The sequence below is a fragment of the Saccopteryx leptura genome, chromosome 4, assembly GCF_036850995.1.
Source record: "Saccopteryx leptura isolate mSacLep1 chromosome 4, mSacLep1_pri_phased_curated, whole genome shotgun sequence".
Taxonomy (NCBI): domain Eukaryota; kingdom Metazoa; phylum Chordata; class Mammalia; order Chiroptera; family Emballonuridae; genus Saccopteryx; species Saccopteryx leptura.
In genome coordinates this window covers 105,447,267-105,591,445 of record NC_089506.1, presented here as the reverse complement: position 1 = coordinate 105,591,445, position 144,179 = coordinate 105,447,267, and the positions used below count along the sequence as shown (strand labels likewise).

The 144,179-nt window shown below is 37.9% G+C and overlaps 1 long non-coding RNA gene across 2 annotated transcripts; it reads left to right on the top strand.

Moving 5' to 3' along the window:
• The first annotated feature begins 42,596 nt into the window (after positions 1 to 42,596).
• On the top strand, positions 42,597 to 135,250 carry LOC136402909 (uncharacterized). 2 transcript variants are annotated; one of them, XR_010751052.1, is made up of 5 exons: positions 42,597 to 42,811; positions 96,272 to 96,364; positions 103,808 to 103,874; positions 132,938 to 133,000; positions 134,699 to 135,250. It is a non-coding gene; the product is annotated as an uncharacterized lncRNA (long non-coding RNA). The 2 variants fall into 2 exon arrangements; XR_010751051.1 differs by lacking the exon at positions 42,597 to 42,811 and adding an exon at positions 90,310 to 90,498.
• Positions 135,251 to 144,179: the final 8,929 nt, after the last annotated feature.

Genomic DNA, 144,179 nt, shown 5'->3' with positions numbered 1-144,179 from the left:
CTTTGATAGCAATTTTTCACATTCTTTCCTCTGAAATCACCAAGCTCTGTCAGGACAAGATGCAATAGATACAATTTGATAATATCCTAAATACAATGCTGGAAACATGCAATTCCTCACACAGGTTTGCTGTCCTGCCCACAGGCTGTGCCTTACACACAGAAGAATGCTGTTAAAATTGCCTGACTAGTGGTGGTGCAGTAGATAAGGTGTCAACCTGGAACACTGAGATCACAGGTTCAAAACCCTGGGCTTGCCCAGTCAAAGCACATATGAGAGTTGATGCTTTGTGCTTCTCCCCCCTTCTCTCCCTCTCTCTCTTCCCCCTCTCAAAAAAATGAATAAATAAAATCTTTTTAAAAAAATCGATGTCATACATACTATGCACATGAAGAAGAGAAAAAAATATATAGTGCGGAGGACCCGGGTTCGATTCCCGGCCAGGGCACATAGGAGAAGCGCCCATTTGCTTCTCCACCCCTCCGCCGCGCTTTCCTCTCTGTCTCTCTCTTCCCCTCCCGCAGCCAAGGCTCCATTGGAGCAAAGATGGTCCGGGCGCTGGGCATGGCTCTGTGGCCTCTGCCTCAGGCGCTAGAGTGGCTCTGGTCGCAATATGGCGACGCCCAGGATGGGCAGAGCATCGCCCCCTGGGGAGCAGAGCACAGCCCCTGGTGGGCGTGCCGGGTGGATCCCGGTCGGGCGCATGTGGGAGTCTGTCTGACTGTCTCTCCCTGTTTCCAGCTTCAGAAAAATGAAAAAAAAAAAAAAAAAAATATATATATATATATATATATATATATATATATATATATATATATATATATATATATATATATATAGTGAGTTTATAATTGTATATTTGGCATTACCAACTGTATTCCAGACAGGAGAAAACATATTTGGCTAGGCATGAATCTTCTGCTCTCAAATTTATATCTGTTAAAAGTAAGAATTTCCCAAGTTAAGCTCCTCAAACGTTGCTTGAAAACTTTTCTATTCTCCACTACCCCTTACTTCCGGTGACGAGTGTCCTAGGATCGGCTCCTACCCTTTGGAACTCCACCCCTCACCATTGCTCACCCCCATGCTGGGAAAGTCATCCAGAGGGTGGTAGGAACACTCCTAGAAGCCATTTCTCACTCTGATCGCCACAAAAAGAACTGCAAGCTACATTAAAATATCCCTATCAGACAAGACATAGTTCAAAGCAGACACAGAGCAAGGGAATAAAAGGAAGGGTCCAGCAATCATCTAAGTTTTGATGATTTTTGGCAAACTACAGTCAGTCAGTGAAACTGAGAGTTGCCTCCAAATAATGTCTCCATAATCCACTCTGAAAAATCTTTGGAGATCAGTATAACACAATTCAATGATTAAGATTAGCCTTTTGGCCTTTTTTTCTCCCAAAGTGATAGTTTCTTATTTTCTTCACATATGTATAAGGGGCCACTTTGCAAAAAACTTTGCAGTACTATTGTCCCACGAATTATTTTTAAGAGCCTGGTACAGGCAGGAAGGTAGTGTTAGTGCCTTTTTTCCCCTCTTACCAGCTCATCAAAACTTTGTGTCTAGTTTCGGGGAAAGCAAACTGATTTTTGCCAAGGATTGAAAGACTATGTATGATCCCTTACAAGACTGAGAGGTCGGTTTATTCCATTTTGGATACTGCCTGTAGAGGTGACCTTTCGAAGGGAAATAGCCATTTATTTCAGCTCCATATGACACACAGAATGGACCCTTCAGGATTTGAGGGCTTCATTTATCTGTCTTATATAAACAACTGCCTCTTTCCCCTCCAGTTGCTACCTGAATTGGGTAGGTTGGGCCAGGGAGCTTGTGAATGCCTCTCTTCCCAGACATACATATTCTATAAGCAAATCCCACAATCTTGCAGCCAAATGCATATCACAGACTGTTCTGACAGTCATGAGGTTGAAAAAAAGAATGTCTTGCCATTCTTGCTTAGGGCTCTACAGCAAAATGACATCACAGATTCTCCTGTCATGCTGGTTCACAAAAGAAAAGAAACACAAAATTTAATTACTAGCTGCCATGTGCTGGGAACTTTGACATGTTCTTCATACATACTCTTTTAAAGTAAACACTGTTATTCATTTCTTATGGATAAGGGAACTGAGACCCAGTGAAATTAAGACATTATCCCAAGATCTTGCAGCTGTAAAGGGGCAGGAACAGTATTCAAACAGAAGACTTCCAACATCTTGTGAAGCGGCACCTACAGCTTAAAGTGCAGAGACCATGGGCTTTGAACTTAGCTCCTGGCTTTGAGCATAAAAGCAGTGTGACCAGAGATGGATGATGGTCAGAAGAAGATTTAACGGCAGGTACAGCAGGAGCACCGGGCACGTGCCCTGGGCCCTGACTTCTGAAGGGCCCCGCAAAACCCCACTTTACACTTTTTTCTAATGACACCAAGTTTGGTTTCATATGTGCAATTTTAACATTAATAGTACATAATATTTTTTATTTATTTAAAGATATGGTTAACATATATTTTTATTTTCCCTTTTTTCTCTCCTTTTTTTAAGGGGCCCAATAATTTCTTCTGTGCCCAGGGCAACTGACCTTAATCTGCCTCTGATGATGGTGCCCCGTTCTTCATTGTAAAATAGGTGTAAATTAAAACAAACAAAATAAAAAGGTGTACTGCTCAGATAAGGGCCTAATATCCAAAATATACAAAGAATTCATAAAACTCAACGACAAACAAACAAACAATCCAATAAAAAAATGGGAAGAGGATATGAACAGACACTTTTCCCAGGAAGAAATACAAATGGCCAACAGATATATGAAAAGATGCTCATCTTCTTTAGTATTAGAGAAATGCAAATCAAAACTGCAATGAGATACCACCTCACACCTGTTAGACTAGCTATTATTAACAAGACAGGTAATAGCAAATGTTGGAGAGGTTGTGGAGAAAAAGGAACCCTCATCCACTGTTGGTGGGAATGTAAAGTAGTACAACCATTATGGAAGAAAGTATGGTGGTTCCTCAAAAAACTGAAAATAGAACTACCTTATGACCCAGCAATCCCTCTACTGGGTATATACCCACCAAACTCAGAAACATTGATACGTAATGACACATGCAGCCCCATGTTTATTGCAGCATTGTTCACAGTGGCCAGGACATGGAAACAACCAAAAAGCCCATCAATAGATGACTGGATAAAGAAGATGTGGCACATATACACTATGGAATACTACTCAGCCATAAGAAATGATGACATCGGATCATTTATAGCAAAATGGTGGGATCTTGACAACATTATACGGAGTGAAATAAGTAAATCAGAAAAAACCAGGAACTGCATTATTCCATACATAGATGGGACATAAAAGTGAGACCAAGAGACATTGATAAGAGTGTGGTGGTTACGGGGGGAGGGGGGAGAGGGAGAGGGAAGGGGGAGGGGGAGGGGCACAAAGAGAACTAGATAGAGGGTGACAGGACAATCTGACTTTGGGTGATGGGTATGCAACATAATTGAACGATAAGATAACCTGGACATGTTATCTTTGAATATATGTATCTTGATTTATTAATGTCACCCCATTAAAAATAAATACAATAAAAAAAATAAAAAAAAATAAAAAGGTGTAAACATAGCAACCATTCAGAGCTGTTACAAACACTGAATGATTTCTGGATGTAAAGGCTGCTGTAAAAAGCACTACTTTTAAAGACACTCAGTAATTTTTGTTACTTTCTTTTCCTCTCAAGATTCTTGGAGGCAGAAGCAACATCATTTTTTCTTCTTACTTTGCACACACTTAGCCCTCAGCAAGTATCTGTGAAAATGAACCCTGCCATGTCCAGTCTTTGTTGGTGACAGCTGACACGGTATTTTCCAAAGCAACACTGGCATCTTTACACCCAAAATATTAAAATTCTCATTTCAACAGATAGACTGGATGAAACACTTCACATGACGATGCAGATTAAGTAGGAAACTGGTGGGGAGAGCGTTCTGCAAGTCATTAAACCATAAGTTCCAGCATCTCCTTTTTATTAAAAATATTTTAAGCCAATGGAATGCAAGATGAAACAATAACCAAGTTATCAAACAAGCATTCTAGCAGCATCATGCCTCTACGACAGCTGTCAAAGGCTAGTGGGCCAGGGTTACATCTGATCCAGTCAGGCCTGGCTTCTAGGATTCCAAACCAGCTACTCAGACACTAACTTTAGCACATGAAGCTAAAGGCAGTCCCTTGCCCTAAATGATTGCTACACTAGTATAAAGAATAGGGGTCAGCCTACAAATAAACATGTTGGCAAGAATTGGTCCACTTCTCTCCATTTCCACTTCAAACACCCTAGTTTCAGCCATCACTATCTCTAACCTAGAATTCTTTGACAGCTTCTCTAAATGATTCCCTGTTCTGCCTTGTTCATCCATTCTCACACTGCAGCCAGAGAGAATTTTTTAAAACAAAAATGACCCATGTCAACCTCATGGTCTCTCACAGTCATAAAGTCAAAACTAAACTTTTCATTATGGCCTGAAAGGCCTAATGGTATCTGACTTCTGCTTACCTCTGTATTCACTGAATGAATGAATGAATGAATGAATGAACAAATGATGAACAAATAAGTGAGTAAGAGAGATAGAGCAATGCACTACATATCTAGGATGAAGCCCTAGACTGATATTGCTCACACTTAACCTTTATGGAGTCTTGAGTACACTGGAATATATTCAGAAAAACAAAATTCAACCTTTGAACTTCAAGAGCTATATTCCAAGAGTTGGTTTAACAAACACAAAAGGAAAGGAAGGGTCTTGCTTGATTACACTTGTTTCATTCTTCTTTTAAAATTAATTTTAATGGGGCGACATTAATAAATCAGGGTACATATGTTCAAAGAAAACTTCTCCAGGTTATCTTGTCAATCAGTTATGTTGTATACCCGGCACCCAAAGTCAAATTGTTCTTCATCACCTTCTATCTGGTTTTCTTTGTGCCCCTCCCCTACCCCCTCTCCCTCCTCTAATCCCTCCCTCCCCCACCCCGTAACCACTATACTCTTGTCCATGTCTCTTAGTCTCGTTTTTATGTCCCACCTAAGTATGGAATCATGCAGTTCTTAGTTTTTCTGATTTACTCATTTCACTCCATATAATGTTATCAAGATCCATCCATGTTGTTGTAAATGATCCGATGTCATCATTTCTTATGGCTGAGTATTCCATAGTGTATATGTGCCACATCTTCTTTATCCAGTCATCTATTGAAGGTCTTTTTGGTTATTTCCATGTCTTGGCCACTGTGAACAATGCTGCAATGAACATGGGGCTGCATGTGTCTTTACGTATCAATGTTTCTGAGTTTTGGGAGTATATACCCAGTAGAGGGATTGCTGGGTCATATGGTAGTTCTATTTTCAATTTTTTGAGGAACCACCATACTTTCTTCCATAATGGTTGTCCAGAGACAATAGCGTGTATAGAGCCATGAACAGCCATGAGAAAGAAACTAGGAATGCTAAGAAAAAGTAAATACACTGCTGGGGGAGGAAAAGAGAGGACTTGGCAAAAAGATAAGGAAGAGAATAGAGAGGTCAGAGAAGAGAAGAAAAATGAAGAAAAAGGGAAAACCCATCTATGACTCTCTATCTCTCTCTGCCTGGAAAAGCCATTTGACTGGGACTCATTTGAAAAACCATAAATCAAGGTGAGTTCCTGTGACCTCATACAAAACTGTGACTACCCAAGAATGGACTACAGTAGCTAGAAGAGTACATAAGTAGACTCTGCTCTCTGGATGGGTGGATAGAAGGCAAGAGGCACAGTCAGTTAATATTCCACCATTACTGCCTTCACCTCCTTTTCTTAAAATGATTTTCCCACCAGTCTCCAAAGACCCATAGACATTGACTATACAGGAGCAACACTGCATGAATGAGGAAGTATGAGATGAATAAACGTTCTTCCATTCTCTCTATCACCTTTTTCACGGGATTTTGGAATCAGCAGCCACTAACGCAAGAGGAGCAGACTATGGGTATCCTAGCTCTTTAAATAATCCTACTGTTCCTTCCTTTTTCTAAACTACTAAATTATTATAAGTATATGTAGCATATACTGTCTTATCTCATTATTTAAGAATGTCTTCTCTCCCTTAATAAATTATAAGTTCCTTGAGGGTAGAAACCATAGATTCTCTTTTTTATTTCTATTACCCAGCACTCAGCACAGTGTCAGAAGCAGAGCAAGCATTTAAGAAAAATTCATTGCACTAAATATGATTTAATTCTTTATTATCTTCAAACATCTTCTCTCAAGGGCATGGGAATTTACAACCTGACATTACAGAAGAAAATGAGAAAGAACCTCAGCTAAAATGTCAACAGTAATTTCAATAAATCAGGGCACTCAACCTCCTGATCTGTATAACTGGTCTACCACAGCAAAATACATTCTGATAGCCCATGATGTGAGCAGTACTAATAATAGTTCATCCTGTTGCCATGTAAATACTAAGGAACTAGCCCATCAGTAGATTTGCTGGAAATGGTGATCCAATTCTAAAAATATAACTTCTTTTTCTCTTCAAGAGCAATTTTGCAGGTTAATACAAATATGCAAGAATATTGAGGCTCATTAAGGCATCTAGAACTCTTGTAAATTAATTAGCTGGATGTCCCAAGGTCTTCACACACTTGTGAGGACTGAATTGAGTTGTCACTGCCATTGCTGATCTACTAAATTCTCAAAAATACAGCAGAATCTAAGGTTCTGATGACCTGTGACTTCTTCCTCCTGGACTCATGGTAGGACTTAGCCTCAGGAATTCTCTTGACTGAGCACCCCAGCTCAAGCAGCCTCAGTCAAGCAGAGTGAAGATTTGAGATGAAGTCTCTTCCCAAATCAAGGCTAAGACTTTCTAATCTCCCACAAAGAGCCACTGTAAAAACCAAATTCTAAATCAGATGGTAAAACACATTACCTTTGTCTTCAGTGAGACTTAAACCTTCTTTACAGAAGTTACCCCACTGTTTCTATCATCTCTATCTTCAACAAAGCTATCATTCTAGGATGTTTATAGTCAGTTCCACTTCCAAAGTCCCATGCTGTGTGCCTACCCCTCACTTGCCTTCCAAGGGTGTTATTATAGCCTCAGGACCATTCTTTCTCCAAATTCCTTCTCTGTTAACACCAGAATGTCTATCGTCTCTTTCCTACTGGGCCCTTTTTTCTTAGTTCCAGATGATACTGCTTAGTTATTCTGACAAATTCACCTAAACCAATGCGCTAATGCTCCGAAGGAGCTATTTGAATTTTAATAGGGCTTTTCTGGAAACAATGACCTTAATTGCAGTAATAGGGAAAATTCCAGACCTTAATGTTAACTGGGTAGAAAAGAGATTTGGGAGCCTGAAGAGAGAAACTGCTCCTTGTCATACTTCCTTGCTTTTCTCTCTTAGTGCCCACTTAACACTCCTTTTCAATCTGTTACTTCCCTGAGTCCTTTCTAGATCTATTTCAGCAAACCAATTTAACCATCATATAATAACATAAGCCTTGAAACACCTAAAAATTCCCAAGAAAAGCTTAAGTAGTTGAAAAGAAGAAGTACCTGATTCCTGCAGGCCTTTGGGCACATGCGAACTGGAAGAGTTTGCTAGTACCTTCCCCTCACCACCACAAATATTTCAAATCCTGCCTCCCTAAGCATTAACCTGGAATCTGCCAAAAGCTGAATAAAGTAAGTATTTAATACCACTTAGGTAGGCTAAGTGGCTTAATGTTTTCACCAGATCTGAGTAGGCTTAGACAACAAGGAGTGGGTGGGGATGATTGTGTATTTTCATTTCTTTCATGAGTCCTATTACCTGTGGACTGGTTGTTTCTAAAACTACACATACAAAAAAAGCTTTAACTGCATGAGTAATTTTTGTTTTGCTGTACATTATTATTCACTTTCAATCGTGCAACTCAAAAATGACTTAGAGGATTACAAGGGTATATAGTATAAAGTTTCTAATACAATTCAATGGCCCTTAAGTAAAAACATGAACACCATCAATTGCAGTTATCCTGTACAATGGCAGAAAACAGTCAAGCCCAATTACAGGAAAATAAAAGAGAACTGTTTAGACAAGCTCCTCACCAAGCCTTTCCATTGCTCATACAATAGAGGATGCTTAAGATCAAAACTCTAATGACATTAAATCAGTTTTCTGGTTATAAAACATGCTTGTCAAGTTAGTTCAACATAGCCTTCTCTGTTCTAGGATATAAATTAGGATGAACATTACAATAGTTAGTCCTGAGAGGAAGATCACAGAATTCACTTCCCAATCAAAATTTATGCATTCCAGGTAAAGCTAGAGAAAAATCTTAAGGCAAATTTACTATTGAAGAACGATTTAAGCATGTGAAGTACTTGGGACACACAACCTCCCTCACCTCCACTTGTGGATCCTATTTTACTGAATGTATTCCACTTCCTTATATATTTGCTTGTTCGAGGTTTTAGAAAACTACCAGATTAATATTGGGCATATAGTAAGGGCACAAAAAGTGTTGAATGAATGAATGAATATAGTAAAATATACTAAAGAACTCCAATAAATGTTGAAAATTCAGAACCATAACATATAGAACCGTATCTCACTTTCTTCAAAAATGATGTTACTACTCTGCTTGTTAATTACTCTCCTTAAGACAATTTCTCTTTTTGAAATATTTTCAGGCTTTTATGTTCCCAGTAATGAATTAAATATTGGTTAAGATTCTGTACATCCATACCATTTACACAAAGCATGTGTTTTTACTACTTCATACATTTCATAAAATGTAAAGTTTGCATAATCCTGCCAGTGTTAAATCATTAGCAAAGATCAAAACTCATGAGCTTCCTGTTTTAGTTTATCTCACATTCTGCTTCATAGCCTACCGAGTTTCATAATGAGCATTTCCATCAGCTAGTGCCTCATATACTTTGTATTTAAAATACAAATGTTTTGAGCAATATCACTGTGGTTTAGAAATGTTTTTCTCCCTGTTGGTCTCCGCCATGATCTCTCTCTCCTGGATGTCATTCAATTAGATGCCTTCTCACTTTTTCACAAGTAGCCTGTTTTTTGTAAAATTTTGAAAAACTTTGAAAAAGAACTATAAAACATTTTCACTGTCAATAGAGAAAAAAATGGATTGCTTGAGCCAGACACAGCTCCCCATAGAGCTAACCTTTTGATCCTGGAATCCTTTCATGCACTTAAGTCTTCTCTAGAGTCAATGGAAGTGTTGTGCATGCAAGGGCAGCAGGATCAAGTTCAGTCTCTTCTTTAGCACTCTGTAGCCAAGTGGGATAGCAGCTGAATCTGGTTTAGTAAAAAACAAAACAAAACAAAAAAAACTCTCCTGATGCTTTGAAGTTTTGGGGGCAGTATAATAATATCAGGATTTGTAGAAGGATATTTTGCATAATCCTTAATAAGATATTCTTACAGCTTCAAAAAGTTAGTGAGATAAGAGAAGCAAGAACCTCCAGTACTCATGAAGTTTTTTTGTTTTTTTTTAACTTCTGTGTAGAAATAACCTGAAATGTACTCCAGGAAGATGTGAAATTATGGGACCATCCAGGCAGGAATGCACCCAAGACTATTCCTGATAGACAGATTACTACCCTATTTTTAAAAGAAAGAGATATATATCTCTCAAAAAAAAAAAAAAGTCTCCACATAGAGTAAAATGCTGGTTGCCAGGGGCAGGGACAGGTTGCCAGGAATGCGAAGTTGTTGTTTAACGGGTACAGAGTTTCAGTTTTGCAAGATGAAAAGAGTTCTGGAGATGGATGGTGGTAAGAACTGGACAACAACACGAATGTACTTAATGCCACTGACCTATCCACTTAAAAGAGTCAAAACGGTAAATTGTATGTTATGTATATTTTAACCACAACTTAAAATATATAAAAATAAAAATTTTGAAGTATCCAAATGTTTACACTATTTAAAATCAACAAAATTGGAACTGTTAACTGGGCGATTTCTGCACAGTTTACATTCACTTGTTGATTTTTTTTTTCCTTGAAATGAGTACAAAATACTCTGATGAACACAAAGAAGTTTGCTGGAGGATTCTATCATTTGTAAGTGGATTAAGTGTCTCTGTGAATAATCCAACTATTTGAATTGAAACAAGGCACTCTTTACTTTAGAATCCTTATCACCCTAACCCCAGGAGTACTCATTCATGAGGCCAGAGGGCTGAGCAAGGCGACTCGGCACTGCCAACTGGAAAATGGGGCTGGAGAAGGAAACGGGCCTGTCACAAAAGCCACAGAATCTCTCCAGTGGAAGCCAGTTTACTTTATTTTTATCAGGAAACTGAAATGCATTTTCTTGCATTTTGACCTGGACACAAAGAATTTAAATGAACACACTTCACACTGGACACAAGTTACTGTTTTTAAAAATAAAAACTATCCGTTTATGGAAGGGTTCTAAAACCCATGTGATATGCTCATATTAGGAATCCAACAGCAACGTGGGTCTGGAGAACAAAATGACCTCACTAAATAAGTGATGGTCCCAACACTAGATGACAGGTTAGGGATTTCTTTCTGGTTAAATACACACACACACTCACACGAAGCATAATGAAACTATAACAAACAGACGAATGGTGAGTACTATATTCAGTAGCTGATAATAAACTGTCGCTTTAATACAGGTGAATAATTAATTTTTCCCCATTTTTTGGAATCCAGATGTTGGGCAACCTAATCATTGCTCCAAACAATGATTTCCTCTTTAACAAATCTCTTAAGATTTTTGTAGCAATCCTGAGACAGGAATAAACTGCACTAAGAGGTAACATCTCCAAATTTTCTTCTTAACCATCTTTGACAAGTGAGATCTATGGCTCCATATGGTCACTTATCAGTCTACTTAACTGAAAAAAGTCTTTTGTTACCTGTTTGGGGTATATTTTAGGATTATATAATTAAATGACTTCAACAGGATTAAAACAGGTCTCTGGCATTCAAGAGAAAACCACTAGCCAAAGAAAAGACAAAGTATAATGGCCAGTAAATATACAGAGAAATATTCAGCTTTGTTTGTATGTAAGCAATGCAAATAAAACCAGTACATTATTATTTTTTCTATCAGAATGGCACATTCTAAAAGATCGTCAACAATGAGAATATAGGGGAGAATGTGTGGAACAGATATCTTTCATACTGTTGATGATAAATATAAACTGGTACAACTTGAACATAAATTTAGCAACTCTGCAAGTTTATCACTGTCAAACTGTTAAATATTTGTATTTTCTGACCCAGCAATTTCACTTCTAAGAAGTTTCTTTAAACAGATCATTGTACATGTGAACAAAGTAGGTGCAAAAGGATATTCATTACAGTGTAATTAACAATAGGGAAATATTGGAAATAAACCAGGTCCACAAATAGGAGATTAGTTAAATAAGTCATTGTCCATTTATCCATCAACTACTGGTTGAGGGCCTACTGAGTGCCAGGCAGTATTTAATATATAATATACATAATGCATCCATTAAAATAATGGTGTAGAGGTATAGTTATTACTATAGAAATAGATTGCAAGACAGTCCAAATAGTATTATTTCCTTTATGTAAAAGTGCATGTATATTTACTTACATATATTTATATGTGAATATATATACACTGAGCAACAGATACGAGGATAATCACCAATATGTTATAATATTACCAGTGGTTATCCCTGGGACTTTTTTTGTTATTAATCTCTATATAGAAAAGTATACTGTTTAAATATTTTTATAACAAAGCTGTATCATTTTTATAATCTAAAAATATTAAGGGTATATTCATTCTGAAGGGATAAAAAGAGAACCATTGGTTGGTAGAATTTAATCATATTAATGTCTAGAAGAAAATACCAGACAGCCACAGAATTCCAGAAATCCAGCTGCACTTCTAAGAAGTAAGACGCAAAAGCAGATGCTTGCCCACAGGATGAGGTAAATAGGGATCAAGCACAACGGTTCCACAAAACTCAAGTGCACAGCGCAGCTGAATGTACTCTACTAGATGAGAGATTCAAGCCAACAAAGTCCCCCAAGACAGCAAAGCCTAAAAACTAATAACAATAAACAGATTATACACAGGGCTTTTATATAACTTGGATGTTTATTTGCATTCAAATCTTGGTCCTTTAACAATTTATAATGTTGCTTTTTAACTCTATAGGTCATTCTTTTTTCCTTTAAAAATGATTTCCCATGAACTCTCTCATCCTTTTAACCCTACAAGACAGTATTTAGTCTGAGCAGGTGGGAAATGCATATCTTGGTTAAAAAGTTAAAACACACTGGGTTTTATCTGATTTATAATTATCTTAGACAAAGTATCAAGTGCATATCAGTAGCACAATCATTATCCAAATTAATTCCTTTTTATCTGCCATAATGAGTAGAATCAACAGGATGTGAATCATAAAGACCTAGAGAAACTATAACACGGAACGATATACCACAACTCATGCTAGAAATTCTCTCATGATACTACTGAATCTCAATACAGTATATGAATAATAAGATGACAGAAACATATAACCACAGTAAGTTTTTTAGAAATGAATGTTCACAGATTTTTTCATGTTAAATGCATGGAGCAATTCTTTAAAAGTCTGGGTTTCTATTTTGAAAGGGGTACTAGGAATTCAATTTTGAATATTTTTTTAGTTTTCTTTTTTTTAGATTTTATTTATTCATTTTTAGAGAGAAAGGAGAGAAAGAGAAAGAGAAAGAAAGAAAAAGAAAGAAAGAAAGAAAGAAAGAAAGAAAGAAAGAAAGAAAGAAAGAAGAAAGAAAGAAAGAAAGAAAGAAAGAAAGAAAGAAAGAAAGGAGGGAGGGAGGGAGGGAGGGAGGGAGGGAGGGAGGGAGGGAGGGAGGGAGGGAGGGAGGAAGAGAGGAGGAGCAGGAATCATGAACTCTTATATATGCCTTGACCAAGCAAGCCCGGGGTTTCGAACCAGCAACCACAGCATTCCAGGTCAACACTTTCTCCACTGCACCACCTCAGGTCAGTAAATAAAAATGCTTAATTTTTTTTTTGTTAAGTTTCTTAGCTAGGAAAGAGCTAAGATTTTTTTTTAAGATTTTATTTATTCATTTTAGAGAGGAGAGAGAGAGAGAGAGAGAGAGAGAGAGAGAGAGAAAGGGGGTGAGGAGCAAGAAGCATCAACTCCCATATGTGCCTTGACCAGGCAAGCCCAGGGTTTTGAACCACGAACCTCAGTGTTCTGGGTCAACACTATATCTACTATGCCACCACACATCAGGCTTTTTTAGTTTTCTTCATGTCATTGTTTACTCTTACTGGGTTACTTTACATTTTTATACCTTGTACTAAATACGCATCATTAATTTTATAAAACATAAACTTTATCAAATGCTATAGAAACGTTTACCTGAAACCTACATACTCTAATTCATCAATGTCACCTATTAAATTTAATTTTCTAAATAAAATTTAAAAATTAAACATCAACTTTATAAAACCATATGAAACTTCTGCTCCAAGTCTTTTTTATTACTATTTAGAAAATTCAATTTAATGGGGTTCATTGATCAATAAGGTAAACATTTCTATAGCATTTGAACTGTTGATTATATTGTGTGCCTATCACCCAAAGTCAAATCATTTTCCATCACCATATATTTGTCCCTTTTTACTCCCCTCTCCTTCCATCCTTCTCCCCCTAGTAACCACTTTGCTTTTATCTATGTCCATGAGTCTCAGAATTAAACCCTGCATTCAGTTTTTAAGATAAAAATTGAAAACGAAACTTGAAGACATTTGGTTCAAACAGTACAAATAAAGCAGTCCAGTGTCTTTTATTACACCAGCTTTGAGTTCTGAACAACAAGTGTTCCTGACCACATAGAAATCTTACAAACAAGTATGCATGTGCACGTATAAAACACTATCGTATAGGCATACGAGGCATCAAACATTCTAGCTTCTTCCTTTTCAAAAATTGTTTCAAAGAATCAGTATAAGCTCCCAGTAGATTTTTTAAAGCTGAAAAAGATTCTATAATATATGACCTTTCTGATTAGAGAGAGGGCACATAATTACTTACTGACAAAACTCATGCTTCACGCTGCCATTGTTAGCAAAGCTGAAAGACTTGTTGACTGAACTGTTACCTGGGCTGGAAGCATCAATCTCTCTACGGTTTCTCGCCCTTACTTCCCCATTTGTTGTATTCTTTAGATTAAAAAAATCCAACTTCAGTCTACTAGCAGTCCTAAGAATAAATCAAGTTTTATAGACCTGAATATATTGCAAGAACAAAGAAAATTTAGGAGCCCTAAGAATATCAGACTAACCCATTAATATTTTGTATGTTTACCAGGTTAATATGAATAGGTCCAATTACCCCATTTGGAAAAGGAAAAGGTAAGAGTTCAGGTTTCTGGGCTTTACATTAATAGTTCAAAGCTGGACGGCAGGGTGGGAGATTGAGTACAAGTCCTCTCCTTCTTGCCAAAGCACGTCCTCGCTGCAGTTGCTTCTTTATGAATCTTTGTTAATGGAGCATTAAAGGAAATGACTAAAAAAGAAAGAATACACCATGTTCTTTAGTTGATGCTGCACAGTAAAATGTTACTTTCATTTTCTTTAATGACATTTTTGTAGAATGAGGTCATAAATAAAGTTTAAGACACATTTTTAACCTCAAAACTTCTTAAAATAGTTGAAAGAGAAATATCTCTAGGCTGAAAAGTGCAGTAGTATAATCTTTCATCTTAACCAATCAGGAACAAAGGGTTTACATTTGGTTTAGTATGTGTATGTGTTTTCAATCAGCAATTCATTTTGGATCAATCCCTCCTGACGGTTCTATTGCAATAATCATGTTTGAAGTGACCAAGAGTATTTCATTAGCCAGTATTTAAATTTTCAGTTCTTAAAACTGAGTAAATATTGTCAATTCTCTTAGGTTGTGTCTACATGATAAAATTTGAAAAACCTGAAAAGCTCAATTCAGTAGAAAGTATTATACTAACACGTAATTTAACAAAATAATATACTGAGTTATTTTTAACATGATTTTACTTAAATTCTTGTGGTAATATTTACAATAATATATTTATGGCTGTCACAGCAACACAATTTTGGAATTATTAATAAGGGTAGAAAAATTCATCCACTCTGTTAAAATAAATGGTCTCTGTAAGAGTCCATACAAGTCTAAAATCCTACAATTCTAAGCAGTTTATTAATAAGAACTAAATGGAATGCTTCTTTAGAAACATATACTTTTACCTCAAAAGCTTAAAGGGAGTTTTCATGAGCACATAGAATCTAATACTGTTGAGGAAAAATGTATTTGAGGCCTTCGAAAAGAAAAAAGAAAAAAATTAAGAGGTCTCTTCACCCTTCCTGGACCTTACTGTTATTCACTTAGAATTCTCTGAAGGGGGCCTATGTATGTTTTAGCCTGTGACAAGGTTGTCCTCTTTACCTCTTTCCCACCTGTACCCCAATCACTGCTTCCCACCAAACAGCAATTAGACAACAATAAAATTGAGACTGTGGCAAAGCGAACACCAGCTCAGCATCTGCTGAAACAATTGAAGGCATGAACTAGACTGGCACTTCATACCTTGTCGGGCCAAGATCCAGTTGGCATGGTGTAGACTTCAAGGACCAGCAAATAGCTTCCGCAGATCACCTGGTTGATTCTCCAGTGGCCTATGCAAGTCTCTACCTAACTAAATCATTTCTCCCACATCAGTTTCTTTCTTATTGCCAAACATCTATAGGAAAAGAAATTCCATAGTAATCATTCCGATGCTTAACAAACCTCTTCCCTATCTCCAATCTAGCTCTCTTCTGCTGAAGTTAAAGACTTTTTCCTTCTGTTCTCTACTCAGCAGCAAGGAGAACCCAGTCTCCATACAATATCCCATCATATTCTTGAAAAGTTTTATTAAGCCACTCATCAGTTTCTCTCTTCTGAGCTGAATAACCTAGCTCTTTTAACCTTCAGAAGTCCTATTTTTTGAATCTTTGATCAGTTTTTTTTTCTTTCTTTTTTCTGTATCTTCTCCTTGCCCTGCTGTATGTAATAGCCCTGGACTACTGAAAGTGAAATCTGAGGTGTAGAGACAATAAAGCAGACTGGAGAGGGGTCTGAGGATTGTTCAACAGGGTCAAGGGGTGGCAATACGGGGTGACAGAAAACTAAAGAACAATATACTGGAATTTAGTTTAAAAAGCCAAGGTAGTCTTGGAAATGTAAGTCTTAGACATTTTAAATTTTCCACAATTTCTTGCAGAGTCATTGTATTTTCAAAACTAGCACTGGATAACATTACATTCAGCTGCAAGTTTTGTGACTGTGAGCCTTGCCCAACACTTGGAAAACACGCTATCCAAGGCACATTTCAGTACAACATTAGGCTGTAATAAAACAGCTAGATAATATTGGCTGACTCAGAAAAATGCAAATTTCCATAACTCATTAGCTAATAAATGCCAAATTCAAATGTTAAAATCACACACCAAGATACCGGATTTGACTCTATCCCTACTTTCCATCAAGATATACAGCATAATCAAGGCCTGAGAAGAACAGTCCTTGTCCTAAGATGGTCAGATGTGCCCCACAGTTTTTATCTAAATCCCAAGTGGCAGAAAGTCTTGTAAAGGTCAAAGTGTTTCTTAAAACACCCTGAGATTCTGTGCCTCAAAGAATATGCTACACATAACACACTAAGAGCATTCTTTACAAGTGCTTTTTATATTATTTTATTAAACAGGAATCCAAGAATAAATGCATTCAAATGTATGCAGTTAAACTTTTTACTCTTGATTATGACCAGATACTTATAAAAAAAAAAAAAAAAAAAAAAGAAAGAAAAATGTTTTTCTCAAAATTAAAAATGAAACCTTCCCTACTTTGTGGCCTCAATAAGGTTAAATATTAATTAGATACACTTTGGCAAGATGCCATTTGTATTGCACCAATGTTGACAAAGACAAAGTGTGGTGCTTTACAAGCTCTTATTTCCCAAATACCACATTTCTGCCTCAGAATTTTTTTTAAGGCATAATGTTTTCCCCAAATGTATGTGGTTCAGTTTGTATTTCCCGATTATAGGTCAAATTCTATTCTTCAGGACTAAAGCAGGGTGTCTTAACAGTTGCATACGTGCTCCTGTATATATTGGTGAATTGTGTGTATAAATATGTATTTGAAATGTATCTTTAATTTACCATCCTATTGTGTAGACAAATTGGTCTTGCACTGATTGAAAAGGTATTGAGCTACTTATCAAAAACAAACTGCTGCCATCTGTAAACTAATGACTAAAGAAATTAGTACCATAATGAAAGTCAGAAATCAAGATCGATGAGAAGAGGGATAGTACTTTTAATATTCAAAATTTGCTTTTTTTCCTCCCCTCCAACTTCTGCAAACTGAAAGAATATCCTCCCTCTGTGAAGCCAAGGATATAATTTTGACAGGCTTGGGGTATTGCATTGTAATGCAAAATACAAGGTGCCCAATAGAGGGTTGGCTCCTTTAATTTGTGTCTTCCAGCCTGATTCCTCTGTGTAAATTTAATTGGGTAGCACACAGTACACGAGTGAAGGAAGAAGGTCACAGATTCTAGATCATGTCTTATTGGTACTAATATTTTTGCTATAGCCAGAGAAAGTCAGGCAAAGAGGAATAAAAGGCACAAACTAAATTTGGTGGTCAGGTATTCCTTTGATCCAGTTGTATTTTGACCATCTGGTTTAATGAAGATATCATAGAATGTTAGAACTCTAAACTGAATTGCTCAGTCACACCACTGTTTATTAGATGCCTACATTGTCATGGACTACATTACCTGCCCAGAATAATCCTGGCTATTAATTAATTCAGGGCCAAGAATCAAACACAAGCATCTTGGCTTAGGGTTGAAACTGCTCCCTATCACACCACAATCTCAATTCCTTTGTGACTAGTTATTGCTGCATTCTGCTGTTATAAACTGAACCCCCACAGTAGAGTGCTATATAAAAATGGTGTTGGCTGTATTTCAAAACATCACCTACTTGTGAGCACTCTTCCTAGGAAAAAGGCTTAGCAATAACTGCAGTGTATCTCCAAGGTCACAAAATTTAAAGATCAGGGAAACATTCAACTGAAATGTAACACAGGACTTGTCTTTAATGATTGAATAAAATTGTAGCTTGCTCTTAATCATCACAGTTCACTAAAATCAAAGTGCTAAAATGTGTTGTTCAATGCAGATAAAATATGATTACCTTTACTATTATATTCTTAAAGGAAAAAGCATCGAACCTTGGTCATTTTAAACCCCAATGTATTTAAATTGTCATTCATTACATTGAATCTCCATTTGGTTCCCTTTTTTTCCTCCAATAATGACTCTTCCCCTTGGATATGGGGCCCTATCCAACAATCTTAGCCTCTTTCCCTACCCTACTAACAAGGATTTTTAGAAGCTCAATCAAACCAGACTCTAGTTACTGAAATGTAAACGACAATATGCTTTAATAGGCTATTATTCTCGAAGGACTTTATATTTTAATAGAAGAGGAAATCTAAGTCAGCCAGCTTTAAAATTTAAAGGAAGGAAAATGTAAATTATTCATCTATGTGAGTTCATTATATTAAATAAAAATACAAATGTAGTATAGTTCAACTTAAAATTCCATAAGAATATGCCCCCAGCTTTAAATGAAGTTACCTCCAGGGAATATGACCAGTAGAGGGTTGGCAGTGTGTAGGATAGAGAAAGTTAATTTTCTGCTTTATAAAACTACTTTACTGCCTAAATCTTTATATCCAGCAGATATGTTTTATATTTTAAAAACAAAAATTAAAAAGCTTTAAAAAATTATGTTTCAGAATAAAGGCATAGGAAGCAACTCACACAGTTTTTTCTCAAATGAAAAAAAAAAACCCAAAACACAAGATATAAAACATCACAAACAATATGATTCCTAGATTGTAAAAATAAATCATGTATGGCATAAAATATAAAAAAAATAAAGGGCAAAAAAATGAAAACATATCAAAATTATACTGGTTAGTGCTGAGTATCTATTAAAATCTATTTTTTTCTTTTTTCCTGAGTTTTATACATTTTGTTTTATGAACATAGATTACTATCATAACAGAGAAAAACAAACATTATTCTTAATATATTTAAAATTTTAACTGTTTTTCAATAAGTTGGTGATATTTGCTTTACTTATTTTGAAATTTGACCCCGTTTTTTTTTTTTATTTTAAATCACTTCTTAATTTTTCAATTACAATTGACATACATTATTATATTAGTTTTCAGGTGTACACCCCAGTGATTAGATATTACATAACTTACTAAGCAATCATCCCAGTAAATCCTGCACCCACCTGAAACCATACAATATTATTGACTCTATTACCTGTGCTGTATTTTACATCCCCATTACTACTCTGTGACAACCAATTTGTACTTCTTAATCCCTTCACTTTTCCCCCATTTCCCAAAACCGCTGCTAAACAAGTAACAGTCTGATTGTTTGCTATATCTATGAGTCAGTTTCTGTTCTGTTCAATTGATTTTTAGATTCATTTGTTGATAGATATGTATTTTTTGCCATTTAATGTTCATATTTTTTATCTTTTTTTTTCTTTTTCTTAAAGGAAGACCCTTAACATTTCATATAACACTGGTTTGTCCTGATGAACTCCTTTAGCTTTTTCTTCTCTGGGAAGCTCTTTATCTGTCCTTTGATTCTAAATGATAGCTTTGCTGGGTAGGATAATCTTGATTTGTAGAACCCTGCTTTTCATCACTTTGAATATTTACTGCCACTCCCTCCTAGCCTGCAGTTTCTGTTGACAAATCAACTGACAGTCTTTTGGGAGCTCCCTTATAGATAACTAACTACTCTGCTCTTGGTGCTTTTAAGATTCTCATTTTGTCTTTAACCTTTTGAATTTTAATTATAATGTGTCTTGGTGTATGCCTCTTTGAGTTCATCTTATTTGAGACTTTCTGCACTTCCTGGACTTGTATGTCTATTTCCTTCACCATGTTAGGAAAGTTTTCTGTTATTATTTTTTCAAATAGAGTTGCAATTTCTTGCTCTTTCCCTTCCTACTGGCACCCACATGACACAAATGTTGGTACTCTTGAAACTGTCCTAGAGGTTCCTTATACTATCTTCATTTTTTTAGATTTTTTTCTTTTTGCTCTTCTGATTGTGTGTTTTTTGCTTCCTTATAATTCAAATTGCTGATTTGGTTCTCAGCTTCATCTGTTCTACTGTTGATTCCCTGTAAATTATTTTTCATTTCAGATAGTGTACCTCTTATTTCTGACTGGTCCTTTTCTATGCTGTTGAGATTCTTCTCATTAAGTTCACTGAGCATTCTTATAACCAGTTATTTGAACTCTGCATCTAGTAGATTGCTTGTCTCCATTTTGTTTAGTTATTTTTCTGGAGTTTTGTTCTGTTCTTTCTTTTGGGACATGCTTCTTTGTCTCCTCATTTTGACAGCCTCCCTGTGTTTGTTTCTATGTTTCCCGTAGAGCTGCTACATCACCTGGACTTTGTAGAGTGGCTTAATGTAATGGGTGTTCTGTAGGGTCCAGTGGCACAGATCTCCAATCACCCAAGCTGGGTAATCGAGGTGTGTCCCACATGTGTGCTGTGTATACCCTCCTCTTATAGTTAAGCACTGATTGCTGCTGGTGCTGCAGTGGAAGGGATTTACACCCTGGTCAATCAACTGCAAGGACTGGCTGCAACCACCAACCACCAACCTCCAACCACTGTGAAGGATCAGCGGTTCAGGGGCTCACCACAGAGAGCAGGACTTTCTTCAGTGAAGCTCTGGTGCCTGCTGAGTCCGCCTCTTGCCTGTGTAGCCTGTGCAGGTGGTTGGGTGATGGTGCTTTAATATGGTCTGGAAGTGGTCCACTGGGTGCACTGGCTCTGGGGCCTCCTGGGAAATGCAGGCCAAGGTCAGCTGCTGCCTGTGTTCTACCTGGGGTCACCTGGCATAAGCTACAAAAAGATCTGCAGATGGCTGCTACTTGTAATAAGCTTGGAGGTGCCCAGGAGAGGCCAAGCTGTGAATCAAGGCCAGCTGCTGCTACTTACTGCCAGTCTTGGGGCCACTTAGTGAGAGGTACAGGACACAGTGAGGCCAGATGCGCTTGTTTGAGAGATTTTAGGAGAATCTGCAGCATAAGTCAAGACAAGTCATTTGTATGGAAAATCCACTGGAAATGCCTTGGGTGGGCCTGAAAGTTGGGTGAGATGGGGTTCTCAGAGACTTGCCAGGGCAAACAGTGTGAGTCAGGTTCATAGAGTCCCTGATATGATGCCCACCTGTCAGCTCTGTAAGGGGAGAGGTCATCAAAACAACGGTGGCTTCTGCTAGCACTTCTATTTGGGAGAAATTTGCTCCCCAGCTTTCATCCTGATGCCAGATAATTTAATTCCTCCCCATATATCTGGTGCCTTTCAAGCTGCTGCCTCAAAACTGGAGCTCAAAGTGAGTGAGTCCAATTAAGCTCATGCATGGGCCCTATAAGAGGAACTACCTGGGTCTTCAGCAGCCTCTGACTCCCTCAGCCTCAATCCCCTAGTTTTTCTACCCAGAATCTATGGAAACTTCTCTTCCTGGCACTGGAATCCTGGACTGGGAACCTTGGTGTTGAGCTGGGACCACTTGTTCCCCAGGGGCACCTCCACCGCTGAGACATCCTCCTGATTTCCATCCATCACACATGAGTGTGATACCAGCCCATTCTACATCTGCACCCCTCCTACCAGTCTTGATGTGGCTTCTTCTTTAATCTCTAGTTGCAGGACTTGCATTCAGCTTGATTTCAAGCCATTCTGAATGATAGTTGTTGTGTAGTTTAGTTGTAATTTTGATGTGGTTGTGGGAGGAGGTGAGTACTGTGTTTACCTATGCCACTACCTTTACTGGAAGTCCAGTATTTGCTTTTCTAAACTAAGACTTACACATCTGTCAACAGCGACATTCACTTTAAATGTTAAGCAGCATTACTCTGAAGTTTGAGATGTCAAATTTCTATAGATGAGTATCTTTTTAGCTATGATATTCATGTTCTACTAAAGACTTAAAATATTAGGGGAAAAAAGAACCCTAACATGGCAAATCAATGTGGCTGATGAAACTGAGGCCCAAAGAGTTAATGTAGTTTCTCAAAAGCTCAAATCTTTTCATTCAATTGAAGAAATTAGACAAGAATTGATTCTCCCAATCCTGTGTTTTTCCATGACATGATGCTACAGTGTTTTGGATCAGAATCACTGAAACCACAACAAAAATAGCACTTTAAGAAATGTACAACAAAACGGCAAATGGACAAACTTTAGATATAGCATCATGGAGAACTGTTAAAACACCAAGTTTCACTCTCAGAATACCATTGGCCTTTCTGAGAATTCTATTTAGAGGAATGATTAGATTGGACCTACAAGGATACTTAAACTTGATTTATATTTTAATAGTAACACAATTCAAAGCTTAAATGAAAACATCTGGTTTCATTTTCTTTACTAATTATGATAGCTAGAGATTCTGAGACATCAAGCATGACTCTGTCATTTATTTGATATGCAAATATATTTCTTGGCTTGAGTGTAAATCTTATACTCTTGATTGTGCCCCTTGTAGCTAATTATTTTTTATATTCCCTCCCGGGTCCAAAAAAAAGCTTAAGGTACAGTTAGTCATTAAGAAATGCATCCTTCCCACAAAATGCCTACAGGCACAATTCCCAAAAAAGTAGACCTTAATTAATTAGAATCCAGATTACTGGGATAATTGCCAGTTCTGCTTTTTTCCACTCTTCCTCAAAGGTTGTGACCCAAACTCAAGGATGAAAGGCCAAATGAGAGAAAAGGGAACCAGAGAGAATGCAACCACATCGCAGAGAGATCAATTTCTACAGCAGTTAGTTATAAAGCAAATTTATTTATTAAGAGCCAGATACTGTGCTAAGTGATATTCAAAGTTTACCAGGGGTAGATGAGAATGTTGGAGTTGTTCTCAATGGGATCAGATCCCCCCCGCAAAAAAATTTCTCACACTGCCTGGCTCACCAAATACCATGTACACATAGACACACAGCAAAACATCCATAGCTCTCAGCCCTCTGCGGAACAACTTTTTTTTTTCATTTTCTGTTGCATGAGGTTTTAGAACTGTTTCTATATATTTCTGCATCACTGATTCCAAATCTGAAATCTGTTTTTTGGTGCATGCTCTAGTTTTTATGCAATTTTCATTTCTTTTTGTTCCAGTTAATGGCATGCATTGGTTTTTAAATTACAGTTAAAAGGCAATGACTCTTGATATGAGTTACATTAGAATAAAGATCTAGAAGGATGGTAAATTGTTCTGCCTAAATTAAAACATAACCACAAGGCAATTAATGTTTTACAAACATCACTTTTACATAATTGTAATTGTTTTTAAATGTAAAAAATTATTATCTGATAAAAACACCCTCTTATTTTGTTTTAGGATTGAATTATGGCTTCTTCAAGTAGGCATAAATGTAAGAATAGTCCTGACAACTTCTGTTATATATGTGGCTGTTACACACTTCAATGTCAAAGGCACAGTATTTCATCATTTGTGACACGTGCATATGTTGCCTATTTTCAAGTTCCCCTCATATTGTATGTCATAATTGTGAGGAAATGCTTCATGACTGGACAAAAGGAAAATGCAAAGGAATGTCTTTTGGTATTCCCATGGTTTGGCATGAACCTAAGGACCACAGCAGTGACTGTTATTTCTGTTTGATCCATTCAAAGGGCATCAGCAAGAAAAAAAAGCATATGATCGCATATCCTAATATTCCTTCAGCAATACGACCTATCCCACACTCTGAGACACTCCCGGTGCCAGTTTTCAGTGGTTTTATTTCTTCTAAGGACGAATAAAGTGAACATAGTGATCAAGTATATTTTGATAAGATGCATGAGGAAATGGTTGTAGAATCTGAAGGGTCTTCTTCTGATGCCAAGCAGTCATTAACCCCTCAGTAGTTTAGCCAACCCAAATTGAATGACTTAGTAAGAATGACATAAAAATTGTCCTTGACTTCTGAAGTATAAGGAGCATAACGGATCATTTGTGTGGATTTAAAATGGTAAATTTCCTGCTAGGACAACAGAGAGGTTTCACAAAGTATCCTTGCTTTCTGCGTTTGTGGGACAGCCGAGCTCAGGAGAAACACTGGACACAGAAGGAGTGGCTGAAACGTGAAGCTCTGGAAGTAGGGATCCAAAATATTGTGAATGAACCTGTAGTTAATCGAGACAGGATTATTTCCCCCCACTTCACATCAAACTTGGCTTAATGAAGCAGTTTGTTCAGGCTTTGAATAGAGAAAGTGATTGCTTTCAATATATTATTTCTGCTTTCCTGCCTTGTCTTTCAAGAAGATAAAAGCAGGTGTATTTGATGGACCTCAAATTTGAACCCTTATACATGACGAAGAATTTGTGAGAAAAATGAATAATAAGAAGAAAGCAGCATGGCAGTCTTTTGTGGCAGTTACAAAGAATTTCCTTGGCAACAAAAAAAGCAGAAAACTATGAACTTCTTGTTCAAAGGATGCTGTTGGCTTTCCATGACATTGGATGTAATATGAGCATTAAGATTCACTTCCTGGACAGTCACCTTGATAAGTTTCCCAAAAATCTTGGAGCTGTTAGTGATGAGCAGACTACTGCTGGAGCATCAAACGAGATTGTCCTCAACAAGTACACAAATGCAAGAGCTACAAATGCAAATTTTTGCCTGAACAGAATTTAAATAAATTTTGCACAAATTTTATGATTAAAATAAGTGGGGTTTTTTTCTTTTTTTTTTACAGAGAGAGAGAGAGAGAGTCAGAGAGAGGGATAGATAGGGACAGACAGATAGGAACAGAGAGAGATGAGAAGCATCAATCATGAGATTTTTGTTGCGACACCTTAGTTGTTCATTGATTGCTTTCTCATATGTTCCTTGACTGTTGTGGGGCTACAGCTGATTGAGTAACCTCTTGCTGGAGCCAGCGACCTTGGGTCCAAGCTGGTGAGCCTTGCTCAAACCAGATGAGCCCGTGCTCAAGCTGGCGACCTTGGGTCTCGAACCTGGGTCCTCCACATCCCAGTCCGATGCTCTATCCACTGCACCACCACCTGGTCAGGCCTAAAATAAGTGTTTTAATATGTTCTATTTTGAAATTGTAGACAAATTCTGATGCAATCATATCTTTTAGTGTATTAGTGTATTTACTGCGTTATATAAATTATTATATTTTCACAAAGATGATGCCCAAGAAGACATTCTACTTCATTATGTTAAACTAAATGTTGAAAATTTTACAATAAGATGAAAACCTAAAATCTTGAATTGCAAAAAAAAACCTGTAGCTTACAGAGGAAAACTAATGTCAGATTTGAGATCAGCACACTCGAATTAGGTAAGAACAAGTGTTTTTGTGGGTACAACAAAAATTTTGTTCCTCAGTGTTATCAAATAAGTTTGATATAACAGAGAATTAGACATTTTCACTCTTGCTAATGCTTTAGTTCCGTGTACCTTAAAGCCAAATGGGTAATTCTGGATCTCAAAAATCAACTACTTCTGTGACTTGTTCCAACACATCATGATAGTTAAAGGGGCTTAGGCCTATCTTTTCCTCACAGAGCATCTCTCCTAGTAGTGATCTCTGCATATATTTATTCACTGACATTCTCAGGGTATCAGAGTATGGCTGTATATTCATTCCTGTCAAGCAACACAACATTTAAGAACATAGGGAACTGGGAGACCCCTCTCCCACTATTTTTATTTAGCCAGGCCTAGATATAAAGTTAATAATTCCACCTGAACCAGAAAGAGACACTGAGGAAAGAACCTACTTATTGACATACAAATATATACTTTTCCACTGTCAAGTTTCATAGTCTCACTTCACAATATAGCTAAATTTGAGGTAGAAAAGGCTAAATACAGAATATTCCTTGATTTGTTTAAGAAAACAGAGATTAAATCAATGGGGAGGAGGAAGTAACCCACAAATCACAATTAAAGACTCTTCTACCTTTTTAAAACAAATAAGTAAACTAGCCAGTTCATACAGCTAGAATTTTAAAAACTATGTTCTGCAACATACTTTTATGAGATGAGGGCAAATGACTAGCATTCAAATTGGCAGCAGAATATTCAAATAGGCAACTTCCAGGTTGTAATACTAAACTTGTATCTATTAAGTCCAAATCCCCACACTTTCATGTCCAATGCTTCATAGTAACAATTGTTGTTTATAACCTGTTGAAGTTCACAGTAGTAATTGTAATATACTAAAATGCCTACTAAACAAATTAACTAGAGTAAATGCTATTTAATATAGTCACACTAATCAATATATCTCATATCTTTTCTCATGTTTTAATTGATTGTAAACTGGCAAGCCACATTTGATAATACAGCCAAATTAGTGCAAAATAGCCCAACACTGAACATTTAAAACCACACCTACCTTACTTACTACAAATATAAATGAAACAGAAAAAGAAACATATGCAAACTGAGAATCTAGGAGACTATAAACACTGCACTGTCACATTATCCGATATTATTTACTGAAATATTTCAGTGTATCCAAGTTTTTACATCAGTTCAGATCTCACATACCTAAATAGACATAAACTATTTTCCAAGAGCAGAACTCAAGCTGCTCATCCTCACTTCCTGAATATTCTGACCACTGCCGTCCACCACGCATACAGGTTTGCCATTTGGGACATTGCTGGTGAAGGAGAAAAAGGAAAAAGAGAAGTTTCATGACTTCTGAAATTGAAAAGAGGAATTAAGTTCTGAGAAGAAAGAGAATGACAGTTTTTCTAAATTCAAGTATTGAGTAAACGTGGTTGCTTAATTGTTTTTCAAAAAGATACACAAGGTTTTATTAGCCATTTCTTTCTTTATTTAATTTATAAGAAGTGAAACTGTAATGTAATGAAACTTGTTCTACATGCAAAACCACTTTGCCCCTCACACCTGATGCCCCCACCCCCTGTTTCCTGCAAATCATAGCTTGAGTGAAAGGGGCCTTTCCCCTGTCCTTAAATACCAAGCAAACTAAACACTAAAATGGGGAGCCTGACACATCTGAACTGGGAAAAGCACAAAGTGGAAATTTATCCCCCAAGGAAAAACAAGTAAAATATATGTTAAGGAAACGGGTAATTCAGGGAACCAGAGTATTTAAATAAATTCCCAGATGTTTGTGCTGCTGTCTGAACTTTTTAAAAAGGAAATAGCTTTTCATTACTTCATAAACCCTCCCTCATTATGAAGATAATTTCAAAGCCCCCAACATTCAAAAGAGAAAGCCTGTTCTCAGAGTTGTCAGCTTCCTGCTGTGTCCCAGGTACCACAGATGTTCCAGCAACCCATGGAAAAAACTCAGGCCTGAAAGTATGTCTGATTTTGACCTTCCAACCCTTGAGTCTGTGTTTATACAATTCATGATTAAGATGGATTCATGAAGGTTGGATAAAATCACATTTCATAATTCCTCAATCAGTATTTCAAAACAATTAAAATAATAGTCCATTTTAATATTAACAGCACATATAGGATAGCCATAAATCCCCCCACCCACCTGTGGACATCACATGCCTTCACTGAACACCTCTCCCTCTGTCAGTACCAGTGAATATGGTCAAAACTCAAGCAGGAAAAGTCCAAATGAGCACACTCAGCTTCATGATTTTCACTGTCTAGGGTCAAAAAAAAATTCTCAAGCAATTCTTACCCAATTTGGCTTGCCTTTTTTGCCTGTAATTTGTAATACTGCCAAATTACAAGTTAAAATTCTGCTAGTTTTTTCAGCTTTGTAAGCAAAGAAAGAGAAGAAAGTCCACGTACTTTCCCCAAATAGGTAAAGTGTGTGTGTATGTTGAGTTTGTACTTGGTTATAGCAGTATGCTATAACAACATATGGAACTCTTGTTAAACATTTCCAAAATAACACACACACACACACACACACACTTTGAATGCAGATCATTAAAAAAATGTCAAACCCAGACTGAACTGAGAAGGACTAAGAGAGAGAGTGTTTGTAGCTATAAATGCTAATATTCACAGTCATTACTGCTATAACTTAGGCAGAACTATTTACCATCCTTCTAGATCTTTATTCTAATGTGACTCATATCATAAATGTGGTCAAGTGACTAGTTTCAGCCTCCATACAAATAAATTTAACATCTAGAAAAGTTCCCACAGCAATATACAGGCCAAGTTAGACTCAGTCAGAAGCCATGGTGGCCATGGCGGCAGAGGTCCTTCTAAGGTAATGTCTCATTTAGGTCTCGAGATGAAGAAGTAAAATCAAGAAGGAAACAGTCAGAATGCCTTGTGGGCGTTAGGAGCAGCAGCCAGGGAGCCAGCTAAACAGCCTTCCTGAGACTTCAAAAACTTTTTTATTTATTTTTTTTACCCATCCCTCCACCCCCTCCCCTTTGGCAACCATCAGCTTGCTCTTCGTATCTAAGGGTCTGTAGAAAAACAAAATATTGAGATAGATTTTTAATTGTAAATTCTGGAAAACATCTACATCCAATGCTTTAATAGTCTCTCTTCCTTCCCAAAGCTAGGAAGTTTTGTGCTCACTAACAAATCACCAATACTGATTGACCATAAATAGCCAGAATGTCTTTACAGCAAAAAAGTAGAACTCTGTTGTGAGAAAGAAGAACTTGAATACATGGTCATCAGGAGTCTACCTTGGTATGACTATTCCAGAAAGCAATTTGGCCATATATGTCAAAAACCTTTAAAAATACACATACCATCAATACTGAGACAGACACACACACAGAGATTAAAAGGTGTTCAATTTTCCACTGTTCATAATAGTGAAAAAAATAGAAAATAACCCAAATGTGCAACAATAAGAAATTTGACAAAAATGTGATGTATTTTTCCATAGATTATAATGCAAAACTTTAAAAATGTTATAGAATAATATTTAATAATAAAAAATATTCATGTATGTTATTTAGTGATAAAAGCAAGATACCAATAACAGCAATATCTCAGGAAAAGTTTCCAAATTTTCTACAATGAAAATATGACTGTTGTAATCAGACAAAATATAAATCTTATTTTTAAAATTAGTCATGTATGAGTCTTAAAAAGAAATGGTTTTCTTTCTTTCTTTTTGTCCTATCTTATCACCAATACCTCCTCTCCCCCCCACCAAAATAAAAGTAGCCTGAATTTTACCAGATTTCCTGATTATACCTAGGTTCTCTTCCTGAATAGTCCCAGAGGAAATTGGTCTGTAAAAGCCAAATGATTCATAATTTCATATTTAAATTATAAGGGCACTAATGCCATACAGGAGGGATCCACCCTTATGATGTATTATCTTCAAAGGCCTCATCTCCAAAATACTATCACACTGGTTTCAACACATGAATTGGGGTGGAGGGACACATCCAGTTCATGGCAGTCATCAAATACCATGCACCTCTCATGTACCTACATAGTACCAGGCCTGTAATACAAAAAAAAGGCCAGCTTAGTCCCTGGCTCAAGCCCCTCTGGCTGCTGACTGCACGGCTGGCTGCACGGTGGTTTTCTGGGCCTCCACCTCTTCTTCAGCCACAGCAGTTCTTTGCACATCAGCCTTTTATCAGTTTTCTTTGAATAATGATTCCTTGGCTAAAAAAAAAAAAATTTTAAGTGGAACTCTCTGCTCACCTTTTATTTAATTAATTCTATGCTCCAGAGTTGAGTGGCATCCACTAACAGTTTTAAATGAATTCGTGGATAAAACTATTAGCTCAGACAATCCCCACCCCATAGGATGTGTTATAACACATCTACGTCATCTATATCTGCTTTCAGTATTTCCTGTCAATCTTTCTCACTCCTTAGCACACTGAATTCCCTAAGTGGGCTTGGATTCTTAACCTTTGCTGGTAGAGTATAAACACATCTCTGTCCATACTGTCAGGGGCTAGGGAGCTGTTTTCCTTTAGGCCACTTGACTATAATCAAGTGTCAAGCTCTTTTTCCTGAATTCTGGTTTCAGCAGGCTTCATAAGAACTACTTTAAAATGGATAGTCAGGCTCTACCTCCAGAAAATTTGACTCTGCAAGAATAAAGTGGGATTCTGCTTTTAACAAGCTTCCCAGGTGTCTTCTAACCTAACTTGACAAACACTTTAAGGAGCAACGCTTCTAGCTTAGGCAAGGGCAGCTCAGAATGTTGTCAGTTCCCAAGAGACCTTGTGCATCTCTTATCACACATTTGAATAATTTCTCTGGTTATATGTCTCTTACATCCACTTCTGGACAAGAAATTTGCCTTAATTTCTTATCTGCAGGCTTAGTGCAATTCTACTGTGTCCAAAACATTTTTGGTGTTAAATTAACTAACGCAAAGGACAACAGTTATTCATCAAATTCTGATCCCACTGAGCTAGAAGTTATTTTCCCCACCAATAGATTATTATAATAAACCTGTTATTGGAACTCATATGTTTTTTCTCCTGTAAGATTAAATTAAGCTAAATTATTAAAAACAGAATTTTTTTAAAATTTTCACACTGCCTTTGGGTACAACATGAGATAAACAGGATAAGAATCACTATCCAGCTATATACTTGAGGAAAGAGAGACCAAGGAGGTAAAATAACACTAGCAAGTATCCACAACTTTTAGTATCTGCACAGTCAAGGATGCAGAGTGGTATGGTGTAAAGGCATAGTCTTTATTGCTAGGTTTAAAATGGAGCTCTGTCATTTACTGCTGTGTGATCTTGAACAAGTTTTTTACATTTTCTGCATCTTCCTTTTTTGTGCATGTACTGTATATAAAGGGACAGACAAGCTTGTCTGAAGGATTATTAAACAAGTCTAGAAAAGTGCTTGGCAAATAGCAGGAGCTGAACAAGCATTGTTTTCCTTCCTTCCTTGTATACTTTCCACAGCAAGGACTGAGTTTGTCGTTTATTTTTTATATATTGATTTTAGAGAGAGAGGAGAGAAGAAAGAAACATCAATTTGTTGTACTACCTATTTATCCATTCATTCATATATGTGCCCTGACCAGGAATTTAACCCCCAGCTGTGTCATATCAGGAAGACAATCTATCCAGCTGAGCTATCTGGCCAACTCAAGACTCAGTTTGTCTTGATTAATATTCTATCCTCAGCACACAGCACAGTACCTGCAAGGTAGCATGTATTCAACAGATAGTCAATGAATTGATTGATTAATATAATCCTAAAATTAAAAAATACTTTCCTTTTACTTATCAAATGTTATCATTCTATAAAATTATAATATTACCATAACCCCTTTGCCAATCACAAACCCCAAATGGTCTATATACAAATGGTAAGCCATCTTCAGTCAAAACCCGGGGAAAGTGACCTAAAGCCTACACATTAGAAAATCAAACATTTCCATTTCCATTTAAATGTAAGATTTTACACACATTTGTCTATATAATAAAACAAAACTAACATGTCTTTATTCTGAAAATGTTCTAGCAAATAAAGGATGGTAAAGAGAAATTAATCATGTTGTAAGAATTCAATTTGTATAAAACATTCCTGGTATTCTACTTATTGTGATCTCTTAATTTTTACACTGGCAATCATAAAATCTAATTTATAGGGATACTGTAAGTTCACCCAACCCCAGTTTTTCCACAAGAATTTAAAGTCCTCACATGTGAATTCTCTTAATATGATTGTCTTTATATGTATCACTACCCTCTGGGTTGGGAAGAGAGTCCATGAGAAGAGTGAGAACATAGAATTGGAATCAGATAGTTCTGCCACTTACTTGCCAAGTGACCTTACATAAACTCACTGAGCCTCAGTTTCCTAACCTGAGTGAAAATTAAAACACCTACTTTGGCCTTACCTGAGGTGGCACAATGGATAACATGTCGACCTGGAATGCTGAAGTCACTGGTTTGAAACCCTGGGTTTACTACATCAAGGCACATACTAGAAGCAACTATGACTTGATGTTTCCCATTCCTCCACCCAGCTTTACCCGGTCTCTCTCCTCTCTCTAAAATAAATAAATAAATAAATAAATAAATAAATAAATAAATAAAACCTTTAAAAAAACAAACCACCTACTTGGTGGAGTTGTTCTGAGGCTTAGAAAGAGCAATATGTGTGAAGTGCCTATGAAACATAGCAGGCACTCAATGGATTGTTCTCTCCTGCCCTACAGACAGTGCTACAAAGGGAGTCAGTAGCTTCAATTAGGAGTTTAAATTTAAAAAAAAAAAAAAAAGTACCACATCTAGGTATTTTCAGAATGAGCAATTGTGATATCAAAGTAATACTTTGTTTAAGACTCGTTAGTTGCAAGACCTTTCTTTTGTGTCTCTAGGGCAGAGTTACTAGCTTATAGCTGAGACTCACAAATGTGAAGTCTGCAACATTTCTAAGAGGATAAGGGCTGTGTCAACCCACAAAAGCTTTCTCTTTCTGATAGATATTCTCTCAGATTTCCCCATGGCACTCCCAGAGCTACCCTGAGCTAAATGTCTCACTTCCATAACGTGGCTTTCTGGGTTTAAAGCCTGCCCTTTAGATTCCAGGGATGTTGAACATTTTGTATTTACCACAGTTCTCTGTATCTTCCACTGGATTGTAAACTCCATGAAGACAGACAAGGGTCTTCTTCACGATCTAAGGTTTAATCTAAAATACAATTCTCTAACTGTAATGTTTTCACAAAATTTTCTGCTAGATGGGTTCTCTTAAAACTGGTTTTTAGTTGTTGTTTTTTTCTTTTCAAGGGCTGAAGTATTGACTATGTAGGAAGAATAGGGACAGATGTATTTTATTTATCCATACGTGCCTCAGTGGGTCCTGGCAAAGAATTACCAGTTCCCTTAATAAAATAAAAATGAATCCTTTAAATCTTAACACCAGAGCAAAACCCAGGGGGCATCTGATCTAGTGCAGTACCTCTGGTGCCACTAGAAGCCTCCTCAGCTTCACCTCCTGTCAGGAGGGCCCCATGATGCACTGCTTATGCTTTAAACTCACCTCTAGGGTCCAGGCTAATCACCTGAGGCTGTCTCTTTACTCACCTGGACCTCTCCCCACTGTTCCAGAGGTGTTGAAATTCTCCTAAAAAGCCATACTCATATCACTATGGATTTGTCCGTGTATCCCTTCCATGGCATAATTTAATTGCCTGTAATCTCTGTTAAAGATAGGAACCGTCTTGTTCACTATCCCATTCATGTGCCTGTCACATAATAGGCTCTCAATAAACATCTTTAACTAAGTGATTTCCATGGGTAAGATTTTCAAAAACACTTGACTAAAGAGTAAATGGAAAAGAAATGGCAAAGAACCTTAAAAGTCAAGAAACTCAGCCAGAAAACTACAGATTTTCAATCCTAGCTTGATCTCTGGGATCTCCGGCCTTGTCCCGTCCACCTTTAGATGGGGCATATCCACCCTGTCTTCTTAATCAAGGCAGTAAAACTCCCCAGCCCTCTTTTTCTCAGGGGGAGGACTATCCTAATCACACCTAGCCCTCCACACCACGCAGGTTCTGTCTCTTGATCCTCTATGACCTCCTGCAATCCCTCTAAGTCTGTCAGGTAGGCCTCTCACCTGCATTTCAGACTAGTCCTGCAGGGAACCCACCGCCTCAACATAGTGCTAGACCTCCATGGCGAGCCCAGGAGGGTGGAGCACGTGCAAGTCGCAAGAAGCAGAAACATGTGAATAGGGGTTATATCCTTCCCAGGCCTGTAACCTGCCTTTGGCCAGTGTGACCAGCTCACTGGAGGGAAAGAAGAAAGTCCCAAATTCACTTCTTCAGGCAAAAATACCGATAGGAACCTAAGAAAGCAGTCAGTATTGAGTTCACTGATTACAGACTGAGAAAATTTGTGTAATTTTTTTTTTTGTTTGTGTGAAAGAAAAAACCGGACTCTGAGCTAACCAGACAGAAGCTACTGGGGCCTGGAAATACCTTTGTGGATTCTCCCTGGGGGTTCCCTGTCACCTGGCCCTCTTTGGAGGCTTTCTCTAAGAGCTGGGAGGATCTCCACTGAGAGAACCTGTGGCCAAGTGTGTCCAGCACGCGGGAGGCGGCGGGCCCTGCACTCCCTGGGCTGGAAGCGCAGCCGGGCCGCTTAGGCCAGGCCCAGCTTCGATACTTCATGCTCTCCATGCTCGAAGCTGTCAGGCTCCTGGGACCCTCACCCCGAGGGTTTCCGCTGACCTGCCCAGACCCGCAAGATGCACACGAAGAACCGAGTTCCCCTGCCCGCCCCTTCTTCCTTCCCCGCCATACTTGCCTGCGCCACGGAGCTGGAGAAGCAGTTCCCCTGCACTCCCCTCTCTCCAGGCCCAGCCTGGAAGCGCCTACGACTTCTGCAGCGCCGGACCGACGATGGGGCTGTCCTCCCCGCCGCTCTCCGTGCCTCACTCGGCCGCGCGACGTCCCTCGCGGCCCCGCTGTCGTGCGCCCCTCGGGTGCTCGGCCCCCCGGGACAGGAGGAGTCCCGAGAGCCGCGGCCCGCGCGACCCCTGGACGTCCGGATGGGAGAGTCCTGGCGTTATTCCCCGGTCGTGAGGGTGGGACAGAGGATGGGAGCTCACCCCAAGCCTCAGTTTGCAAAACTAATATGCCCCGGCACACGGATGCCAGGCGCCCACGGACGGCGAGCGCGTGGCTCTGCGGGCCCTCCGGCGTGCTGTCCAGTGTGCGCAGAGGAGTCCCCACTGACGCGCTCTGAGAGGAATTCTGAGGGGCTCTGGGCTGAGCCCGGACAACGGCCCCCGCCAGACTTGGATTTTGTTTTTCTCAATTCTGACTCGTCTCGGCGGCTCTGAACTTAGTGTGACCCCCACGTCCCGCCTCGGGCTCTGCGGGAGCGGGAACCCTTGCGGGACTCAGGAGGATTCACACTCGCACCCGGGTTCGCAGGCCACTGGAGTGGAGGGCGGAGAAACATTATGTTCCTGTCTGGTGTATTTTTCTAGAACGAGCTAAATAGATCTCAAGAGTCAAGTTCTAGTGCCGAAGCCCTAACTGCGCGCGTCTGTCTCTCCGCATTCTCCAAGGGCGCAGGGTAAGGAGAAGGTGTTGGTGCCCTCAGTTCTCACGCCGAGCCGGGGAGACCCTGGGTGTCGCGCTCCAGACACGCGTCCTGTGCCCACGCTCACTGCTCAGGGCTGCGGCGACTAAGGAGGGGCCACTGCTCGCGGGCTCAAACCACAGGGCAACCCGGCTCCAGGAGACTGAGACCTGCCTGGGCGGCGAGGTCACCCTTTGGGACTGGCTTTGTCATTCAGAAGTGGAAAGAGCAAAAAGGCTGCGCTGAACACTTTTTTAATCCTTAACAATTCGAGGCAGGAAAGCCTGTGAGTGGAGGCGAACGAGCGGGAACTCTCCGTTTAAAGAGCAGTGCAGAGTTGCCAGGAAACTGACTACGAAGTAACTGTTTACTCCCAGAGAATGAGCCCCAAAGAAAAGGCGCCCCGACCAGGTGACCCCTCTGGGGACCCAAAAAGCGTCTCCCGGCTCCTCTCTTCTCCGGCAATTCCGAAACCTGCGTAGGAAGAGAGGGCAGGTGGTTTTTCACCACCGTGACTGCTACAACCTCCTTCTCTATATTCTCATTTTATTTTTTAAAATAAATTTTAAAATGAGCAGAAGTCTCAAAAGTGGGTAGCTGAACAGCGTCCAGATAAAATTTGCTCTACGAAAATGTGAAGTGAAGAGAAATGTTTGTGGGTGAAAGCTGTTCTAACAGAAATGCGGGAAGTGAGCAGGAGCCTACAGTTTTCGTTTTTACTGTAGAAATCAGTAAACGAAATCAAATGGTAATAGTTGCCTCTTACAGTCACTGAAAAGTTTGAAATAATTTAATGTGTTTCGGATTTATATGTATGTAACCACCATACTTTTTATTTTGTCTAGCTATTTCCATTAAGTTTTAATAAGCTATTAAAGTTCCCTGGATACATTTTGTGAGGTTTTTTTTTTAAGTGAGTGGAGATTACATGAACCAGAAACAAAGTTTGAGCATAATTTCCTTAGCCACTGGGAAGTCTGTATCTCCTGCCAAAATTTCCAGGGATGAGAAGAAGAAATGGAGAGAGGGAGACCAAATATTCACTGAGTACCTACTACGTGCAGGCACCCTGATAGGGCTGGCCTTAGCAGTTTATTTCATATTAATAATTGTTTATCAATAAGAACTCTTTTTTTAAAACACGAAAACTTCCTTCATCTGTGTCCGGACCTCAGATACTTTGTTTTATTCTCAAGAATTTCGTTTTTACTTCCTTCTTTGACGTGATATAATTGCAAAGGTTAATGGTTTAATGATATTGAAGTCTGTTTTGTTTAACTGATTGAATCGTTTAGTGTTAATCTTGTCTGGGGGAGGGAGTGAAGATGAGTCAGCACACGATGAATTTCTTCTAACTCTTTAGATCCTTGTAAAAATAAAGAAATGCCGAACTGTTTGGGAGGAGAGGGAACTTTCAACTAGGAGGAGAGCGCCGTCACCGAACGCTATGGGGGTGGGGGAGAGAAGAAGGACGTACAAAGCATCACTGTGGATCACAGGAACAGAAAACGTGACCTGTTTTGTGACGGCTATGCAAACACTGCGGCTGACGGTGACTGTCGATAAAGGCTGGATTAGACTAGCGGCTACAAGTGTCACAAAGGACACGACGGAATTGAGTGCCCACACCTTCAAAAAAATTTTTTGGAAAAGGAGTTAACTATTAAAAATTTTTTTTTTGAAAAAGAAGTTGATAACCAGCTGAAGTGGGGAAAAATGAAGAGGAGAATACACCCAGGAGCTCCAGCAGGCAGGTAAATCATCAAAAATTCAGTTCCTACAACTAATGAAAAAAACAATCTCACTACATAGTCCAGGAGAAATTGTCTGATGCAAAACTGATGGTAGCTCTATTTATCCTGTTTCTTTTACGGACTATCAAATAAGTTATTTTAGAGATTCAGCCAAATGTTTTGACTGGGAGACCAAAAAACGGGACAAAGTGTTTCCTGCTGTAACGCCCGGGCTGCAGCGGGGCCCAGAGCCGAGCGAGCCCGCGCCGTGCGCTTCCCGCCTGGGGCTGCTTAGACCGGACGCTCCCGCCGCCCTGGGAAAAGCGAGCCGGAGGGCGGCGGGCCGGGCTCCTCGGGCTCCACGTGGGGCCTGAGCTTCAGCCTGCCTTTGGCGGGAATCTCCTTGAGTTTTGTCTGAAAGAGGGAGTGGGCGCAGCAATTCTAGCACTATCAAGATTCCCACTCTCTTGACAAACTTGGAAACTATGGGAAGTTCTAAACTGAGCTTCCATCGTTCCCTGAGTTTCTTTCTATCTACTTTACCAGGGCCACGGAACTGCTGGCCAAGGGGGTGATCTTTTAGATGATTTTTTCCCGCGTAGCCTGGAGAAGCGCCTCCGCCTGCTCCGAAGGCAACTTGCAGACCTCAGCGCCCCGGGCTCGGCGTGGCGCTCCGCCCGCCCCTCTGCCGGCCCAGCCCCGACCTCAGAAAGAGCGGAGAGGGAGTATCTTCCCCGCCGCCCAGAGCTCGGTGCCAAAGCGCTCTCCTGACATAACCCCGTCTAGGGGGCCAGGACGCGCACTAACCAGCCTCCCGCTCCCCCGCCCCTGCTGCGGGCCCCATCCCCTTTCCTACCAGCTTGTCCTTGGAACCAGCCCCCAATAGCAGAAACTCAGCCTCACACCTCCCCTGTGTCCCCGCTTTCCGGCCCTTTCTCGGATCCCCACACCCCAAACCGTCTTCTCTCGCCTGTCGGGGCCAACCCTGACACCATCCTCGGTTCCACGCCAGCGCGCCATTTTAACCCCTTAAAGGTTTCCGGCTGCAGAGGGGGCGGGAAACAGAAGGTCCACCCTTCCCACCTCGCCCGCCCCACCCCTCCCCCCACCCCTCCTGGGTCCCACGCCTAATGCAGCCCCGAGAGGATTGTGAAATGACACATTGGTTGGCAGGGATGTGGGGGGGGGGGGGGAGGAGACAAGCTACCTCCGGACTCTGGAAACTGGCAAAGTCTTGGGAACACTTGTGCTCCCCTAGGAGAGTTTTCTTACTCTCGCGGCGCGCGCGGGGTGTCTTGAGTTTCTTGGTACCAAGAAGAGCCTCTCCGTTTCCCCAGCCCCTTTAAGGGCATGTGATCTTCAGTTTCAAACTTTCTCCTCCGGTCTAAAAGCACCATCTGACGCAGATAGCGACCCCACGCGAGGCGGAGAAGGGAAAGAGCGCTGATGTGGGTTAACCCAAACCAGGGCGCCTCGAGGTTGGCTGAGGCCCTGTGGGTCCAGGCTCCGCGCTGCTTGCAGAAGGAAGCCCCTGGGGATCGCAAGGGGCTGGTGCCGCGCCTGAAACAGGCATTCCCTTTTACAGATCATATTCCCCATAAAATCTAAAGCCAGATGCATCGCTTGGGCAAGTTCCCATTTCATCGCGAAAAGCACAGATTTGTTTCCAAACTGGATTCCAAATCGAGGTTTCTGGTGCGGGTTCCAGTGGTGTGCGCGTGATTGGGCTTTCGATGGCTCAAGGGACTTGCCCTGCCGGGCCACGACGTTTTAGGCACTTAAGTCTGCACTTAACCGAGGCAGAGCATCATTTGCGAATGCAGAAGGTTTTTTGTTTGTTTGCTTGCTTGCTTGTTTGTTCTAAAGTAGTGTGTGTAATCAAGACAACTACCGGCTTTCAAAGGCGCGCGCGTGTGTGTGTGTGTGTGTGTGTGTGTGTGTGTGTGTGTACTTTCTAAGTGGGCGGAGGAGAAAAGACCAACTTCATAATTATAGACACTCATTTTAGAAAGATAACCTGATGGAACCTATTTTTCACAAAAATAAGTTACAAGGGGAAAAGTTTACAAGAAAATGAGAGCAATAGCCACATATGAAACCAGAGGGGAGGCGTGGTGAAGGCAATCATTTTTATCAAGTCAGTTGTGTCAGAACAGCTTGGATGATGTTTTTTTTAAGAAAGGTTTTATTTCACCTGTATCATTCCTCTCGTTCTTATATAAAGAAATTTGGGAGAATTAAGGCATCTTTATTTACAGTTAGAACTTTCTGGTATCTGCAGTTGTGGTGAAGAGGGAAGGAGGAAAATCGACCAAAGCTACTCTGAGATTGACTATTACCTCTTACCAGTGAAACAATAGTAGGAAACCAAGATTGCCTTCTCAAAGTTTGCTTAAGTGAACTCAAATTTGCATCTTTTAATATTATAGCCATTTTTTAAAGTCCTGTTTGTGAAATAAGTAGCCAGCAATACAGAAACTAAACAACGCAAACAAGCACACAGTTCCAAATCTCCCTACCGAAAAGTGAAAGGGCCGAGTGCGAACGGGCCTCTCTGAACCGCTAGAGGTGTAACTGCAAGTGGGCGCGCCTGCGTTAGGTGCCGGTGAGAGAGGACAGATCCAAGCACTCGCACAAACTATGTTTCCACATTCGACTCATTTATGATCAAATGATTTTTTAACACTTGCCAAAACCCAAAGATACTGCTAGAACAAAGGCGCCAGTAATAGAATATAGTTGTTTATTCGGGTAAGATGGGGACTTCGCGGCTCTCGGTTGCGTAAATGTACTGACGTAACACCAGGACACCTTGACAGAGCGAGCACCTTGCAGGCCGATCTTCCAGCGCTGGCTCACTGTGGAGGAGGATGGGGAACTCGAAGACTTATTTTAGTTGACCAGACTGGATCTGGCTACCATTCCTGAGGGGTGATTGTGAGGAGTTACCTTCACTGTCTGAACATATTCTCACGCCTCTCCTAACTGAAAAGGTCTGCGGCCTTGGTAAGGCCGCCCACACGGGCTGCGCTTCGTCCAAATCTGCACAGGCCGCTCTGTCCCTGCACTGAAGACCGCAAGGAAGGAGGGCGGGCGCGGAGGATGTCACCAGAGTTTCCTGAAGCTTTTATGCCGCTTAGAACTCTGGTTTTTGATGGGACGCCGGGTACTTATCCCTCCCCAGTAGCGCAACAATTGCGTGGGCCTCTAGCACCTGGTGGTTTCTATGAGTCCTGTCCCGCTTCTTCTCTTCTGGGCTTCTTCCGGAACCCGTCGTTGGGGACCAACGTTAGCCTTCACACCACATTCCTTTGCCTCTGTGTCCCTTCCACAGGTCCAATCAGTCTCGAATTTCAACTCAAGACCCAGACCAAACTTTTCCTTCGGAGCTGGTATACGATTATAACGGTCGGTTTTCCAGGGAGAGGAGGAGTTTCCCCGGCGCTCTCCTGGGACCACCCCCTCCCGCGTTTCCGCAGAGCTGGGGCGCCCACTCTCGCCCTCCGCGCCCAGACCTGGGCCTGCCACAGCCGCGCTCTGTGGAGCTGCTGCGACCGAAGCGCCCCGGGTGCTTTCGTTTTGCTTTCGCTCCCTCCTCCCCGCAGCTGGGAAGACCGCAGAAGGACAAAGTGGGGGTGGAAAGCGCGTCTCCCGTCAAAGTGTGGGGACCCCTTAGTTCGGCAGGAAACTGGGGGAGGGAAGCGGAAGCAAGGCTAAAGCTAAAGGCCTGTGCACCCTGGTTCCTTGCAGGGGCCAGAAGGGCCAGGAGGCCTGGGCTTGTTTTCTTTTTGCAAAAAAACAGATACGCATCAAAACTAGTGAGGAAACGAAAAGGCGGGCAGAGCCTTTCAAGGAGACGACAAGGCAAAATAGAACCGCTGGGAGAGGGCTGGCCGCGCATTGACTTAGAAAGAAACCCAGAGGGAAGGCGCGCGAGATGTAACACAACCAGCTTGGCAGCAAGGTCTGAGCACCCTGTGGTGTGAGGACACCAACACGCAGTACAATCTGCGGCGACTGGGCTCAGCTTCGCACTTCGGAAACCCAGCAACTACTGCGCGGCTCGCTCGCCTCCCTCTTTCAGCGAGTGAAGCACACATTGCTAAACAGATGAACTCATGGCCTCAAGTCTCCCTCTTAAAAAAAAAAATCGGTTCAAACCTGGCAAAGTTTCTCAAATTGAGGTAAACTGATTGTTGCCGGGCGTGGCCCCCGAGGAAGCGTTGCTGGGTTTGGACTAGACCAGAGCCTGGCCAGGAATCCTGGCCCGGGACGAGGTGAGGAGGTGGCGCGGGTGTGTGCAGTGTCCCGCCCTGCCCCCTCCCCAGCCTGTTCTGAAGCCCCCAAGGAGGATGAGTTCAGGGAACAGTCTCTCCAAACTCCTTAGAAAAGAGCATAACCCTTCCAGACTGTTTACCACACTCTCCAGCTGCCCGGAAAGGCGACGTGTTTCCTCCACTCGTCCTAGCTCAGCCCCCAGCTTTCTCCCACCCCTGATCTGATGCGCTCAATTATTTTATTCCGACTCTGGAAAGTTCAACTGCGATCTAAATAAATCACTTAGGGAAAAGACCGGAAGCTGCGAAGGTAAAAACCGCTCAAATAGGCTACTCGCACTTGGTTTTGTTATAAGGCCTTCCTCTCTTATTTACCTCTCTCCTTGTTTACACTTAGCTCAGGAACTGAGGCTTTAGGCCGGTAGGGAGCTCAGTTTCACTTCGGAGGGTATGGCGGGGCCTATCATTTCGCCGTCAGGTTTAGAAGGAAAGTGCGAATGTTTTTGGCACAGATACAACAACTTCCAGTAACTCCTCCAAAACTAGATTCCCCCCACTTCGGCTCAGGTCTGCAAAATGCCTAGTCCCTAGCTGTCCGGAAAGCGGCGAGATCGCGCAACCTTCGTTGCACCTGCGGAGCAGGAAGAGCTTCTCTGCGCGTCTCAGAACGGCCGCAGGGCATTTCCCGCGCTCAGCGGACAGTCCTGCGAGCTGCTGCGAGCCACCCCCGACCCCGCAGGCTCCCGCCCCTACCCCACTATGCGGGGCCCAGGGGAGACAGGCATCTCAAGGCCTGGGAAAGTGGCAGCGCCAGGGACAAGTCCGGCCCCTTACTCCCAGGCGAGGCCCAAACGCGCGCTCTCTGAGACCAGGGCGGTGGCGCTCCCGAAGCGGGAAGGGAGGAAGAGGGCGGAAGCGCAAAAAGCTAGCAAAAACACCCACGAGCCATGGACCCAGGGGTCCCCGGCCGGTGGTTAGGGCGAGGGTGCCCACGCTGTGCGCGACGCCTGGGCCACAGAGCCCACGAGCTAGGAGCACGGGTGAGCGAGACAGCCGCAGCAGCCACGAAGCCTGGCAGGCGGCGCAGAGCCCCCGGTAGCTAGTTTTCCAGGCCGGGCACGTGACCGGGTTGGCAGCGCTCTGGAGGAGGGGAGAGCGGCGAGCTGGAGGCCAGGGGCAGGCGGGCGACTAGCGCGCTGTGTACTTAGGTCGTGTGCTGGGGCTTTTCTCTCCCAGGCGCTGGTGGGGGGAGGGGGAGGGGCTACCGCTCCGCCTCCTCCTTTTCGCAATGTTGACGCAATCTATAAATAGTGGAACAAAAGGACCAACTTCCTCGGAGCTTTGCTGAAACTGCACAAAAAAAAAATCGAGCTAGGGGGTTCCCTGGTCCCTGGTGATGGGGCTGGGAGCGGGCTTCGGGGAGGGGGCGGACGCGGCGGGGCTGCGCCGCGAGGGGGGACACCTAGCTGAAGTACAGCTGCCGCCGCGCCGCTCCGCACGAACCCAGAGCTCCGGTCCCTGCGCGGGCTGGAGAGCTAGCCCCGGCCAGGGGTCTTACTTCCTTCTCCACCGTTGACAGGTCAGTCCGTACCGCCCCTTTCTGCACTGGGTTTTCTTTTCCCCTCCCCAAAGCTTCTACTTTTAGAAAGGAATTGAGGGGGGAAAATAGAACGAGGCGCAGCAATGACAGCACCAAATCTGTAATCCCAGGAGTCCACGGCGGGGTGGCCGAGCGGGCTCAAAAGGCGGTCCGCGCCTGCCCCCCAGTCGAAAGGCCAGTGCCCGCACCGCCGCCCGAGAAGAAACTAGGCAGGACTAGCGTGCGCCGCCTAGGCAGCAGGGAGAGCGGAGGCGGGAACGCCGGCAAGGCGCGCGGGCAGCTGGGTGGGGGTCGAGGGCGGGTCTCCGGCTGCCGCCTCCCGCCTGGGGGCCGACCCCCGGTGGAGACGTGCCAGGGACTCGCCCCCTCGGAGCTCGGACCCGGCGTCTCCGCTGGTCCTGCGGCTGTTATAGCACGGCTGAGCAGAAAAGCGCTGTTACTGCACGCCGACACACAGCCTGGATTCGGCGCCCACGCACCCAGCGCACCAAGAATTGGGGGGCTAGGAGGAGGCATAGGGCATGCTCCTCCAGGAGCCGGGAACCTGAGCGCGCCAGCCCGCCGCGCCGCCGTGGCGGTTACACAGGGCGCGGGGGAGGGGGCGGAGCTGGCACTGTTGACAGCCTTGCTGGAGCAGGGAGGACGAAAGTTGGGGGGGAAGGGGCGGGGGGGGGGAGTGGGAGCCTGGGCTTGGGTGGAGGGAGCGAGCGCGGGATTCGGTGGAGAATCGGGGGACGGAGGAGGAGGTGGAGGAGGAGGAGGACTACGACGACGACAACGAGCCGATTTGGGTCATGTGGTGGGCAGACACTACTGCTACAGGCTGACAGTAGCTGTGACGTCACCGTCCCCTGACTGCAGGGGGTGGCACTTCCGCTCCCTCCCCCATCTCTACTCCTCAGCCTCTAGTACTAGCAAGCAGCCTTCTCGAAGTGCGGAGTGGGCGCAGTACATAGGGGTTCTCTTAACGGCTTTGGCCCCAGCATGCTTCCCCAGCGGTCCAGAGTCCTGGACCTGGGTCCTGAATCCCAGCCTTAGTCACTTGCTCCAACGCGCTCCATTGTGTGCCAGGGCAGGCGGTGCAGGGCGGTGGTTGGTGCTGCCCCCACCCCCACCCCCGCAGCTCCCAGCTCGGGAGGGGGCGGGGACGGCCCCAGAGCTGTCAAGGCCAAGTTCCCTGGCGTCCTGGGAGCGCTGTTGGCTCTCCAGAAGTCCGACACTGTCGACTTTTGGCTGGAAATCAGCGGCCTTGCCCGCGTTCCCTAGACGTCGGGTGGTCGGTTACCCGCTCACCTGAGCGGGCCTAGTGTCCAGCGCCGGTGATACGTGGTAGGAGCCTGTCACCATTCCAGGGGATGGCATTCCAGCCTTCTTTATTTGGGGAAACTTAGGGTTTTGGTGACTCACTGAGGTGAGCTTTACTTATAAGTTGATGCATTACGAGCAGAGAAATACACTTCTCACAGATCCTCAGCCCAAAAAGGGCAAAGAGCTGCGTTGGAGGCAACAATTATAAGACTTTTAAAAGTGAAAAGGTTTGACAGAGAGCTTATTCTGTAAGTAAGATATTAGCAGACTAGGCAGAACAGGATTTATCCAAAAAAGCTGGAACATCTTCCAGGGTTAATGATTTTAGGTACGTATAATGGTAGACTGCCCTTTTTGGGTGGTGTCGCAGTAAATCAGGAACAGCAATTCAGATAAATTAACTCCTAGTGGATCTCTGAATATCAGAGCTGCCTTTATTAATTTGATGTTGAACATTCCTATACAACATTCTGTAATAGGAAAGTATGGGATTTATTATCAAAAGTCTGCTGGCAAGTATAAATTACATATTTACCCCCAATTTCTCCCTCCTATTTAAGCACTACAAAAATGTATAATAACAGCCTGGGGTTCAATCTGAAAGTCCAGGAGGTAGATACTAAGAGAAAGAGCAATTGGTAGGCTGGCTTCAGGGAAGTCAGAATTCACACCCCGTTTGCCTAGCCTGCACAAATTTCTGCAGGTAGGGTGACCTGAACTTCTTTGAAAGGTGGCTTCTTTCAAGGTGGCTTCCAGGATGGCAAAGGTTAGGCCAGCTAAGAAGAAAGGAAAGGGTTTCCTGAACTGAGAAGCAAAGCAGCATACACAAGGGCTTGCAGTGAAGAATTAAGGCAAACTAAGTCTGGGTAGGACATGTGGGAAGTGAAGAGGGGGGTGAGAAATGCAGCTGGAAGGATGGGGAAGGCCAGGTCATGTGGAGCCTTGTATTCTGTGTTGAGGAATTTGGACTTTAGCCTGAGACCTACAAATTTTTAGCCTTTTGGGGTACACATTCCCTTTTAAGAATCTATGGAAAACAATGCACCATTTTGAATACAACTTCAAAGGGTTTACTGTGCTTTGTGAGTAAATAAATGACTATTGGACCTCAAGATTAAAACCTATAGGAAAGGGAAAACCATGAAAAGACCTTCTTTTAATGGAAAGGCATGGTCAGGTGTGAGAAGATTACACTGGCTGGGGTTCTGGAGATGGGACTGTAAAACCGCCTATGATCTAAGTAGGAATTGACTAGGACCACTGCTGTGTACCTAGTGGCAGGGGGAAAAGAGAAGAGAGGTTCAAGAAAAGTAATTAAAGGGATTCAGAAGGATGGGAAGCTGATTGGCTTTGTGGGGCAAGGGATGTTGAAATTTCTGGTCTAGGGTGTGGACTGGACAAAGGAGTGGGCCTCACATCCAGAGGAAGAACTGTGATTTGTCCCTATGGAATTTAAAGTATTCGAGAACTATCCCAGGAGGGTTGGAAGGAAGGTCTGGCTCTTTGGAGCCATTAAACTGTAGGAATTAGGTACAGCCACAGAAGTGAATAAGTGGACCAGGGAGTGTGTTAGTTGAGAAGGATTCTGGGGAGGGAACTCTGGGGCCCACCCACATTTAGGGAAATGAGAGGAGCCAGAGGAACCTCTAAGGACAGTGATGAGTAACTAAAGCAATGGTTCTCAAAGTGTGTGCCCTAGAAGATTTCCAGGTGCACCCTATGGTATTCCAGAGAAATATGTGCCTGTTGGGGACCAAAAAACCAATAGGGTTTTTGAAGTTTAGATTTTTGGGGCACAGAGGTGTGGGAAATTGGCTGTAAGCTGACAGTCTGCCCAACCCCCCACCTCACTTGCCTGATTAGGTTGCAAAAGGCTGTTAAGCTGTGGTGCTGGATTGTTTACACTACCCCCCATGTTCCCTGGAAAGACTGGAGACAAGTTTCTTCTATCCCTTGTTTGGTGTAAAGTTAAGAGGATATGTATGGTGGGGGTTTTGAATTGATGATTAAACATAAGGAATTGTCTCTTGAAGCCTTTTGAATTTGTATAAAAGAATATGTGGAAATATCTAAAAAAGCTTTGAATATTTTACTACAATTTTCAACATCCTATTTATGTGAATTAGGATTTTCTACCCTCAACACAATTAAGAGTAAAGAGAGGAATTCTTCAATGTATTGACAAGGAAATGAGAGTTTGCCTTTCAAATATATGCCCAAACACTGAAGAAATCACTAGGACACATCAGGCTCATGTTCCTCATAAACACAAGAGTGAAAAAACTTAACACATTTGTACTGGGACCTGCCGAATTTACTACATTTTACTATGAATGTATCTATATATATAAAAAGATAACCATTTTGTCATTTTTTAATTTTTTAATCTCTCTTTTTTAGGAATTCTAAAAAGCATAACTCAAAATATATAACATAAAAATGTTTTTTAATGTCAGAATAAATTTAATTTTGTCATATTTATTCCATTTAATTACCATAAAAGCACGCTTGGACTTTTTTTTTCTTTAATACTTAATTATTGTAACATATTTCTCAGAAATTTGTATATAGTGCACCTACAATTATTTGTAGGATTTTAAATGTGTCCCAACTTCAAAAAGTTTGAGAACCACTGGACTAAAGTGTGGTATCCCTAGTTTATAACTTTGATTAGTAAATCCTGCTTCCTTGATAAGAAATGAAAACCTGTTGCTGGTTTGGTCCCTTTATAAGAATGAAAAGGCTGTGTACTCATTCAATGACAAAGAAAGCACCTTTTGAAAGATTCTAATTCAGAAGGGAGATGAGTGGAGGATTAAATCTTGCTTCCCTTTTTTCTGAAACTAGGGATACTTAGGGGAGAAGAAAAGAAGTGTAGGGAATCAAGCTTTCGTTTTTCCTTGCTCAGCCACTAAACATTCAAGGAAAAAGTTCAGACAGATTGGGTCCCCATGATGGTGTTTTTGTTCCTAATGGCACTTCAAAACCACACTTAATCACCAACAGTTAGTACTGGGAGGTGCTAAGATTTCAGTCTGGCTAAGGAAACCAAAGTGGAGGGAAAGGAATTTTCTTTTGCTTCCTCTATCTCCTACCTACTTGTTACAGCTATGCTGAGCTACAGATTTCTTGGAAGCAGGGACTCAAGTACATAACAAACACCCCAGAATTTAGGGGTTTCACATGTTAACTTTACTCATGAATATACAATTTGGGTAGGGCTTTGTAGGGAGGGACAGCTTGTTTCTGATCCCCTTGGCATCATCAGCTGGGACAGCTCATAGGCTGGAGGCTTGCATCATCTAAAGGCGTTTACTGGCATGTCTAGGGATTAGGACTGACTGAAGGCTAGGACCTAGCTGGGGCTATCAGCCAGAACACCTACTCTTGACCTCCCCTTGTGGTCTGGGCCTTCTCTAAGCAAGTTGCTAGGTTCCAGGGTCTCAAGACTGGGAAACAAGTGAAGCAGTTATTATTACCTTTCATGACCTTAGACATAATGCAGCATCACCTCCAGATTCTATTCATTAGAGGCAAATCACTAATGCCATACATATTCTAGAAAGAGAAATTAGATTATATCTTTTAATGGGAGGTGTGTTAAAGAACTTGCTATGTGCCTGACCTGTGGTGGCGCAGTGGATAAAGTGTCAACCTGGAACGCTGAGATCGCCAGTTTGAAACTCTGGGCCTGCCTGGTCAAGGCACATATGGGAATTGATGCTTCCTACTCCTCCCCCCCTCCTCCTCTCTAAAATGAATAAATAAAACTTTAAAAAAAAGGATCTAAAAAAATTGCTGTTTAAAATCACCACACATTATAAATCAGATAAAATGATTTATAAACAATGTGTTGTTTACTTAAAATGCTTAAACATAAGGAACTAAATAAACATCCTCTTTTTGATATTAGAAAGAAATATAAAAACCCAAACATTTAATTGTTACAGCAAAGCTAATCCCAAGCCAATCTGAATAGGCAGTTTCCCTCATAACCTTCTCCCCTTCTCCTTTATGAACATTTCTCCAGGTCAGGCCTGCTTAACACAGACACCTCTCTCTCCCAAACTAGGTAGGACCCCCACAGTGGTTATACTCCTAGGGCAATGATCAGGTCCTAAAAGTTTTTCTGATCTCTCCATAAATTGTTCCTGACTTTGGGCATCACTTGGTCATTAGCAAGGCCATTACCTCTCAAAGTTAAAAAGCAAAATGCTATGGAGATTATTCCAATAAGTAATTTTATAATAAGTTCATATTACATAATTAAAATGAAATGACATTTCTAAAAAAGAAATGTTTTTAGATGTCAGAATCTTGACTTAGACTAGTTTATTCATAAAATTCAGTAATTCCAAAAGGATGGTTGAGATTTTAGGTAGTTTATAAGAATTTGTATGTTTCCTTGAAGGTGATATAACACTTGGTTATTACATTACAAAATTTAAGTGACTCTTTTCCCATGTTTTCAATGCAGACCACATTATTTTTCTTTAAAATCGGTACACAGAGTTTTTGAAGTAGCATGCTTTTTAAAAAAATAATAGTTACTTGGTTGGTAAATGAGCTTGAGTTCTCTAAGGAACTGAAAATAGTTCCTTTCATTGAGTAATCAAAAGTAAATAATCTTATAGCATATACCTTTTTAATTCTCATAAAACTGACATAATTTATATATCTTTGATGTTCTCTTAGACTTCCTTTATGACTTAGAGAAAGAAATAGTGCTTAGGCCATTTTAATAATTCATATTCTCTTAAAAGCTGTCTAATACCGCTATATATCATATTTTGCTGACTTTGCATATTTATAGATATATTGAGTGAAAATAAAACTGAATTCATATTATAGAATATAAGTTTTAAAATCAGTGCATCTAGATAATAAGCAAGTTTACATTTATGAACCCTTTGTTTTTTGTGTGTACTTCTTAATGGTTTTTGAAGTAGCATGTTTTTAAAAAACAAAATGAATGAAGCATCTTTGTTTTTAAAGATTCTTATTAGCAATAATAAAAATAAAACTGATACAGTGCTCATGTCAAACTAACAGACTTTGTTATCAGGCCAAAACTGTTCCTGATTGTGACTTCACAGCTACCATGGAAGCAACCCAAAGGAGCTTAAGTAAACACTTTTAAATTACGTAATGCAGTTCCAAAGGAGGAACAACCCCAAACCGTGCCCTACAGTTGTACAGATGCTTTTTTTCTGTATGCTAGAATGCTTATTATCCTATCTATACAATGGTATCATAGTAATGATAACATGAAAGAAAATTGAAAGTGAGCCAGTCTGTTCTAGGCATCTTGATGAAGGCAGGGTTGAGGAAATTATTTCAAAGTAGTTATCTAGTGATTGTTTTTCTTAACCTTATAAATTAAGCATTTAGAAGCATTTTAGGAAGTACCATAGTGAAAATGGCACATTAAACAATCTCAGTATGATTTCAATAAAGAAATTTAAAAAATAAAATATATTGCTAGCTGATAGTATTAATAGTCTATAAAGAACTAAATACAGTCTTACTTTTTAAGTGAAATAATTTGGACCCCTTATGTTAGTTTTCTTCACCTTTCTATATATTCAAAATATAATTTATTTTAAAAGAAATATTGCCAAAGCCAATAAAAAATAGATGACTTCAGTTCTGGACAAGGCTCTCTGTTAAGTAAGCATCAAGGAGAAGACAAAGAATTATAAGTCCTTGAGGTAGTAAAGTTATTAATATGATTATGTAAACAACACTCAACTTTACCAAATTAAATTACAGAGTCTTCCCATTAGATTGAGAAAGACTGAAAAGAAGTGCTAATAACCAATGTTGCTAAGAGTACAGTGAAATTTACAATCTCATCAATTATTATATTACCTTTCAGGAGTTTAAGAAATGTCCAAATCTTTAATACAGTAGTTCCACTCTCAGGAACCAATCCTAAGGAAATAATCAAATTAAGAAATTGAACATTTATATATACTACAGTATCTATACAGAGGAAACAATCTAAATATTCAACATTTAAGGAGCAGTAAATAAAACAAAGGTGAAGTAATCTAATGGAATATTTTTCAACCACTAAAAATAATGCCAGAGAAATATTTAATGTACAGTTAAAATTTTAGGTTATAGAACTATTTCTCACTTATTTAAAAATGCTTTATTTATATGCACCTAAAAAGGGCAGGGGGAAATATACTAAAACATATAATGTGATTATAGTAATTTTTATATTCTTCTTCATGTTTTCTACAATGACTACATATTATTTTAACAATCAGAAAAAAATTAAAATTCAAAGTTTTCTTTCAAATATGTACCATATTTACCCATGTGTAAAATGTTCCCATGTATAAAATGCACCTTAATTTTGGGGCCCAAAATTGGGGGAAAAATGTATTACATAAAGTTATTGAACTCAAGTTTTATTCATCATAAAATTCATACAACTCATCACTGTCACAACTCCCATCCATGAACTTGTCTTCATCTGTGTATGATGATGAATCACCGTCTTCAACAATGAGCACAAAAACAAGCACTAAAAAGCAGGAAATGCAAGTAAAAAAACCCTATAACCACTGTATAAGATGCACCCAGTTTTTAGTCCCCAAATTTTTTGGGAAAAGTTGCGTCTTTTTTTATTATTATTATTATTATTATTCATTTTAGAGAGGAGAGAGAAATGGAGAGAGAGAGAGAGAGACAGAGAGGGAGAGAGAGAGGAGAGAGAGACAGAGAGAGAAGGGGGGAGGAGCTGGAAGCATCAACTCCCATATGTGCCTTGACCAGGCAAGCCCAGGGTTTCGAACCGGCAACCTCAGCATTTCCAGGTTGATACTTTATCCACTGCGCCACCACAGGTCAGGCCAAAAGTTGCGTCTTATACGTGGGGAAATACGGGTAAATCAAATGACAAATACGGTGGTAACTTGACACACGAGTTTAATTTGTTTCATGGCCAAGCTCATGACTCAATTTGCTCATGTGTCAAATCGAATTTCCCTATTTAAGTTAATGGGAATTAATCCTTTCCAGCCCCCAAAAACCATATGAATTTTTTGTTTTATATGCTTTTAAATAAGAAAATGTACTTTATAAATAACAAATACATATATATGTATATATATACACACATACATAATGAGAGAATGTAAAGAAATAAACTGGCTTATGAAGTGTATTTACCTTCACAGGCGAAGATGCTGGCGGAAGGGGAGGAGACATTAGCATAACAATGGCCCTTCCCAAGCAGGAAGGTAATTAGCAATTTCACAGACAGCTGCCCAGCTCCATTTTTAACAATAAAATTGAGAAAACTCAAAAAATACAATTTTTTTTTTTTTTTTTTTGCATTTTTCTGAAGCTGGAAACAGAGGCAGTCAGACCGACTCCCGCATGCGCCCTACTGGGATCCACCCGGCATGCCCACCAGGGGGCGATGCTCTGCCCCTCTGGGGCGTCGCTCTGTTGCATCCAGAGCCATTCTAGTGCCTGAGGCAGAGGCCACAGAGCCATCCTCAGCACCTGGGCCAACTTTGCTCCATTGGAGCCTTGGCTGCGGAAGGGGAAGAGAGAGAGACAGAGAGGAAGGAGAGGGGGAGGGCTGGAGAAGCAGATGGGCATTTCTCCTGTGTGCCCTGGCTGGGAATCGAACCTGGGACTCCTGCACACCAGGCCAACGCTCTACCACTAACCCAACCAGCCAGGGCCAGAAAATACAAATTTTACAAACTCATTTGCCCAACAATCATCTTCTTCACTGACTTTTGGCTTTTTTGCCCCACTTTCCTTGCTTTCACTTAGAAGCCATTTCAACAAAAACCTTTCCATGGAAGTTTGTTTCTTCCTCCCTTTCAGACCGTTTGGCAGGCCATCTAGTGGAGGGTGGTGGAAGCTCATGATTCAAATATCCATTCGTGTCTTAAAGCAAAAAATCCCACGAGTGACTGCTCATCTCTCAAATTGCTCGTGATTTAAAGTGCTCCTGTGTCAAGGTACCACTGTACTTACTTACATTCTTATAACCTAAGATACTGAATAAAGGAACATAACATATAAGTTAATTTTTTTAATTTTTTATTTACATATTTAGAGAAAGAGGAAGGGGAAGAGAAAGAGGAAAAGAGAGATAATCATCAATTTGTTGATCCAGTTATTTATGCATTCTCTTGTATATGCCCTGATGGGACATCCTGCAACCTTGCCATATCAGGATGACAATCTAATCAACTGAGCAACCTGGCCTGGGCTATTAGTTACCTTTTATAAGTACCTTTTCATTTTGTGTACTTATAACAATGTCTGTTAGTGAATAATCTATGCTTTCTAAAATTAAATTATATAGGGTATAGACAGGTACAGAGTATTATGTGGAGGGTATAATTTGAGGGGTAAAGTTTGGTGGCAAAATTGATTTGGGGAAAATTTGGTAGAATCAAAATTCAATTGTTAACTAATTATAATGGCTAGATCAATTTTACAAGTTTTATAATAGCATTTTAAATTTAAAAAATTTTACATGCAGTAAAAAGAAAATTTACCAACTAAACCATTTGAAAATGTATACAGTTTAGTAGTGTTCAGTAGATTTATGTTGTTGTGATAATAGTATTTTAAGGATATATTTATTGGTTTCATTAAAATAATATATGTTCACTTATAAATAATTCAAACAAGTTACAGGAAAGTTTTCAAATCTCCAGAGATCCCAGATTATTTTACCATCAATATTAAATTAACTTCATGGAAGGCATATTTTTATGCAATTATACAAATATGATCTTATTTAAGATGGGAACATGCACACTACTTTTAAATAATAAAGTATTGCATTTAAATTTATTTTTTAATATTATTCTTTATTTTTTTAAATAGGGGAGAGAGAGAGAAAGAGAGAGAAGGGGGGAGGAGCTGGAAGCATCAACTCCCATATGTGTCTTGACCAGGCAAGCCGGGATAAAGCCAGGTAGATGTTTTACCCACTGTGCCACCACAGGTCAGGCAGACATTTAAATTTCAATTTGATAGTAGCAAGATCAACTGAAGGAATTGTTGAAGTTATTTTTAAAAAGTATATTTGCCATAAAAGATCTTATTTTCTAAATTATCCAAACTTTAAAAAACTTTATTGTTTGGACACATTTTTTTGTATGTTTCAAATGTAAAAATGCCAATAGACTGATAGGAAAAATGCATTTTTATTGGTTATATAATTATTTTTACAAAGTCAAGGTATTGATGTTTATTTTTATTTTGTAATCCTAATTCTTTTGGTCATTTGTTCTTGGTCTGGATTTTAAAATCCAGTGCTCATAACGTGTCTTGATTCTCCAAATGCTAGTTACTAATATTCATTCATCATTTATCTGTCCTTAATTAAATAGTTTCCTTTTTTTTTTTTTAACATCGACTCATAGACGTTATATAGTATTTGCCTTTTTTGGTAATTTATTTATTTATTTTTTGCAAGAGAGAGAGCAACAGAGAGCGGGACAGATAGGAACAAACAGACAGGAAGGGAGAGAGATGAGGAGCATCAATTCTTCGTTGCGGCACCTTAGTTGTTCATTGATTGCTTTCTCATATGTGCCTTGACCGGGGGAACTACAGCAGAGCAAGTGACCCCTTGCTCGAGCCAGTGACCTTGGGCTTCAAGCCAGCAACCTCTGGGCTCAAGCCAGTGACTATGGGGTCATGTCTATAATCCCACGCTCAAGCCAGTGACCCTGTGCTCAAGCTGGTGACCTCGAGGTTTCAAACCTGGGTCCTCTGTATCCCAGTCCGATGCTTTATCCATTTCACCACCACCTGATCAAGCTTTCGGTAATTCTTAAGTGGCACTTATTTAGATATAATAGTTGGGATTACCCTGGCTTTGCCTTAAAACTGTGCAGACAGTTTTTCCTTTGTTTTCTGGCTTTGATATTGCTTAGAGGAAGTCTAAGGCCAACATGATTTCCTCCCTTTTCACGTTATTTCATTTTCTGCTTAGAGGTCTGAAAAGTTTTTCCTTCATTCTTTATCATTAATAGCTTAATCATGAGATGCCTCCATATTGAATATTGTGTGTATTTTTTTATATATATATTTTACTACAGAGTCAGTTCTTTCATTATTTTGTGGAAATGTTCTTTTATTACATCTTTAAGTGCTTTTTCTTATCCATTCGCTGTATCACATACTCAGGGAGCTGAATCAGGCTATTCTATATTGTCTTTATCTTGCTAGAATATTATCTTCTTTGCAACTACTTTGGTCTACTTCTGTATTTGCTTCAAGTTATTTATTAAATTCATTTGTCAGCTGGAATTTACTAAGTGCCAAGATCAGTAGTAAATAAGATCATATCCCTACTTTTATGAAGCTGTAAAGCTTTTAGTGAGGGTGAGGAGGAAGAAGTAAAGAAATTTATAAAGTCCAGTAGTAATAATAAGAAACCCAAGTAAGGAATTAGAAGGGTGGGGGAAGGAATTGTGCATTTTACAGAGAGCAGTGAAAGCAGGCCTCTCTACAATGGCATCTAAGAAGAGACCTGAATGCAGTGAGGCAGTGAGCTAGGACACCTGGGTAATCCAAATGGAGAGAAGAGCAAGGACAAAGGCCATGCTGTAGGAAGATGGCATGTCCAAGACAGGATGATTGGAGCCAACGGAGTAAACAGAAGGTGGTGAAAGATGAGACTAGAGAATGGGATGGGGCAGGTCACAAGAGGGGTGGTGGGCCCTAGTGAGGGATTTGAAATTTTTTTTAGTATGATGAGAAGCAGGGAGGTGGTAAGTGCTTTAGGGAAGCCAGTCTGGCTGCCACAAAATACTTCAACAGCAATACCCTGCTTTAGGTGGGGGACACATTATAAGACCACTCCATGGGTGCCCAAAATCACTAATAATACCACCAAACCCTACATATACTATGTCTCTTCTTACACACCTATGATAAAGCTTAATTTATAAATTAGGCACAGTAAGAGATTAAAAACAATAAAAACAGAACAGTTATAATGATATACTATAATTTATATGAATGTTCTCTCTCTCAAAATATCTTATTGTATTGTACTCACCTTTCTTGTGATGATGTGAGGTGATAAGTGACTGTGCAATGAGATGAACTGAGGGGAATGTGATGAAGACATTGTGACGAAGCACTAGGCTAGTAGTATAAGGGTTACTTGAACACAAGCACTTCCATACTCCAGTAGTTGATCTGAACACTGAGACAGCTACGACATGGCTAAGGGGCGGGGAGTGTATGCAGAGTGGAGACACTGGACAAAGGGATGATTCATATGCTGGGCAGGATGGAGTAGGATGGCACAAGATTTTGTCACGCTACTTGGAATGGCATGCAATTTAAAATGTACTGCCTATTTCTGGAATTTTCTGTTTAATATTTTCAGGCTGCAGTTAACTCTGGGTTAACTAAAATCACAGAATGCAAAACTGTGGGTAAGGGGTGACTACTATATGAGTAATTGATCAGATAAGTGTTGCAGAACTGAAAAAGGAAAGAGGGAGTACTGAGATAATAGAGCAACTTCAGGAAGGATCTGCTGCCCCTGGTACTGGATAAACACGGGGAAGATAGGAAGTTATTAAACCCGGAAGCTATGAGGAAAGACTCAGCAGAGCTGGAACCCTGGCCTCAGAGGAGGGGGTGCTGCCCATTTGCTTGCAGTACTTCTGAGAGGGTATGTTGGGGCTGGTTACTGAAGAGTAAAAAAAGTTGAAATTTGGAGCTATGTGCCCTTGTCAAGAAGGAGGACTAGTAACTAGAGCAATACTAACAAGTGCAGAAAACCTAAAAGGAACAAGTCCTTGTTCCTTCTTCTTGACTCAGTCTTTCTCTAATAACCCTTATTGACAAACTGTAGGAAGAATTCAGCTGGCAAAATAGAAATATAGTTTAGTTTGTAAAGTCCCAGGCCCAGCATCACAAAGCAGAGTACAGAAGGGTTTTATTGTTAAAGAGGCAACATCTTAAAAACTGGCACAAAGTGGAATTAATGATGATTTCTAGGTTTTTGCATTGAGCAAGAGCAAATGGATAAAAATATCATTTTCATACATGGATGAGATGTAAATTGAATTGGGGAAAATTAAGAGATGTGAATGTGCTAATTTTGAGGTCCTTATTAGACATCTAAGTAGAGTTCTCAGGAAGAAGGTTGAATATGAGTTCAGAGCTCAATTAGGGGCTATAAAATGAATTTTCGGAGTCCTAAAAACACTGACAATATTTAAAATCAGAAAAGTTGCAGAGATGACTGGGGGAAATGAATGTTGCTGGAGAAACAGAAAAAGAGTGAGGAATGTGCATGGGGGTCCCAAACATTTGGGATGAGTAAAGTGACCTGGTAAAAGTGTAATCATGTTTTCCAAAGGGGCAGGTAGGGTGGAACTGTGGAGACAGTAAACATAACTAGAATGGATTGAAGAGATATGTAAAGTGAGGATGTGGAGACTGCAAGTGTACACAGTCTTTGAAAAGTTTTGTTATAAAGGGGAGCAGAAAAATGGACTCCTACTCACCATGTACCATACATATTTCCCCATGTATAAAACGCTCACATGTATAAGATTCACCTTAATTTTGGGGCGCAAAATTTGAAAAAAAGTGTATTATATAGTTATTGAACTCAAGTTTTATTCATCGTAAAATTCATACAACTCCTCATCCGCGCAAAAAAAAGGAGGAAATGCAAGTAAAAAAATCTTCAACCACTGGATAAGTCGCACCCAGTTTTTAGACCCCACATTTTTCAGGAAAAGGTGCGTCTTATACATGGGGAAATACGGTAAGTAGAGAGGGATGTGGTGTCTAGAGTGATGCTATGTTTAGGATGGGAAATGTTGCAGTATGCTTATTGACTGGAATAATCCAGTAGAGAGGAACAAATTGAAGATGTAGGAAATGGAGGGAATAGTCACAGGAACACAATCCTTGACTATACAAGACAAGATGGAGTCTGAGACATAAATAGAGAGGTTTGCCTTAGATAGGAGGAGGATAGTTGATCCTTTATAAAGGTAGAGAGTATATATGAGTAGAGATGAAAGCAGGTTGGTAGATTAGTATTGGAAATAAGAGTTTCTCTTGTGACAACTTTATCAACAAAACAACAATTTGAAGTAAGAAGTAGAGACGTGGGAGATTTAGGAGAGAGAAGGCATAACTGTCTTGAAAAATAGAATGAGTTGTCTAAGGGAATGTGTTGGGATTGCCTGTCTTTCCTTTTGGTGAGAATTCAGTTTCTAGTCATGCCTATTTCATTTCTTGTCAGAAATTCATGTTTTGAAATAATATTGCTTTGGCCATCATTAGTTTAGGTTATAGACATTTTTTGGCTACTTCTGTAATGTTCTTAGAATATTTACTATTCTCTGTTTTGCCCAATTTGTAAAGTATTTGGATAGGAAGGTTTTGTGGTCTTCCTTCATTTCCCATCTTTATCTGAAAATCAAGAAAAAAGTTTTAAATGGACTGTACTTCGTATTTTTTCAATTCACTCTATAAGAGGAATATTAATACTTAAGAAGTCATGTAATATTATATATTATTATAATAGCCACCATTTACTGTAGTAGGCACTTTACATATAAGATCTCTACAACGTATAACAACCCTGCAAGGTAAGTATTGTTGCTGATTATTTCCACAAGAAACCTTTTTTACTGGTGATGATGTTAGATCACAGAGTATTTATTACTTGAAGCTCACAGCTGGCCAAAATAAACAAAGAACAAATTTCTCTCTCTTTTGTGTTAGTAAAATGTTTGCTCTTACGAGACCACTTTTCTTTTCTTTTTTTCCTAGCTAGAAAGACAGATAGACAGGAAGGGAGAAAGATGAGAAGCATCAACTTGTTGTTGTGGCACTTCAGTAATTCACTGATTGCTTTCTCATATGTGCCTCAACTAGGGGGGCTCCAGCTGAGCCAGGACCCCTTGTTCAAGCCAGCAAACTTGGGCTCAAGCCAGCAACCTTGGGCTTCAAGCCTGCAAGCTTTGGGCTCAAGCCAGCAACCATGAGGTAATATCTATGGCTCCATACTCAAGCCAGCAACCCTGCACTCAAGCTGAATGAGCCCATGTTCAAGCCAGCAACCTCGGGGTTTTCAACCTGGGTTCTCAGTGTCCCAGGCCAGTGCTCTATCCATCATACCACCACCCGGTCAGGCAAGAGACCATTCTTCTTGACATACAAAATAACAGTTAGCAAAAGTGCACCTCACAAACTAATGGCAAATTTATAGACAGATTTTTGACATCATACCATATCATTAAACTCTTGTTGGGAGTTATTAACTGACAGATTCAAGGAACTTGGTAAATGAATTGAGATATCTCCACTATCAACTATCAGTGAACATACTGAGAGCCTACCATGTCAAAATAATTAACAAATTATACTAAACCACTATAATTTTACAAGTTGTAGGATATGTATCAGTGTTTGTTTTGAAAACTCCATTATTTGAATTAAAATAATATCAAACCTTTCTTCTGGTCAACAATATTTATACTCACATGATGATAATGAAAACATATCATTGGGACCCAGGCTAGTTGGCAGAGTGTCAACCCGGTGTGTGAATGTTCCAGGTTCAATTCCCAGTCAGGGCACACAGGAGAAGCCACCGTCTGTTTCTCCACCCCTCCCCCTCCCTTCTTTCTCTCTCTTTCTCTCTCTCTATCTCTTTCTCTTGCTCTCCCCTGTGAAGCCATGGCTCAATTGGCTCAAGTGAGTTGGCCCCCAGCCCTGAGGATGGCTCCCTGACCTCCACCTCAGATGCTAAAAAGAGCTCAGTTGCAGAGCAGAGCAAAGCCCCAGATGGGCAGAACATTGCTCCATAGGGGGGCTGCCAGGTGGATCCTGGTCAGGGTGCATGTGGGAGTCTATCTCTCTGCCTCCCCTGCTCTCACGTAATTAAAAAAGTAAAAAAAATAAATAGATAAATTAGAAAACGTACCATTGGGACATAAACATATCTATGGTGAGTACTGGATTTCTTTTTTTGATTATAAAAGTAGTACATACACAAAGGTAAAAAAAAATTGAAAATATATTAAAATATTTTTAGAAAGATAACAGAAAAAAACCCATAATTCCTTTATTTAGATGCAATGACTATTGTAGTTCACATATTTCCATACAGTTTTTAAGTTTATGAAGTTTAAACTGTTTTAGTATACTGCCTTTTTCATAATAATTTATCAGAAATGTTTTCTCAAGTTATTTAAAACTCTACAAAAACATTTTCAATGACTGCATAATAATGTTACTTGTATGGAGTGCTATTTCCATAAGTGGTTATTTAAGCTATTTTCCTTACTTTCTTATAAATGGTGTCGCGATGATCTTTTTTAGGCATAAATCTGTTTTAACATTTCATATTATTTCCTAAATTAGAATAAATTCCTAGAAATGTCTATAAGGCCAACATTTTAAAGCTTCTTCATCTGGCAAAATTTTGCTATAAAAAGTAAATATCTTTTAACTCTCTCAATATATTTTTATATTGAAAATAAATCTAAGGAGAAAAATGTATGTGCTCTGCCTTTTAAAACTGAGATTATTTACATTTAGCTTCAGTGGTTTTGTTTTGTTTTAATGTTTTACCTTTAAGAAAAAATGTGCTTTTAAAAATATTTACTTATTTTTGTCAGGCTTGAAACTTACACTTAATTTGAAAATGTAAGTTTACATGTGTACTTATTTCAGCCTAATATATTTTTTGAGGATTCACCATCTCTTTTTTTTCTATTTCTAAACATGCTCACCCAACAGTGTTCCCTCTGACTCATCAGTTTAATCTCACATGTACACCATTAATTCATGGTGTAAGGATGCATATTCATCTGTGGATAAAAATATAAATAAAATCACAGGTTAAAGTCATTCCCAAACTTAACAAATCTGGCACAAATCTTGAAAGAGTGCCTAAATTAAAATTATAAAACAGTTCAGTTGTGCTAGACTGAAATGCAGAGCATATGAAGAATATAGCAGACTCACCCAATTCTAAAATTAATTTCGAATGGTAATAGAATGACAAACTTGGGAAAATTCCCAGAAGAAATGTAGTCAAAGTCAATAAAGGATTATTGTGTTTTAGTAACTATCACTTATTCATTAATTCACTTACCTGTTCAAGTTATTAAAATACTTATTGAACATCTTATATGTGTGAAACACTTGCTAGGCTCTGTGGTCAACAAAAAATTCAGGCCTGCCCTTCTGGAAGAAACATTCAGGTGAAAGAGATGGACACAAACAATTGAATAAGTAAAATAGTTTTAAGTTCTATTCTAGTCACTTCCATTACTCAGTATTTATGTGAGACAAAGGAATGATCTGGATTCTCCCTCAAGCATTTTTAAAGTTGTAATAAGAAAAAAGTTAAAGGTTTAGAACTATGAGAAACTATAGATGATCTCTACAGATATTTTATGACTGATCATTATCATTTCCTTGTGCCCTGCCTGCACTGCCTACTGCAAAAAATAAATAAAAAAGATAGATTAGGATAAAGTTCATACTCTTTGGCTTAACCTTCTGTACCCCCTTATCCCTGGTTTCTCTTTCCACAGTTTCAGTTACCAGGGGTCAACAACCATGGTCCAAAAATATTAAATAGAATACTCTAGAAATAAACAATTCAAAGGTTTTAAATTGTTTGTTTTGCTGCATAGCATGATGAAATCTCATACCGTCTAGCTCTATCCCACCTGGGATGTGAATTATTCTTTTTTTTATAACAGAGAGAGGGACAGACAGAAGAGAGAAAGATGAGAAGCATCAATTCTTCATTGCATCTCCTTAGTTGTTCATTGATTGCTTTCTCATATGTGCCTTGACCTGGGGTCTACAGCAGAGCCAGTGACCCCTTGCTCAAGCCAGACACATTGGGCTCATGCCAGCGACCATGGTGTCATGCCTATGATCCCACACTCAAGCCAGCAACCCCATGCTCAAGCCAGATGAGCCTGCATGGGGTTTCGAACCTGGGAACTCTGTGTCCCAGTCCGATGCTCTACCACTGCGCCACTGCCTGGTCAGGCATGAATCATCATCCCTTTGTCCAGTATCCCTTTGTCCAATACATCCACACGTATATGCTATAGGCCAGTTAGTCACTTAGTCATCTTTGTTCAGGCCAACTGTGGTCATATCTCAGTGCTTATATTCAAGTAACCTTAACTTTACTTATTAATCACCTCCAAGTACATGAGTGGTGATACCTGGCAATTTGAATCTGCCAAAGAGAAATCATAAGGTGTTTCCTTGAAGAGACAAGGATGAATGTATAGCAAAAAAGATATAGCACACAGAGTTCAGTACAATCCTGGGTTTCAGGTATCTACTGGGGGGTCTTGGAATATATCACGTGTGGATAAGGGGAGACTGTAATCTAGTCTGACCCAAACTCAAACGTAGCATGTTGTGGTAGAAGGTACAATGTGCCAAATTTTGGAGTAAGGAAACTTAGGTTTCAGCAAGTGGCAATGCTAGGATTGAGACCTTAGATAAGACATTTAATTTTCCAGAGTGTCAGTTTTCTTTGCAAAGCGATGTATTTTGACAAAGGAATCTCTGACATCCCTTCAAGCTTTAAAATTCACTGCCTATGTATCTCTCCTTAAAACACTTCTGCCGTTATGCTTTTTATACTAGGAGTGGTGAGGAAATGGCAAAAAGTAAAATTTCTGTTTAATAGGAATAATGGATTTGTAGTTGGTTTTTTGTTTGTTTGTTTTGTTTTGTTTAAAGTGAGAGGAGGGAAGATAGACAGACTCCCACACTGGATCCATCCAGCAATTCCTAGGGCCGGTGTTCAAATCAACTGAGCTATCCTTAGCGCCCAGGACCAATGCTTGAACCAGTCGAGCCACTGGCTGTAGGAAAGGAAGACAGAGAGAAGTGGGAGAAGGAAGGGAAGAGAAGATTAGACGGTCACTTCTCATGTGTGCCCTGACCGGGGATCAAACCCAGGATGCCTGCATGCCAGGCTGACGCTCTATCCATGGAGACAACTGGTCAGGGCCTTGATTTATAGTCTATACTGACCATTTCCCATACTATTGAATATATTGAAAACATGTTTTTAATATCTACATATCATTCCAACATATAGAAATACCAAAATTTATTTATCATTTAAAGAATTTGTTTCCTGCCTGACCAGTGGTGGCACAGTGGACAGAGCATCAGACTGGGATGCAGAAGACCCAAGTTCAAAACCCCAGGGTTGCTGGCTTGAGCACAGGGTTGCTGTCTTGAGCATGGGATCATAGACATGACCCCATGGTCGCTTGCTTGAGCCCAAAGGTCGCTGGCTTGAGCAAGGAGTCACTCACTCTGTTGTAGCCCCCAGTCAGGGCACATATGAGAAAGCAATCGATGAACAACTGAGGTGCCACAACAAAGAATTGATGCTTCTCATCTCTCTCCCTGTCTGTCCCTCTCTCTGTCTCTGTAAAAAAAAAAGATTTGTTTCCTAATAACAGCAATTAATATTTTAGAATCCATAATTGCCTACTAGTACTTAAAATAATATTGTAAGCTTTCTCTTTGTCTTCTTTTGTGGAAAGAGGTTACTGTGATTCCTTCATATCTACTCCAGCTTATACATGGCTTTCTCTTAACATTAAAAACTCCACTTTAGACAATGTGGAGCCTGTCCTTTCTTCTTTCTAAAACAGTATCATCTCTGAGTAAGGTACATATTTCTGAAGCTCTGTTGCAGCAAAAGAATGGGAATTAAAGCCAATTCCATTTCTATATCAAGTGTGGATCATGTATATTTTAGATTTCACCAAAGTTGAACTCCATGAGATCAAAACTGAACCAGCAAACAAACAGGTAAAGGTTCATTTCTGTCAACTATACCCCAAATGTGATTTAGCACTAAGTCACGTGACTTACTTAACTATGACAAAGATAATTATGTCTTTGGTGATTTTACCATGATTCTAAACTTGCTATAGTATTATTAAATTGAAACATAAAATTTTATATAAATATTTTAACTGCTAAATTTAGTGAACTAAATTTGATGAATAACTATATAATCTATTTAGTTTTTTACTTATTTTGTAATATATTATGTCAACAGATAATCACATTCTACATCAGCTTTCAAACTCCTTTACTCACTGAGTAATCAAAGATGTGACGCACTGCTTTAAAACTACTCTAGCCTCACCTGACCAGGCGGTGGCACAGTGGATAGAGTGTCGGACTGGGATGTGGAGGACCCAGGTTCGAGACCCTGAGGTCTCCAGCTTGAGACGGGCTCATCTGGTTTGAGCAGAGCTCACCAGCTTGAACCCAAGGTCACTGGCTTGAGCAAGGGGTTACTCGGTCTGCTGTAGCCCCCTGGTCAAGGCACATATGAGAAAACAATCAATGAATAATTAAGGTGTCACAACGAAAAACTAATGATTGATGCTTCTCATCTCTCTCTGTTCCTGTCTGTCCCTATCTATCCCTCTCTCTGACTTTCTCTCTCTCTCCGTCCCTGTAAAGAAAAAGAAAAAAAAAGAGAGTATGTAGCTAATATAGTTGAACAAATCCAAGAAAGATGTCTAATTTGATCCTAAGTATACCTTTTCCTCTTGAGATTCTTATTGTATTATCCATTCCATCTTAATCGATTATCACAGACACAAAAGAGAAGTACCATTACACAAATTGCTGTTCATGTGCAATAAAACCCAAGAGAGAAGTTGGAATTAGTTTGAAGGAACTACATCATTGCACAACTCCTTTGGGGGTGGGGGACATTTGTGTCTATCCATATGCCTCTGAAGCATGCTTCAGGAAATGCCACTTATATACACTGCAATGTGAATGGTGCCCCTGTAGTTGTAAATCATAGGGGCATTTTAAGAGCTGTGTATTGAATTAATTAGGGTAGGCTAATTGCCAGAACAGATCAACCCCCAAATGTATGATTCAAATTTCTTTCTTGCTAAAATAAACAAGTACCTCAATATTTTGTTTCCTAGGTCTTTCAGTACCTAGGCTTCCAGTACTAAATTCTGAGGTCTTGGGGGTTGGTGGGGGAGCAGTTCTCTTCTACTTCAGTCTGTTGGAAGAGGAATTTTTTATGCAAGGGGACTCAAAGTAGTGCATATAGTCCCCATTCTCATTCCTTTGCTCATAACTTAGTCACATGCCACACCTCACTGCAAGGGAGGCCCAGAAGTGAGACCGTGGATTTTGATGCCTCGCTAGCAGTCATTGCTCACCTAGGTTCTCTCCCCTTCTCTCTTTCTCTACACACACACACACACACACACACACACGCACATGCATGGGTCTGTCCCCTTCTCTCTCTCTCTCCACACACACACACACACACACACGCACATGCATGGGTCTGTCCCCTTCTCTCTCTCTCTACACACACACACACACACACACGGGTCTCTCCCTTCTCTCTTTCTCTACACACACACACACACACACAAACGCACGGGTCTCTCCCTTCTCTCCTTCCCTACACACACACACACACACACACACACACACACACGGGTCTCTCCCTTCTCTCTTTCTCTACACACACACACACACACACACAAACGCACGGGTCTCTCCCTTCTCTCCTTCCCTACACACACACACACACACACACACACACACACACACATGCACGGGTCTCTCCCTTCTCTCTTTCTCTACACACACAGACACACACACACACACACACACACGCATGGGTCTCTCCCTTCTCTCTTTCTCTACACACACAGACACACACACATGCACGGGTCTCTCCCTTCTCTCTTTCTCTACACACACAGACACACACACACACACACACACACAAACGCACGGTCTCTCCCTTCTCTCTTTCTCTACACACACACACACACACACACGCACGGGTCTCTCCCTTCTCTCTTTCTCTACACACACACACACACATGCACGGGTCTCTCCCTTCTCTCTTTCTCTACACACACACACACATACACACACACGCACGGGTCTCTCCCTTCTCTTTCTCTACACACACACACACACACACAAACTCACAGGTCTCTCCCCTTCTCTCTCTCTACACACACACACGCATACACAAACACACAGGTCGCTCCCCTTCTCTCTCTATACACACACACACACACACACACACACACATACACACACACGGGTCTCTCCCCTTCTCTCTCTCTCTACACACACACACACACACACACACACAATCTGAGTACTCACCAAAAAATAAAAATAAACTCACCTAATTATACTTCAAATAGAACAATAGGTAAATTGACTTTTATAGAAGAATTGTATTCACCTCTACCCTTCCCCTCCCTCAGGCAGAACTGTTAATGAATGTATAACAATAATCACCTGAAACCTCAAAAAGAGGATAAAAAGCAAAGTTTTGCAAGCATTATCTTTACACATATACAAATATATACCTTAACATAAACGTGAGGAAGTTTGGCTTGGTTTTCTTATTCCATTAACTAGTCAGATTCAGAACTAAACGCCTGTCTGACTGCTTGTTTTAGGGGCCCAAAGCCATCAAGCTCCCTTTTAACTACGCTCTTAGTAAATGCTGTTTGAAAAATATTCAACTTTGTATACAACAAAGATAAGCATTTTCAAAATGAAGGCAGCGGTAAGTTTAGTGTTTTTTTCCTTTGGGTAAGTTATCATTATAATCCCCAAACTGTTCTCAATTATTCTGTTTTTAATAGAAGCACTGCATGGTTGCACTTCTGAAATCATAAATAGGAAGTGTGATATATGTCAGTAAAACTAAAATGCAATTCTATGGTTTAATGTTTTCTTCCCTTCATACTTTCATGTTAATATCTAATTTTGTATGTACTTAGAATGACTACATGAAGCAAGTAGTAATATTATTTGATCAATTTTCTAGGCAACCAAACACTTTGGAGTACGGGGGAAATACATATGTGGAATAACTTAATTGTACACTTTAATGGAGGAGTGAATGGAAATGACCTAGAAACTGCCATTTGGCATTATTAGAAATTGCTTTAATGTATAGGTTACCCAATTTTATTGTTGTCAGAAGACAGTGTAGATGGAGAGAGGCCAGAGAGTGAATGGCTTGATTTAGCTATTTGAAAAGCTTACATTCTGTACAGTCTTACACTGACAGCTCAGCCATCTTTGACTATGTTCCACTAAATTAATTTCTTCATGAGACAACTAAAGAAGACCTTAAGTATATAAAAATCCAGAATATTATCTCTGGTTCTCTTTGAATAAGTTATGGGTTTTTAATAGTCAATAATATTTTCTATGTAACACTAGTGTCTCTGCTACACACACATTTCTATGGAGACTCTGAGAAAAGTTTCAAATTGACTAGTCTAGAACTTTTATATTACATTAAATATTTCTGGAGAAATGTTACCAACATATATATATATAGATGCTCTGTAACTTACTGTTTTTCCTTAGGAAACTTTTTCTTTTCTTAATTTGTTCTTGAAACACTGAAGAAACTTTTGCTCAAAGTTAGAATATATGAGTAAAACAGCAAAAATCAGAACCTGTGTTTCCAAATTCCCTTTCAAGGTGGACCACACTGATCCAGCCAAAATGTCTAAAAGGAGGATGCCTGCCCATCTATTGTCTACTTTTCTGTAGCACATAAAATATAAAACATTTGAGGCATTAAAAATTCAACATACATAGGAAGGCTGTGGGTATACGGAAAAAGTAACATAATAGAAGTATATAATGAAGTGTAAACATTTATAAATAAGAGTTAAGGGAATATGAAAAATGAAGTGCTTTAAAACTAGATTGATAATGGAAGTTTATAGAATAGCCAAATCTTATGTAGAATTTTTTAAACATATTTTTAATTTTTCCATTGATCTGAGAGAGAAAAAGAAAAGCATAAGCTTGCTGGTCCACTTAGTTGTTCCATTTAGTTGTGTACTCATTGGTTGCTTCTCATAGTGCCCTGACCAGGGATTAAACCTGTGACTTCAGCGTGCTCGGACGATGCTTAATCCACTAAACCACTCCGCCAGGCCTTATGTAGAATTTTTTAAGTGGTAATGGATTTAGATTGCCAGAGAGAAAAGATACCCATTCATTCTTTCATCAAATATTTATTCAGTGCTTACTATGTGTTAAGACATTCAAATATATAGATAGCAATACAGTGTACAAAACTACTGCAGAGCAGGAACAAGCAGGTTATCTCCCAGACACATCTGATAGAACACAAATAACAGAGCAGAGAGAAATTAAATAGAAAGTAAAAGAACTGGTAATGGGCTTAAACGAAACACATTAAATGCCAGGATGCTTCTAACCAAGAGAGAGATACTTGGTGTGAATTGAACTCCTTTTGTCACTAGTTAGAAAAGACTGCTCTCCTAGATAACTTTATAATAACAGTATAACACAAACAAAATAAATACTGCACATTTATAGATTCCCAGCTAAAGTGTATAGAGGATGAAAAGGAAAAGAATAGTTAGCAAGAGTTGAACTTATGTATCCTTTTATCATTTTTTAATTGATTGAATTTTTAGAAACTGAGAGAGAAACATTGGTTTGTTGTTCCACTTACTTATGTATTCATTGATGATTCTGTATGTGTCTTGATTGGGGATTGAAGCCACAACCTTGGCATACCGGGATGACGCTCTCACCGACTGAGCTATCTGGCCAGGGTGTCTCCTTTTATCTTTACAATGATTATTATATTATATTATCAGCTTCTTCCTACTAACAATCTCCCATTCGGTATTTGTCTAAGTTGTGATTCAATTCCCCTGAAGGTTCTGCTCCCACTTTCCTTCTGGGTAGAATCTCTGCAAGAAAAGGAGATTCCATTTAAATTCCCTTTTTCTAGTCAATCAAATTTCCCTTATTCACCCAGAAACTTCTCTACACAATGACTGATGACAAGTATTTTATGTTTTGTACAGGCTAGTGGGAGAGGGCCTAAGACAGAATGAAGGCCAGGGAGAATATCAAGAGGCTACAATACAACACAGCACAAGAGGCTACAACACACACTTGGTATTTAAGAGCTTGGATTAAAAAAATGAGCATTTAAATAATGAAAAAGGACATTTCTGAAGTACATTAAAAAGAAGTAACTATAAGAAGTAACAAGTTTAGCAATTCTTTACCTTGAGAAGGAAAAAAATGTAAGGCGATGAAACGGAGTTTAAGTTCAAAAAAACTTGTCACCAATAGCCAAGAAATTTGAAAGAAATAGCTTGAAGGAAAAAAACAAACTAAATGTCAGGTCTGAGTGGGATGTCACTAAAATATACAGGAGGACTCAAGCTTTTTTGATAAGCTACTGGGCCTGATGACGTAAATGCAAAAGTCATATAGAAATTGGTTGAAACCCCATGAACTAATAAGGGAATACAATGAAATCAAAATGGCTATGTATGAACTTTGATTGTAAGATGAAGTATAATTTCAGAGCAACTTCAAAGTAGGTGATACAGCTTAGGAACTCTTTCCTTCAGGTCAGACAAAGCTGGCCTTTATTAAGCATTATCTCCTCACTTTGGCTGATCCTTTAGTGGGTGAGAATAACAAACCAAATGAATAAAATTGAAAGGCTTGGTTTTTCTAGATTATCTCACTCAGTGTTCTGAATTTTTTTGTTTGTTTATTTTTTGTATTTTTCTGAAGTTGGAAACGGGGAGGCAGTCAGACAGACTCCCGCATGCGCCCGACCAGGATCCACCCGGTATGCCCACCAGGGTGCGATGCTCTGCCCATCTGGGGCGTCGCTCTGTTGCAACCAGAGCCATTCTAGCGCCTGAGGCAGAGGCCACAGAGCCATCCTCTGCGCCGGGCCAACTTTGCTCCAGTGGAGCCTTGGCTGCGGGAGGGGAAGAGAGAGTCAAGAGAGGAAAGAGAGGGGGAGGGGTGGAGAAGCTGATGGATGCTTCTTCTGTGTGCCCTAGCCGGGAATCAAACCCAGGACTCCTGCACGCCAGGCCGACGCTCTACCACTGAGCCAACCGGCCAGGGCTAGTGTTCTGAATTTTTAATTGAATGTGCTCCTAGACAGTTTACAAAAATTGAATGCCTTAAAATGAAACACACAAAGTAAATGCCTGCAACTTTTTTTTCACTAATGTATTTCTGTATAGAAGCTTTGGCTTCAAAAAGTGTAGAATATATAAGATACATTAACACATGCCATCGTAACTGTTTAGCTCTTAAATATGGAGGGGTTTTTTTTTCTTTTTTTTTTCCTTTTTAATGTAAAACTGTCAGGGTCAATGTGAATTTCTATCCCCAAAGCAAATATTGGCTGTGGAACTATGTAAGTAGAAAACCACTTTCAAAGCAGATTCAGTTTTGGAATGTGCTGTCCTACGTGTTTCCTTAAATAGGAAAGGACCAAGTTTGATCATCTCTGAACTAAGTTTTTGGAATTTATGTGATTCATTTTCTGTAAACAGATTTTATTATAAGATGTTTATGGCACTTCATCATTACCTAATCTAATATAGCTTAGATTCCTATATTTCTACTGTCTTCATAGTAGCTACCAATGGAACATTTATTCAGTATGGTGGACTCTGTGTTAAGTGCTCAAATATTATCTCATTCATAACAGTTCTGAGGTAGCTATTACTAACCCATTTCAAAGATGGGCAAAACTGAGGCACAAGTTGTTATATCCTCAAAGTAACATCACTAGCTGGTAAGTAGGCAGAGCTTGGATTTAAATCTTCCAGACTAGTAACCATAATTAAAACAACACATACATAAAAGGAAGATTGCTTTTTTTTATAAAAAGTGTCCTACAGCCCTGGCCGGTTGGCTCAGTGGTAGAGCATCAGCCAGTGTGTGAAAGTCCCAGGTTTGATTCCCGGCCAGGGCACACAGGAGAAGCGCCCATCTGTTTCTCCACCTTTCCCCCCTTTCCTTTCTCTCTATCTCTCTTTCCCTCTGGCAGCCAAGGCTCCATTGGAGCAAAGTTTGCCAGAGTGCTGAGGATGGCTCCATGGCCTCTGCCTCAGGCGCTTGAATGGCTCCAGTTGCAACAGAGCAACACGCCAGATAGGCAGAGCATCACCCCCTGGTGGGTATACCAGGTGGATCCTGGTCGGGCACACAGGAGTCTGTCTCTCTGCCTCCCTGCTTCTCACTTCAGAAAAATACCAAAAAAAAAAAAAAGTGTCCTACAATTCAATTTTAGGAATAAAGGAACATATTAGTTTAATTCCACTTATAGAAATACATAGCCCTGGCCGGTTGGCTCAGTGGTAGAGCGTTGGGCTGGCGTGCAGAGGTCCCGGGTTCGATTCCTGGCCAGGGCACACAGGAGAAGTGCCCATCTGCTTCTCCACCCCTCCCCCTCTCCTTCCTCTCTGTCTCTCTCTTCCCCTCCCGCAGCGAGGCTCCATTGGAGCAAAGATGGCCCGGGCGCTGGGGATGGCTCCTTGGCCTCTGCCCCAGGCGCTAGAGTGGCTCTGGTCACGACAGAGTGACGCCCCGGAGGGGCAGAGTGTCGCCCCCTGGTGGGCGTGCCGGGTGGATCCCGGTCGGGCGCATGTGGGAGTCTAACTGTCTCTCCCCGTTTCCAGCTTCAGAAAAATACAAAAAAAAAAAAAGAAATACATAAAGAAGTTTTTGGCTTTAATATCAGCCTGAAAATATCTTCCAAAGTCACATATTCAATTTCTTAGTTTCAATAGATACAGCTACACTATGAAGACAGAAAATGGAATTGTATCAAAACAAAGCAACAAATAATTTTAAGTTCATAGTTGCTTACTGGTGCTATGTATGTTCTCATCTATATCTAACAAACATAGCAGACACATAGTGAGTGGTAAAGAGGTGTGAGAGAAGTGGGTAACCTGAAGTGGAAGTGGCTAAAACTTGAGCCATTATCAGTAGTGTTACAGCATCCCTTAGTCCTGCTATTTAACTACAAATAAAAATGGGAGGTAAGCTAGTGTAAAATGTGTATTTCAGAGTAAAACAAGTTTGAGCTTAAATTTTAACTGTATTACACATTCTATGACTTTGAAAAAGTTACTGCCTTTGTGAGGTAGTCAGTCTTCTCATTGTAAGCTGGAAATTAAATTATGTAGCCTAATGAGTTATCTTAAAGATCTACTGAAACACCATATTGCCCAAGTTCAAAATCTCAGTTCCCTCACTCAAAAGATTTGTGACTTTTTGCCTCCATTTCCTCAATTGTAAAATGAGGATAATATAATCCCTACCTCAAGGAGTTGTAAAGATTCAATACCTTAATATACATAGAGCACATAACAGTGCCTGGCACACAGAAAATGAGACATTTTTAAATACTATACAGTGGTACTTTGACACACGAGAACTTTAAATCACAAGCAATTTGAGAGACAAGCAGTCACTCACAGGATTTTTGGCTTTAAGTCACGAGCAGATATTTGAATCATGAGCTTCCACCACCCTCCACTAGATAGCCTGGGGAAAGTTTGGTTTCACAGGTTACACGAGTAAATTGATGAAATGTACATACAGTATCATACCTAGTGTATAAGGTCAATTTTGCAATTAAATGTAGCATTAAGTGTGTGGAGAGTAAGTTGTTAAGCGAAAGCACACGAAATGAAAACAGCCTCCATCCACCAGTCTCCTCCCCCTCTGCCAGCATCTTCACCTGACTTTGAAGGTAAATACACTTCATTAACCAGTTTATTTCTTTACATTCTCTCTTATTATGTGTGTGTGTGTGTGTGTGTGTGTGTGTGTATTTATTTGTTATTTATAAAGTACATTTCCTTATTTAAAAACATATAAAACAAAAAATTTGTGTGGTCTTTGGTGGCCGGAACGGATTAATTGCATTCCCATTAATTTAAATGGGGAAATTAGATTTGACACATGAGCAAACTGAGTCACAAGCTCGGCTATGAAACTAATTAAACTCGTGTGTCAAGGTACCACTGTAATTCTTTTTTTTTTTTTCCTTGACAGAGGCTGAGAGAGAGTCAGACAGACAGAAAGGGAGAGAGATGAGAAGCATAAATTCTTCATTGTAGCTCCTTAGTTGTTCACTGATTGCTTTCTCATATGTGCCTTGACTGGGGGGCTACAGCAAAGCGAATGACCCCTTGCTCAAACCAGTGACCTTGGGCTCAAGCTGGTGACCCAGGGCTTCAAGCCAGCGACCCCTTGCTCAAGCTGGAGAGCCTCCACTCAAGGCGGATGAGCCCACGCTCAGCCAGTGACCGTGGGGTTTCAAACCTGGGTCCCCCACATCCCGACCCGATGCTCTACCCACTGTGCCACCTTCTGGTCAGGCTTAATACTATAATTCTTATTTAAAGTACCTAACCAGTGTTTGCCTCTTAGTATGTTTCAAGTAAATGTTAATCCTTTTTATATTACAGTTGAATTTTTTTAGATACATTTTAAACATATACTTATTTAGCTTTATTAAGGTATATATTCAAATAAGCCACACATAACTTAAGGTGTACAGCTGGTAACTTTCAGTGTGTACCTAAAGTGTACAATTGATGTTTTAATATGTATACACCTGTGAAACCATCACCAGATAAGATAGTGAACATATCCGACATCCCTAAGGGTTTCCTTGCTTCTTTATAATCCCTCTATCCTTGCATCCCTCTCCTCAGGCAACCACTGGTCTATCATTTGTCCCTATAGATTAGTTTGTATTTTCTAGAATTTTGTATTTGTGGACTCATATGGGATATTCTCAACTCTGTCTCTTTCTTCACTCAGAATATTATTTGGAGATTCATCCATGTTGTTGCATGTAACAACAGTTCATTCCCTTTTATTACTGAGTATTCCATTGTATGAATATATCACAATTTATCCGTACACCTGTTGAAGGACATTTGATTCACTTTTAACTTGAGACTGTTAAAAATAAAGCTGCTATGAACATTCATGTACAGATCTTTGTAAGAACACGTTTACTTTTCTTGGGATAATAACTAGACTAGAATGGTTAGATCATATGTTGGCGTATGTTTAACTTTCTAAAGACATCAGCAAACTATTTTCCAAACTGTATCATTTTACATTCCTACTAGAAGTGTATCAGAGTTTCCATTCTTCCACATCTTCAACACTCTTTTCATTTTAGTTGTTCTAATACATGTGTATACTTTTTTTATATACAGATAACTAGTTGTTCCATCATGGTTTTTGTTTCCCTAAAGACTAATGAAATTAATAAAGTTGAGTGCCTTTTCATATGCTTATTTGCTATCCAGGTATCTTCCTGGTAAGTCTTTCGTCCATTTTTTGAGACTTTTGTTTTCTCATTGTTCAGTTTTGAGTTTCTTATTTTCTTAATACAAATTCTTGATTTATGCTTTGTAAATATTTCTCCCAGTCTGTGGTTTGTTCTATTTTTTAGAAATGCCTTCTGAAGAATAGAAGTTTGTAATATTTGTCTCATTTATCAATTTGCTCATTAATAACTTGTGCTTTTGGTTATAAGAAATCTTTGTCTAGCCTGACCAGGCAGTGGTACAGTGGATAGATGTCGGGCTGGGACACAGAGGACCCAGGTTCCAAACGCCGAGGTCGTGGGCTTGAGCGCAGGCTCATCCAGCTTGAGCACAGGCTCACCAGCTTGAGTGCGGAGTCACTGACTTGAGCGTGGGATCATAGACATGACCCCATGGCCTCTGGCTTGAAGCCCAAGGTCACTAGCTTGAGCAAGGGGTCACTAGCTCTGCTGGAGCCCCTCCCCCAATCAAGGCACACATGAGAAAACAATCAATGAACAACTAAGGAGCCACAACAAAGAACTGATGCTTCTCATCTCTCTCCCTTCCTGCCTGTCTGTCCCCATCTCTGTATCTGTTATTTAAAAGAAAAAAGGAAAAAAAACTGTCTTAACTCAGAGTCACAAAAATTTTCTTATGTTTTGTATAAGTTGTCTAGTAAGTTTAGGTTTTACATTTAGGTTTTTGATCAATTTTGAGTTAATTGTATGTGGTGTGATATATGAATTGAAGTTCATATTTTTGTATATGGATATCCAGTTCTTCCAGAACCATGTATTGAAAAAAATCTTTCTTCACTGAATTACCTTTGTCAAAAATCTTTATTTTGCTTACTGTAGATTTATTGTAAGTCTTAAAATCAGGTAGTTTTAGCCCTCCAACTTTAATCTTATTTCAGCATTTCTATATGAATTTTAGATCAGCTTATCAAATTTTTTAAAGCCTACTGGGATTTTAATTTGGTTTACGTTGAACCTATAGATCAATTTGGGGAGAACTGACATCTTAACAATATGAAGCCGTAAGCCAGATATATCTCTGCAATTAGTTAAGTCGTCTTTAATTTCTCTCAGCAATATTTGCAGTTTTCAGTATATGGATATTCCATGCTTTGTCAGCTTTATTCCTATTTCATAATTTGTGCTATTGTAAATGCTATGTATTTTTATTTGTATTTGTTTGTTAGAATGTAGAAATATAAATGATTGTTGTATATTTATCATGTATCCTGCAGTCTTGCTAAACTTACTTGTTAGTTCGAATAGCTTTTTTGTAGAGACCACCAAATGGAATAGATGGATGATTATGTCAGTTTTATTTCTTCCTTTCCAACCTGAATGTGTTTTTATCTTTTCTTGCCTGATTACACTGGTCAGAACCAACAATGTTGAATAAAAGTAGTAAGAGCAGACTTCTTTGTGTTGTTCCTGATCTTAAGGGGAAAGCAAGCAGTCTTTCACAATTAGCTATGAGGTTAACCTGCAGTTATTTTGGGATGGCCATTACCTTGTTGAAGAAGTGTACTCTTCCATTCCTAGTTTGCTGAGAGTTTTTTCTTCTTCTTTTCCAAGTGAGAGGAGGGGAGATAGAGAGACAGACTCCTGCCTGTGCCCTGACTGGGATCCACCTGGCAACCCTGGTCTGGAGCTGATGCTCTGCCCATCTGGCGCCATGCTTGCAACTGACTTATTTTTAGCACCTGAGGCAGAGGCTCCATGGAGCCATCCTCAGTGCTCAAGGCCACTGTGCTTGAACCAATTGAGCCATGGCTGTGGAAGGAGGAGAGAGATAAGGGTGAAGGAAAAGGAAGGAAAAGTAAATAGTCACTTCTCCTGTGTGCCCTGACCAGGAATCAAACCTGGAACATCCACACACCGGGCTGATACTCTACGACTGAGTCAACCAGCCAGGACCTAGTTTGTTGAGTTTTTAAGTCAGCAATGAATAATAGATTTTGTCAGATTTTTTTCTGCATCTATTGAAATGATCAGTTTTTCTTTTTTAGTTTTAGTGAATTAACATTGATTTTTCAACGTTAAACCAATCCTGTATTCTTGAGATAAACCCCACCTAATATTATCCTTCTAATATATTGTTGGATTGATTTAATTCTGTTTAGAATTTTTATAGCTATGTTCATGGGGGAAATTGATCCGTTTTCTTTTTTGTAATATACTTGTGTGGTTTGGAAATCAGGGTAATGTGTCCTCAAAGAACATTTTAATTTTTCTGGAAGAGTTTATGAACAATTGGCATTATTTTTCCCCTAAATATCTGGAAGGATTTACCACTGAAGCCCTGTGAATCGGAAGTTTTCTCTGTGGGAATGTTTTGAACCCAAAATTCAGTTGTTAAAAAACAGATATATGATTGTTCATGTTATCTATTTCTTCTTGAGTAAGCTTTGGTAGTTTACGTCTTCCAAGGAATTTGCCATATCATCTAAGTTGTTGAATTTTTTTGCCTAAAGTTGTTTATAGTAGTACCTTATTTTCCTTTTTATATATATATATATTTTTTATATTTTTCTGAATCTAGAAACGGGGAGAGACAGTCAGACATTTTCCTTTAAATATCTAGAGAATTATGTCAATAGTGTTAATTGATTTGTTTCCCATTTCATTTATCCCCACTTTGATCTTTAATACTGTATTTATTTTGCTTCCAGTTTAATTTGCACTTCTTTTCTAGTTTCTTTTTTTTTTCTAGTTTCTTAAAATGGTAATTGAAGCCATTGATTTGAGATTTTTTGTATTTTCTAATATAGGCATTTCATTTATACAAAAGTTGATAATGTTGTATTTTTATTTTCTTTCAGTTCAAAATGCTAATTTTGCTTTTGAGCCCTTCTGTAATCAATGGGTTATAGAGAAGCATGTGATTTTGTTTTCAAATATTTGATATTCCAGTGAGCTGTTACTGATTTTCCTCCTTTGTTGCCTTATTAGCTATAACTGTTTTATTATTCTCCTGTTTGCTTTCAGATTTACAGTCTACATGTTCAACTTATCAGTCTACCTTAAAGTGATATTACACCACTTCACATACAGCAAAAGAACCTTGTATCATATTTCTATTTTACTCCTCCTGGCCTTTATACTATTTTTGTCATGTATTTTGCTTATGTGTGTTATAAACCCCACAATACATTGTTATAATTTTTATTATCTTAAAAGAGAATTTTTAAAAATCTTTCACATGTACCTACCTTTTCTAGTGCTCACTGTTCCTCTGCTTAGATCTATATTTCCATGTGGTACCACTTTCCTTTTGTGTGAAGGACTTTAACGTTTCTTATAGTACAGTCTATTGGAGATGATATTGAATTTTCAGAGTCTTTGTGACACTCTCAGGTTCAAAGTGAGCAAGCATCAATTAATCTACTCCCTACCATACTATAAGTAGCCTTGGCTAAACTCTAGAAGAAAAAATGAAAAGGAGCATATTATACAACCATGAAATAGCCTAGAACTTTGCCTCTGAAAGTCCAGTTTGGGGAAAGAGGGCTTGTGGTATGCCAGGGTGTTAAAAGTGACTGAATAAACATGAAGCATCTTCTCAGATACCAATTTTACTTAGAGATTTTGAAAATATTTATAAGCAGTATTTTTATACCACACATCAGATTATTATGGTATACAATGCAACATTTATATTAAATTTAAGACAAAACATGAAACTAAAGAAAATTCTAACTTGGGACCGAACTTCTAGGCAATTATTCATTCTTCTCTGCTATTAACTACACTTTTGTGAAAAAGCTTGAGGAGCAATGACTTGACGATTATTCATTTAAAACATCTCCTAAAACTGGATGATGTCAACAAATGTAGATTAATTATAGAGGCTTTTATTTAATTTGAATATGCATTTCTGAATTGACTACTATAGTCTTTTTTGTTTTTTTTTATTTTTCTTTGTATTTTTCTGAAGTGAGAAGCGAGGAGGCAGAGAGACAGACTCCCACATGTGCCCGATCAGGATCCACCCGGCATGCCCACTGGGGGCGATGCTCTGCCCATCTGGATGTTGTGCCATTGCGGCCAGGGCCATTCTAGCGCCTGAGGCAGAGGCCATGGAGCCATCCTCAGCACCCGGGCCAACTTTGCTCCAATGGAGCCTTGGCTGCGGGAGGGGAAGAGAGAGACAGAGAGGAAGGAGAGGGGGAGGGGTGGAGAAGCAGATGGGTGCTTCTCCTGTGTGCCCTGGCCAGGAATCAAACCCAGGACTTCCATACGCAGGGAGGACACTTGACCACTGAGCAAACCGGTCAGGGCCTTCATTCCAAGTTTTTAAAACACACATCATTATTCCCATGAAGAAGGACCAGTTCTCACTCTTCTGTTAGCAAAACCATCCAATTTTCTGACTCCAATTCAGTATAGGATAAGAATGCACATAAACAAACCTGTTAGAAATAGGCCTAAAATAGTGATAGTGGGCTTACCATGAAGAAGACCCTACCAAAAAATCCACTTCCAATACTACATCCTAAGGAAATAAATAAGCCAAAATTTAACTATTAGATTGTTCCTTTACCAGTAGAAAATGAATTGGTTGCAATCAAAATGAGAAACTGTTTAAATTATGGCACATCCTTATATTCTACAACAGAATACATATGCAGCCATTAAATTATAGCTGAATATTTAACTGCTTATAATAAGAAAAACCCAAAATTTTCATACTTATTCAATGTGAATAAATACGCTAAATGATGACATAATATGTTTATTCATTAATTTAATATTTGCAGTATAAAATGAGACATAATTCTTGCCTTCATGACTCTTAATTTGTGAGGAAAAAAAATCAACAATCTTGGAAACCCTTTATTCCTTTTATTCATTCTCATTACTTAATTGCCCAATCATTCACTCTCTTATTCACCAAGGACTTTGGCACTTGGCTTTCAGTATCTGTCTCCTTACATTTTTTGCCATTGTGTGACACTTCAAATGTCCATATAGACAACCCATCCAACAACCTGGAATTTTTTCATTTGATTTTAGAAAGCGAGACACAGAGAGAGAAGTATGAACTCATTGTTCCACTTAGTTTTTCCACTTAGTTGTGCATTCATTGATTGCTTCTGGTACCTGTGCTGACTGGGACTCAAACCCATGACCTTGGTACACAAGGATGACGTTTTATCCACTAAGGCAGTGGTTTTCAACGCTTTTACAATTGGGGACCAGTGAAAATAGAAGAATTATTTCCATGACCACTAAAGCAGAAATCACCCTAAGCATAAGTGAATTCAACTAAGATAATTTGGTCTATAATCTTCATACAATATCAGGGTGGTTAACTTTTTTGTGGACTGGCACTCATTTTTAGTGGATGGGTCTACAAACCTGTGGTTGAAAAACACTGCACGGAAGCACCCAGCCAGGACACAACCTTGAATTCTTGACTCTACCAGCCAACATCTACTTCATTCAGCAACATATATTCCATACCCCCAATATTATGATTACCAGGAAATTGCTCCACAGCCTTAGACTCCAATATGTTAATCTCTGACCACAACCACTTGTTGTCCTAGTCGTTTTTGCCACTCAATTACTCCCTAAACACCTGCATTGTTACTTTTCTTAACCTCCATTGCTCAACTATTCCCTTTTCTTTCAAATCACAATCTCCCACATAGCTTTTCCTATCAGGCTAGATTCCCAGGCACATCAGTCTCTCCTGCTAATAACCTTGTCCCCTAGCTAATACCCTGTCCCATTCCATAGAGCATATATTTTATACCATCTTAATTCAGCTCTAACTTGCTATTTCACCTATGTCTTTATCTCTGTTATGCTTCCATTATCAGAAAAAAAAATCAGTTATGAACCTCCTTCATCTTCTTGCTCCACATTTACCAGTTATACATATAACTATCTTCACCTCTTTCCTTCTAATCAGAGGAAAAGTATCCTTCTTCTCTTTCCAAGTCAATTCCTTTATGTCAGGGGTCTCAAACTCAACTCAGCATGTGGGCGCAGAGCAAGATCACAGCCGTTTGGCGGGCCGCACTAGGTCTACAAAAGGCAACTGTTACGCAACACTTTTCTCACTGCAGTTGAAAACAAAAAAAATCAGTACAACAAGCACAATCGTACATGCAGTTTACTCAGTGTCACAAAACGACCAGAAACTGTAGTTCGCATCACAACTGCTGTTAACTAAGCTAATATCTAGCTAGGATGCTAGAGAAATGAAAAATACAAGTAGGCCCTAGGCTTACTTAATTTTATCCAAAATATTTTGAACTTCGTGGATTAGTCTGCGGGCCGCACAAAATTGTTCGGCGGGCCACGAGTTTGAGACCCCTGCTTTATGTGCACCCTTGATCCCATAGTCCCTCTTTTCCTACAGAGTCCTGATTTACCTTTATCTCTCCTCTCTGATGACTTTTCCCCCACATTTTAAATTCTCTTCCCTGTAGGATCTCCTCAATTTTGTAACCTACTCCCCATAGTTATCACCCTTTATTTCTGTTTTAAAGAAGAAATGAAGAGACTTAGAGTAATATAAATCTATTGTAACCTTTCTCAATTTTAATACATTTTCAACACAACACAAACAGAATTCTGCCACCGTCAATCCATTGACAGTGTTCTGGCAAACATTACTAATAGCAAAATTACCAAACCCCATGATCTTTTCAACTGACTTGACCTGTCTTTATCTTCTGATACTACTGGCTTCTTTCATTCTGAAACCTCTCCCTATTGGCTTCTCTAACACTGAGCACTACTGGTGCTCCCCTTCTACCCTTCTGCTATTTCCTCTCAGTTCTTTTACTGCCTCTTCTTTGCCCACTGACTAATGTTGATCCTCATTTCATCTCACTATATTCAGTCCCTGGGAGCAACGGCATACACTATCCCCTTAATATCGCCTATTTAGTGATTTCCACATCCAGCCCGGCCTTTCTTCTAAGCCTCAGACACATATGTGGAGCTCCCAACTGAATTTCTTTCTCTACATAGATATCCCATTGCCACTTAATCTTCCATATTCAATTATGTCTCTATGAGTTTCTCACCGCCTTCTCCTTTCTCAGTGTTCCATCCCCCCACACTACACACAGACACACACACACACACTCTCCCCAAAGCCCTGTTCTCCTCTATTTGTCTCTATCCTGGTGAATTATACCACCATTGTACTCTACAACCACAACAGGGACTAGGGAGTCATCATTCTAGACTTCTCTCTTATCCCTAGCCCTTCCCAAATCCAGAATCTCATTATTTCCCACCATGACTGTAAAAGCACACAAAAAACTTCATTTAAAAGAGAATAATGATAATAAAGCAATCTTACTGCATTGCCCCTAGTTTTTAAATTATGAAATGAAAACCATGTTACCTTATTAGCAAACCATAAAAGTTTATACAGAGCCTGACCAGGCAGTGGCGCAGTGGATAGAGTGTCGGACTGGGATGCTGAGGACCCAGGTTCGAGACTCCGAGGTCGCCAGTTTAAGCACAGGCTCATCTGGTTTGAGCAAAGCTCACCAGCTTGAGCCCAAGGTCACTGGCTCGAGCAAGGGGTCACTCAGTCTGCTGTAGCCCCCTTCCACAGTCAATCAAGGCACATATGAGAAAGCAATCAATCAACAACTAAGGTGCTGCAACGAAGAATTGATGCTTCTCATCTCTCTCCCTTCCTGTCTGTCTATCCCTATCTGTTCCTCTCTTTGACTCTCTCTCTCTCTGTCACACACACAAAAAAAGGTTTATACAGAAATGTACACAGCTTGCACTATTCCCAGAGATCAGAAATCTTGTTTATAACCCTGTACCCAATAGTGTTTAGCACAATGCAGTTGTTGCTTAACTATCTGTTCATTTTCGAGTAAAGTAAATATGCCTTATTTAAACATATCCATGATAATTATTAAGCTGCATGCTAAACAACTCAATAAATAATAATAGGATTCTTATTAATCAAACATAATTTGTGCACTTGTTATTTCACCAGAATTTCTTTAAAACACATACAACACACTTACCACAACAGGAATTGGATTCCCTATAAACTGAGCTTTCTTTCACTCCTATTCCACTGTCATAGACAATACTTTATTTATGCTCCTTCAGTCTCTACCCTGTCTTTATCCTCAAAATGATGAAAGTTAATGTACTCTCATGGATACCTTTACAGTAATAGTGTGACCTAGGTGAATCAGAGGGATCCCATTGTCTCCCACGTCTTTCCTACTTTGCTTTCTGATGCTTACAAAATGGACCCTCTAGTTTATAAGATACAAACAGCAATTCAATGATAATAAATGAATGAATTTCAATAATGCTAATATACAAAGGACTAATAAGAGCCTTCCTTTGTCACTGGGAATGAGGAAAAAAGGTGGTATATTGTTAAGGGGCCTTCAGAAGGAATGCCTTCCAATCATTCTTGATTTTTTAAAATTTTTCTTTAATGCATGTAACTTTATATTAGGGGAGAAATATTCAAAAGCAAGTCCAGAGGTCTCGTTTTAAGGGCAAATAAAAGTTCTATGCAACTGTATGTACTAACATTTTTTACATCTAAATAATTAAACTTTAGGAATTTCAATTTTATATAAAAGGAAAGGAAACGAGTAAAAATAAAGGTGCATGGGGGAGTATTAGATTTAGCCATATGCTACAAGAATTTCTTATCAAGAGAAGATTTTGTATTGACCGTACTATATAAATAGTTTTGCAGTTTATACCATCCTGAGTTCACTGGGTCAAAAGTTGACAGTATGGGATCATCAAGTAAATTAAATGTTAACAGCAAAAATTAAAGGCTTTAAATTAAAAACATAGGTCCTACTCCGATGATGAAGGAAAGTACAGAAAAAGTATTCCCACAAAAGCTGTAAACTGTTCACCTATTTAAAATGAACTCTTCAGAGCTGCCTTAAAAAGTTAATTTTAAACACATTGTTTTAAACACATAAGCATTCTTTTTGCTAAAAGAGAATGTACTATATTTTATTCTGATTTCCCTATGGATTTGTTCTATAAGAAATAATTTTTCACATATTAAGTATATAAATGTAGTTCTCAACTGTCAGAGAGAACTTGGTCATGCATCCTCAGTCATATCTTCTAGAGAGAACAGAGGGTCTCATTTTTTGTTTATTAAAAATAAGTAAGAAATAAATGTTAATAGATTCCTGGTACCCTGTCCTCTCAACTTTCAGTATTAGGCTCGTCCCAAGTAAGTAAAGTCTCTGAGAGTCATGAGTTGTAGTTTTTAAAAGTTTTCATCCACTGTAACATTTACTTTATTAAAACCTTCCAATTTTCTTTTGATAAAGAGCCAAGAACAGACCTATTTGTTTTATTTTACAATCTTTTTTATTATCTAAAATTGCTCCCCAAGCACAAACATTTTAATGGCTAGGCCAAAAAAGTTAACCAACCCGTCGTATATTTCAGACCAAATATGCTTTATGACTTACCATTCTGGGTGTCACTTTTTAAAAGAGGCCCTATTAAACTAAAGAATAACCAGAAGAAGGGAGCCAAAATAGTGAAGGGTTTAATATCATAAAGCCATTAAAGAAATTAAAAGGATATTTGGGGAGTGAGGTTTCAGTTGCCTTCTGGTTGAAAATAACAGTGGTCATATTTAAAGGGTTATCACATGTAGTGGAAATGAATTTGTTGCGCATAGCTACAGGGGGCACTTTGACAATGGTGGTAGTTAACAGTCATGTTTTCACAATTAAGAGTCTATGACTCCAAACCTGAATAGGCTAAATTTTCTTTATTAAGCTCTTATGAAATTTACATTATTTTAAAAACAATGTTTTGAAACGTTGTATTTAATATTGCAAAACACTGTTAATACTTCAACTAAAGCCAGCATTGTCACACTAACTTTTTAGAAAGTAGATAACTTAAACAAGTGGATTTATCCAATTCCAGGTATACTTATTGGTAAAGAGGGGGAAAAGTTCAAACTTTTTCAATGAATATTAACCATTATTAATTGTAAAGGAATTGTAAAATTCCTTTACAGTTCTTTTACAGTTCAGTCCCATAATCTGTGGCTAAGATTATGGGAGCAAAACAATTCTTCATATAGGGAAGAAACCTTATAGCTCCATCTTAATAAAACCAAAGTTGAAAACAGTATACATGTATGATTCTGTTTTAGTAACTTCCGCAAACTGAGGCTATAACCATGCAAAGTAAATTTCTCAAAAGTGCACTTCCTGATGCAAGCATAAAATTTCTCCCATGTAAGTAATATTGACATACTTCAAAAATTACTTAAAGCAAAAACAAAAATACTTTTAGTTTCGTTTATGACTTATATGATTTTTAAAGGATCATTCACAATATTATAGATAATAAAGCACTGATCTTTCATTAAAGGAATCTACCCAACTGTAGAAATATATTTCTAAACTGTACGTTCTTTTAAACTGATACCTCTTTAATTAAAGTACACAGTTATGAACCATTTAAGTAACCTCTGAGGAGGATTTTATAATTGTTTTTGAATGTTACAAATAGCTATAGGGAAAATAAACTATCAAAGTTATTTGGCAGAACAAAAATATAGTCAGTATCTAAAATAAACTATAAGCTTTCACTTTGAAATGGGAATGTGGACCAGTGATTTGTAGGAAAAACTCATCACATTCTTACCAACAATTTCATAAATGTTGTGTAGGTTTATGATTTCAGTAGCAGACTAATAGCTAGCTGTATCTAATTAAACAGTTGTCCATCTTGAGGTCTGTCACTCCACAGATCTAAAAAAGATAAAAGGTACCTTTTATGAATTTGTTATAGAAAGTACAGAAAAATACCTAGATTTGGTATTAAAAATATACTTACCATGATTAGAAGTTTAATTTGAAAATTTCAGGTAAATATTAAACTTGAAAAATTAAAAACTCATAGTAGAAAATAAATAGCTATGATATAAGACAGTGGTCCCCAACCCCCGGGCCGCGGACTGGTACCGGTCCGTGGGCCATTTGGTACCGGTCCATAGAGAAAGAATAAATAACTTACATTATTTCCATTTTCTTTAAGTCTGAACGATGTTTTATTTTTTTTAAATGACCAGATTCCCTCTGTTACATCTGTCTAAGACTCACTCTTGACGCTTATCTTGTAAGTTCGACAATTATATTTAAAAATACCACAGTTTTTTACGCCGGCTGCATAACTTTATCTTGTGCATTTATCCATCCCACCCTAAAGGCCAGTCCGTGAAAATATTTTCTGACATTAAACAGGTCCGTGGCCCAAAAAAGGTTGGGGACCACTGATACAGGACATAGATTAGAAACATTTTTAAACCACCTATTATGAAACCTTGTCCTTTCTGCCTTTATTGTAATTCTTCTGGCTTAGTAGTTATAATATTTCTAGAGGGTAAAAATCTTAAGCATAGCTATTTATAGCACAATGTTTTAAATACAAGATAATACAGCTAGTGCTCGACTTAAGACCACAATTGGTTCCAACAGACCGGTCGTAACACGATTTGGTCATAAGTTGAGGTAGGCTATATGTACAGAACTGTGAAATGATGTTATAAAATTCTTTAAGTCATATTTTATCATAATTTTCTTTCATTATTGTTATATATCATAATTTTCTTTGTTCATTTTATGCCATTTGTATCATCTCTACACCATTTTGCTTCTTATTTTTACATTCGTCAGGTTTAAGTAAAACACTGCATTACCAGTACAACTGGTTTAATATTTGCAAAGACAGTTTCCTCTTGGTAGACATCTTGAGAGGGGTTTGATGAAAAATATCCAAGACACAAAACACAAATTGCTGTACTGAGTCTGGGATAACAGTTGAAATGGTTCATATGGAGATGGTAGTGCTGCCAGAAGCTGGTCCGCACTGTCGTACACCCAGCTGGGCAACGCTTGCGCTGCCATACACGGGACAGTCATGGCTAGCGACTGTGGTAATAAGGTCAAATGGTCGTAAGTTGCATAGGTTGTAAGTCGATTAATATTTGTAAGTACAAAACAGTCTTAAAACACAATACCTTGTTTATAATAGATACTCAGTAAATGTCAATTAATTTCGATTAGAAAATAGCCTTCATATTAAATATATAACAAATGTTTACTATTTTATATTTTTTACAAGGTTAACCCACAGATTATACATAGAACATGTGATTCTCAAATTTGTTCAGATGGCAGAGCAATTAGAGATCCTCTCTCTCTCTCTCTGCTGAGTACCATTCATTCCTATTAAATATTTATCAATGACAGTAACTGCTAAAGACACAAAACAAGAACAGAAATAATCCCAGCTATCAGGAAACTTGCAAAACCAAGAAATATATCTCTATATGTTGTACATATATTCACTACCTCAGCCACATATCAATACACAGATAAAATGGCTGTTTATGTATATGTTAGTTTCCAATTGCTACTATAACAAGTTACCCTAAACTTTAGTAACTTGAAACTCTAGAAATATATCATCATACTGTTCTGGAGGTTAGAATTCTAAAATGGGTCTCCGTGGCCCTGGCCACATGCTCGGTTGGTTGGAGCGTCATCCCGGAGCACAGAGACTGCTGGTTCAATTCCAGGTGAGGGCACATACAGGAGCAGCTCAGTGTTCCTGTTTCTCTCTCTCCCCCTGCCTTTCTCAAATAAGTAAATAAATATTTAAAAATAATCTGGGTCTCAGTGGGCTAAAAGCAAAGGGTAGGCAGAGCCGCATTCCTTTCTGGAGGTTCTAGGAGAGAATCTGTTTTCTTGCCTTTCCAGCTTCTAGAGGCTGCCCTCATTTCTTGGTCCTTGCCCCCTTCTACCTTCAAAGTTAGCAACAGCTGGTTGAGTCTTTCTCAGATCTTACATCCTGACACTGACTCTTTCATTTCCCTCTTCCTCAGTCAGAAGAACCTTGTAATTACAATGGGCCTACTCAGATAATCTGGGATAATCTATTTTTAGGGCATCTGAGTAGAAACCTTAATTCTGTCTGCATCCGTTCCCAAGTAACAAAACACAATCAGAGATCCAGAGACATGGACATTTTGGGGAGGCCCATTATTCTTCTACCATATATATAAATGTACAGTTTTTTCCTCTGTTTTACTTCAGGAACCATCAGCCATCATCCATATCTGAAATTATGCAAACTATTCACATGTGTGATTCTAGAGAAAGGATTTATAACTTTTAACAAATTCTCAACGTTTCAGAATCATTGGACTAGGTCATAGAACAGCAGTGTTCCTTAGAAGCATAGTTTAGTGTTGTCAACAGCCAAATTTTAGATTGGCCTTTTAACATGTATATTTTAAATTTTGATTAGAAAGCCTTACTATAGGTTGGAAGTTTTTGCTTAAGTGTATTTTCCCCTGGGTATTTTTAGAAGTAGTTGTAGTCATGCTAACTACACTTCCTTACATGTTGCACATATAACTGGTTTTCCAAATTGGTATGCATCATTTTGTGATGATGCTAACAGTAAATGCAGTAGATATTCCACACCTCAGAGAAAGAAGACCAACAGGAAAATAAAAGGTACCCATTTAAGTAAGTTATAAAGAAAATTCAATAGCATGTACTAAGTAAGTTCTCAAGTTACTGTTCAAAATGTTTTCTTCTCTAAGAGTCTTCATTCTTTCTTAAAAGATGAAAAGACCTATAGCTTTCACAATTTTATCTCAATAAGTTATTATGTTGACACCAACATCCATCAGTTGTAGCTCACTCAGAAATAGCAAGAGGAAAAAAAACAAGCATCGAAAGTACAAGACCTCTGTTCTTCACGCTATTCATATTTACTATTCCTTAACTGGTGATCGCATTCCAGTTTCCAAGTAAAACTTTCATTTTAAATTATGACTTCAGTTCTACTCTTAGGATAAGAAAAGAATATACAGAGACACAAACTGGATGAGGAATGATTAACTCTTCACTGTATTCAAGATGAAAGAAAGCTGAAAACTGCCCAAATTGAGTACCTAAATAATAGAGAGTTTTATTTTCATAAACTACATCACTTTGTGAAGTATTAAAATTTGGGGAAGGTAGGCTTCCTGGATTTTTACCAATGAATTTGATGGTCTGAAGTAGAAGTGGGTTTTTTTTTCCTTTAAAATTTAACTCAGGAATTTGCACCCCCTTGTGGTCAAATAAAGTTCTTCACTTGCAAAATACCATTTTTCCCATTTAGGCTTTTTGTTCAGGAATAGGAACCATGTTACTTGATTTGTTTTCTCCCATTTTAGTGAGTCAAGGGGCTTTAATGAAGGATATGGGGCTTATTAATTAAGATTTCAAACAAAACAGGACTTAAATCTAAAAGTAACCTCTATATAAACTTTAGTCTGTGCAAAATGGAGATAATATTTGCACCCACTTCATATGTTATGAGGATTCAAGGGAAAAATGCATATGTACTTAGCACAAAACCTGACACATAGTAGATACTCAATGTTATTTATCAATAACAACACAATTTTATACAGTCACTTTATTCACAGACTATATCAAAAGAAAGCTAGATCAAAAATTTACCAGTTCGTGTAGTTCACTACAATCTTGCAAATAAGTTCCCTAAATATATAACTTATCAAGACTTCCTCTAGCTGATTCTGCCCACAGGTACATTATATTTTTAAAATATAGAGAATATGTAATTATCTCTGAACAATTGATATTTGGATGGTTTTTACTTTATATATTTTAGGCTGGCTTAAATTTTTTAACTTTAGTAATTAGAAAACAATAAAACCATTCAATTTCATGTTACTCTTATGACATGGTAAAACAAATTACAATCCATATTCATCCGCCAGAAATCAATACTCATATTTGGCAAAAATCATAGGTGAGGCTAATTTACCATTTTAAGGGATTCTTGAACGCGAATGTTAACTTCCTAATGGCACTAACTATAGTTTGATTTTTAAAACAATTCTTAAGCCATTTTGAAAGATTGATGTTAAAGACTATTAGCTAATATTTACTAATATGCCAAGCATGGTTCAATGCCTTTAATATATTAGCTTATTTACATTCTTACAACCACCCAATGAGGTACTAGCATTACTCCTTTTACAGAAGATCAAAGTGAAAAAAAGTCCCTAGGGTCACAGCTAGCAATTAGCAGAGCTGAGATTCAAACTTAGGCAGTTTGATTTCAGAGTCCACTCACTTAACTAGTGCACAAAGTACCATACAGATATAAGACACACATACACTACTCAGCCATGTACTTCTTGATCTCAAATTATTAATATCCATTTATTTCCCAATCGTACTTCAGTAATGCAAATTGTGCCAGCCTTCTCCCATTTCCTTACTTTTTCGTACTTCCGGCACTTTCACAGTCATTGTTTTAACCCTCACAATGATATGTCTTAGGATACTTGAACAGTTTTGGTTCATCACAACTTTGCAACAAAAACTGGAAGAAAAAAATCAGAGTAATACCCCAGATTTTAAATTGTTGGATTCTTTAGAAACTTCATGATAACTTGAAATCGGGAAAACAGTAACCAATCAAAAATAACCTTATCTAATTATTTAGTATCAACAGCAATTAATTTTTTTTTATTTTCCGTTGTCTGTTGGCAGATAGGATAACTCTATCAAGTAAACTATTAAAATTGGTTTTTAAGGTGTTAAAATATTGACATCATTTATTTAGTCCTACCATAGCGCCCCGTTTTAGAAGGTGGACACAGATTTCCTTAGGTCTTGTCCTTCCACTGACAAGTTGTTAAGACTTTGGGGCAAGTTTCTTGATTTGAGTCTCGGGTGTCCTCCTGTGTAAAATGAGAATTACACCTACTTCTTAGAGCTGTTGTGAGATATAAACAGGACCAATCCATAAATCGTTTATTTAGCACCGTGCCTATCACAGACAATACGCGGTAACTAGGTAATATTACCTTATCAAGTGTGTCGCACAACGGAACCCATCTTGCTAGATTCAGTTCACTTAACACGCCTTTCTTTATTAAATCACCGTGATACCCAAAGACTGTCCATTCACCTAGTCCAAAGCGAGAGAATGCTTAAAGACAATAAAGATGGTGAGAAAAACTGGGTTCCATGAAAGCGCCTTCGCAACTGGGCCGGGACGCACTCGGGCAAATTTAAGTACGTACTGTGTGTACTACTCCTTAACTGCAAGTAGGCAGGCAGGCAGGCGCGCACGGTCTTCAGCTGGGGAAACCACACCCCCTGTTTGTGTTCAGGTTGGATCGCACAGCCAGGTCTTCGTCTCCATAATCTGACAAATACGGACATCTCCATATTTAGGCGGTCTGTGCTCCTTTATGCAAATCACTTAAAGTTTCTGAGCCTTAGCTTCCTGGTCTGCAAACTGAAAATAATAATAGTACCTACCTCATAAAGTTGTTCTGAGGCTTAAGTGCGATAGCTCCTGCAAAGCGTTGACATAGAGAAAAAGCTGGGTACAGAGGCGGGGCTGTTTTAAGTACACGTGTATCCATGCAATACAGATGGTCTCGAAGACACATTCCGTTGTTCTTTTCAATTAAGCTGCACCCTTACCTGTTTTCCTCGAACAGTAGACTAAATGCCTACCTACTGACAGATCGCCCATGGACCTTTCGGCCCACACTCCACACACAGTCCCTCTACCACCCAGCCTGAGTAAAGAAGGACCTGCACGCACGCGCAAGGAAAAGAGGTAGGAGGATTTCCATCAAGGAAGCGTCGGGAAAGCTGCGGACAGCAATAATCCTGCGCATGTGCAAGGCGCGGAGGTGTGGGAGGAGTCGGCGCGTGCGCAAAGCTTTCGGGAAAGCAAGAGAAGGGGGGCACTGGAAGCGGTATTGACAGCTTTGAAGACAGCCCGCGTTCCCGGCATGCCCCGGGGTGGCGGGGTTGGCTCTAACGAATTTGAATGAGGAGCCTCAGCGCTTTCGGCGCCATTTTCGAGTGATGCCTGATCCCATCAATCTAGCGGAAGAGATGGGATAACCTGTCGGAGAGTATATCTCCGCTAGGACCTCACCGAAAAATCACTTTAAAAATCGCCAAAAATTACTACGAGCAAAGGGCAGTTCGTGGAGCCTCGGCAGGGTTTGGCGCAGTCGGTAAGAAACTGAAGTAGCAGAGCGGGACTCGGGAGGTGGCAGTGGGGGGACCGGCAGGCGGTGGGGGGGGTTGCAGGGAGTGGGCGCTGGTCCGCCTTCTTTTTAAGCACAGAAAATGCGGAGAGATAGGGCTGGGGGTAAGTGGGTGTCTGCGAGTGGGCGGCGTTGGGCGGGATGTGGCGGGAGAGCGGGGAGACGGGTGTGGGGGAGGGGAGTTGCAGTTTGAGCGGGACGCCGACGGGCTGCGGCTGAGCGGCCGCCGCCCAGCGGATCTGTCAGCAGGACCCCCGAGGGCCCAGACGGGCGCGGCGGGGCTCTGCGGACCGCCGCTCCTTTGACAGGAGGAGGGGGACGAGCGCCTCTCCCCACTGCCGAACCCAGCCGTCTTTTATCGCAGTTTTCCCGGCCTGCTGACGGCCGACTTCTCTCGTGACAAGAAAGTTAAGGTCGGCGGAAAATTGAGGACTCGGAGTAGCGGGTGGCTCCCGTCCGTCGTGCGGGACCCGGCCCAGTATACGGTCGTCTTTGACGCCCAAACGTGAGGTGCCCTCGGAATGTGAGTTTCCCGCTGTTGCCCGCGGGCTCCGGGCGCCCAGGTCCGGGCTGGGGTAGCCCTGACCGCTTCCACAGTTTGGGCCGGACGGGGCGGGGGCAGGCTTTTGAGGTTTTAGCGGGCTCCTGGGGAAGATGCTGGACTTTCGCTTTTTCCTTGGGATTTTTGTCATTTGCTTTGCCGGTGTTGTCCTTTGGAGGGAGGGGGGGCGTCTTGAATGAGATGAAGGATGGGGCTTCGAGTTGCGATTTCCTTCTCTTTGCCATTTCCTCCGAGTCGCACTTTTCTTAGACTTTTTACTACAGACTTTGGAACGTGTCGCGAGGAGAAAAGCAATCTGTGAGGCAGCATCGTTATTTTCCTCCCGAAAAGTCTTTGCCTGGACAATTTAGCGGTAATTTTGCAACCCCCACCTTTTCTTGGGAACTCGCTTGACTCTGAGGCGGAGGGAAGAGGGATGTTATTTGTCTTTCCCTTTAGTGATTGATTTTTTTTTTTTAGCTCCCAGTTTCTACTCGACAATTTGAATGATTTGAGCCAGTGACGGCTTTAAGTAATACTTTCTAGATAATGACCTTTGTAAATATATTGGATTTGGAATCCTTTTCTACGGTGAAGGCGCCAGTCGATTAACCCTTTGCTGGCGTGGTGGTTTGCCGTTCGGGCGCACCGCTCCGGGTTGCGAATACGCTGGAGATGCTTTTTGCTACAGCTATTCAATTGTTCGCAAAGAGGAATAACGCTTCAGGGGAACCGCAGCCACTTACTCTTCAGGGCCTCCTGCGTCAAGTCTCCCGCACCCCGGAATTGGTGTAACGGCTGATTGATTTTTTATTTCTGTAATGACTAGAGGACCCGCCCTCACTTATAATCTCTCTCCGAAGAGAATAGGAGAGGGCAATGTGATGTTTTTCAAATTGTGTGTAACGGAGCTCCCAAAACACTGGATTTGTTATCCCCTGATTGGCTGGGAGAAAGCGGAATGTGGGGTTTGAATGTTAAAGGCTAGAGATTATAATTCTCGACTTTACGAAAAATTTATATTTTTAGAGAACCACGGAAATAATTACAAAACGTTAAAACGGGAAGAAGAAAAATAAAAAGTTGGTATTTTTCTCCATAAAAGAACTTTGAGTGATTTCTGAAATTATATTAAAGGAAAAGTGTGGAGGCAGTTTTCGCAAAATAGTAATTCTGCTGGCAGAAATTGCAAGACTTATGTATTTGCTCCTGTTGTCGATTGGTTAAAAACTGAGTGAAGCATTTAGATTTTTTATTCTTTTGACAGAAATTTTTCATCTTTAAACTACGTATATTTATTAGATGCAGATTACAGAATTTTTTTTAGAAAAGAAACTTTCATTTTCTTACTTTTCCACATTCTTAGCAAAAATTGGATATATTTTCAAAACTTAACATGTAATATAAAATGTTTTACTAATTTAGCCATTGCAGTGGACTAAAAACTTTTATTTATAAGAAATTTGTATAGCTTAATTTACACAATACAGCAGGTAAGTACACACAGGTGATATATGATTTCATTCCTTTGATAAATTTATTAAGAAGAAAATATTGTATACAACAGTGGGTGTGGTGTCTTATTTGATTAGTTTTAAGTTAATATTTGGTTAACATTGCTTGAGACAGCCGTCAATATATTTCTGTTTATTACCACACTTGTCATTCCGTTTAGTTGTATCTTGATAAAAGTCGGCTGTGATTTTTAAAGAAAATCAGTAAACTCACTGATAAACAAGATAAATGTTGATCCTTTTTAAAATTTTTTTAATATAAATTTATATCCTTTTTTAAATAATTGAAATTTTGAAACAGCATTTGTATTATCACATTAGGTCATGTATTCATCTCTGCAGGGCAATAAATATAATTTATATTAATAAGTGGAATACCTGAGTTTACAAATCATACTATTTTGCATTGCCTTCATAACATGAATTGCAATTACAGAACCTGTGTTCATTACTTTTTTTTAAAGCTGTTTTATTTTCAGTCATCTCATGAAAATTTCATGGAAAATAGTAATTATCCGTTATAAAATTTCATTTGATGAAATTGTAGGAAACCTCTTTTCTATTTCAAATGCATTTTTACCATTTTTACCAGAACTAGTGCGGGTTTTATATTTTGTGTATTTTAATTTTTATTTAAATTATTATATGACTTGGGGAGTTTTGAGGGTTGAGGAAGGCTTTCAAATTCCACCAGGTTGGTTAAATTTAACCATACTTTTTCAGTGCTTTGGTTTATGGTTTTTGTTTGTTTGTTTTGGGGGTGATGGGTGAAGGGTTATTTTGCTTAATAGCCATTTTTATTTTTAAAAGGATTCCTTTATTTAAAATACTACACTTGAAGCTTGAGAACACACTACAACCTAAATAAAATCCACAGCATTCAAAATATTTTCCCTTTTATGTGATATCTTAGTAGATAAGGGGAAGATTTTGGTTTTAGATTTGTGGCTATAAAGGTATGAGTTCCAATAGATGCCTATAATTATTATATCATGTATTTTATTTTCTGTATTATAAAGACTAGAGAAATCATATTATAGGAAAATAGTAGAGAAAGGTGTTGTTACAGTATCTCAACTCTTTATTGTTAAGTTTACATATTGTGTAGGAGAGGGAATTAGAGAAAGTATCAGTCTACGTGGTAGCACTGATTTTCATATTTATGTACTTAGCATTTTTATTTATTTTTTAATTGAATTTATTGGGGTGATACTGGTTCACATAACTATACAGGTTTCAGGTGCCCAATTCTACAACATATATCTGTACACTGTATTTCCTTCTTACTATTTTTTAAAATCCAAATAAAACAATTGTAGAATTGTTTTAGTGCTGTCAACTGTGTTAGTTGTACATTTACAAAATGTAGCCTCAGGTATTTGTATGTAACATTTTTCTAAGCAGCTTAGTATCACAATGTTTATCATGAACTAGAGCTAAGGATAAAAATTTCAAAATAACTTTCATATTCTGGATTCTTTGTTTCATCTTGCTTTGTATACTAAATTTTTGTTCTGTAAAGACTTATGTATATTTTTGTTTCTGTTTATTTATTTACATATTGGTATATAGTAACAGTTTTGAATGTAACAAAATATATACTTTAATTCAGAAATTTCAATCAGTTGATTGGATCTACAAAAAGGAAAAAAATAGCCAGAAGACTATATTAGGTATTTCTTCTACATGATACATAAGCTCTCTCCAGTTAAAAAAAAAAAAAAAAAAAATCAGAGTATAAATTTACACACTATTTTGAAATTTTATTCTACAAAAATCTGTCTCTATTATATTTTTTAAATTACTGGCCTAAAATTAGCTCCTGTCTTTTATTCCTTTTGTTAAATGAAGCTTAATGATCCCCATATTGGTTTCTTTTTAACCCTTTCTTAAAAGGAACAGAATATTGATCTGATTATAACTAGAAAACACATCTTAGAAAGAATTGTCACATTTTAGGGAATTAGTCTACATGCACTTTTGTTCTTTTTTATTATTATTCAGTATATTTAAAACACTGTGCCAGGCGACTAATTTGGACATGTAATTAGAACTCAAAACAATGACTTGCTGAAATTTGGTAGCCCCTCAAGATGACAGGAAATCAGTAATAAACTACTACTTTTCTTTGAAATAAGTGTCAAAAATGAGATGAAGCTCTTTTGCATTTTTTACTAGTGACTGTTAATGCTTTAAAGTTGATTGTCTTAATAGTATAAGAGTAATATCAGTTTTAGAATATCACATTACTAATATGTGTTTATATATTTGTCTGATTATTTGCATATACAAATGACTGTAAAGCCTTCCTATAATATTGCTTTCAGGTGGAGAAGTGATTTGCTTTTTGCCTTCCCGCCCCATCCCTCTTGACCATCTTAGAGATGCTTTAAAAGATCTTCCTTTTAGAAAGATAAGTTTCAGTATTAGAATTGGTATTAAATATATAATGAATTTTATTCTAAGTATTTTTTATCAAATTATGAGAAGTTTAATATATTTTGTTCAATCCTGTCTTTCACTAAAGAATTTTTGCGCTGGCAAGACTTGTGGGTCCTAAGTATAAATAAACTTTTATAATAAAGTTGAAATTTGAGTTTTACTATTTCAAGGTTTTTATACATCTTTTATCATTTGGTTTAATATTTGTCTTTATTTGACCTTTCTTTGTTCTTGATTTCTAGTATAATTTGTTTTTTGTACTATTTAAAAACAACATTTGGCATAGAGTACATATTGGTGTCCACTATTTTCCTTCTGTGGTTTTTAAAGTTAAGATACCTTAGTTTTAAAAAAAAAGAAAAAAGATGCCTTAGTTTTTAGAGTGCTCAAATATAGAAAACTTTATATCTTTGAGGACTATGTAGAAATTTTAATTTTTAAGAATGTCATGGTATTTGAATTAGTGTTTATGGATTATACGTGTTGTGTGGTTTGTGCCATTAAACAATCAGATATTTGGTGGCAGAGGATCAAAGGTTTATTTGGTTTCATTTCTTTTCCTAAGCTATTTTTAAATAAAAATGGAAAACTCAGAGCATTATGGTTCACATAGAGTACGTTCTGTTAGAATTGTAATGTCTTAAGAAATTTGGAATACCTGCATTGTTCCCTCAGTCATGGCAAAGAATGAAAGTTGAAGATAATGGTAATTTCTGTCATTAAAAGTTTGACAATTGGAGGAGAAAGGCAGTTAAAAGTTTCTAAACTGGGTTTTCTGAGTTTTAGAAGGACAGATCTGGTATCTCCTTATGAGTCCCCTTTACCAGTTTTCTAACATCGACTTATGTAACACACAACCATTAACATCTATTTATGTAACACCCACACCCACACACACCCCCATGAGTCCCCTTTACCAGTTCTCTAACACCCACTACACATGCACCCAGCCCCCTTTGAAAATGAATGCCCTAAGGGCCTAAGAGAAATGAAAGCAGAAACCTATTACTCTGATTGTAGGGTCTTTGAATGATAAAGCATTATCACAGGTGTTTCTAATGAAGTTTTTTTTGTTTGTTTAAATAACATTCTTTTCAAGTTAGTTGGGGTGAGGTTGAATGTAGGCAAGGTTGAGGTAATTTTGAAGACCATACCTCTGTGTTCAAGGATCCACTTTGGAACTGCAGGAGGCGGAAATCTGTTGAGTGTCTTCATGCCATAATACATGACATTTTTATTGCAGGTTTCGACCTTTAGGAGAGCCAATTCTGGAGAACAACCTAACTTCTTTGATTGAGCACTTGCATAATGCATTGGAGCATGTTAGGAGATTAAGGTATACTAATGAATTTTAAAGGCATACAATTTTATATCTTTGCAGTGTAACTGGACTAGACAGTTGGTAAAGCTAGAACTTGTAGGTGAGCTAAACATAAGTGAAGATTTATTAATACACAGAAATCATCCTGTGAAGTGGCCACAGTTGAATACTCTTGTTTATAAAAAATCCAGGATTTTTTTATATAGTTGATGTTCTCATATCTTGTATTAAGTATAACTCCAACTGAAATTATTTAGTCTAAAAATAAATATATATAGTGATTTTTTTTCTTTTTTACTCTTAAGATTGTTATTATAGTGTTATATGTAAAAGAATTTAATAATAGACTTTTCATCTTATCTAATGGAAGTTTTAAATCAAATGGAATTTGGTGCTTGGCTGTGTGACAGGTATAGTGGTGTGGTAGTTAAAGCCTACAAAATTAGATAAAATTAGAATATTTTAAGAGCATTTAAAGTATTCCAAATAGTATCCTAACTAAAAGTGTCAATTTGGTTGAAACTGAAAAACCCACTTTTTAAGCAGAAACTAGGATCTTACTCATATGTACTTCAAGTAAAATATTTAAATCGTTAATATCAAAAGTTACAAACTTTAAAAATACACTGTAGAATGCCAAAATTTCTAGTGACTTATTGTCTTTTCTCCCAAAAAACATAACAGAACCACTTTTATAGCATATTTATGTACTTTTATTTGCATAGTTTTAGTTGAAACTTTCAAAATACTTATCTAATAAAATTCTGAATTGTTTTTTAAATAATCGGGTATAATGAAAATGAACCTCTTGAACAATATTACTAAGTTTTACTTGATAATTTTTGCATAATGAATTATTAATCATGTGATAAAGAGTTAACCATACTATTTTTTTAACTTTGCTAGATAAAGTGAGGTTTACTAAAATAAACGTACTGCAATTTTTTTTACCTAGAAACATATACTTTATATAATTTAGATAAAGGAAATTACAAAGTTTTGTTTTCATAAGTGTAATTTTAGTCTTAAATGTGAAGTGTAATTACCATGGCCATAAAACTGCCATGTATTATCTTTAAACAATATCTTTAAATGTTAAAGTATTTTTAAAGAAAATTCTCATACGTGTATTTTAAGAATTTCTGAATATTGAGATACATACCAAAACACTAAAAAACTATTACTAGAAGTCTCTGTATTTGTGGATATTAGATAGATAATACAGGAATCTGAATCTATTAACAGTTAAGATTAAATAAAATATTAAAATTTAATAGAAGTCAGTTTATATAAAGGTGAAGTTCAGGTATTGATGTCATTATACTGTAGGTGATTGAGATAAATACAAGGTATTAGAATTATAAATTCTAATTTGGAATTAGAATTAGAAATTATAACTTTGGTTTGCGACTGTTATAAAAAAAGGCAGCTTAGTTTGAATAGGAAGAAAATGAAAATTTGCTAACTTAATCAGTGTTTTACATGTTAGAGAACATTAAAAATGAAAATTAAAACAATGGTTTCTGAGTGTCTGGGGCAAAAAATCCAAGTTCAATTTATTGCTTTCAATTGAGGTATATTTACACACAACCTTAATGAATTATATGGGGTGAAGAGAGACAGCTTTTGCGTTTATATTGTAGATAAAGACGTAAATCCACAGTTGTTTCTAATTTAGAGTTTATGATTTGTGTTCTTTGAAGTTGTCAAAACTTATTGTTTGGACACAAATATTTAGCATCATAAAATTATCCTTTCTATATACTAGCTTATAAACTTCCAATTTTGAGTTTAGTAAATAATTTGACATCTAAAAGAATCAATGCAGATAATAATTTTCTTATATTTGGTCAGTTCTTTTAGAGTGGGAATCTTTAACCTAATTTGTAGTATGTGTTGTTTTAGGAGACAAGTTAGTAGGAGCTTTTACTGCTAAGTGTGATTGGCCATCTTTTAACCACCCCTTAAAAGGATATTTTGTAAGGATTTTGCAAACCTGCTTACCTGTATCTAACTAAGCCTTTATATGTATATAGTTCATTGTGTCAGAACTTGGGGGAAAGGATTTATTGTTATTTTTTTTTCTAGTGATAAATTTATATCTTATTTGTACAATATATATTTTTGGTTAAATGCATTTTTAGGGTTAAATTTGTTTTTAAGGAAAATTCTTAATTGTTCGTAGTGTTTCTATTTTATTAAAATAGTTATCCTTAGAATATTTGGATAAACTAGAGTAGAGGTTATTTAATATATCTGTATGAATGGACTTGAAATTATTTTTGTCATTGTATAATGTTAATTTTTAAGGACAACTTATATTTTAAACAATTTATCAGCTATAAAAACTTTCTTTAATAGAGATTTTTATAGTGTTGCTGAGGATTCATTATAGATACAATTATCTTAAAAGTTTCTAAAATATTTATTTGAAGCAGCTTTGTGTGTATATTTTTTTTCTTGACTAGCAAATATTCTTAATCTACTTTTTTTGTCAAATAAGACCTCATGCATCAAAATTACATTTTCTGATCATTTTCAAAAGGCAATATTTAATGTGAGGATTTATTTACATTTTCTATTAAATATTATTTTGAAGTTTTTAAGTTCTCAGCAACACAAACCACACTTGATATTTCATTAACACAATTTGGCTTAGTTTTATTTTTCTATTTTCATGGTTAGAGTCACTTGGCACATGTTTCAAATGTAGCTGCTGATACTGATTAATATACTTATTAATTTATTACTGTTTTTAAATGTCTTAATTTTTAAAAATCCCTTGATATTTGCTATTAGTTTTTTATTGTATAGCTTTTACATTAAGTACATATATTTAGTAATTTTATTATGTTATGATCCTCAATTATTTTTTATGATTAGTAGTAGTATTTATTTCCTATTGAGCTGCTAAGCAGAAAAGTTACTTTTTCAATTTTGAGAAAAATAAAAGATTTTTTTTGTTCTTTATTTACAAAGTATGATGACCTGAATTTTAAATATTACTGTATTTTAGCCTTGGCTATGTAGCTCTGTTGGTTAGAACATCGTCCCAGTGCACAGAGATTGCTGGTATGATCCCCAGTCAGGGCATATACAGAGACAGACTAATGTTTGTCTCTCGGCCTTCTCTCTAAAATCAGTAAATAAATTTTTAAAAATACAACTCTATTTTATATTTTTAATAAATCTCAAACCTAGCATTCTTCATCAAATAGTTTAAATTTATCAGCCAGTTCTGGCATTTATAAAAATATTGGTAGATTTTCTAATTTTTCTTTTTAAATATTTTTCAGAATCAAAAGTTTTCTAAGTGTTAGAAGATAAAAATTTCATTTAAATGTAAAATTTTAAATTCATAAATAGCATTAAATTTAAAGATAATCTGACAATTTCTATTTATGTTATTTATCATCAATTGATATATATTAAGCTTTCAGCTTAATATTGCACTTTTAAAGTAGGTGAATTACATGTAAAAAAAATTTAAATAGCTGGAATATTTGTAAACTCTTTATGCGCTAAAATCTTATTTCTTTGGTAATAGTGTCAAATGTCAAACATATGGGGTTGATTAGATATGTGGAACCTGGGAGCCTGGAGCTTTTTATAAGCAAAATATAATTTCATTTCATGATTAAAGCTTAGATACTCTCTTATTCTCCAGGAGAATAGCTAGGGAAGATACTCTTTACGAATTTACCCTGAACTGGGATAAAACACTGGGAAGTTTGATAATTGAGCAATTAGATCTAAACTAGGAGTTGCAGATCATTACATGTGTCATTAATATATTTCCTTAGCTACATTTTAGGTTCCCTTTTAATCAAAACGCGAATTTTGTCTTTTCCTCTTCCCATCATGCTTTTTAAGGGAAAAAAAAAAATCATTCTAAATAAGTATATTATATTGATGTAAGCTGACCGGCTAGGTAGGTTTGGGCTGAACCATTTTTTTTATTAGTTTTATATGCTTTTCTCAGTTTGCTGCTTCAGCAGCAGCAACAGTGAATAAACAAGTATCACCACAGCTCTTGTCTTGTCCCTTATAGCTGGAAACAGGGGCTGTGAGATTGCTTCTACTACCCAGCTATTGTATCTAATTGCTTCAAATATGCAATAATGATAGCCAAAGAGCCTGCACCTACCAGCTTCTATAGATAGGTGGGAAAGGCCCAACTGTCAATGTAACCCATATATGCTATAATGAATACATTTTTTGACAAAAAAGGTATCTTCTTCCCAAAGGAGCATAAGAGAACAGTGGATACTTAAGATTTTTAGACACTTAATATTTTTACTATTTCCTCTGGTTTTAGTAAATATAATTTTTATTCAGTTTAATTCCTCTGTTTGGAAACCTGTTTTCTGGAAGTATGTATGGGTTTCATGTTTTCCACATTTAAGCTGGTAGACTGAGAAAAATTAATTAGTTGCTGATAACACAAATTAGGTAATATACTGAGGAAAGAAAAGTTGACTATAACCAGCTAGGAGCATATTTGAGGACATATTCTGAGCCCATATTTTATAGCCCAGTCTAAATAAGGCCAACTTGTTGATTTCACTATAATGAAAAAGACCATCACCCTATAATACTTTGTATTTTATAAACTAAATACAAAGCAAACTAGTGATGGAAACTCATTAAGTCTTTACTTTTTCTCACTATTAAAATAATGTCTTTTATTTAGCAAGTTTAGATTATTCTAAGTCTTTTGGAAATAGGACTTTGTAATTTCAAATAGTATAGAAGAGTGTTTGATTTTTACAATTTGAATTTGCACAGATTTACATCACCTAAATAACTACATTTTTCTCCTCTAATCACTCCCACTCTTAATGTTTTCTCTTACTAATTACAATAAACGAAGAATGTTATTACAATAAACTAAGAATCTTAGTTCTCTCCTAATATTATAAAAAGAAGCTTTGTTGTAGTATGTGCTTGGTTATCTGAAGTGATGAATGAGTCCACTCTTTTAAACTTAGTTTGATACTGTGAAATCAAATATATTCAACCATATATTTAGATTACTTTTTTCCCTAATACTGAAGTGTTTTCTTTAAAATATAGATGTTATTTAACAGATAACATTAATTGTTAAATCACCCTTAATTAAAAAGTTAGGTACATAATCCTTTATACTGAAAACACCTTGTTTTTACTAATTACTGTGTAAAGTATCTGTGTACTACCCGTACCAGAATAACCTCAAATAAAACATTTTTCCAGACCTGCTGAATCAGAATCTAGAGCTGAGGCTCAGGAATTTGAGATTTTTTTCCAAGCTGTGATTTTTTTTTTTTTTCTTAAAGAAGCACCACATCTGAAAAGCACTGCCCAAAATAAAATGAAGGGAGGATTCTTTACACCAATAAACCATTTACGTTTTCTGGGTCTTTTTTTCTTTTTTGGTTATTGTATATCTAAGCTGAAGAACTAATTATGAATTTTATTATTTCTATCAGTAGTTCTAGGTTAAGTCTTGACATTTCTTCAGTTATAAGAGGAAAATATGTATTCTGTAAGCTTTATTTTTATGCAAGAACCTTGGGCAAAATTTTAGTCTATTTCTTTGCAACATTTAGTAGACCCACACTTGATTAATTGGTCACTTAAGAATTTTTAAATTTTTCATCTGGATAGTAGCTATTTTTCTTAAATGTAGTTTCAAATATTAGAGAAAATACAGAAGGGAACTTTTCTTATGCTGCTTGTGGGAGCATTTGACAAAATTCTAGTAGAGTTGAAGATATACATTGGTGTGAAACCAACAGTTTCACTCCTAGATGTCATAGCTAAACTAAGATGTGCAAAAAAGTCTTACTGACTTATTTTTAACCCTTTGAGTAGTTTTTTGTTAACCCTTTGAATGAGGATGAACATTCATACTATTCAAAGGGTTAATAGGGAAAAAATTGAGAGCAACAGGAGAATAGCAAATTGTGACATAGTCATATGATGAACTCTTTGTTATACTGCTGTTTAAGAGAGCTAAGTTGCAAAAGGACACATACAATATAAAAATAATATATATGGGATGGTAGCATAACATATAGTTTTAAATATAATACTTGAACTTGTAGTAATAATGTAAAAGCATCATAGGAAATTCATACCAAATTGTGATTGTATCTCAGGAGAGTGGGGAATGGGGTCACAGGATATGATGCAAAAGGGGCTCAACTATACATGTAGTCCTTTTCTTAAAAGAAATTTTTTAAAATTTTTAATTAAGTAAAGTGAGCATGGCAGAATATTATAATTAAATACAGCTGGATTGGAGAGCCAGGGATAGGGTGTGGAAATCCATTTTGGTATTCTCTTGGTTTTTCTGTGGATTTAAAATGTTGATTTTTTTTTTTTTCTTTCAAATTAATGGGGGAAAAATGTGCTGTCCTTTTTTTTGGTGAAGGTACAAGAAGATATACAATTTGAATGAATGTTTTCACTAAGAGCATGGATGGTTTTATTCTTTTTTTCCAGTCTATGACTTGTATTAAGTGCTTAACTGTTGATGTAAGAACTACAATTTACATGCCCCTCAAAAATCAGACCTGTGGTGGCGCAGTAGATAAAGCCTTGATCTGGAATGCTGTCCCTAGTTGGAAACCCTGGGCTTGTCTGGTCAAGGCACATATGGCAGTTTGATGCTTCCTGCTCCTCCCCCCTTTTCTCTCTCTTTTTCTCTCTCTGCCTCAAAAGTTGAAAAAATAAAGAAAAAACACATTAGAAAAACATTTTTAAAAAATCAAACCTTTTAACCAACTTAAATTTCTAAGATATTTTAAATTTTTTCAGTTTTTAAAGGTAAGATGTCATGTTTTCTTCTTTTGCATACTGGCTTTTAATTCCTCCTGTTCTTCTAAGTAAAGAACAATGGAAATAATTTTTCTTATCGCTGCTCTTTTATTTACTATTGAATTCAATTTCACAACTATATTTTCTTTTGGCCAATGATTATAACGCTATGCTCAAAGAGTTCTTTTGCATTTTTAAACTTTTTCTTAAGCTTTGTATTCATACTGTATTATAATAGAATTCTTGAAACTGGGCAATATGTGGATATTTAGGTTTGGCGGTAGCATACATATCTGTATGTGTGAGACAGGTTGGTCGGTCTTGAGGTATGATCTTGAATTTATCTGAAAATATCTGCAGTTATGTGATATTCTCTAGAAGTTCATTATACTTCAAGTTAGACGTTAAAGTATGAGTATTATTTACACTTAACTTGTAAATTCAAGGCAGTAATATTAATAGCAAAGTGAGTTTTCAAAACTAATGATAATAGTCTAGACTGAAATATATAAATGCTGCTCGTGGTTTTTATAATCTGTGATTGTTCTATGCTTCATAGGGACCAGAAAACTGATTGTCAACCTCAGTTGAAATTATTCTAATTTATATAATGTGAAAAATTTATTAAAGTCTTCACCTTTATCTTTTTCCTAGGTTTAATAATGATAAAATGAAGACCATAACAAAATGACCCTGTGCTTAGTTCAGCAATTTTTACCTTGTAAGTATTAATTCACAGTCCCTCTGCCATTGTTATAAAAAGTTGTTTGATGTCATTTTTTGTTTTATTTATGATTTTTTTTACCATCCTAGAATGATAGCTTTCTAACTTCCCTTCACCCTTACACAAGTTTGGTATTTTCTTAATCCAATTTAGAGCAAGAATAATGCCATTGCGATAGGAAAGTTTTCTGTTTGGGAAAGTATTTTACAGCCAGGCCCGAGCAAGCATCTCTAAATCTGAGAATCACAATTTTAAACCCTTTTCCTTCAAAGGAATTTACAGATAAAGGTCTTTTCTTATCATCATTATTCAGGTTCAATAACAATTTTTTTTATGTTTTATAATTTGGAAGTAGCCTCACCACTTAAATTGTTTTTCATTAATTTATATTTCACTAGGTTACACTTCAGACTTCTTCATGAAGTCCTTAAAATTGAGCTGTTAAACTTCAGTGAGAAAAACAGGAAGGCAATCCCTTTTTTGTCCTTTTATGTATACACATGCATACCTCTTTTCTTAGAATAACAAACATTTTTACACTGATTCTTTTAACTTTTGAGAAAATAATAACTTCTAAGGGAATAATTCTAATAGGTTAGCTGAAAATTTTATTATACCCCTGGAAAAACTCTCTTATCCAGGTCACGGTAAATGCACAAGTTATTAATTTACCTAAAAATATCAATATTTCAGACCTTATACCAAAAAGATTCATTTTTCATCTATTTCTTAAACTAATTCTATATCTCTAAGTAAAAGAAACTCAAGAGCAACTGTTGCTGTTCTTTATATTGAAGGGTGGCCCTCTTTATTTGTCCTCATTTTAAAATTTTTATCTATTTATTTTTTTAAGTGAGAGGAGGGGAGGTAGAGAGACAGACTCCCGAATGCGCCCTGACCGAGATTCACCTGGAAACCCCCCACCTGGGGTTGATACTAGAATCTACCACACTATCCTCAGCGCCCAGGGCCGAAGCTTGAACCAGTAGAGCCACAGGCTGCGAGAGAAGAGAGAGAAGGGAAAGAGGGAGGGGGAGAGAAGCAGATGGTCGCACCTCTCACGTGTGCCCTGACCAGGGATCGAACCTGGGGTATCCGCGTGCCGTGCCACACTCTATCCACTGAACCAAATGGCCAGGGCCAAAGAAATGAAAGGGCCAGGCCCTTTTTGAAATGAAAATTAATACTTCAGATGCTTTTCTTACATTATCTTATAACATTACATTACTGTCCTGGTAAATAATGTGTATTTATCAAGGCATGACTTTATGATCAGCCATTTAACTTGATAAGTAGTTGGGTTTTTTGTGACAGAGGCAGAGATAGACAGAGGGACAGATAGAGACAGGAAGGGAGAGAGATGAGAAGCATCAATTCTTCGTTGCGGCACCTTAGTTGTTAATTGACTGCTTTCTTGTATGTCCCTTGATGGGGAGGAGGACCTACAGCAGACCAAGTGACCCCTTGCTCAAGTCAGCGACCTTGGGTTCAAGCTGGTGAACTGTGCTCAAACAGATGAGCCCTCGCTCAAGCCGGCGACCTCAGGGTTTTGAAACTGGGTCTTCTTCGTCCCAGTCCAACACTCTATCCACTGTGCCACCACCTGGTCAGGCTCAATAAGTAGTTTTTTGGGGGGGGTTTTGGGTTGTTTTTTTTGGGTTTTTTTACAGAGACAGAGAATCAGAGAGAGGGATAGACAGGGACAGACAGACAGGAACAGAGAGATGAGAAGCATCAATCATTAGTTTTTTGTTGCGCATTGCGACACCTTAGTTGTTCATTGATTGCTTTCTCATATGTGCCTTGACCGCGGGCCTTCAGCAGACCGAGTAACCCCTTACTTGAGCCAGCGACCTTGGGTCCAAGCTGGTGAGCTTTTGGCTCAAACCAGACGAGCTTGCACTCAAGCCGGTGACCTCGGGGTCTCGAACCTAGGTCTCCGCATCCCAGTCCGACGCTATATCCACTGCATCACCACCTGGTCAGGCAATAAGTAGTTTTTAAGGTAGATATAAGTTAAATAGTGAAAACTTTTAATAATGAGCCAGTTGAAGAGTAGTAGCCAAATGTCACAGGTCGATTTTATTTTTCCAATTTTTTCCCTTTGCATTTTTGTCTCTGGAAAACAAAAATGGAAACATTTGCAAATCTCCAAAGAGGCCTATATAATCCAGGCTTGGGTTTTTTAATTAGTCCCTTGGTAGCCAGCTTGGCTTTTCTTCAACCTAAGTCTTAGAAAAAGAAGTCTTTTAGATTGGTATTGCACTCTTATTATAGACTAGATGGCAGTCTACATTTCAGAAAGAAATAGGTATCATTTACTTTTTTTTGTTGTTTGTTTTAGTGAGAGGAAGGGAGGCAGAGAGACACTTCTGCATGCACCCTCCTACCAGGATCCACCCAGGAAGCCCACCAGGAGGTGATGTTCTGCCCATCTGGGGCCCTTACTCTTTTTACATTTTTTAGTACCTGAAGCGGAGGCCATTGAGCCATTCTCAGCACCTGGGGCAACTCACTCTAATAGAGCTATCCTACCGAAGGGGAGAGGAGAAAGGGAGGGGTGGAGAAGCAGATGGTGCTTCTATAAGCCTTGACCAGGAATTGAAATCAGGACATACGCATACCAGGTTGACCCTCTACCACTGAACAAACTGGCCAGGGCCTGGTATCATTTAACTTAACAAATTCGTAAGCACATATAACATCACATTCTTAACCTCATTTCATCTCCTTTATAAATTTATAAGCACAAACAGCATTTCTGGTTTTTACGTTTTTCTATTGATTGGGTGGGGGGGCATCAACTCATTGTTTCACTCAGTTGTTTCATTTAGTTGTGTACTCATTGATTGTTTCTGGTGCGTGTCATGACCAGGAATGGAACCCACTACCACGGTGCACTGGGACAACACTCTGTGAGCCATCCAGCCAGGGCTCCGGTATCTTTTAAACATAGGTCACATGTAATATTTCATAGTTGGAATGCTTTCTGTTTCTTGTTCTAGGTAATATGCTGGGAGTTCCCTCTTAAGATACTAAAATGTGATGTTTCAAATTAAGTGATACCCAGAAAAATAGGACATTGTGACAGTTGTCAGTGATTCTGTATGATTGTATATGTATACCCTCTTGTATTTTTTTTATATTTTTCTTTATTTTTTATTTTTTCTCTGAAGTTGGAAACGGGGAGGCAGTCAGACAGGCTCCCACATGTGCCCAACCGGGATCCACCCGGCATGCCCACCAGGGGGCGATGCTCTGCCCATCTGGGGCGTTGCTCTGTTACAACCAGAGCCATTCTAGCGCCTGAGGCAGAGGCCACGGAGCCATCCTCAGCGCCCGGGCCAACTTTGCTCCAATGGAGCCCTGGCTGCGGGAGGGAAAGAGAGAGACAGAGAGGAAGGAGAGGGGGAGGGGTGGAGAAGCAGATGGGTGCTTCTTCTGTGTGCCCTGGCCGAGAATCGAACCCGGGACTCCTGCATGCCAGGCCAACGCTCCACCACTGAGCCAACTGGCCAGGGCCTATTTTTTTAAATTTTTAATGTCATTGATTCTTTAAGATAGGAATTTTATCTTAAGCTATTCACTTATGGAATGTAGATGATCCAGAAATTGTGGAATATTGCTGTCTCACGTGTTTGATGCTTTCAAAATTAAATAATGGCAGTGTTTTGGGTTTATTTTTATAAATTGAGAAATGAAATATGCATTTTCAATTTAAAGCTCTTAAAACTTGTTTAACATAAAACATTCAAAACATCGTATTTCTTTTCTTTTTCCCCACAATTTCTTTTTTTGAACTATGATCGTTCACATTGCATTTTGGGGTACATAGACAAATTATATAATTCTGTTACGTGAATTTAAAATTCCTAAATATATCATTTGGTGCTAAATAAAATATCTTTAGTTGCATTGTCAGCAGATAAGATCATTGCTTCTATCTTTTTAATCTACAACAGAAATCTTAAGACACCAACTTTATAACTAGGAAACAAGATAAAGCAGAAAATTGATCATTCATTGTTATCAGTATTAGTAAACTTGTAAACAAAAGTGTTAGAAAAATTACTTTGTAGTTCAGGAGACCAGATTTGCCTGCTCTCAAGAGCTAGGCTAGTAAAAAGAAATGACAAATTTTTTCTCTTGGACTGGTTATCAAGATAAGTTTTTAGAAATGTTATTAAGTTAGCAATAGAATCAATGTCATATAATCATATCCATCTAGAAAATATTGACAGTTCTTAAATTATAAATAGTGTAAATATAGGACTGACTGAAAGTAGTGCAAATAAAATAGGAATATTATACTCAGTAGGACAGTAAGTAATTGATATGGTAAATGATATAAAATCTTGTTTTCAATAAAAAAGTAATTCTTTTGGTGTGCATCACTAGATATAGCTGGAAATTTTTCTATTTTTATCTGTCATGGAAATTTACTCTTGGGTAAGTTACCGTCTATCTGCCTGTGCACATGCATGAGGACTTTGTTATTATCTTGAATAATTTTATAATAAGCATGTTGCTCGGAGAAAGATGTGTGCCAAAAGAGGAAAGAAATTGCTGTTGGCACTTGGATTAGTAGTAAAGGGTGTTTATAAAGCACAGAAATGTAAGGTTGCTAGGTACTGTCAGCATTTGGTGATAAAGACTTTGCAAACTTTCTGATATAATCAATATTAACTTAGTAAATATATAAAATCTAAGCTCTTAAGATGTGTAATGTATAATTTATGAACATAGAAAAAATTTACAATATCCTACAGATGTTTTTCCATCATTGTTCAAATAACGGCTATTTTTGAGAATTTGACAATGTTTAAACAAATGCCAGGTGTTCATGATCTCACAGTCTTATATATTTGATGTATATGTCTTTAACAGAATGATTGAGTTAAATCTGAGCTCTTATATTTAAACCAAGGTTATGTTTATCTCAAAATTATAACCATAAAATTTAAATTTTTGTGCAAAAATTATAGAAATAGGGTGGATTTATTGTTTTCTCACCCTGTACAACTTCTCAATTCACGGGGAAAGATTCAAAGAATAATTTCTTTTTGTTGTTTTTTTATTATTATTATTTTTTTGTATTTTTCCAGAGTGAGAAGTTGGGGGGGGGGGGCAGGCAGACTCCCACATGCGGTTTTATTAAATTTTTTAATTTATTGTGTTAACATGGATTCAAGTGTCCCACTCAATATAACACCTTCAACCCCCAACAATGATCCCCCCAATAATTCCTTACTTACGAAGTTACTGTGGATTTTTTTTAGGAAAATGAACACAAGGCAAACTTAAATAGCACTGGTCTTGATTTAAATAGGAACTAAATACACAAATGTAATGAACTCTGGTATAATAGGGATTTCAAATTCTAAAGATAAATGTAGTAGATATTATCAATAGACTACTAATGCAGTCTTACCCTTTATCACTAATTTGTCTGAAATATTTGAGTTTTCAAAGTTATCTCCATGTAAAAATAGGAGTAAACTGAATGCAGAATTGAAATAAATATATGTTCAGATGTCAACAGTCACATATTTTTGCCTAGACTGTCAGTTTCACTCTTGTTATATGCAGACATAAATTCATTAAAAATTTTTTTCAGTTTTATTTTCCTTAGTTTGGCTCTTCAGTTTGTTTTTATGCCCCTAGTATTTGCTGCTGTAGAGTCAGAACTTTAAAAAAGTTGGCAGTTGTCCTCCAAATCATTAATAAGACCGCTTGGTAAAATATACTGAATTTTTCTAAAAGTAAATTTTTAAATTGATCTGTATTCATTTTATTTTAGCTTCAGTATATTGCAATTAGAGCTATACAGAAAGGCAAATCCTGGAGGGAAGCGGGGAGGACATTGAAGGGAGGGGGCAAGGAGATGTTGAGGGGAACATGGGGAAGGGGGATGCCTTCGGGGGGACACTAGAATCTATGTAAACACAATAAATTAAAATCAATTAAAAGGAATTAGAGCTATAATAAACTTTTTCCTTAGTGTAATAAATTATATTCATCAGTAATAATTTATAAAGTATAAAATTCTCATAAGAGAACAGATTTCAGTTTAGTACATACATAATTTCATCCTTTGGCCCTAGATATTGTCCTTCTATATCTTTCATCTAGAGTAGGCTAACCATACCCAAATCCTTTCACTATTTCTCATAGTTTGAATTCTGGCTGTTAGTAGCTTAGATATTCCACTTTGTCAGTATTTCTTTTAGAATATTGTATATTCTATATAACAGAACCAAATATATTCAAAGGTTTGAGCTACAAAATATAGTGCATCTCTCACGAATAAGATACTTCTATTAACGTAGCCTGATTTCACAAACTTTCTTTGTCATTAATACTGTTGGTTCTTATTGACTTACAATCCACTGAAATCCTAACTTTGTCAGAAGTGTGTTTCAAATCCTTCTATAAATTTAGATTCAGCAGCCATTTATTGAATACCTGTTCACTGCTAGATGTGCTCTTAAAAGTTTAAGAGTATACAGTCTAACAATAGGGTTATGAAGTAAACATTAATAGGCCTATCTAACAAAGAAGAAACTGAGGTTCTATGTAATGAAATTACACCCAGGATCAAGATTTCATCATAGGTCTTCTTGTGACAGAATCACAGTTCTGTATTATTGCTGCCTCAATAAATTATTTCTGCTGCTTATTATATTGATAATATTAGAAATGCAGAAATTAACTAGTAGAGTCTATTGCACTCAAGACAGTTTTAGAACTTAAGACATGCCTAGAATTATTAATGTTTTTGTTAAATACAATACTGCCTTATATAAGTTAGATGAACTGAAATTAGAGCAGTAAAAATTAAAAAAGAAAATTTGGGCCCTGGCCGGTTTGCTCAGCAGTAGAGCGTCCACCTGATGTGTGGAAGTCCAAGGTTGGATTCCTGGTCAGAGCACACAGGAGGGGCAACCATCTGCTTCCTCCTCTCCAACTCCCCCCCCCTCCCAGCCTCTGCCTCGGCCCCCTCTCCTGCAGCCATGGCTCCAATGGTTCGAGCTAAGTTGGCCTGGGACACTGAGGATGGCTTCATGGCCTCGCCTCAGGCACTAAAATAGCTCGTTGCCAAACAACAGAGCAGCGTCCTCAGATAGGCAGAGTATCCCAGGGTAGGGGGTTTGCGGGTGGATCCCTGTTGGGGCACATGTGGGAGTCTATCTCTGCCTCCCCTCCTCTCACTTAATGAAAAGTAAGAAAGAAAATTTACCTGAACAAAAATGTAATGGAAACAAAAGTCAAGTTGCAAATCATTTACAAGGAGGTGAAAGAAGACTAAAGTATTTAAAGATTTCTATTTACTCAGATTATGTTTGAACATTTACTTATTTTATCTCACCTTTCAAAATGACTTTTGTCTTAGAAGATCATAAGAATGAAAAGTTGATATCAAAAGCCAGTAGAGATCATTAATAGCCCTACAGGCCAGAATATAATCTACCAGACATGGAAGTAAGACTGTTATATAAAGGGCAAGAACTGAATGTGTTTTTTTTCTGATTTTTTTAATAGCTCTATTTTTGGGGTTCTACAACTAGCCATTAAGTCTTTTTGCATATCTAGTTAGGGAAGGTAGCTTTTCTTCTAGTCAGTGAACTTAGCAGCAGAGATTTAAGGCAGGGACGGGAAATACTATATTTCCAATGCACTAGCAGTGGAGAAATGGCCTGGGTTATTCCAAGAATCATTGCCATATAGTCCAGTTTGAATGGAGGATAGATATGAAATAATGAAACCAGATATGTGCTCAGCACAGAGAATTCTGTATTCAAAAGTTCGTACGAATAGACAAGTAGCCATAATTTGAGTATAAAAAATATGTTAAGATAAATAGCATATTTATGTTTTTATAAAAATAATATTCCTCTGTCCTGAACAAGGATAATCATTCTGTGGCCCACGGACTATATGTATCCAGTTCCTTAGAGGTTTATATGCAGAATCTGAAGCATACTTGAAGAAAGTAATTACTATTACAAATTGTTTTGATGCCAGATTAAAAGTAAAATTAAGACATTTGAAAAATCTAAAGTAATATAGTGACACATAAAGGATATTTCTAAGCAGCAAAGTAGGAGAAATGCTTTTAGGCCATGAAAGATAGCTGTTCCTTCCCTATCTGGCTAGAAATGTTCTGCTGGAATCTTTCAATTTATTAATAATTTCAACCAAGAATTTCCATATTTTATGGAAATTTTTTCTACTAATGTAAATTTGTCAAGCTTTCCAATAGAAAGTAGTTATTTTTAATTATCTCAGCTAGTTTAAAATAGAAACAAGAATAGGAAAAATCTTCTGAGGGTGTTTATTAAAACAGTGTAAAATAACAATATGTATTGTCACAGAAAGTAATAACCTTTAAGAGATGAAATTAAGATTAGAGAAATGATAGCATGTTTGCTGATAGGAATGATCCAATAGAGAGGGAAATTAAAGATGCAAGGAAGAGTGCTAGAGGAGTATTCTTCAATAAGCAAGAGGATAAAATCCAGAGTACAAGGGAAGGTATTGGTTTTATGAAGTGTATATAATACAGAGAAGAAAGAATTATATGGGTATAGATATATGTAGTAGAGATATACATATGTGGTGGAGGTTGGCAAAAATTCTCTGATAACTTCTTTTTCTGAAAGTGAGAATGAGGGGAAGGTATTGGAAATTTGAAGCAAGAGAAGAGACACACCTGTCTGAAGTTTTTCCAGAAGAATGAAAGAATGAATGAACCAACATTGTTGACAGCTCTTGAACCAATTTTAGATCTAAAAGATTTATAAAGTAAAATTTCTATTCATAGATGACATGATCATATATGTAGAAAACCCTTATTGTACACACACACAACTTACAGCCAATAAGCAAATGCAGCAAAGTTGCAGGATACAAAATCATCACTCAAAAAACAGTTGCATTTCTGTGTACTAACAATGAACAATCCAAAAAGGAAATTAAAAAAATAATTCCATTTATAGTCCCAATGAAAAAGAAGAAAATGCTTATAAATAAAATTAGCCAAGAGGTGAAATACTTGTACACTGTAAACTACAAAACATTGCTAAGCTAAAGAAAACACACAAAATGGAACAACATCCCATGCTCATGTACTTAGTATCCTCATATTAAGATGACAGTGCAATCCCCATTAAAATCCCAATGACATTTTTTGCAGAAATAGAAAACCCATCCTAAAATTTATATGGAATTTCAAGGAATATCAAATAGCTAAAACGGTCTTAAAAAAAACAAAGTTGAAGATCTCATACTTTCTGATTTTGAGACTAACAAAGCCATGGTCATCAACCAGTATGGTATTAGCATATAGAGACATAACAAAGTGGAACAGACTAGTGGTCCCAGAAGTAAAACTTTGCATGTATGTTCAAATGACTGATAAGTGTGCCAAGACTGTTAATTGGGAAAATGACAGTTTTCAATAAATGATGTTCAGAAAGCTGGATATCCACATGTAAAAGAATGAAGTTGGATGCTTATACCATATATAAAAATTAAAGTGGATCAAAGACCTAAACATAAGAACTAAAACTATAAAACTCTTAGAAGAAAACGGGAAAGCTTTATGACAGTGGACTTGGCAGTGATTTCTTTGTTATCACACCAAAAGCATGGGGAACTATAACAGGAAGATAAGTTGGACATCATCAAAACTTAAACCCTTGGTGCAAAAAAGAACACTACCAACAAAGTAAAAAGGCAGCCTATAGAATGTGAGAAAATTGCAAATCATTTCTCATAAGAGATTAATGTACAGAGTATATAACAACAAAAATAGTTATAAAATGAGCAAAGGACTTGATTATACATTTCTCCAAAGAAGTTATACAAGTGGCAAATAAACATAAAAGATGTTCAGTGTTGCTAATAATTTGGGATATAAAAATCAAAACCACAGTCAAGTACCACTTTACACTCATTAGGATAGCTATTATCAAAAAAAAGAAAAAAAAAGTGTTGGCAAAGGTGAAGAAATTGGAACCCTTGTACATTGCTGATGGAAGTGTAAAATGGTACAGCCACTGTGGAAGACAGTATGGCAGTTCCTCAAAAAATTAAAAATAGCCTGACCTGTGGTGGCGCAGTGGATAAAAACATCAACCTAGAATGCTGAGGTTGCTGGTTTGAAACCCTGGGCTTGCCTGGTCAAGGCACATATGGGAGTTGATGCTTCCTGCTCCTCCCCCCCTTCTCTTCCCCTACTCCTCACTAAAAAAGTGAATAAATAAAATTAAAAAAAAAAATTAAAAACAGAGTTGTCATATGAATAACTCATACTGGTTTGAGTTGAAAGCAGTACTCAAACATTTTCATACCATGCTCCTAGCAGTTTTAATCATAATAACCAGATGATGAAAACCTAAATGTCCATAGACAAGTGTATAAACAATATGTAATACATACACACAATTAAATACTACTCAACCATAAAAGGAGAGTATGATATATACATCGACATGGATGAACCTTGAAAAAGTTATGCTAAGTGAAATAAGCCTGATTTTAAAAATGTATGATTTTATTTGTATAACGTGCCTATAATAGTCAATTTTTTTTTTTTTTTTTTTTTTTTGGTCTTTTTTCTGAAGCCGGAAACGGGGAGAGACAGTCAGACAGACTCCCACATGCGCCCGACCATGATCCACCCGGCACGCCCACCAGGGGCGACGCTCTGCCGCGACCAGAGCCACTCTAGTGCCTGGGGCAGAGGCCAAGGAGCCATCCCCAGCGCCCGGGCCATCTTTGCTCCAATGGAGCCTTGGCTGCGGGAGGGGAAGAGAGAGACAGAGAGGAAGAGGGTGGGGGTGGAGAAGCAAATGGGCGCTTCTCCTATGTGCCCTGGCCGGGAATCGAACCCAGGTCCCTGGCACGCCAGGCCGACGCTCTACTGCTGAGCCAACCGGCCAGGGCCCAATAGTCAAATTTATAGACAGAAAGAAGGGTGATTTCTGGAGGTTGCAAGGGTCGGGGAATGGGTACTTAGTATATAATATAGTTTCAGTTGGTGTAGATAAAAAGGCTCTGGAAATGGAGGGTGGTGATGGTTGCACAACAGTGTGAGTGGTTTGGTTTGGTTTTGTAGATTTTTATTCATTTTTAGAGAGAAAGGCAGGGAGCAGGAAGCATCAACTCCCATATGTGCCTTGATCAAGCAAGCCTGGGGTTTCAAACCAGGCACCTCAGCAATTCCAGGTTGACGTTTATCCACTGAGCCACCACAGGTCAGGCCAGTTTTTAAAATCTTTAAAAAGAACTTCACAGTAAGAATGTCACTTATTATCTCTTAAAATTGTAGTTATATATACCTAACAAATGTTACCATTTAAAGTATACAGTTCTGTGGCATTAAAACCACTCACACTGCCTGACATCTCCTCTAAAATGAATAAATAAAATCTTTAAATAAAGACTTTTAAAACAATATGTGCATTTTGCAGTATTTACATTTCTTGCAAGTATGGTACACTGACTTATTTTAAAATATATAGACTTAGCAAAAAAGGATTGATTGGAATTGAAATGATCCAATTGATTTCTTATTAATTTTGAAATATTCATTGGATTTTAGAATAACCTACTGTGCAGGATCAAAGAACAGTATGAAATCTTGAACAGTTATTTATTTTCATTTCTTTTCTCTCAATTTAAATGATTTTAAATTTTTTCTGGGAAGGGATTTTGTCTATTTGGTACATTAGTGTACCGATTAGTGTAACAACTGGGACAGTGTCTGGTACATATGTCTTCAGTAAAGCATTTGTTAAATAAAAACTATGTATATAAGTTCTGTATATTTGAAAATGTCATGCTTAACATCTTTGAAAAATGGGTGTGGTTTTTGTCTGGAAAGTGGGTTTGTGGGGAGAGGGTAGCCTAAGGGACAGTTTCTTATTGTAATTGGTAAATACAAATAAGTACTATTATGTGTTTTCAAGCATTTATTTTGGCTGCATAGTGGAAACTGTGCAGAAAAGTAAGACACTAATTGATCAGTATTATGTGAAACACAAGTTGCCCAGATAGGAGATTTAGCTATAAAATGTTCACAAGAAAATAAAGACTATATGACAGTTGTGCCTTGTATAATCAATTAGATATTAGAAGGTATGGCCAAATTTCAGTGCACATCACCTTAATCTGTGATAGAAGTATTATAGCTCTAGCATAGCCATTTTAAGGTTAAGAAACTGAGACAAAGGAGGTGTCAAGCCTTGAGATAGCATGGTAGCAGTTTTCTGGTATCTTTTAGAGAGAAGTAACTTCATTCCCAAAGCTGAATAAGTGGAAACAGTTTAGGGGTATACAGTATTTCTTTGCCTGATGAAAAGTGGAGACAGGAGGAAGTAGGAAGATCAAGAGCCATAGGATTCCTGTTTTATTTCTCATCTCTGGGTACAAAGTTAACTCATCTTTCTAGGGCTTCATATTCTAGAATTCTTATATGAAGTGATGTCCAACTTTGACAGAATAACTATAATATAGAGATAAATGTAGAGGGTAAAATATTTGAGTTTTTAAATATAAATTATCTAAGAAAATTTTTTGTTTTGACTATATTTTTACTTTTAGCATTAAAATATTTCATGTGACTTTAGAAAGTGTATTTTCATTTTGCTAGTTTAAGTTTATTGAAACTGAGCTCTTGAATGTCATTTTTTATTTTTCCCTTGCTATGAAGTCTTTACCTACTTAATGAGATGTTTTTTGAAAGGTGTACTTCCAGGAATGAAATGCTGTTTGTAATTTATGCTTTTGAAAAGGTAAAAACCAAATTATTAATTTACTTTTTATAAAAGGAAAAGAAAACTATTTAATATATTCAAAAGTTTGATTAAATATTTAACTGTATAGACTTAAGTTGACAGGAGAAAATGTTCTTTTCCTCACTTTATGCATTTTTGTTTTTCTAATTTATAGCAATGTGCTTAGCAAATATATAGTAGGCTTTTCTTAAATTTTTGATGTAAAATTAAATTATGCTACTTAAAGCTTCTAAGAAACAACTAATTATGCATACTATGTCAATGTTAGAGTCTTTACATATGGGTTTTTAAATGGTTTTATCCTTTTTTTCTAAAAGAAAAAAATTTTCTTTTGTCTTTAGGTGCTAATGTGTATTTAAAAAAATAAAACCTTGGAGTAAAGTAGCAGCACATAATGGTTTGTGGGTTTTGAAAAGGTGCAGGCCATATTGTGCTGCCTCAAAAATACAAGGATCTGATCTTCTGAAGAAAATGTATTTCTTTTTTATTCATAGCTCTCATGATAGTGATGTCAACAGTGCCTTAGCAGCACGTAAATATTGGCGTTAAGATTCTAAAATTATCTCCAGTATTAACTGTGCTGCTGAAGTAAGGTTGGCCATCTTCTACAGTTGTATTTTAATATGTATTAATGTTACTAATGTACTTTGTTTTATTGATCATGTGTTTTCAGTATTATTGATAACCCTATTATGTTTACTATGTATGATTCCATAAAAATAAGTACTAACTTTTCAGATGTATTGTGTTCATTAAAATAGTATAATTGCAGTTTAATAATTGTGTTCAATTCCATCAAGAGTTTATTGAGACCCTGACCAGGCGGTGGCACAGGAGATGGAGCGTCGGACTGGGATGCGAAGGACCCAGATTCGAGACCCCGAGGTTGCCAGCTTGAGCGTGGGCTCATCTGGTTTGAGCAAAAAGCTCACCAGCTTGGAGCCAAGGTCGATGGCTCAAGCAAGGGGTTACTCGGTCTGCTGAAGGCCCGCGGTCAAGGCACATATGAGAAAGCAGTCAATGAACAACTAAGGTGTCGCAACGAAAAACTAATGATAGATGCTTCTCATCTCTCTCTGTTCCTGTCTGTCTGTCCCTATCTATCCCTCTCTCTGACTCTCTCTCTCTCTCTCTCTCTGTCTCTGTAAAAAAAAAAAAAAAAAAAAAGTTTATTGAGAGAGCTTAAACATCAAATAAGTTTATCTTAATGAACATTTATACTCAATGTAAATATTCAGATTTTTACTTATTAAATATTTATTTTCTTTTTCTCTAGTAAATTGAAATTTAAAGATATTTGCTTATCTCAGAGTTAAATATATATTATGAAATACACATTCTGAACAGAACTTAGAAGACTAGTAATGTTTCTATCTATTTCCTTATAAGGGAAAGGGGAAAGTAGCAAAACGTGTGAATTAAGATTCTGTAATCCTGGGTCGCAAAATGCACTCAATCATAATTTTAAAAGTAGGAAATCTTACAGATGACCAACCTATTCCTTGGGTAACTCAGAAAACAGAAACTCAAAGTAATTTATTATATATGAAAGATTAGTATGTTAATTCTATGCTTTCTAACTTTATGTTCTTATTTTCTCTTTTTCTTTTATTAAAATGTTTTAAGATTTTTGTATGACAAGTCAAAGATATGAAGGCCTTATTCGCTTTTTATATCCCAGAATTTAACTTCAGAGTAAGAGCAAAATTATTGTAGTTATAAATCTTATAGATGCAAACATAAATCAAAATTTTTTATTAAAATTTGAAGGCAAGTGTTTTCTTCACCATTTATTTCTTATCTGTTGGTGTTTTATAAGTCATTCAACTAAAAATTGATGTTCAGGTTAAAACGAGTTTGTGTAGGGTGCCATACTTCTGGTCTTATTTCGTACCAGGAATATCTTATCCTTTTCTCTATCACCATGCAGAAGATCTATAAAATAAAAGTAGTTCTTAATGAATTATTTCTGATTATAATTTTCAGTTTTAGAAACCCTAAAAGTATATTAGATGTAATTTAAGAAATTGTATTCAGGGATTTTCTTTTTAAATTCTGATTTGAGGATAAAGAAAATACAGTGTATCCGTAAAGTCATGATGCACTTTTGACCGGTCATAGGAAAGCAACAAAAGATGATAGAAATGTAAAATCTGCACCAAATAAAAGGAAAACCCTCCCAGTTTCTGTAGGATGATGTGACAGCATGCGCAGATGATGATGTAACACCGTGTATACAGCGGAGCAGCCCACGGCCATGCCAGTCGAGATGTGGACGGTACAGAGGAAAGTTCAGTGTGTTCTGTGGCTCGCTAAATTCAAATCCGTGACCAAAGTGCAACATGAATATCAGCACGTTTATAATGAAGTGCCACCACATAGGAATAACATTACTCTGTGGGATAAGCAGTTGAAGGAAACCAGCAGTTTGGTGGAGAAACCCCGTTCTGGTAGGCCATCAGTCAGTGACGAGTCTGTAGAGGCTATATGGGATAGCTACGTAAGGAGTCCTAGAAAATCTGTGCGTGAGCCCACATCGAACTGCACTGAATAGGTATGAAACTGGGAGAGTTTTCCTTTTATTTGGTGCAGATTTCACATTTCTATTGTCTTTTGTTGCTTTCCTGTGCCCGGTCAAAAGTGCACCATGACTTTACGGACACACAGTATATAAGACTAAGCTATCATTTTAAAGAACAATCTCACTTTTTTCCCAGCTTTTTTTTTTCCAAAATAAAGAAGCACTACTATACCATATTGTTAAAATTAAATGCCAGCTTTCACATGTAAATAGTATTGCCTGGTGCTTCTAAAAATCATTCATCGAGCTCTTAACCTGTTTTCTTTATTTCATTTCAACCATTTTATGGAAGACTGTAACAAGTATATGATAGTTTTTGGTTATCTAATATAAAAATATTACCAGGTCTAACACATAGATTCTTATAGAAATAGTTACCAAATGAATTACATAGTTTGTCCAATATTTTCCAGAGCAACCCAGGATTTGATTTTTTGTTTTGTTTTTCTAAATGAATTTGAAGTCTAAGTTTAGGAAATTAGATTTAAGCTGCTTTCTAATGACAGAAAGCTTGCATTTTACGTTTACTAGGTGAATCTTTTTATCTCAGTGCTCCAGCTATGAAGAAGGACCATTTGGGGCTATAATAGATAAAAGAAAACTTTCTTGTTTTAATCCTGAGAATAAATTAAAGAAAAATTAAAATATTGGGAGAGTAAGAAAATATTGCATTGAAATTTATTATAACAGTATGCAGCTTCTTTTCATTAGAAAAGAGGAAATAGCCTCTCAGTACCTGTTGAAACTCATTAGGTAAGATAACAGGACAGAGTTTTATTTGTAAAAGTTAATATACACATAAAAAGCAAATAGTAAAATAAAATTCTGATATTAATGTGGCTGTTTATTTTGCAAGGAAGAAATAGTTATACACGTGTGTATTGGTTTCATTTTTTCGATCTTCTTTGGGGGGAAAAATCCCTAATCTTTTTTATTCAGGTTTCTTTTTAAATTGATGCCAAATCCAATATTGAGCATCTTAAATATGTTACTTTGGAGTATGGATTGAGTTTGGTGCTAACTCAAAGGATTGCAGGCAAGTATCCAGGAGACAGGCAGAATATTTTATTCATCAAATTAGTTTGCATTCTATATTCAGATGCAAATCTCTTAAGAGCACACGTGTTGATAATGTGATAGTAGATTTGAAAATATAGCCATAGACTAAATTCTGTATTTAGCAGTAAAGATTTTCTTTATTTTATATTCTTTGGATGTCATAGGATTATTGATGTTTTAATCCACTAAGTATCACTACTGATACAAGACCAGGGGTTATTCATAATTAGATTAGCAAGATAATGCTTTAATAAGCTATAATCTCTAAATTAATGTATTTATTTAGATGTTGACATTCTAATTCAATTTTTTTCCTTTTGCAGGTGGATATTACTATCCCTTATTCATGGAAAAAGTTTTATTCTTTAAAGTGTTTTTTATTGAATATTCACAGAAGGGAGGAAAATTAATTTCCTATACTTTTGAGGTAGATTTGGCTCTAGTTAAGTATTTAAACATATTACTTGCATATCTAGGAGAAGAAAATTGCATCTCATTTATCCATACATATTAACCTGTAAATGTATTAGCAATATGAACAAGAATTTTAAATATAAGAAGAAAAAACAGGTGGACTAAGATAGCCAGAACTTCAAAACACCAGCCAAATGTCGGGTCCCAAAATTTAAATATTAACTTTGTGCTAACAAGTGGTATAGTTGATTTTCTGTTATATGAAAAATTATATATATAAAATCTCACATAGAGTATGGACCAGCCCAGCCATAATATATTTTTGGGATTTTAGCACATTGAAAGAATAGTGAATTATCTACTTTAATTTTCTAATATTGTAAAAAGCAGCTAATAAATATACTCTTTTAAGAAGTCGTCCATGTGTTTATTATAGTGTTTATAATAAAAGATTGGAAGAGTTAAACTAACAAAAAGCTGATTTAATAACATGTTGAATACTGTATAGCTATTTTAATTAATATAATTACATTTAATGAGCTAGAAAGTTGTTCAGATTAAATGAAAAAGGTGACCAAAAAGTATAAACAGACTAATTAGAAGAATACATTTGCTAAACTAATCATTACTGGTTTACTATGGGTGTGAGATAAAATCTTACAGTGAGGGGGTGTACTGTGAATAGCATGTATGATTTTTGTGAATGGGGGAAAGTTTGGGTTTTTGGTTTTTTTTAAGGAGACTAAGAAAATCCTTGAAAAAGAAAAAAAAAACAATTATTTGAGGCAGCCTTACCACCATGTAATCACCCCATTTGGAAATCTGTAAATGGAAGTCCTACTAGGTTCAGGAGCTGTAGAAGTGATAAGGATTAGTGATCATGGGAAGATAATTTTTTTTTTTTTGTATTTTTCTGAAGCTAGAAACCGAGAGAGACAGTCAGACAGACTCCCGCGTGCGCCCGACCGGGATCCACCCGGCACGTCCACCAGGGGGCGATGCTCTGCCCCTCCAGGGCGTGGCTCTGTTGCTACCAGAGCCACTCTAGCGCCTGGGGCAGAGGCCAAGAAGCCATCCCCAGCGCCCGGGGCCATCTTTGCTCCAATGGAGCCTCGGCTGTGGGAGGGGAAGAGAGAGACAGAGAGGAAGGAGAGGGGGAGGGTGGAGAAGCAAATGGGTTGTTCTCCTGTGTGCCCTGGCTGGGAATCGAACCCGGGACTTCTACACGCCAGGCCGATGCTCTACCACTGAGCCAACCGGCCAGGGCCGGGAAGGTAATTTTTAAAAATTATATCTTTTCAAAAAAAAATTATATCATTTCATAAGTGTCATTTTAAAATAAACTTCAGTGGAGCAACCTACCCTGTGTTCTCAAAGGAGTGTTAAAAAGGAATTGTTGAATTTGTTGAGAGGTTTTGCTGTCGTTTCCACACTTCCAGCCCCTAAAATCTCTAAAGGTAAGTATAAGAAAAGTAGTAGGTAGCCTGACCTGTGGTGGCACAGTGGACAAAGCGTCAATCTGGAAATGCTGAGGTCGCCGGTTCGAAACCTTGGGCTTGCCTGGTCAAGGCACATATGGGAGTTGATGCTTCCAGCTCCTCCCCCCTTCTCTCTCTCTCCTCTTTCTCCCTCTCTGTCTCTCTCTCCTCTCTAAAAATAAATAAATAAAAACAACAAAAAAAAAGTAGGTAAATACTTTAATTTTGAAACTATAAAAATAAACTATGTAAAGAAAAATCTGGTTTATAGTTATATTTAATAGCACAATGACTGACTTTCAGATCTAAAAATTAAGGATTTTCCTGTTTAAAAAGTTTAATTTTAAACTTTAGTATAATAGTGATACATAAGCATAGAAACCTTAGAAAAGGCAAAAAAATTTATTTAAAGCTTAGTTTTACCACCCAATGGCACTACTATTATTAGGCTTAGGTTATCCCTTCCAGTTGTATAGTTGGTTTAGCAAATTGGTTTTCTTAATCCAATTCATAACTGTGCCAGGGACTAGAGGAGCATTTCTTCTAGAGAAGAGAGAGAGGATATGTGTTCTGGATCAGAAGTTTTTTCTTCACATTTATAAAATGTACCTGAAAAATACATAATATTTAACTATAAAATGCCTAAAATGTCTTAAGATATTTTAGTAAACTTGAGCATACAAGAAGACGCATTTTGTTTACGCTGTGGCTTCCTCTGCCACACTTGGCATGTCATTCCCATGTGTATTTTTTCATATGATGTGAGAGGCATTCTGATGCGAGGAAAGTCATTGAAGGGTTTTGTTTTTGTTTTACGGGGACAGAGAGAATGATAGATAGGGACAGACAGGAACAGAGAGAGATGAGAAGCATCAATCAGTTTTTCGTTGTGACACCTTAGTTCATTGATTGCTTTCTCATATGTGCCTTGACCACAGGTCTTCAGCAGACTGAGTAACCCCTTGCTCGAGCCAGCGACCTTGGGTCTAGCTGGTGAGCTCGGGGTCTCGAACCTGGGTCTTCTGCATCCCAGTCCAACGCTCTATCCACTGCACCACCGCCTGGTCAGGCGTCATTGAAGGGTTTTAAACAGCAGAGTAAGAAAAGTTAATATGTGTACAGCTCAAATTTGCTCAAAGAGAAATACATATTAAATTATGAGTTTGTTTTTTTGTACCCCAGTCATCACATCAAATTTATCAAAAGCTGAGCTGTTTTGAAAGTGGAATTCAAGTTTGGTGTTAAAACATAAGCATATTTCAGTTCAAACATGACGGGTTAATAAAATGTAAACGACAAAAATATGAGTTCACAGTATATGATCTGTGTTACAGTGACCAATTTAGAATGTAAGCAAAAGTGGTATATCTCAACCTGTTTTTCTCACATGCTAATATTTTATAATTTAAAACTCTTGCCTGACCTGTGGTGGCGCAGTGGATAAAGCGTCGACCTGGAAATGCTGAGGTCGCCGGTTCGAAACCCTGGGCTTGCCTGGTCAAGGCACATATGGGAGTTGATGCTTTCAGCTCCTCCCCCCTTTTCTCTCTCTGTCTCTCCTCCCTCTCTCTCTCTCTCTCTCTCTCTCTGTCTCTCTCTCTCTCTCTCTCTCTGTCTCTCCCCCTCTCTCTCCTCTCTAAAAATGAATAAATAAATAATAAAAATAATAAAAAATAAAACTTGAGAGCTAGTAGTTAAATTTATAAAGGCAGGTTTAGAATCTGAAATTTTGGCTAATAGAATAAAGAAGCTATATTGAGAGTCTAAAATTTTAAGGGGGCCTGTGGTGGCGCAGGGGTTAAAGAGTCGACAAGGAATGCTGAGGTCACCAGTTTGAAACCCTGGGCTTGCCCCATTAAGGCACATATGGGAGTTGATGCTTCCTGGTCCTCCCCCCCCCCCCTCCTTTCTTTCTCACTCTCTCTTTGTCTCTCCTCTCTAAAATGCATAAAGTCTTTAAAAAGTAAAATAATCTAAAGGGAAGAGTGTCATCAAAACAGGCCGCCTTTATCAGCGCTATTGTGGATATTAGGTCCTTTGAAATGATAGGAAAAATGCCCAAATAGGTATTAATGGGCCGGATAGGTCCGTAATGGTTATTGTAACACTTTTGAATAGTTATGTGTTCATGTTTAAAACTCAAGGAATTTGGTGGGGAGGGGGGGGTGTTTTGTTTGTTATTAAGAGAAACATCAATCCACCCATTCATACACTCATTGGTTTCTCTCATGCACTTTGACCCAGAATCAAACCCATAACCTTCAGCGTATTGGATGTTCTGACCAAATGAACTTACTGGGCAAAAATTGATCATTATTTCTTCAAAGTTCTACATAGTTATATACTCTTCAGAAAAAAATTGTAATGATTTTACAAGATTTCCTATATTAAGAAAACATTCCTAAAAATAATTTCTTCACAATAATCTTTCTTATTTTCAACAATACCAGCTTGTCTTAGTTTCTGGATAGCCAAAATAGGTAATTTAATTTGGAGTTTAATTTAATTTGGAAATGTTCAACAGATTTAAAGATGATTCAGGTTAATATTGCTAATCTTGTTCCCCAAACCATTCTTCATTAGGAATCTTTGTGTGTGTGGCTCATGTCAGGCCACAGAGAATATGGATGTGAAGAGGCCATTCAGAAAATGAGTAAATATGATGTGTTCCAATGTATTAAGGAATAATTGAAAAAAGACAATTTTGAGACTTGTTCTGTATTGCACTAGATGACAAAACTTGGGAGATCACATTTCAGGGATGCAAATATGAATTCTTAAAACAAGCAAGGGTTTTATACGCACTGGATGTATGCATTCGACTGCTTGAACCAAGAAAGAACCTTTAAAATGAAATAAGGGGGAAAGTGAGCTTTAAAGACATTTGAAATGAAGCACATCTGCTTGAACAAACCCTGCCTTTAAAATGTGTGCTAGCAAAGGATTTTTTACTAAAGAAAGTTATAGGGGAACTTCTGGATATTTTGTTTTAAGACAGTTTGTACTGAAAATAGTCATTGTTTTAACAGAACTATCTAGAAAAGGTACTCTTTTCAAGATCAAGGTTTCAATTTCATTAAATACTAGAGTTGGAGCATAAATTTTTTTTATTAGTAAAAGCTTTTATGAGTTGGCATTTGTTTTCAAGGAGAGTTACTTCTTGAAGGTTCTTAGACAAATCCAATACAGAACTGGATCATTACATTTCGTCAAAGGAGAATAAAGTTGAAAAAATTGGATAAATTAACGAATCAATTCTGAGAAAGTTAATTTAAATCATACAATTTTGATTTGAGGAGACTTGGGTTATAGTGTCAGTGGACTATTCTTTGGTGTTTATATTCTAAGATGTTTGGATATTAATAAGACTGAAGGTTCATAGCTTGGTCTTAGAATTACCACTCTTGAGTTCTCTTCCTGTAGTTAAATATAGGGGAATTCAGTTTCAATTGGAGCTGTTCTCATCTTACCAGGCACATGCTAGGTGTTCAGCTAAATATTAAATGTGATATTCCCAGGAATACCAATCTGAAATTGGCAGTGGATCTAATTGATTCTGGCATCAAATATGCAGGAAATGGTCATTCTATATCTCTTTACCAGTCTTTTGAGCCCAAATCGTCGTTGAGACTTGATTAAACAATGTTATGACTTGGCTATAAAGATGAATTTTATGACATCTTTTAATGCAGCCATCTTAGTTTTTACAGTTCAAGAACTTTTCAGCCTACTCCGGTTCTCTTCCAAAGTATATGAGATTCTTAATATGAGAGAATTGTACATAGATTTATGAACATCAGTCCTGGCACATGTGTTAATGTTTATTTGCCACTCTGGGAAATAGGCCAGTAAATTTTTATTGTTTATTTTGACTGGTTAATTTAATAAAAATGGCCCAAATCAATCAAACCATTTTAATACCCCATAGGGTTGTTGATGATTTTTTAAAGAGCATATAGAAACCACTCAAGCTTTAGGTGCTGCTATTAGTGATAGAAATAATAACACATTGTTTAATCCTTTGCCAGAAATTTTATTTAATAACCCATTTAATTCTCATAACTCTCTTATGAGGGAGGTACATCATTATCCTCACATTATAAGTAAGGAAGCTAAGTCACATGGAAATAGCATGCCTAATGTCACATAACTAGTAAGTGCAATCAGGATTCAAGCTCAGGTGGTTTAATTGCAGAGCTCAGGCTCTTAGAAATTATATCTACATCCTCTGTCCTATAGCCAACAAAAGGTAGGGGAGACAAAACTTAACAAATATTAAGCCATGAAATGCACAAAACAGTAGGGGTACCTTCCAAAGAATGTTTTCAAGATAGGTTTGTAGCCTGACCTGTGGTGGCACAATGGATAAAGTGTTGATCCAGAATGCTGAGGTTGCCAGTTCAAAACCCTGGGCTTGCCTGGTCAAGGCATATACATAGCAGGAAGCATTAACTCCCTGCTCCTCTCTCTCCTCTTCAAAATTGAATAATTTTTTTAAATGATAGGTTTGTATATGGTAGTGCTATGCCGAGCACAAATTATTTTCTCAAATATTCCATGGTGGTGGTACTGTCCCACTACAAGGAAGCATGTTTTTAAAAGTGTGTGTTTATGTAACACTGCATGCACATGGCTGTTTTATGTGCCCGTGTCCTGTGTATGTGTATATATGTGTGTGGGGGGGAGGGGGTCCATGGATATACTTGCAGATAGTGAATTCAGTCAGCTCTTATGGAGTTATTTTATATCCTACTGCTCAAGGTCATTACCAAGGTCTGATTTTTCACACGTGTCTGCCTCCTGAGGGTACATGTTACCATGTGATGCACAGAGTTAGTCACTACTGCAGATACTGGCATGCTGGGAGCTTGTCAAAAAGTGATTTGAATTTCTGGAAACTGAAGAACTGAAATTCAAAAAGTTTGACATCTGGTATTTATTACATAAATGGGTTAATGTAATAGTTGTCCCCTGAGAAAACTGCCCCTGCCCAACTGTCTAGAGTAAGTCTACACAAGCCATATGTCATACTTGGTTACATTGTTTTTAAGGCATTTATAGCATCAAACATTGTCATCTCACTTAAGCACACTTGTCTTTGGAAGCTCATCAAAATCTTAAAGAAAATCTTTTGTAACTAAAAGGTTGCAAACTACATAATGCATCTATATAGTAAACTTATTTTGGAGATTACCTACCTCTAAGCTATCATACGCATTTTTAGTATTGCCTGTCAACTTAAAGAATTGCACTTCTGGAAAGCCATAATAATTATTACCTTCATTCTGTCTCAGATCAAGTCCAGGCAGTATAGCCTTCAGAAATATTCCTAGGTGTGACCTCAGACAGACAACCTCCTCCCATCCTCTCCATACACACACACACACAAAAAAAAAATAAACTCCCTTTACTGTATCACCCTTATAATTTAATACTGTTTATGATACATCATCATATTGTGATTATTTTCTTATTTTTTTAGCCTGTGAACCAGAAGGTTTGAGCCCAGAGACTATCTTAGCTCATTTGGTGACTAATGTAGCTGATAACCTCACATAGCACTCAGTAATATGTTAGTTCCCTTATTACAGATAGAATACAGTGATACCAATTTTGATATGGCTGCTCAAAACAATTAACTGATGAAATAGCCAGAAATTAGGTATTACTTTTCAGTGGGATTCTCCCAGGCTCAATTTAGTCAAATCTATATGGATCACCTGTATCATAACTACATTGAAGGATTAAAAGGAATGAGAAACATGAAATAGTACTTGCCAGGTAATACAGTTTTATATGTAAAAGAAGTCTTTGTAAGGGCTCTTTAGTTCTCATTGAGATGTTGTTCTAGTTAAAGAATAATTTCACAGCATTTTTTATCTCATAATGAGGAATTTTGACAATATATCTGATGTAAGTCTTAAGAAAAATTGTCTTTAGCAGACTGAGGTGGATTCCCAGATGTTCTTTCCGAGAATTTACAAGAAAGCGCTATGGAGGTCAGGAATTCCGATTGGCTTTGCAATCATGTCATAATTCAGGGTGTTGTAAAGTATTAAGTAATATTTAAACTGTTAAAATTAATTATTTTTCTGCTTTATCCATGGCATTCAGATACTCTGCCTTACATTGGGAAATAATCTGGCTTCTGGGCTCTACTTTTGTTTAGGAAACCAAAAGTGAACTGAATCTCTACCTTAATACCCTGCTTGCTGTATGTAGCCTCTTGGATCGATTTCGGTTGGTGGCCTCTATTGCTTTTCATACTTAATTCCTCCCATATTGGGCATAATCCTCCTGTGAGAAAAATACTTGGATGTTTTATAGTTGCCACATGTATTCCTTGATAATTTACCTGATATGTCTGCTACTTTAAGTTATTTTTATTTTTAAGAAGCTTTCTAAAATTAAGTATTTACTGCCAGATAATACTCATTACCCTCCTTATTTATAGACAATGAAAAAACCAAAAATAGTGTTGCATTAGAATAGGATTTTGACATCAAGATTCCAAAATACAACACATGGCACAGTGCCAGAACTTAGTTAGCATTAAATAGATAATTATTCTTGAATAAATCCAGAGACTTGTGGAAGAAAATATAAGAATGATGAAATCATCTTAAAATATCTTCAGTCTTGCATAAATATTTGATATTAGCCCTGGAGAGGTCTAAAGAGGTTGGAAATCCATTTCGTGTTTTTTTTAATAAATGTAATTTTTATATTGTTTTATTTCCTGTCTTAGATTATATGAAATCATGCTTTTTAAATTTTCTTAATTTATTCATTTGTACCATAGAATATTACAATATATGGTACCTGATATATTATTTCAAGTAACAATTTCTTTACAGATTTAAGAACAGCATCAAAATTAAAACATCTGACACATAGCTGATATCTAATAAACATTTACATTAATATTGAATGAATTAACTGATTTACATAACATGGTTTTAAAAGGTAAGTTTGAATTTTTAGGATTCTGTTATCAGCAAATTATAATTTTAGAGACTTTTTTCAAAGTGTTTAAATATTCAATATTTTTATATTTTTCAGTTGGTTAGATGAAAATCCTTATAGAAATAGTAAAATAAATTTTTTAGATTAAATCTTTTTAGGCTATGCTTTTGGTTTTGTTATTTGCTCCTGTGGAAAAGAAGGTGTTTAGCCTGACCAGGTGGTGATGCAATGGATAAATCATCGGCCTGGGATGCTGAGGACCTAGGTTCAAAACCCCAAGGTTGTTGGCTTGAGCAAGGGGTCACTGGCTCAGCTGTAGCCCCCTGGTCAAGGCACACATGAGAAAGCAATCAATAAACAGACATACCTCAACTATGAGTTGATACTTCTCCCTTCCTGTCTGTCTGTCTCTCACTGAAAAAAGAAAAAAAATTTTGTTTGATAAAGGCATGTTTGAAAAAGTAACTGAATTAGGGTTTACACGAAATAAGAATAATATAGAAAGTCAAGTAAGTAATATAAATTAGAAATAAAAATGTCCATTAGATTAATTTGATGATTCTAGACATGAAAATCTAAATTGTCTCAATGAAACTTCCATCATGTCAGTCTCATTCAGTAATGTATATACATTCATCCAATAAGTTACTATGCTCAAATTCACTTGCCTCTGATACCAGTCTCTTCAATGTCATCAATATACAAGCACGTAAGAAAGCTAAAATTTTCCACTGGTTTAGAAAACCATGAAATGAAGCAGAACAAAAGGTTATAATGCAGTAAAATTTATATTTTTGAATTTTATGCTAGAGAATATGCTAAGAAGTGTTTAGGTAGCTTGCTTACGTTTTCAGAGGAATAATCATGTAAGTAGAAGCTTAAACTGTTCCTACTCCAGAGAACTTAAGTGGGGTCATATACTTAAAAATTGGCTTTTCTTCTAGTGTGACCATAACAAAGTTGCTGTCTCTCCAGGCCTCAGTTTTAAATAAGAGGTTGAATTTGGTTATCTTGTTTCAAGTTTTTATAATCCTAGAACAGTTAGTCTTCTCTATAGGGTGGGGCAAAAGTAGGTTTATAGTTGTTCATGTGGAAAATTAATAATATAAGGATAAACTTTCACATATTCACAACTATAAACTACTCCCCCCCCCCCCATGAACACTGACACATTACTCATAAAAGCAAAGGGAAAAGTAAAATCTTACCGATTTATGGGGAAACTTCAATATCACATTAAAGTTCTGGAAAGTTATGTTTAACTTTGCCATAATAGGAAAATAATTTAGGTTTGTTTCTCCTACCATTTATCAGACCAATACCTTGATATATGAGATGAGCACCAAAAGAACAAACAACCCCACTGGAATTTAGAGAGGGAGAGGCACTATAAGTGAAAAATAATAAATTTTTAAAGGTTTATCAGATAAAGCATTTACTTGAATTAATAGGACAATTATTTAGCTAACTACATAATTAGATTTAGCTAGCTGAAGTTTACAATCTTAAACTTGGAATATTTTCTAAAACAGCAATTTCAACATATTTTCTTCTCTTAAATAGTGTTATTTAGCCCTGGCCGGTTGGCTCAGTGGTAGAGCGTCGGCCTGGTGTGCAGAGGTCCGGGGTTCAATTCCCGGCCAGGGCACACAGGAGAAGTGCCCATCTGCTTCTCCACCCCTCCCCCTCTCCTTCCTCTCTGTCTCTCTCTTCCCCTCCCGCAGCCAAGGCTCCATTGGAGCAAAGATGGCCCAGGCTCTGGGGATGGCTCCTTGGCCTCTGCCCCAGGCGCTAGAGTGGCTCTGGTCACGACAGAGCGATGCCCCGGAGGGGCAGAGCATCGCCCCCTGGTGGGCAGAGCATCGCCCCTGGTGGGCGTGCCGGGTGGATCCCGGTCGGGTGCATGCGGGAGTCTGTCTGTCTCTCCCCGTTTCCAGCTTCAGAAAAATACAAAAAAAAAAAAAATACTGTTATTTAAGTCAACTAAGAATTCAATTTGGCCTGACCAGGCGGTGACACAGTGCATAGAGCATTGGACTGGGATGCGGAAGTACCCAGGTTTGAGACCCCAAGGTCGCCGGCTTGAGCGAGGGCTCATCTGGTTTGAGCAAAGCTCACTAGCTTGGACCCAGGGTCGCTGGCTCGAGCAAGGGGTTACTCAGTCTGCTGAAGGCCTGCAGTCAAGGCACATATGAGAAAGCAATCAATGAATAACTAAGGTGTCACAAAGAAAAACTGATGATTGATGCTTCTCATCTCTTTCCGTTCCTGTCTGTCCCTATCTCTCCCTCTGACTCTCTGTCTCTGTAAAAAAAAAGAAAAAGGAAATAAAAAATTCAATTTGAAGAATTCCAGTTTCCTTTAAGCAAAATCTCAGTTTACTTCAAACTCAACAAAATCATATTGTCATGATTTCACAACACATTTGAAAGATGTACCCTCTAAAGCAGTGGTCCCCAATCCCTGGGCCACAGACCAGTACCGGTCCATAGGCCATTTGGTACCAGTCCGCAGAGAAAGAATAAATAACTTACATTATTTTTTGTTTTATTTATATTTAAGTCTGAACGATGTTTTATTTTTTTAAAATGACCAGATTCCCTCTGTTACATCCGTCTAAGACTCACTCTTGACGTTTGTCTCGGTCACGTGATACATTTATCTGTCCCACCCTAAAGGCCGGTCCATGAAAATATTTTCTGACATTAAACCCGTCTGTGGCCCAGAAAAGGTTGGGGACCATTGCTCTAAAGGATTTGAATAACCAACTTTAGTTTTAATCTCTTGGTTATAAACAAGGTCATATATTATACTTGCAATATCTCCTACTGTCAGAAGGATTAGATTATCAAGATTGGTGACCGTTTCAATTATGGTTATGTTACATATATGTGGTATAGTGCGACAGTTTTATTCATGCAAATCTATTTTTAAATAGTAAAAATCTGAAGTGTTGATAATTTGAGATTTCAAGTTCTGTAAATGAGTGAATATAATTTTAATTCATCAAAAAGTTATTAAATTATACTTTAAAATGCCTTAAAATATTTCTGCTTGTATTTTTTTCTCTTTTTTTCTCTTTCTGCTTGCATTTTAAGTGAGATCATCTTTTATTATTAAGGGCCTATTCTATGCCCAGTATTTCACTGTAGTCTTCAAAAAAAAAATAGCCTCTATTAGCAAAAAACTTTTAGCCTAGATAGGAATATTATACTCACATAAACAGATAAAGAATATTTGACTATGAAGTCTGTCTTGCTGACTTGAAGTGCAGCAGAAGCTCAAAGGAAATGTAGACATAGACTCATCAGAGAAGACTTAGAGGAGGTGGAAGATGAGCCAGGCTTAAAAATAGATTATATTATCCTGACCTGTGGTGGCTCAGTGAGATAGGGTGTTGACCTGGAACTCTGAGGTCACCAGTTCGAAACCCTGGGCTTGCCTGGTCAGGTACATGTGGAAGTTGATGCTTCCTGCTCCAACCCCCTTCTCTCTCTCACACACTCTCTCTCTCTCTCCCTCTGTTTCCCTCTCTCTCTCTCCTCTCTGAAAATTGAATAAATAAAGTCTTTTTAAAAAGTAGATTAATTCAGTAAAATGAAGGAATTGTATACTTTTCAATTGCAGGATCATGAATCAAGGTATTATCAGGTAGGAAAGAGTTTAGATACACTAGATTGAAAGCAGAATTTGAATTGGTGAATAGGTAGGGTAATGAGTGTAACCATGTTTGATATTGTTCTCTTTCCTTTACCAAAGGTGCCCTCATTTCTAAAAGAAGAAAACAAGTATCTGGATTGCCTGGAGCCCTTGATAGCCAAGGTGTGATTATTTGAAGGGGGGGACCACAATCTGTAAGAAATATTGAAAGGAAATCTAGGCTTAAATTAGACAATTTTACCCTAAACATTAGAGGGTCTATGGCTTGTAACTCAGCAAATCAAATGAGAAATCTTGAGAGGAAAGGGTTACATAGAAAATTTTTACTATTGGTATATTTTTTGCCGTTGTAAGACTGACTTTACCACCATGGGAATAATTGTGAATTAATACCAAAGTACCATTAAGCCAAATAGAAATACTACTTTTCCAAACCTCTAATTTGCACTCAAGCCTTAAGCTCAAGTTATTTACTCTTAGAATGTCCTTTTCCTCATCTTCAACTGTCTTAAATCTTAGGCTATCTACCCCCTGCATGAAGTTTCCTAGTTCATTTTCCTCCTCAGCCACAAATTTTATTTCTTTTTTGTGCTTCTATACCTTAGAACAATGAATACATCCTACCTTATGGGTAAGGACTATCTTCTTTTTTATTGTGTACTCTGCAAGCCTAACATAACAGGTGCTTGATAAATGGCATTGATGGCTGAAAATTGGCAGTAATGCCTTTATGATAAATTAATATCTTCTGGAAAGGCTAAATGCCAGCTAGATAAATGTAATGTCTAGACTCTTTCCCGGTACTTTAGGAGTCCTCTACCTTTTACTATTGATACTTATTGGGGTTCTTCTCATTCTCTGCTATTAACATTTATGCCTCAAGTTTTAGCTACCTTACAGTGTCCTTTTTATATATAAAAAAATTAAGTAAAAAACCTATCAGTGGGGTATAAATAGTTGGAAGGCCTGTGAAATTTTAATATCCCTTTTTGAGGGCCATTAGTGATATAATGGATCATGTAAAGTTTTCCAAAAAAAGTATTGTTTGTTTTCTGTTGGCTTTTATTTGTGTGTTTGAGGAGATAGGAGATAGTAGTGAAATGAAAAGCCCTTACATTAAAAAACTTATTTTCAAGAAACACCAGGCCCTGGCAGGTTGGCTCAGCGGTAGAGCGTCGGCCTGGCGTGCGGGGGACCCGGGTTTGATTCCCGGCCAGGGCACGTAGGAGAAGCGCCCATTTGCTTCTCTACCCCCCCCCCCTCCTTCTCGGTCTCTCTCTTCCCCTCCTGCAGCCAAGGCTCCATTGGAGCAAAGATGGCCCGGGCGCTGGGGATGGCTCCTTGGCCTCTGCCCCAGGCGCTAGAGTGGTTCTGGTCGCTGCAGAGCGACGCCCCGGAGGGGCAGAGCATCGCCCCCTGGTGGGCAGAGCTTCGCCCCTGGTGGGCGTGCCGGGTGGATCCCGGTCAGGCGCATGAGTCTGTCTGACTGTCTCTCCCCATTTCCAGCTTCAGAAAAATACAAAAAAAGAAAAAAGAAAAGAAACACCACTCCCATAATTACAGAAACAAATGTATTGAGTATCAATCAGCCTTAGTTCTTTAAAGTGAGTCTCTAAAGAAAACAGTATTTGTTTTCTACTAGGACATTGAAGTCACATTCATAATGTGACAATTCTTTTTATGTACCCAAGAGCTTTGGTGTAAAATCTATTAATATAACATGTCTTTTTACCAGAATCTAGGTATAAATTATGCTTAACATTTAGTCAAAAGTCAGGAATTTAACCATCAATTAAATAATGGTTCCTATGGCAAAGCAATATCGCTCTATATTGATTTACTTTATGATCTGTTTTCTAGGCATATATTATGACACCATCCACTGCCCCCCCCCCCACAAAAACAGGTGAGAACTGACTGGACCATGGGTACCTAGACCAGTTGGAGGAAGGACTGAGACTGGAAGCTGCAAACTTGTCTGTACTGAGCACTGTGCCTGACAACAGACCACTCTAGTGCAGGGCAGCAAATGCCGTATGAAATGGTCCCTCAACACAAAACTGTAAGTAATTACAGGGGGATTAGAAAACTGTCTCTGCTGACTCAATTTTTTTTAATGTCCTTTCTGTAATATGTGGCCTGTATGCTTGTAAATGAAGATACACTAAGTTGTCAAGTGGTGGAGTGGTTCGTGGGTGAGAACTTAAGCCAAAGTAGGATGCAGTGTTCCCCCAAATGAGACTTGGGACCTTTATCTCAAAATCTGAGGCAAAGTTACATGAACTGAGATAACTAGATTAGAATTAAGTTATTAGACCTTTGCCTGGAAAACCACTTTGAGGACTTTAGTCTTGATACAGCAAGGAATTGGGAGGCAGCATAGCCAGCCTCTTGAAACAACATAGTGGAATCTGACAAAGTTATGGAATTTTTGGAAAATAAATGTGTCAGTACTATGTATATAAGGGTTCTAAGAAATAACGTCTAGGCCCTGGCCGGTTGGCTCAGTGATAGAGCATCGGCCTGGCGTGCAGAGGTCCGGGGTTCCATTCCCGGCCAGGGCACACAGGAGAAGCGCCCATCCCCATCTGCTTCTCCACCCCTCCCCCTCTCCTTCCTCTCTGTCTCTCTCTTCCCCTCCCGCAGCCGAGGCTCCATTGGAGCAAAGATGGCCAGGGCGCTGGGGATGGCTCCTTGGCCTCTGCCCCAGGCGCTAGAGTGGCTCTGGTCGCGACAGAGCGACGCCCTGGAGGGGCAGAGCATCGCCCCTGGTGGGTGTGCCGGGTGGATCCCGGTCGGGCGCATACGGGAGTCTGTCTGACTGTCTCTCCCCGTTTCCAGCTTCAGAAAAATACAAAAAAAACCAAAAACAAAAACAAACAAAAAAAAAGAAATAACGTCTAATGGCAAGGAAACTGGGCATGTGACTATGGTAGTGATCTCAGAGTGAAGAAATCCTCAACAAAACAGTGGCAATGAGAATAGAGTTGGAGGAGTAAAGATAATTTCAAAATGAAAAATTGAAGAACATCATGATGAATTGGAAAAAAAGGTAGTGTCAAAAATGATACATTTTCTATACTAGAAAATGGTATCACTGAAAGTGGACAATTAACAAATTTGAGAAGGAAAGATAAGTCCCATTTTTGTAATACGGAATTTCAGGTGATGATATGCAGGCATTTTGTTTGAAATGATTTGATTAGGGGCTGCTGAACATATAGAACTGTAATTCCATAGAAAAGTCAGTCTGGGAGAGGTAAATTTGTCAGTATTCACATAAAGCTGGCAAGTGTAGGCAAGCCAACTGAAGCTCTTTACTATGCATGGTAGATCCCTTTCTTTTTAAAAAGGAATATATAAACACATATTATGTAAATGATTTGATTAGGTATGTAATCTTAAATAAACATTTCCAAAATTGAATTAAAACTCTCCCTTTTTTCTTTGGAGTGTCATATCTCAAGCTTGTGCTTGTAAGAAAATCCCTACATTTGTATCAGTTATGAGGATCAGTGACTAAAATGTGTTAATATTCTTGAACCTTGACTTCTACTTCCATTAATAAAACAAAAATCTCCCAGTATTAGACTGAAGGAATGAAATTGAAAATTTAAAGTTTAAATAGTTCAGTTAAAACTTTATAAAATTGACATGACTTTAATTTCTCAAATGGAAAGGCAAGTAATTGAATTGTGGGAAATGTGCTGGTCTCTAGTTTCAAGAAACAGTACAGCACAAAGACCTGGCATTCTGGCTGAAGAGCTGTAATAATAAACAGAAATTTGAAAACCAGGAAGACAAGTTTTTCAAGAGTGCAACAGTGGCATTTCAAAGGAGGTATAACAAGAAATTCAGGAAGCTGGCCAAAAATGGTTTAGATAATTGAGATTCCTTATTTGAATACTTGTTTTTGATGGAGAAACAGAGGTAAGAGGAAATGAAGGTTCTAAGAGGTCTGAAAAATTTTCTCCTTCTCACCCTAAATTGGGTTTGCTTCTGAAGAAAAATGTTAGCCAAAAAAAATCAAATAGGAATTCAGTACTGCTTAAATTGTACGCAGGAGTTTAAAAAGTGACTAAAGCAAAAAAAAATTTTTTTAATTAATTGAAAGCAAATATTTTGGCTATCTAAGAGCTAAACCTTGTTATGTTGGATTCTTATTTAGTAAGTCATATTATCTTGCTCTGTTTACGTAGTTACCACCTGCCATGAAAAAATAGCCATGTCATTAGATAAATACCCTATTATTTTACATCTTTGATTTTTAATATGTTCTACTTTAATGACATGTAAGAAGAAAACTTAAAATGTTAATCTGTGCTTCCAAATAGACTAAAAAACTCAACAATATGTCTTCTGGATATGCTAGGATCTTTTAGACCAATTTACTGGAATCCTTGAACCATTTGATTAATCCAAGTTCAGTGAACCTACAACTTCAAATCAGGTTATCCAGAAATGGGAACATTTTTTTCTGTACTTCCATCTTAGTTATAGCTAACTAATATGCCTGATTTACTGACTTCAGGTATATTTTCATGACTTAATTATGGAGGTGAGTCAAGATTTAATGTCGATCGTAGTCATGTAACATTCATTCTGAACTTATTTACTAAGCACTCTTGTAGCATTATATTTTTATTAGCAAATTATGTATATTCCCATTTTGGCTGTGCTGTTTTACTGATTAAATGTATAATTTTGGGTAATTTTCAACTAGTTGGTATTTCTATATACATCTATATTTTCATCTCATTTTGTAATCACTCAAGTAAACATAAAATAGAAAAATACTATGTTTTAGTCTTTAATTGAATTGTCTTCCAGACTCTTTGCATAAAGTATCCTCATCCATCTTTGAATCTACTAAAATTCTTATTTTTCCAAGTGCCAGATCACTGAGACTGTAGTGTTCCAAAATTTTCAGTTCAGTTCAGTTCAGCTTGGACCGCTGGATGTCCAACACTGTGGGAGAATATAAAGCACAGCCCCAGCCTTCATCTTAAAAGAACTTGTGGAACCTCAGACATTGCAGCCAGGCGCTCTTGGAGTTTCTTATTACAAGACGGGTAAGACAAACGTATCCTGTTTGGCTTCCAACTTGGGATCCCAAAAAAATTCAAATTATTACCAGAGTGTAAAATGATGGAGAGTAATGTGAAATAGAAGCACTTAGTATTTGGTGTGTTTTACTCAACTGAGTAAAAAGACACTTTAAAACAATGATTTCTAAATTTGAGGTACTGATATGAAGTCTGAAAGTACAGAACACTACCTACCTAAAAGCTGTCTATGGTTAGACAAATCTTATGCACATTTAATTTGGGGAGCAAATCCTATTAATTGCTGCATATTATTGCTTCTTTTATCCCATGCAATGCTTACTACTCATTTCCCATTCACCATGCAAGGTGTTAGCTTCTATCCATTTAGACTTTTGTGGTTGGATCTATCTCATAGTTTAGGCAAGTATTAAGACATTTTTCTAAGCTTAATAATTATGAGATGATGAGGTTTTTTGGTGAAATTTGTACATAACTTTTCATCTCTAGGAGGTTCAATCCTGGTAATTACGTTTTGTTTAAACCACTAAGTTTGTGTCACATTGTTCTCTTGCATGGCTTCTTTGGTTCCAGGAAGCTAATAACATTTTCTAAACTTGTTTTTTAAAATTTCTTTTAAATGGCTTCTACATTGCTAAACTTGCTGTTACAAAGTCAACTTTGCTGACATGGAGGAAAAATAATAGTAGACCATGGGAGGTTACAGTGCTCTGAGCAAGTCTTTTATTATCCTAGCAAGATTTCTGGAGATGTAACCTTTTCTATTATTTATGATAGAGAACCAACACAAAAACTTACAAAGTAAAGCTGAAGTTTTTATTATTCCCTAAACCATATATTTCTCAAGCTGCTTTCTCTGACCATTTTATATTTCTTTGGACTCCTGATAGCAAATATTTTTTTTTATTAATTTTAATGGGGTGACATTAATCAGTCAGGGTACATAGTTTCAGAGAAAACATCTCCAGGATATTTTGACATTTGATTATGTTGCATACCCATCACCCAAAGTCATATAGTCTTCTGTCATCTTCTATCTGGTTTTCTTTGTGCCCCTCCCCTCCCCCCACCCCTTTCCTTCCCTTCCCCACCCCCGGTAACCACCACACTCTTGTCCATGTCCCTGAGTCTCATTTTTATGTCCCACCTATGTATGGAATCATATACTTCTTAGTTTTTTCTGATTTACTTATTTCACTCAGTATAATGTTATCAAGGTCCATCCATGTTGTTGTAAATGATCGATGTCATCATTTCTTATGGCTGAGTAGTATTCCATAGTGTATATGTACCACATCTTCTTTATCCAATCATCTATTGAAGGGCTTTTTGGTTGTCTCCATGTCTTGGCCACTGTGAACAATGCTACAGTGAACATGAGGGTGTTTGTGTCTTTACATACCAATGTTTTTTACTTTCGGGGTTTTTTCCCAGTAGAGGGATTGCTGGGTCATATGGTAGTTCTTTTTTAATTTTTTAAGGAACCACCACACTTTCTTCCATAGTGGTTGTACTACTTTACATTCCCACCAACAGTGGATGAGGGTTCCTTTTTCTCCACAGCCTCTCTAACACTTGTTATTACCTGTCTTGTTGATAATAGCTAATCTAACAGGTGTGAGGTAGTATCTCATTGCAGTTTTGATTTACATTTCTCTAACAACTAATGAAGATGAGCATCTTTTCATATATCTGTTGGCCATTTGTATTTCTTCCTGGGAGAAGTGTCTGTTCATGTCCTCTTCCCATTTTTTTTTTAAGATTTTATTTATTCATTATAGAGAGGAGAGAGAGAGAGAGAGAGAAGGGGGGGGGGAGGAGCAGGAAGCATCAACTCCCATATGTGCCTTCACCAGGTAAGCCCAGGGTTTTGAACCGGCAACCTCAGCGTTTCCAGGTTGATGCTTTATCCACTGCGCCACCACAGGTCAGGCCTCTTCCCATTTTTTTATTGGATTGTTTGCTTGCTTGTTGTTGAGTTTTATGATTTCTTTGTATATTTTGGATACTAGGCCTTTATCTGAGCTGTTGTTTGAAAATATCATCTCCCATTTAGTTGGCTGTCAGTTTGTTTTGTTGTCAGTTTCTTTTGCTGTGCAAAAGCTTCTTAGTCTGATGTAGTCCCATTCATTTATCTTTGCCTTCACTTCCCTTGCCTTTGGAGTCAAATTCATAAAGTGCTCTTTGTAAACAAGGTCCATGAATTTAGTACATGTTTTCTTCTATGTAATTTATTGTTTCAGGTCTTATATTTAGGTTTTTGTTCCATTTTGAATTAATTTTAGTACAAGGGAACAAACTGTAGTTGAGTTTCATTCTTTTGCATGTGGTTTTCCAGTTTTCCCAGCACCATTTGTTTGTTGAAGAGGTTTCCTTTTCTTCATTGTGTGTTGTTGGCCCCTTTATCAAAAATTATTTGACCGCATACATGTGGATTTATTTCTGGGCTTTCTATTCTGTTCCATTGGTCTGAATGTCTATTTTTCTGACAATACCATGCTGTTTTGATTGTCGTGGCTCTATAATATAATTTGAAGTCAGGTATTCTAATGCCCCCAGCTTTGTTCTTTTTCCTTAGGATTGCTCAGGCTATTTGGGATTTTTTATAGTTCCATATAAACCTGATGATTTTTTTTTTTTTTTTGTATTTTTCTGAAGCTGGAAACGGGGAGACAGTCAGACACACTCCTGCATGCACCCGACCGGGATCCACCTGGCACGCCTACCAGGGGGCGATGCTCTGCCCACCAGGGGGCGACGCTCTGACCCTCCGGGGCGTAGCTCTGTTGCGACCAGAGCCACTCTAGCGCCTGGGGCAGAGGCCAAGGAGCCATCCCCAGCGCCCGGGCCATCTTTGCTCCCATGGAGCCTCGCTGCGGGAGGGGAAGAGAGAGACAGAGAGGAAGGAGAGGGGGAGGGGTGGAGAAGCAGATGGGCGTTTCTCCTGTGTGCCCTGGCCGGGAATCGAACCCGGGACTTCTGCATGCCAGGCCGACACTCTACCACTGAGCCAACCGGCCAGGGCCTAAACCTGATGATTTTTGTTCCATTTCTTTAAAAAATGACATTGGAATTTTGATGGGAATTGCATTAAACTTGTATATTGCTTTGGGTAATAGTCATTTTGACTATATTTATTCTTCCTATTCAAGAACAAGGAATATTTTTCCATTTCATTATATCTTTTTCAATTTCCCTTAACAATGCTTTGTAGTTTTCATTATATAGGTCCTTTACATTCTTTGTTATGTTTATTCCTAGGTATTTTATTTTTTTGTTGCAACCATGAAGGGGATCGTTTTCTGATGTTTCATTGTTGGCATATTGGAAGGCAATGGATTTTTGTATATTAATTTTGTATCCTGCGACCTTACTGTATTGGTTTATTGTTTCTAATAGTCTTTTTGTGGTGTCTTTGGGGTTTTCGATGTACAGGATCATATCATCTGCAAAAAGTGAAACCTTTACTTCTTCTTTCCCAATATGAATGCCTTTTATTTCTTTCTCTTGTCTGATTGCTCTGGCTAGAACTTCCAGCACTACGTTGAATAAGAGTGGAGAGAGTGGACAGCCTTGTCTTATTCCTGATTTTAGGGGAAAAATCCTCAGTTTTATACCATTTAATATGATGTAAGAAAAAAGAAAAAGAGAAAAAAGAAAAACAATATAGTGAAAAATTAAAATTCTATTGTATTAAGTGGCACAAAAACTACAGAATGGAGAGCCGTAGTTGGGGGAAATTCTAAAGAGATAAAGAGCAAAGTAAAAAGCACACAAAATGCCACAACAAAAAAATTTGAATCCAGAATAAAATAATTTGTTTGTGGGTGAGATTCTATAGAGAGAAAAAGTGAAAGAGAAAAGAAGAAACAAAAAGAGAGAGAGGAAAAAAAATTGAGTTAATTTTTTTAGAATGTAACACTCATAGGAAAAAAAAAAAAAGGAAAATGTAACACCTAAGGGTAATACTCTTCAAAATGAAAAGAAAAGAATAAAACAGAAAGAGGATAAAATGACCAAGGTGGAAGGGGGAAAAAAAGGATAAAAAATAAAAAATACAAGAAAAAAATGGAAAAAGTTATAAAGACTGTGGATATTTCTTGGGGATTTTTGGGTTTTTTTTTTAAAAAAAATTTTTATTAAATTTAATGCAGTGACATTGATAAATCAGGGTACATATGTTGAGATACAACATCTTCAGATTATTTTGACATTTGATTATGCTGTATACCCCTCACCCAAAGTCAAATTGTCTTCTGTCATCTTCTATCTGCTTTTCTTTGTGCCCCTCCCCTCCCCCAACCCCTCTCTCTCCTTCCCGCCACATCCCTCCCACCCACCCCCATTACCATCACATTCTTGTTCAAGTCTCTGAGTCTCATTTTTATGTCCCATCTATGTATAGATTCATGTAGTTCTTAGATTTTTCTGATTTACTTATTTCACTCCGTATAATGTTATCAAGCTCCATCCATGTTATTGTAAATCATCCAATGTCATCATTTCTTATGGCTGAGTAGTATTCTATAGTATATATGTACCAAAGATTTTTAATCTACTCGTCCACTGACAGACACTTGAGCTGTTTCCAGATCTTCGCTATTGTGAACAATGCTGCCACAAACATGGGGGTGCATTTCTCCTTTTGGGGTAGGTCTATGGTGTTCTTGGGGTATATTCCTAAAAGTGGGATAGCTGAGTCAAAAGGCAGTTTGATTTTCAATTTTTTAAGGAATCTCCATACTGTTTTCCATAGAGACTACACCAGTCTGCATTCCCACCAGCAGTGCAGGAGGGTTCCCTTTTCTCAACATCCTCGCCAGCACTTATTCTGTGTTGTTTTGTTGATGAGCGCCATTTTGACTGGTGTGAGGTGATATCTCGTTGTGGTTTTAATTTGCATTTCTCTAATGATTAATGATGTTGAGCAGTTTTTCATATGCCTTTTGGCCATCTGTATGTCCTCTTTGGAGAAGTGTCTATTCATTTCTTTTGCCCATTTTTGATTGGATTGTCTTCCTGGTGTTGAGATTTACAAATTCTTTATAAATTTTGGTTATTAACCCCTTATCAGACGTATTGTCAAATATGTTCTCCCATTGTGTAGTTTGTCTTTTTATTCTGTCCTTATTGTCTTTAGCTGTGCAAAAGCTATTTAGTTTGATATAGTCCCATTTGTTTATCCTGTCTTTTATTTCACTTGCCCGTGGAGATAAATCAGCAAATATATTGCTCTGAGAGATGTCGGAGAGCTTACTGTCTATGTTTTCTTCTAAGATGCTTATGGTTTCATGGCTTACATTTAAGTCTTTACCCATTTTGAGTTTATTTTTGTGAATGGTTTAAGTTGGTGGTCTAGTTTCATTTTTTTGCAGGTAGCTGTCCAATTTTCCCAACACCATTTATTAAAGAGACTGTCTTTACTCCATTATATTTCCTTACCTCCTTTGTCAAATATCAGTTGTCTATAGAGCTGTGGGTTTATTTCTGGGTTCTCTGTTCTGTTCCATTGATCTATACGCCAGTTCTTATGCCAGTACCAGGCTGTTTTGAGTACAATAGCTTTGTAGTATCTTTATTATATGCGGCCTAAGTGTCTGTTTGTTGCCGATAGCTTATTGGTTGCTTGCGTAACTGTACTAGCCAATGGGGTGAAGTTGCCATGGCATTCAAATAGTCCCGCCTTCTGGCATGCCACCTCACAAATTGAGGTTAAAGATTGGAGCAATTATTATGCTGTTAAGAAATCTTAACACCAGAAGGGGTCTTTGCAATGGTACAAGACTAGAGGTTCTCCAATTGAAAAATAATGTCATAATAGCTAAGTCTTTGACTGGCTCCTCTAAAGGTGAAATACATGTCATTCCAAGAATTGATTTGGCTCCATCTCAAACAGGGTTGCCGTTTCAATTGAGACGTAGACAATTTCCTGTAAAACTTGCCTTTGTTATGACCATCAATAAGTCTCAGGGCAAGCTTAAAAATGATGGAAAGATCTACACAAGAAATGTTGTGTACAAAGAGATCTTTGACATGTGAATTAACATTTTATTATTTAAATCACCTTTATTAATTGAGCTAGTAGTGGCTCTTAAGAAATGTACCGCCAGTGGTTTCCTTCATTGCACTCTGCTTTAAGCAATTAAGCAAGTAGAAGGGGGAAACCCCGTGGGGCAGTAAGCAAAGGGGCGTCCTCGCCGCCTGCCCTGGGTAATTCAGGATTGTTTCCCTAATTTCTCTTTCTGACTGTTCATTGTTGGCATATAAAAATGCCT